Raw genomic sequence first — 114,721 nt, forward strand, 5'->3', positions numbered from 1 at the left:
AAACAATATATAATTGTTTTAATTACTGTACAGTTTTTTTTTTTGTGACAAACGATAAACAAAATTGCGAATGTGTACATTTAAAATAAACTAGAGGTAAATGTTACTTAGATAAGGAAAGTCGCAGAAATTAAATCACGTTTTGTCCAAAGAATATGCCGCAGAAATAAAGTCCGCAGAAATAAGAACATGCCAAAATTTGGAAAAACCGCAGAATTTGGAGCCCGCAAAAAATCACTTTTACGGTATTCAAATTGTTTAAACTAATTATAAATATGAATTGCTAAAACTTGTGTCCTAATCGAGCTAAAATAAATGTGTTTAAACCACGGTGGAATGTTAATCTTGAACGCATTTATTCATTAGCCTAACGTTAATAGGTCGTTATTGGGACAATTTTCAGAAGTGCTTAACAAACAGTGCAAAAATAACTACCTCAATACCTCAATCCTTTAAAATACTCAATACCTTGTGATATACAAAGTGTATGTCTCTTCAAATCCAGTTTTTAAATACGTTTTCATAATATGTTCGAGGTATACTGTTCAGACACTGGATATTAGTCGAACCGAGATTTTCTCGCGTTTGATATTTTATTCAAGCAAGGTGTTTCTTAAGCCTCGGAAAGAGGAAGGAGTCACAAGTGGCAAGATATGGCAAATAAGGAGGGTAAGGAAGCTCGACAACCTTTTAAAGGAAGCTTGAAAACCGTTTCCTGTTTCAGATATTCTCATTCAATGGCCGCTTTCGTTGACATCGTTGACGAAGTATTGCCATGCAACAAACCGACACCACGGAGACTAGTTGCTGGTTGACGGTTTTTGAAATATTTGTTTTTATTTATGAAGAATGTTGCCTTTATAAAACTTGTCTTTTACCGATTTACTCTTTGGTATGACAATTTAAAAAGCAGGACCTTGATAGGTAAAGAATATTACAAACATGATCCTTTTGACGCTCATGGTATGTTTTGCTATGCAATTGTCTTTGACTGTCTTTGATTTGCCAATTTTTGTTATGTATTTTTCCTTGGGGCTCATTTAAGTGAACGCCAATGATTATATTTGCGAAAGATCGATCGTTGTACTTAGGGAACTTTTCAGTAATTTGTTTGGAGATTCTTACCCGAACAAGTGTTTTCCTCTTTTGTAATGAATGGCGTTTCCGTCTTGCACTTATCCTTCTCATTTTTAAATCAAGTCGAATAATTGTATGAGCGGTCCCTACAGAGGTACCAACGCATTTAGCTTTACACTTAGTTGTAATCTTACATCCGTATCAATCAAATCCTTTACCTTTTCAAGCATATTTGGCGAAGCTGCAGTTTTCGAACGGCGTGCATGAGGTGCATCTTTTACTGATTCCACACCATTTTTAAATTTCTTACAGCAACGTGTGACAGGTGAGAAAGAAAATTCAAAGTTCCCCCCCCCCAAAAAAAAAACACGACATATTTCATTTCAAGTCTTTCGACTGTATACCAAGAATACATGCTATAGGACCGTTTTTTTGGTCAGTGAAGAGAAAACGTTTCACAACCATTTCAGCTTTATTATACACGAGTATATCGCGTAAATCGAGATATTGTCAAATCTAAATGCCCTTCCAAAGGTGTACAGTGAGTGAACAGGTGAAAGTCAAAATAAGTTGATATTTTGCTATAATTGCTTTCATTTTTTAAAATTTACTTTGCATGGACGATAAATAACTCACATGGCCCGAGGAGGTTTATAAAGATTTCCGTCTAAAATTATCTATTGCATTTATTTATAAAAAAGAGTTCGGCAGTCTCTTTACATTTAAGTTACCTAAACATGTTCCAGTATCAACTGTTGGACAATCACAATTAGTCACTCTTGAAAATATATAATGAATTCAGTGATCTCAATTATAAATGAAAATATAAGCATGATGTCAGTTAAAGGATACAGGGGTCAGTTATGCGTGACGTAAAATGTGATTATAACTTCAGTATATGTACTTGCATAAATATTTTACAACAAAGTAAATGTATATGCAAGAACTAGAGAGCCCTTTTAACAAAATGTTTTCATGATATATCGGAATATTAATACTGTATATATTCTTTTCAGAAAATCAGGTAAGTTTGTATTCAAAATTAGGGTTTAAACGATATGTTACTCTGTGGCATTTTTTTTTATTGACAAGCCAATGCTCGTTTTTTATGTATTTATTTCTTAATGCTTATTAGGTCCTCTATGAACATTTTTGTATCAATATTTTACGTCAAAAATCTTTCTTTGAACAAGTATTATAATATCCATAAAATGTACATGTATTTTGTCTATATAAACCGGTATATACATACTCGCACCCCGTAGTTTTTTTGAAAAATATTTATCTCCGAATTTTCCCTTTTTTGCCCTCCTTAAATTAAAAATTTTTCATTACATGTTTTTTAATTTCAGGGGTTTTTTAAAAATCTGATCTCAGTAACGAAAATGAAATTATTTTAGGTTTTTGCCCCTATAGGGTTTGTAAAACCAAAGAAAACACTGTTTCCCTCTTTCATGTCCCCATTTTTCCTTTACCTTCCCAACATGAAGGATGACAAAAATTAACTTTCATCCTGATCCCTTGCAATGTTTGACAAAAATTTTCATTTTTTCTCGGGATTTGATTAAATTTTTATTTGGGCAAAGGGCGGTAATTTTGCTTTTTTCCCATGGGGAAACTCTTCCGGGATTCTTTTTGTTTGAGAAACCCTTCATTTCTCAAATTATTTAAAAAAAACTTTGTTGCATAAAATTTTCATTTTCGAAAAATCCCATCCCAAAGATTCCCAAATTTTTATAAAATTTTTATACTGTTTTAAAAAACCCGGGTTTTTTTTAAAATGATAAACCCGAATAACCCGCCTTGCATATAAGCTAGAGAAAATAGGTTGGGTTGGGTTTGCAAATGTACCCAATCCTTACATATTTACTTTTTAGACAAATTATAATCACTGGTACAAAGAAGGGCCCTAAATTTTTTTTACATGAAATTTCGGGTTTTTGAAGCAATTTCCCAACAAAACTTTTATAGCACAATGAACGAACACTATTTGATAAAAGTAAGATGATCATAACTAAAAGATATTTGTGTTGTGAACTAAGTAATAGAAAGAGCACCGAAACACGAGGCTATCTGATTTGTACGAGGGGGCCGAGTGTTTTGGTGTTCTTTCTCTTTTGTATCATAGTCAAACATAAAAACACGTTCCCTGTTGTCACAATTTTAAACCCCGGGAAAAAGTGACCAATGATCGAGCATCTGAGTATGATATTTCTGCCGCTTTCCCTTTCTCTGCCGTCACAATATGTAAACCCCAGCAAAAATGAGCCAATCAACGGGCATGATCTGGAGTGCGGGTAACTGATACCTGCACTCCAGTTACCGCACTGTGCATGTATATGTATACGATTTAACTCTGACACTTTTTCAACAGAAAGGTCCCCAAACTATAATACAAACCTATTGATTATAGTTATCACATGGGAAAGTAGGTATGTTGAAAATCTAATCCCAAGTCATTTGTAAATACAGGATTGAAATTTTCAAGAAAATCCGTTTATAAAGTATAACAAGATAGAGACATTTTGAATAACACATTAGTCGTATTTCACATGTTAAAATAGCTAAAAGGAAATAGAGTTTTATTCCCTAATACAACTAGCTTATTATGAATATAAGCCGTTTACAAAGTGATTTTATATGGATAGTAATAATATGCATCAATCAACCAAGAAACAACAAATACAGTAATGCATTGTGTTGTTTTCACTAGTAAACCTCTAATTTTTATTAAAAACTCTTCAACTTCTCTTACATTTATGACAATGTTGTTCCTATATCTGAAAATAAACAAATAAATAAATAGATAAATAAATAAGTAAATAGATAAATAAAAAAAATAAATAGATCTGTAAATAAATGAATGAATAAATCATTAAATAAATAAGTACATAACATAATATAACATTGATTAATTAATTAATTAACAAATTAATCATAATGAATAAATAATAATTACGAACAATAATGACATCAAGTACTTAAAATTATCATAATTCTAGGTAAACACATTGCAATTACCATTGTATACATTATCCGTGGTCCTATTATTACTCAAAACCTCGTAATTATTAGCCACTTCAGCTGACACAGTATTTACAGCTCTGAAATCAGTTCTAGTGTTATAATATGTTGGAATCTCAACCTTACGTATGTTATCTTTGGGCGTTTTACTTGCCAGGTACCTGTATTAAATAATAGAATTGATAATAGTATTATACATTATTTCATATTATAAATAAGTGTATTTTAAGTAATACGTTAAAATGCAAACAAGTAACAACCGATTTATTTAACTTGATTGTACAAACATAACAATAAACATTAACATTATTTATTATTATTCTATTATTTATTATTATTTAACATAAATCATAATTAAATAGCGACTGTCACAATAAAATCATGTTTATTATCATAATTATTAAAATTCACCAGTAAAGAGAATTTATTTTACATTAAGAACACTTGTACACATCTTGTATAGTATAAATTAGTGAATACATTCAAACCTTCGTCTAATAAGGTAAAACAATACAGCAAATACTACTAGGGCAGCACAAGATCCAAATCCAGAGAAATAACCAATCGTAAACTTATTAGCTTTATCGTCACTTCGCACAAATGTTTGTTGTTGTGTTACATTTTCGGCTGACTTTGTTGTAGTTTCTGGTAGTTCTGTAGATATAACATTCACTTGAAATAAACATGACCTTAACTACGCTCTTATGATTACTCTAACATTTTGTCTCGCAAAAATCTGCACATACGTTTAAGATCATTCCTTTGCTAAACTACAATCGAAAGAGTAAAAGTAGTCATTACTCTTTACAATTATAACCGTTTTCTTTTGAAAACATCTCGCAATAATTATTGTCTAAATATTTTATTGAACATTTTATATCAGTCCAGATATCATTACAATCTCCGAAATATATTCCTGTAAAATCACATTACTAATAAGCGCGAACATGACAAATAAATTATCTCCAATATCACTTATATGCCATCATAATACGTGTAAATGATGAAAACAATGTCTAAATATCTATGATAGCTATGGATTTTATTCAGTGCTAATGGTATAGTATGATGTGCGCATTATATCTAATTGTTACTTTACACGAGTAAATACGTTCAAACATAAAAAACTACTACAAGCGCATATAATAATTAGCAACATCCGAAGTCATGTCATACTAACACTTGTAAACAAAGTAAATAAAGTATTTCCAATTTATTAAAGTATTCCCGTTAATGCCATTATAAGAAAGGGCGAATAATTATAAATATTTATGGTTAATTATGAATTTGATTTAATCCATATGAATCAATAAATGAATTATTTTGAAATGAATTTATGACAGTAATAATATGCACCTTGTCCGCCGATTGTAATAGCTTGAGTACATTTATCTCCGGTCAGCCTATCCTTACACCCATCTGTACATGTACCGTTGTTTCTATCACAGTTAAGATCTTTACACCCACCAGGACAAGGTTTCTCGCAGGTATCGCCCCAAAATGTTTGGTTACATCCGTTTAAACAATATCCGTCTGCATGATGACATGTATGTTTACCACTTATAATTATGCATGCCGGGTTGCAGTCTAAACTGCAATCAGTTGAGTAAAAATTACCTTTACACATTAGACAACTATTTCCATTATCTTTTGAACACTTTAAACACTTGCTGTTACATTGTTCTGAACATTTTACATCAGTCCAGCCCTCGTTGCATTCTCCTTGACATATTCCAGTACTATCACAATTCGTAGAACATTCTTTCGAGCACAATGATTTGTTTGATTCACATGTTTCACCATTGAATATCTGTCCCTCTGAACAATCAGCACAGACTAACGAATCATTGTGTTTTTGACACTGGTTACAACCTTGAATAACACAGTCCGGACATTGCGTTTGTTGAAAACATGACACACAATGAATATTGTCATTAAACTTATAAAGGCTGAAACCACTTTTGCAAAATAAACACGTTTTCTGATCCTTACAATATTTACAATTAGACGGACAAGGTTGGCATATTGTTTCGATATCGAGTTTATACTCATAATATCCAGCTTTACAACCAATTGAGCAGGTACGTAAATCGCAAAGTGCATTTTCACATAAACTACAATTGTGTTGACATTGATATCCATAGAAACCAGGCTTACATTTAATACAATATCCCGTATCAGCTTGACATTCACTATTTAGACAATAACCATGACAGTTGAAAGTACATCTTTCATGTAAACCATACTGATTTGGCTTACATGACGTACAGTCATCGTAGCTGTTACATCTTTCACAATCTTGGGGGCATGGCGAGCAAAAACCATTTGATAAATAGTAAGATGATTCACAACTTGTGCAAGTTGAACCAGTGCATGCTTGGCAGTGAACTGAACATTCTGCAAACATTTATATATTTCGACTATTTACATGTTCTTAGTTATATACAGTATATTTTACCATCTATACAATATGATAACGAAATATATCCTTACGCAGCTTCATAGACCATAAAAAGAACTTAAAGCTAATTTTTCTTTTCAACCGAATATGAATAATATTAGGCAAATGGATAATAGTTTTCAATACTTAATGATACAGTTAAAACAAGAAAGAAAAAGTATTCCACAGTTAAAACGTCTATGAAATTACTTACCGGCAAATACCATATCAACAAACAGTACAGTAACTAGTACTAATGCTGAAATTTCCTTAGATAACATGTTCCGTATCCATGTATGCAATATAATCTAAAAAAAATAATTGTGTACATATAATAAAGATACAGATAATGGTGTGATCAAACTTATTGGAAATGCATTTCAATATAAAGATTTTTTTTATAAATTTCGTTCTTTGGTTATGTCTTTGATCTTAAAGTCAAAAAGGCACTCATAGTTTATTATTAGTTTTAGAGGTTATGATATGCATAGAAATAAAACAGTTTTAGACATTTGAATGTCTAACATAAAGAATTAAGGTACTTTAAGCTTAAACAAAAGTAGTGAGATTTTAAAATTATATTTTTTTTAAAATGATAAAGAGTCAAAATGTTCTTACAATACTGATATCCTTTCCGTTTTTCTCATTTGATAACGCGAAATATCTTCTTTTTATATCACTCTTTATTATTTGAACAGTAATGGTGGTTAAGCATACCTATCTGTTTAATCATTTCAAAATAAACTTGTTCAAAACTTCCTCTTAACATTATTGTGCATAGAATACTAGAATAAAGTTTTGAATTGGATACAGTATGCATCAGTGACTCTCTATATGGCGCCGCTATTTTTAGACGGATTAATACGGTCGAATACATTTACACGTTTGATCTTTTTTTTAAAAAAATAACTTTCAAGTAAATAAGTAGGATTTAGTTTATTCGCGCATTTGAAAAATCTACTCCACAAATTGAATTCAAGTATTCATGAAGTTGAATCTGTTAAAATGTTAAAATTGTAAAGTAATGAAGTTTAGGTGGCCAGTTTGTTAAATTGAGACGGTATTTGGTTCACACTTATATTTCTAAAGAACCAATTACTTCACTTTTCAACAAAATTATTTTCTTTTGTCATTATATGGAAATAAACTCATTTTGAAAGTAATTTGAATAACCCTCTTTCATGTCTGAATTAAACATTTTATTTGCAAAATTTCGAGTTGCGCATTTATATTAAAACGGAAATTGTTATATAATGAATATGTTTAGAAATACTTTAACATGTTCAGTAAATATGTATGGCCAGTCGGATCTATCGAGCCATTTCTTAATCAATAAATCAGATTCATTTTCTACACTTAATTTACAATTTTATTGGCAGATACATGTTTTAAAATGTTTTTCAATTTCTCGGCCATTTCCGTCGAACTTCGGATAAGGACGTCGAACAACAAAGATCGGATAAGGAACGCCAATCTGCGCAACAAAATTAAAACATATTTACAAATAGAAACTAAACGACATTTTTATGATAACTAGCGTTGTTCCGATCCATCATTAATAAATTACGCGTTACAACTTAAAGATTAACCCAGTCACAATTTAGCAGCTTATTTAAGTGTAATGATACAGTAGATTGGCTAATGTCTCCGCCAACTTTGTTAATCCGATAAATCATGCAAACATGGACATATTACAAGAAGGCAAGACTAGATTTGTTTATAAAAACTTTCTTATGGCAATTAAATTATAAAAGATTCATGCCATAAATTGATAAATTAAGATGTTGCAATTAGATTTAAACTATTGAAATGTGCTCTTAATGATTTTTAGATACTTTCACAATTGAAATGAGTAATAAACGGAATATTGTTATGAGACCTATTGGAATATACATGTAGTTTTATGTTCAAAATGTGTGACAGGCCGATCTGATCGAAAAAAGAAAAACATGCATGTTACATAACGCGCTTCGATTGCGAACCGAATTAACAAACCTTTTTCCTCTATAAATCACATTGATCAAGAACTAATCTGTACCGTTAAATTATAAATTGAAATTGTAAATGTACTTTTGTACACATAAGACGATATAAAAGAATTTGAACCCCAAGATAAATGAAGTGATATACACAAATTTTGATCGTTTTATGTTGATTTGCTTATATGAATTATTTATTTATATTTATGAATTATGTCTTTCAAAAGAAGATTATCTTCCTGGATAATATGCTTCTTAAAAAAATTATGCGGATGCATTAACTGAATGCCTCCCTTTCTTGTTGATCTTGTTTTTCAGATTCTGACCCTTTGTCTTATACTAGTCAAATCAAATCTTGAACTTGTGTTAGTCTTATCGAAATGTTCGTCTTAGTTTGTGTCTCAGATATTAAGCTTCCTTCAAATTCTAAAGTCAAGTTCTTCGAGTCATTTGAGGAAAAGGCTCACCATGTTGTCTAAATGAGATTAACTTGTCACACACACTAAATCAAATAATATAAAATAGACATGACTTTTCTTGTTTAAATTTTTGACTGTCTAAGTGACTTTAACTCTTTGCGTCTGATAATCTTAGTTATTATTGTCATCATTATGACTAACATTTTACCATATGAAAGGATAGTACATTTCGCGCAGCTTTTATAATAGGTAACTGAAATATTTATTAGAGAACCTGGGACATATTATATTCAGATTTTTATTTCTTTATATAAAATGTTTAATAATTTAAACCATTCTATACGTTTAAATTTAGTGGGGTTTGATCTTTTATGAACATTTTCCTAAATAACGGTGAGCAAAATTTACTGTTATTAAACCTCCTATAGAATCTAGTAAATCTAAGAACGTATGCAGTGTTTATAGTATCCTTCGCTTTGACTGAAAACGAAAGATCTTCTCTCTTTTTCCAATTTAACCTCATATAAATAGGTTTATACAAAATCGCTTTTCTGTTCAGGTTCTATAAAAGTAATATAACTTAGACGCAAGCAATGTTCTTTACGTTCACTCAATGTTAAGTTTTTTTTAGACAATGCCTCTATAGCAATCACTGAATTAAAAGAAACAACAACAACAAAAAACAGCAAAACGCTTTCATTTTTATGGCAATACCGATTAACAAATATAATGATTGCTTCGCGCGGTATTATTATAATATACATGTACTATTTCCCCTTGTAGGAAGTGTGTTGTCTTACTACTACAGTGTTTACTCCGTAATGCAGAAATGTGAAAATCCTCACAGGAACTGTGCAATAGTAACACCAAATCTGAGCCTATTTGGTCTTAGGGGGCATTGTGTTCTAGTCATGAAAGGTAATATGTTATTTCATCGACTAGCATATGACTTTATCAATAAGTAATTATAAATGATTTAATTCATTACTATATATATATATGAAGATAAAATTTACAATAACACAGATTTACATGTCATAAATTTAATAAAGTTTGAATATTACAAAGCTAACAATTAAAACAGACATCAGTGTAACAATAATATGTAAAAGTAAAAGCAAAACGTATACTTAATAAGTAATAGGATAACGAATTAAAAACTAATATTGAGCACCACTGGTTGAATGTATAAAAAAAATTTTTAGTTTTAAATGTCAATGTATGTGTTGAATAAATAAAGCCATTTAGTTCGAGATCAACTATAGAACTATATCTGCAAAGTACTCACTCAGAAGAAGCTTTAGTTTATAAACTTATATATAAAGATTCTCGTTAATAAAAATAATTATAAGGATAACAAAACAGTAGTAAAAGGGCTACAGTCTACATCTGAATTGAATTGTCTGTATTTTCTAGACACATGTTGAAAATATCTATAGTTTATTAACCTGTATTGGTAAGGATATCAATGATAACCTATTGGAAGATGAAGATCTGTGTTGAAAAAAAAAACTATAATCTATATACCATTTTTATGTAAAAAAACCTGTTATTGGAGAGACGTTATTATATACAACTCTTGGACAGATAATAGACCTATGTTGTATAAACGGTGGAATAGTATAAACTTTTGACAGGCTTAATTACATGTAGTTTTTTATATTAATATTATTAACTTTTTGAATCCAGTTTATAAAAGCTCAAGTGTACAAACATCTTCTATAAAGATATTTATGTACAAATGTATGTTTTGATTATTATTATGTTTTGATTATCATAATTTATTAACTAAAAGCATACTCTTTAAAGCTCAGTTAGAAAGGCTATGATAGCATTATATCTTTTCACAATATGAGCTACTTGTTAAGAAAACATGCTTTAAAAGACTTTAGTTTGTAATTTATGCTATATCAGCTATACTATATCAGAAAAGCACTACTAGAAAGCACACATAATTATATTTTGCTTAGATAATATTTTTGTAAAAGGCAGCTATTTCTTCAAAATATTGGTTCACATATATTTATTTTTCTTTAAAGAAAAACATTATTTTATCTCAATCATAATTTAATTTGTTTATCATTATTAATATACTAATTCATACTTTATTAAGATGCAGTATTTAAAAATAGTTATTGTTTTGCCAGTTTCTTATATCATTACTAGATTCATTGTAGTATATGTAAGTCTTTCCAAGCATATCATGTCAAATCCCGAACATGACAATTAACTTGCATAAAATGTGAAGTCTTATATTATATTATTGAATTATATACTTTTAAATATTCAGTAAGAAAATAAGTATCATGTTTTTCATTAATAAAATAATATGACGAGCACATAGTAAAATAAAATCAAAATGTTTATATTAAGCACACAAATGTATACTGTTCGCTAAATGCATCGAAAATTACAAAAAACGTGCGACTTTAGATAATTAAACAAAAAGTTGTAAGAAAACCGTTATAACAATATTTCAAAACTTCACAGTACTGTACAGTGTAAATGTCCTATATATTGATAAACGAAGAAAAGGCATTGTTATGTTGTAAAATTGAATTAAGAACATGTAAGATGCATATCACCTGAAGAAAACGGTGCTCGAAGAGGTGAAATATTCTTTAAATATAGGTTAGGAAAATGTAACCAAAATTGCATTTTGATTTTCGAATAAAATACCAAAAGACTATAACTGATTTCTTGCCAAAACAACACTAAAACATTATGGCTCAACTTTATGCATGGCCAATGAGTAATATGTCTTTTCGGAGATTGCAAGAGGACACACAAAAAAGCTTTTGCAAAAAAAAAAACTATTAGCATTTTCAGCCTTGAAACAAGTGTCATATTTGTGTAAAAAAATGGACAATGGGCAAGTAATTAATTGACCATAAAGACGAATATCTTCAACCATTGTTCATAACAGCTCGTTCATATTATAGTATTTCTTCTTGTCGGAAATCTCAGCAAGATATTTTACATGTTGGTAACAAAACCTGAATTGTGCCTGAAATAAAGTGAATTGATAATTAAGACCAAAATAATAATAATAATTTAATAATTCCATGATATCAATTTGTCAATAACTGTATTTTTTGTGTTTTATTTTATGTAATTTTAAACGATCAGTTTTCCTGGTAGACATAGGCAATGTTTTGCAATTGATTTGACAATTAGGCGAATTTATTTTACAGATAAATTTGCGATAAGATATAGAATGTTAAGTAAATACATGTTTGGGGGGTTTATATATGATGAAATATTCTAAAATATCAGACAGGTTCAAAATAATGATAAGTTTGGCATATTCGTATAGGGCACATATTTACTTATTGACGCAATGTGAAGTGACATAGACAATTTTGACTCAATAGCTCGTCAAATACAACTTAAATGAGAAGCAAGAATAGAGAATAATTTTCGAAACTGCATATTAAGATAGAACCTTCAATTTAGCTAATTCACATGCCTTTAATGAGGGTAGTTAATTTATTACTTACAATGTCGGTAAAAGCTGACTTCCTCCTTGATCGCAGTTGACAAATGGTATTCAGGACACTAATTTCTTTCTCAAAGAAACACTTTTCTGATATAACAGAGACAGCACAAAATAAACAACTTCGTTCAGCTCCAGTCCTATATATAACAAAATAAAATCACAAAAGTATCTATATAATTATACGTATACATGACATATCAAACTGCTTTCACAATGATTCAAGCCGAATCAAACACACAAATATAAATCTAGCTACACAACTAAATACAAGGACATACATGTATAATGATACATCTTCATAGAGGATCAACAGTAAATCAAAATATGAAAAAATTGATTTCGCAAATAGATTTGTTTTAATGCAATACTTACAAACAATGAACTACGATTGGTCTATCTTCTCTTTGACCTTTGACCTCATTCTCAACATCCTTGGCCAGCTTTAAAAACGGCTCAACCATAGATGGGACTTTTTCTGACTGATTCCATCCGTTATACTGGTAATGTTTCAAATGTAGCTCTCCTCCAGAAAGGTGCTATAATATTATATAACAAAAATCTGTTAATAAATTTTCATTAAATATCACTGATATTGACTGGTTTTATATATGATGTATAGATAGACATGTTGTTTTACGTTACATTGTGGAAGGATTTAAGAAAGGCTATTCAAAGGCAAAGTCCGGTTATCTTATTCGTAAATAAGTTATGCATTGAAATGTGTGATAGATACAGTAAAGGATTTCTGAACAGTTACAAAGGAAAACTCCAAAATCCTGCACATGAATTTGAACAAGGAGGATGTGATATATTAAAGATAAAAAAGCTGGAAAATGAAGAAGGACTAAATTGTAGGTATTAAACTGGTAACCAAAAAAATCTGGGCATAATTATTCTCAGTTAAAAATACAAAACATCTACCAGTCCAGTGCGTGATATTGTCATGTCCCGTATTGTACCATAATCCGTTGTGTCAACCGTCTTACAAGCTACTTGGAAATGTCCAACTTTGAACGCCTTTCCATCTTGCGGTAGATATTGTCCGACAGACTGAAATGATTTATATTCAAAAGTGACAAACATAAAAAAATTGAAATATCATATTTTCCAAGCAATCTCTTCGAAAATCAATTATAACATTTGATCAGATATTTTTGGCAAAAATTCAAAATCAGTCTTAATTATGATTCGGTAAGTACATGAAGTAACATATAAATAGAACGATTTAGAATTCAAAGACCTCTCATAATCTTTAAGCTTTAAAGGTTATTTTTTGTTTTATCCACCCCATCCCCCAACATTTTTTCATAGCAAACATTTGTATTGCATTAAATTTAATTGTAAAACGACACTTAAAAGAAATATGTTAGGTATGGAGTACTTTGCAAATCAATACTATTAAATAAAATTTTATCTACAATTACTTAAAACAAGCAAGATTATCTATAGATATATTCTTACTTTATCTTTCAGGTTTTCGTCGTCTAAATTAATGATGCAAGCACATTTTTCTTGATAAAGCATCGATATAAAGTCTTCAACTGTATTCGGCATTGGCGTCTGTGTAACAATAAATTTGTATGGATTTTCGTATCCCTAAAAAATTGAAATACTAAGTAAAATATAGTGTAACTTAATAATGCTATTTATAGTATATTCAATCTTTAATCGTAATTATGTACATAGTATGAACAATTTCACAACACTTACTTGTTCACGTAGATCTATACTAATATAAAACAGTATACAAACGATTTATAACGAAGGAATATGACTAGCTTTATAACTTTTCTGGGATAAGTGAAAAGAAATTTTATATACAATGACAACAATAATGTTAGATCTTTGTAAAAATATTTTGTGATTTGAAATAGCTTACATATATCCAAATTGTGCTGATATAATAAAAGAGTAGTATTAAAATGTCAATAATAATAATATACCAGTTTAAAAGCATGATGGATCAATTCAACAAAAGAGGCTATTAATATATTCAATGAAAAAAGGGAGGCAACGCAAGCAAGGTTTATGAAAAAAATATTGAAAAGGGAGACAAACGAAACTTTAAATGAAATCAAAATTATTTTCATTTATATACTTACATTTACATAAACAGCATTTATATAGTCATGCTTTGTTGATGACAGTCTCACTCTGTAATCATCGCCTACACATAAAAATAGGATGTTATTTATTGAAGCCTTAAAATGTTGAATGTAAATTTGCTTTATGGTTTAATGTTATAAAGATCTATTTTCGGCTTGAAATGCACAACAGGGGATTAACCATGAGTTCAAACTTAACCACCAACTGAATAGTCAAGGTTTGATATTCAAATGAGATTTTCATACAAGTAGAGAATATTTACAGACGGTTATTTTCTATTGAAATCTACTTTTAATTATTAACGCAGTGTGGTATAATGAGTGTGAATGAAAAAGGAAGTTTACCTATACAATGGCTATAGTCAATGTGAAATTGTTGAAATACAAAGAATGTTTAAACTTTTAAATTTTAACGACGTTGTGTACACAATTATGAATTACGGGTTGGTTTTCTACTATTTTTTCAAACAGCTCTAAACTTATGCTAACTGTAATAATTATTTCATAGTTAGTAAATTAATTTAAACATTTCTGTCTGCCAAAGGATCATTAAGTCAAAATTCTACTTCTATTTTATGGAATGAAAATGTATTTTATATATTATCCCCATCCCCTTGTGAAACTGACTTATTTGCAAATTTGCATACCAGGATGTCAGCTCCGTGTCTATTTTCCTTCCTTATTTTCTTGTTCCTAGATGATTTCCCATCGAAGTCTGTCGGCATAACAACATCAGTAAATGTCTGAAATGTTCAGAAAGTCACCACACCTGTTACTTAGATAATTCATGTTCATTATGTAACTTAAAAATATATCTTACAAAGGACCATGACCTTTATTATTTCTTTTATTATTTCTTCCCTTTGCCAGCTTTAGCCACTTTGAACTGTTTAAATCTTTAGGCAAATTTTCAATAAGACTGATAATAATGATTCTTCTTAATGATTATTTTTCGACTTTACACAATAATCGTATGTTTATATTATACAGAATGAGATAATTGATCAACTGTCTGTATATTTTTTATTATGCAACAGTAAATTTCCAAATCTCAAATGGAAGCGCTTCTGGTTGCATTGATAAAATAAATTGGTTTAAAGGAAGTGAAGGAGTAGAGTGATTACTATCAAGCACTTTCTTCAGAATAAGCAGTATCAAGTCTCCAATATGAAAACGATTTGCTTAAAAATATCACAGAGGAGAGAAACATGAAATAATTGGAATCAATGAAACAGCGAAAGTTTCCGTCACAATATTTCATGAAACAGTTGAGTGTGTGTTTACAGTCATTATGCTGATTTTAATTAATCTAAAATGGAAGATATTATAAAACAAACAAGCTATTATAATAACACAATTTGTTTTAAATATATACACATGTACCTGAAATTGATGTGAATATTTTATCATCTGTCATCAAACGAGGAATATGTGTGACCGGAAGTGGATCGGGATCGCACGTGAGGGCATACAGAAGACATCGGTGAAGAAATATATACTGTTCCTTAATAAGAGAAAGAACAATACATAGTTCTGAATAACAATTATTATGTCAAATAATAAAAATACAACTTCAAATATATATCCTACTATAATATCCATCATAATAGATTGTAAGGAAATCACAATTAAAGTACATTGATGACAAACATGTGTTAAAAACAAATATCATCCATACATAATAACATACCAAGTTTTGCACCATGTGGCCTCTTTGTCCACGTAGCGCCATCACACGACCAAAAATGTCAACATAATTATCATTCTTGCCTTCCTGTATAAGTGTATCCAATGCGATATAGATTCCAGTTCTACCGATTCCTGCACTGGTATATAAAAACATAGAAGGATGATAAAATTACATAGTACCAAAATCGATATGAATGTAAAAGGTTTTCTTTTTTATAAATGAAAGTAACAACTCAAAATATTTTTTTTGGCTTTGAGTCATTACACTCATGTAATAATATTTGCATTATATTACTTAATGCATATTCTTATTAATTCTTGAGATTAATTTTCGTAATGTGTATGTTGACATCTGACGATATATGGTTTGACGAGTCTTTGCAGTTATCAGTCATATATATTATATTAATACAAACAAATACCTGCAATGTACTACCATTGGGCCAGCATCATTTGACTTTGATTGTTCAACTTTGTTTCTAAACTCTACCAGAGAGGCAACATTGTCTGGAACGGATCGGTCGGGCCAGGCGGTATAGTGATATTGTGTCACTTTCCTTGATCCAGAACCCTTTGAAATGAAAAAAGAACACACACACAAAATACATTGTTATGAAATGTGTATTATAATTTGAGGTCTGTTGTTTACAAATTTCAAGACAAATTAGTACAATCTAGGGATACAGATAACTTTTGATCAACCTTTTAGAAAGATTAAACAAGCAGAACATTTAAATGTCTTAAACGATAATGAAATCAAAGGTCATTACAACGTATATTTATGTTTTGGTACCATATAACATACCTGCACATTAACAGAAAACTCCCTTAAAGTGAATTCTGAAAATATTTTCTCAGCAATGCACACTACTTTGTATCCATGGTAATTCTTTGTTTTCCCTTGATCAGGCCAGTACTGCTCACATTTCATTTTCTATGAAGAAAGCAAAGCATGATTTGATATTTTTACTTTTATTAAATTATTGTGTCTCTAACCCAATTATACGTGACCCAACATTAATATTTGTACAATACAAAACAATTATACGTAGAAAATAAAATACTTAGGTAAATGCATAATGTTCTTATTATAATGCACTATATTGATATAACTGTAAGAAAATGTTTATTTTTATTACGTTATGTAAGTGTCAAAAATATATTTCTAATGATTTAATAATATGTTTTAATCAGGCTGTTTCTTTCTACAGATCTTTATATATGAAGTCAAGTTATTAAGGAAAAATACAAAAATAAATCAAGTTTTTTTTTTCTGGCAAGTGTGTTAATATACAAACCCCAGACTCATCTAGATTGGTCAACATAATAATTTTATCTGTTCTTTCTTCCCATGCCATCTCCCAAAAGTCTTTATAGCCATTCATTGTATCTTTAGTTGGTCCTTAAATCAGTAATGAGTAAAGAAATATAAGAGGAATATTGGTGAAAATATGACACCCTAAAGTAATAGAATACGTAAGTGGTAATTTCGCATTACATTTTAATGACATTTTACATGTTTTATTAGCTGGATAAACATCTGGAAAATCGAGATCTCTAAGCGTAATGGAAATAAAGCGTTACAGACTCGGTTGTATTTTTTTTAAAACATTAACCTAGAATCAAAGAAAACATGTCTGTAAGAATAAAAACATTGTGTGACCAAAAGACAAATATTTGCAGTATTTGATATGATTGTAGACAGTATTCACCAGAGTTGAAAATCGTTTTTTAAAATCATTGTTATAATATATTAATAACATTATGCATATATATCATCGGTTGTTCTAGTCACGGAAGGGCGTCTGAGGTCTTTATTCATCGGTACAAGCTGAAAAGTCGCCATATGACCAAAACTGTGTTGGTGCGACGTACAAACCAACTAATAAAATGTTTACATACCAAGAGAAGCTATGTACTCTGGTGACTTCTTGTGTCCCTAAATTATGAAACATAAATGGATGTTAAATATCGCTATATAAAAATAGCCATATACAAATACTGATAATTCTTAATTATTATCTGGTCAGTCAAACCAATGTTCAGTCCATGGCAATGCAATAACATTTGTTATTTTTTGTGCACACGTTATTTTAAAAAATAATGGCATTATTCAATTCAAGTCACAAGTGTGCTTAGCTTCATCAGTTATTAATATTAAGTTATTATTTATACTTCAACGAAATATCAAATGACTAGCATAGGATTATCAGTGCAAAATAGTTGTATGTTGAAAGACGTGCTAAACATAAAAATATTTCTATATTACAATTTACGAAAATAATCAAACAAGTATGTGTGTTTATACATACATCAATGTAGTTTGCGTTGATATAGGTTTTACTTTTTAAGACAACACGAGTAGCATCATCTAAAACAGCAGAAGATATATGATATTCCTAAATGCTCGAATTAACTAAAGATATCTTACGCTCGCCTCTGGGTAAAAAAGTATTGCAGATATAAGTTAAAAGCTAGGATATTCTTACAGGATATGTTATGTTTAATTTGAATAAGATAATGCACACTGTATTCCCTGTGACTGGTCAAGATAATCTGGTTCTTTCTTAAAACAAAGTGTAAGTGTTTTGCTTTTTTTTCAATGACACTATGTATTCATACTGTGTTTAATTATAGTGTATATCGTTTAGAATTTAACATGTCTTCTCTGTGTCGTTTTACTTTGAAACATGACTGTATAAGACAGTAGCAGTATTGCTTAAAATCAAAATTGAATAATAACTTCTCAAATGCTTTGAAAATATTAGTATGTATAGATTTATTATCGATATTAACTTCATTATAAAATACGAGCATAACTTAAATGAGAAAAGAAACCGGCCAAACCTTACAAATATTGTCTTAAAATAAAAACAAATAATTACATGCATACACTCCGTTGTATCTGTTTTTCTTGCGATTAGTCCGAGTTAAAGCTTCGTCACAAGGCCTTGTCAAACCTTTAGGTAGTTTCTAAATGAAAAATGAGTTTCGTAACAATAAAACACCAAACGTAAAAATAGCTGAATTATTATGTTTCACCAAATGTATCGTTTCTATATCAATATATTTATAAATGCAGGTTTATCTGTTAAACAGATAGAGTTAATCCACGCAACTGTACATTTCTAGCAGTATTAAATTACAACATTTTATTGTTCAAGTAATAACTTAAGTTAATTATTGTCTTGTTTCAAACTATGAAAGATATATTAAGTTTCCCCTGTCCTATTACAGGTACAGATATATGAAATATGCAATTAATACTCAACCTCAAACTCATCTTCATAATCAGTCTTCTTTCTGATGTATTCAAGTAGATCATATATTTGAATCCGGCTTCTAACCAAACTTGCTGTATTGTAATACAAATCAGCACTCGGTGGATTTACTTCTGTAACATACAATGCTTTGTTATAAAGATTGATTCTATATACACTTATGTTTTGCAGAAGTTTCACCCACTTTAAAATAAATAAGGGACCTTCTAAAAAATTTTTTTCCTGTTTATAAAAATTTGGCCCGTCTTTAAACTGAAAAACAATCGAATTTTTTTTTTGAAATTAAATTTAGTAAAGATAACAGACATACTTACCAAAAAGGTTTATCCCTTTGGGATTTCCGACCGGATTTCGGTTAAATTTAGTAAAACCCAAACCCATTTTTATTTAAATTTAGAATTTCCTTCATCTAATTCTTCTAACTCTTTTTCATCAACATCTGTTACTTCTACAGTTTTATTTTCAGGATCATGTTCAATAGTGATAGTCGCATACGCACCATCTGAGACAGTTGTTTTATCGTCTAAGTCTATGGCAATCTTATCATACATTGTCTTTGATTTGCTAATTTCCCTCGTATAAGGTTTCTTGAGCTTGTGTGTTTTGTTAGGTTGTGCATATATGTAGTCCTTACTTTCTTCAACTGCAGCAAGTTTCTTCTTTGGTTTCCCGTACAAATCTAAATTATGCAGTATTAGGAAATATGATTAAACAGTAAACTGTTTTAACATTTTATTAAATACATTTAGTGAAAACTTAGTGAATGAATCGAATAAACGTGTTAACATCATACCTCAAATTAAAAATGTATGTTATCGATAAGAAAGAGAACTAATATTTAAAACATAATCTTTTTACAGTATACAAATTATGTTATATTTATTCGTTTTTATTTAAAATATAATATTCTGGTTTGTATTGAATATACAATTGTATGTGTTTTGATTTCCTTTTTGTCAAAAAAGAAAAAAAACAACTACAAACAAACAAAAACATACAACATAACACATACCTTGATTTTCTGTCATGGTAATTTCTTTTTGAGCAGTTCCAATTCAAAGCAATTCAAAAGTTATAATTGATTATAACGAAACAAAAGTCATAGCACCTTTAATATGGAATGATAATTGTGCTTATATTAGTTATGCGCTTCTAGATTATATTAAAAATGTCGAAAAATCAACTTTGAAATATACTGTAACATATTAATTTTCCTATCATATATTTGTCCGGCATCGTTCAACTGATAATCATACTGGTCAATGTGATAAACTTAAATGTATGAAAGTCATCATTATTTAAATGTTAAACAACATCAGTAGCACAAAACAGTTTGTTAATGGTGCTCTCATATACTTATCAGTAAATTAAAGATATACCTTCGTTTTAGCATACAAATACCGACAACTATTATCAATATGAGAACAAGTACACCCCCTCCTGCCGATGCACCTATTATTACAATATCATTGCTGTCTTCATTCGTTTGATTCATTTCTTTTGTAGTCTCGTTTCCAGTTCGATGTGTTGTGGTTCTTGTAACACTTTTTGTTGAACCTGTTTTAGTACAGAATAAAATGTTAGTAAACCCGTGTGTAATTGATGAGATATCTAAGCATTTATAATTGTGTATATGTTAACCATCATTACTTTAACAGTTGAAATACTAATAATCACAGTATTGATTGAGAACATGTACATTGTATCACAAACTTTGAAGCAAAACGTTAAATAATTATAGAAGAATGTTTTCTCTCCTTATAAAATAATAATCTATGTTTCATTCTAAGTAACTAGCTGAACCACTTTGAATGTCCTTTTTAATAAGTTCATGACATTTGTATGAAGAAAACAACACAGTCAGATATTTTAAATTAATATATTGGAATAACACAAAATACACGTCTAGCTACCGACATGATTAAATATTAAAAGACGCTGAATATATCGAACTTATAACAGTTTAAGCATGTTAAACTCTGGAATGCCCTACCTAGAACACTTAAAAGCTGTGAAACTCTTACAGTGTTTAAGAGAGCACTTAAAACTCACTTATTTAAGAGGTTTTATTTTGGACTGATTATTTTGTAGGTTCTTACCTGAATTTTATTATTTATGTGGGTCTTTTTAACTTTTTTAAACTACATTTGATTTGAATTTGTGACTTGAGCAATATTGATGTTTTATTTTTTTTTTTTGTTTCTTTAAAATATTGTATCATTTATTTGGCTATATTTTACAGTACTTTTGAACGTGTCAATGTGCATGAAAAAAGTGCTTAAGAAGTTATAATAATAATAATAATGGCAATAAATACATGAACCTTGTAGATCCGTTATGGTAGTTTGTAAACAATTCTCTCCAGCATAGCCACCTTTACATTCCCCTATACATGAACCGTTGCTTCTATCACATTCTTGGCTTTGACATTCCTCTAGACAGGACTTATCACACATATCACCCCAGTAGCTTCCTTTACACCCATTCAAACAGTATCCGTCTGCAAACCCACATGTGTTTTTTATCTTCTTCTACTTTACACGAAGGATTACAAACTAAACTGCAGTTAACTGAGTAATAGTCATCCTTACACTTCTTACAAATATGTTCGTTTTCTCTTGAGCATTTTGAGCATTTATCATCACATGCCTTTAAACATTTTTCACCGGTCCAGCCATCTTTGCATTCCCCTTGACATATTCCTATATTATTACAATAGGTAGAGCAATTTTGTGAGCACGGTGCTTTGATTGATTCACATGAGTTACCATTAAATACTTGACCCTCTGCACAATTAATGCAGACTAACGAATAGTTTCTTATTTGACAGGCATCACACCCTTGAATAACACAGTAATCTAAACATTTAGATTCATGAGGGCAGGACACACAGTAGACATTATCATTAAAAGCATAGAGATAGAAACCATCATCACAGATATAACATGTTTTACTATCTGTGCATTGTTTACAATTTGATGGACAACGTTGACATATTGTTTCAATAGCTGAAACGACGTATTCATAATAACCATTTCTACAACCTTTCGAACATACGCGTAAATCGCAAAGTTCATCTTTACATAAACTACAGTTATGTTGACATTGTAAACCATAGAAACCAGGTAAACATTCAGCACAGTATCCGGTATCATCGTGACATTTCATATTTACACAATTACCATCACAGTTAAACGGGCATCTTGCATGAACACCATATTTGCTTGGTTTACATGAAGTACAGTAATTGTAGCTGCTGCAGCTTTCACAATCCATATAACATGGTAAACAGCCACCATTTGATAAAAAGTAAGATGATTCACAACTTGTGCAAGTTTTACCAAAGCATGATAAGCAGCCAACAGGACATTCTGTAAATATACATATTTCTGTCTGTGCATAATTATATTTTTTTTTAGTTATACCATTTTCCAAATATACAGTCTTAACGAATATATATATATATATATATATATATATATATATATATATATATATATATATATATATATATATATATATATATATATATATATATATATATATATATATATATATATATATATATATATATCCTTTGTCAATTTTTATTAAATGAAAGAATAAGCGTGACCACAATGAATGAATAATATATCAAATTGTTAAATGATAACAAAATAAAATGTCAATAATTTATAGTAAATTATTTAGGAAATCAAAGGAACATGTTCTTACAAATATTTACACATTTCTATTCTTACAGTTTCATAAAAGTAAAAGAACTTACTGGTAAGTACCATATCAACAAACAGTACTAATATTATTGCTGACGTTATCTTAGACAACATTATCCCGTATCACACTCTACGCAAACCAATCTTTAAAGAAGAAAAAAAAACGATAATATTGTGATCAACTTATTGATATTCTTTCAAATACATATGTATTTTATACAACACTAAACGATGCTACTTTAATAAATGTTCTTTATTTGGTAATATATTTAACCTTAAAATCATAGTGGTACAAAATATATCTTTTATATTAGAAGATTCAGATCCATTACTGTAACAATAACATATAACAGACATTTCGAATTCTCATACATATTATTGAAAGTACAATTCAGTTTAAACAAAACAGTTACGTGGCTTGAATAATAATATTGAAAAAAATATCACAATATCCGTTAGTTCTGTTAGAAATAGCGAAAGCCATTAAGGAATATTGCAAACATTTATAAAACGAACACAATATATAATATATCATACCTGATTAATAACTCCCAAATAAACCGGTTCAAATTATCCTCATTCAATGTTATGATAAATAAACCGGTTCAAAACTTCCTCATTCAACGTTATGATTTGAATAAATACGGTATGCATCAGTGCCTCCATTTTAAGCAATTTGTAAGGTTATTTTTGGACGCGAAAACTTTCGGATTGATACGAAAACATTCGGATTGATACAGTAAAAAAGAACAAAATAGCTTTTAAATCACAAACCTTATTATCTTCTTAGCAGTTAAAAAGAAAACATCGTAAATCATGCCTATGAAAGTAAATAATAATTTGCTTTAGGAAAATTCAAAATATATTAAAGTATTAAACATATAATTATTTTTTTTAAAGTGAAACATGCTTAAGAAAGGCGGTAACATTGAAACTTCCTATATTCACGAATTAATCTTAATGAATTCATTGATCCGTTATTTCATTTCCTTTATAAAAAAATACAAAGCTGTTGAAGGAATACATAACAAATTCAAATTATATTGTACAAATAAGTATGATCTTTCTGTTCATATTATCAAAAGTTACGAGATGATTTGATACTGAATCACTGATGCACACACATAAAAATGCTGATTTTGTTAATATATTTGATTGCTGATAATTAATTGTTAATTTTTCCATGTTCTTTTTCTTTGTGTTGTTTTGCGAATTTTAATTTTCATACTTTAACGTTATTAGTAATTTTTTTATGAAACAAATTAAATGATTGAATATTTTCAGAATCTTTTCTCCCTTACGATCAATGTCATTACACGTTTGACTCTTTCAGAAATGTATTTCAAAACTTGTTTTATTAAAACATTATTTTTCTATATTTTTATCTGCTTTAGTTGTTAGTTTTTTCACCGCCTAAAGCCCCCTTATGCATTTTTCAAGTGACCCCCTTTCGTCCCCTTTATTTTATTTGCTATTAATTTATATCCACATGGGCAATGATCTTATGTCATGGCGGGCATCAGTGGGATATTTTAACAATCTTGGACAGTTTTACTCACGTGACTATGGATCTAAACAAATTATTATTATCTACTTCTTTTTTATTAAATAAAGCAATATGAAAAAACTAAAAACCAAATAATACTTTTTCAAATATTTATAAGTTTAGACCAATTATGAACTTTAAAATATGCACTGATCATATAAAATGAAATACTAAAGACGAAACTCCATCATGTAAGTTAGATAAATAAAATATGTTTAAACTAACCAAAAACTTAGCAAGTTTTCTTCTATTCTTTAAGTTTGTGTAAGAAAGTATTCAATTTTGCGAAACTTTCATCTAGATTCGCTTTTAACCTTCAATTCATCATAATCTTTTAAGTAATCACAAGTCCTTTAATACTATGATTTTTAAGTATAAACATCCAAGTTATTCTAACGAGTATATGTCACTCGACAAGTTTAATTTATTTATCGTTTTCTTATATTTAGTATATTTATTGATTTTGTCTGGCGACATTGAGCAAATATTCGAAGCATTGAAGACAAATTTTAAAATTCTGTGTTTTACGAAGTCTTAACTTGACGTACATGTACAAGATAGTAATTTGAAATAAACAGGTTTTGATTGCATGTTTAGAAAGGATATATACAGTTACTTTGGTGAATTTTTTTAATTTACATGTCTGCATTTCTATGACCTAAACGACTTATAACTTTGAAAATGTCCCTGAATCAGTTTGAATTGAGATAATTGATAAGAAAATAATTATATCTACTATATACATTTTATAAACCGCCCACTACACCGTCGCATTTTGGGAAAAATTAAATAGATGTTAAGGAAAAGCTTCTGAACTGAAACACAATATTACGTAAGGTATTGAAAACAACTCAATTCTTCCAATCATAATTTCATTGACATTCTATAACTATATGTGTAATATACTTTTATGATTGCCACAACCCGAATAACATATAATTCACGAACATTACTTGATCCCATGGCAGTTACAAACAATAGCTTTTTGTTTTTTATTCGAGTATATTTGAAACACTAAAGTAGTTAGTAACAATTTTGAACTACAGTCCAACCCCGTTTATTCGAAGTGCCTGGGACTTAATATTTACTTCGAATAATCGATGGGTTCGAATAATCGAAATCGGAATATTGTGATAGACGAAGACTACTCCACATTGACCAATTATGGCAAAACTACTGTTTACAACACTTTTACTTCCTGTAATCAACTGTCATCAATTGAGAAAAATAAATATTAAAGAAAAGATGCGTAAAAATTATTGTATTGACATTGTAGACATAAAAACTTTAATTTTATTCTATATTATGTATCATTTCGTTTCGCGCAAAACCTTGATAATGGCCGTCACTGCGGTATTTACAGCTAAACTCTGGTATTTTCGATTAGGATAAAGGCTCTCATGTAGCGTTACAATTAATGAAAAAGATGTTTTGGATGTTTTGACAAATTTACATAACGGTATGTATGAAAATTATTGCTGTCATCTTCAAGCAATAACAATAAGAAAATCGGACACGGTGCATAGCTTTTCATTTTCGGTAATTAAAGTTGTTAAAGAGTTATTATCATAATTGTCTAAATACACGCCTGACTGTTGATATTTTTCACAAGTCGACCGATCAGCGAGTGGATCTGCGCCAATTAGTCTGGCTTCGAATAATAATTAGGCTGGCTTCGAATAATAGGTGTGAAATTCTTTCATAATTGTATAATCGGGACCGAAATTTTACATCGAAAAATAGGAGGTATTCGGATAATGCATTTCGAATAATACGCTCGTATTTATATTGATTTATATATAGATAAAATTGGGACCGCAGATCTACTTCGGATAATGCCGGGTATTCGAATAAAGGATTGTCGAATAACCGGGGTCGGACTGTATATATATTTCTATTAATCGATTTTGATTCAAGAAAGTTCCATTCAAAAGAACTGTTTGGAACTAAAAAACTGATTTTTTAAAAACTACAGTATCTTATCCTCAATACTTATTGGTCTGATAAGACCTAAAGATAAACCCTTGTTCAATTCGGAGAATATCGCGCCAAAGAGACAGACAGTGTCACAAATCATATGATTCTATTAGATCGTCTGACTGGGTATTATATAAAAAATTAAGAAACACTGTGATTAATATGAAAAAGCATGCAAAAGAAATATTTTAATTTCGAATTCACCTTAATAACTTAAATTCTTCAAATCCGCGTAAATATTGGCATACATTGCTTGTCTAGAAAAACTTGTCGAATAGTGAAAGTATACCACCTTTGAAATGTTATAACAATAACTATTCAATGACAGATTAAAAAAAATGCTAATACGCTTAATGAGAATTGTTTCACGAACCTGGACCTGATCTTCCAGATTTGTCTTTAAGACCACAAGCATTTCTTAAAGTTTTTGCAATTTGCGAACGGAAAATTACAGATATTTTGGCAACTTAATGCAATTGTATACAAATCATTCGAGTCTGACGAAATAAGTCATAAATGTTAAAAAGGAAACGCCTACAACACTGTGTAACATACAGAAAAAATAATCCCTATAGAAAGTGCAAACGGCAAAATTGAAAATATCTTTGCTTTATAACCGTTCTTTGTCACAGAAAATATAGCCGCCAAGTTGGAAATTAGCACATGTAATGCCTCTTTTTAAAAAGTGACAAAGATACACCCTGAAATTCCCTATTTCACTTATTAGTGGTATTGGTAGAGGAATGGAACTATCGTTTTAAACATATCTACATGAAAATGCTTTAATATATCCAAATCAGTAAGGTTTTTTGCCAGGTCATACAAGTGTTTTTCAACTTATAGATATATATATATATGAACAAATTTGTAAACTTTAAACAACAAATAAATTACATGTATGGTTTTCTGTGATATATCAAGCGTTCGATAGAGTTTGGTATAAGGGTATAATTTCAAATTAAAACAGTACGAAATTGCAGATGAGTTAATTCATTTGCTACAAAATTATCTAATGAATATTTACCAGACAAAATTCTATCGAGATTTCCTTGTCTTATTTACGTACCTTTATGGTGTTTTTCTTCAAGGCTCGGTTTTAGGGTATCTCTTGTTTTTAAATTACGTAAATAATATTGCTGAATCAGATTCACTTTTAAAAATTCCACGACCTTCTACAGACAATAGTTCTTTAGCTGTGTCTACAATAAATACTAGTACGATGGAATATAAACTCAATGACGATCACAAGAATTAAATAAATGGATTAACAATGGTTTGTTAATTTTAATATTCCTTACACCTAGGTTACGTTATTCTCACTTTGTAATAGAGATCGTCCACGTTCATAATTTGAAAATGTTAAATTGAAGTTTGTAGATTTTGTAGAGCACCATTAACTATAGTTATTAGGCATCTCAAATTTTAGAAAATATGAAATTATAAAATTTTAAGTTCAAAGAAGTACAGTCAATAAATCCGCGGCTTGAATATGCATCGCTTTTATGGGATAACTGTACCCAGTATTAGAAAGATATTTTAGAAAAATGCAATATGAAGTCGCTAGAATTGTTACGGGTTTAACAAGATATGTGTCCATTCAAAAACTATAAAAAGAATAGGTTGGGTATCTTTGACAGAAAGAACAATTCAAAAACTATATTTATAATAGAAAGGTAGTCCCCCTCATAGCCAAGAAAATTTTAGACACGTGACAGGCTAAAATAGTCTCAGGTCGATCTGAGGGTAACTAGTAACCAACGCTGAAAAGCCTTTTACTCTATCTCAATCCATTGAGAAGTTACAGCACTTTGAAATCTGTTTTGATGGACAAAAACAATGCAAAATAGTGATTTTTCGTTATTTTGAGGTGTCCCCCGGTTGCCATGGTAACAAGAAATTTACGATTGACCTTGTTACTGGAGGCTTTTCAATGAAAAAGGCCATTTTTCACAATATGCTCATGAAGAAAAGGGTTAAAAGAAAACTGAAATAATTGCATTAACCTGCCATTGTCCCGTCTTACTATTCAAACGGTGAGCGTTCACCAACAGTACTCCATACACATAATAATTGCAGTAGTTTAAACTCCGACTTATATAACAATCATATTATACAAAACCCAGCATATTTATGTAATGCTATAATAGAAGATGCTGAACATTTTTATAGCAATGCCAAAAATATAGTCATCAGAGGACGAAACCTTCTAGAAATACAAGAGAGTTCCATCCTATCAGTATGCAAAAGTTACTTTTTGGTATAAATACTTTAATTATTCTCAAAACATGCTTTTATTTCACCATGTTCATCATTTTACTAAAGAAACGAAAAGGTTTGATAGTTTTACCATTTAAACTTTGTTTGTTTTTTTATTCTATACAATTGGTATGTCTATCGTCAACTGTCAATATTCATAGTAAAAACTGCTGTTGGGAGTAGGCGGCTAAGTTTTTAGGATACCAGAAAAGGTATTTATTGACTCATTTTTTCTCTTTTTTGTTCGTAGATTTCAGTCTAATAACTCACACTTTACATAATTTTAAGGCAATAAATTACCACTTAGTTCATACAAGCATTTTGGAAGGTTAAGCATAAGGTTAAGCACACCTATATGATTAATCATTGCAATTCCAAACCTCCTCTTTTAATATTGTGCATAGAATGTAAAATTTTGAATAGATCCAGTATAAATCAATAACACTCTATATGGCACTCTTAGGCGATATATTTAGACCCGTGTGTAGGATTTAAAAATATACGATCTAAAACAATTTTTAACTTCAAAATTTCACGATTTTAACTTTACAATTCACTTCATCATAATGTTGACTTAATAAAGATTAATTTCAACATCAGGCATTTGTAATTGTAAACTTGGGATCAGACGCTATAAAGCTTAGATATCAAAGAATGAAATAAATCAATATTCACACATGTCGGCAGATAATAGCAATTTCAGCAATCACAGGTCAAACTTTTACTTGCATGAATATCATTTTCTAATTCTAATTACATTAAGTACAGTTATTAAAATAATGTTAGCAATCTATAAAACACAATGAACGAAAACTATTTGATAAAAAGTAAGATGATCATAACTAAAACATGGCCAGCATGTGATCAAGATTGGCAGCCAATAAAATATTCTTAACACCAATTACACAAATTTTAATCAAAACACATTTTAAGTGATATGTTTTGAAATATACTCTTACAGCTGTTTTAACACTTATTTTCTTACAGTAAAGATATCGATACGACCAAATGTCGCATTTGTATTTCAGTCAATTGTTAGAAATAAACATTTCGGTAATTTAATATAAAATATGTAATATGCATTTTATGTAAAAGACTTGTCCAAATTTTATCACTCTAACCTGTAGGTTAACAGTTAAAAACTATTATGCAGAAGTATTTCCGATCAATTTCAATCTTTGTCAACAAACCCTGGTAGGATAACTTAAACCGTTTTAAAGAACAATGTAATACATGTTATAATCAAATATTATAAAACAAATAATGTAAGATGTGTAAGCAAGAATAAGCTGATATTAAATATAAGTATAAATTCTTATATTGAAATTAAACTAAAGAAAATAAAATATAAATTGGTTTTGTTTTTATATACGCTAAGTATATGTCTCGCTTACTATGCTTCAATAATAAATAAATATTTTCTTATGTTAGAAAAAATGGCATTGTCCGTAAAATTAATCTCAACACACAGCCGTCAAACAAATCTTGGAAGATTGTAACTATAATATATGTCTCAAAAAATACCGAAACAATACGATCGTGCATTGTTCAGCGAACTTAACTAGTAACGTTTTCAACATAACATTCTATATTTGAAAGGATTTATGTAGTGTGATGTAATAAAGATGAAACAACTGAACATTTTGCTGGCTTCTTACCTTTACCATACTGTAGGAAATTTACATTTTATATCATATATGTGTTGTGAACTAAGCATATCGATAAGAGTTATCACATGGGGGAAGGTATGTTCGTTGAAAATTTAATCCCAAGCCTTTGCAAATACAAGATTGAAATATTCGAGAGAAAAAACGTTTATAAAGAATAACAAGGTAAAATAATTTTGAAAAACATATTAGTTACATTTTACATGTTAAAATATTGTTAAATAGAAAAATAGTTTCATTCCCTATTAAAACTAGCTTATTATGAAAATAAGCCGTTTTCAAAGTGATTTTATAAGTATAGTAATAATATGCATCAATCACCACAGGAACAACAAATACAGAAATAATTCGTTTTGTTGTTATCACTAGTAAAACCACTAAAACTCATTTCTCTTACATCTATGGCAATGTTGTTCCTAGATCTGAAAATAAATAAATAAATAAATAGACAAATAAATAAATACATAAATGAATAAATCAATTAATGAATAAGTACATAACATATTATAACATTAATTAATTACTTAATTAATTAATCATAATGATTAAATAATAATTATTGACAACACAAATTATATCAAGTACTTAACATTTTCATAGTTCTAAGTAAATAAAGTAAACTCATTACAATTACCATTGTATACGTTATCTGTGGTCCTGGTATTGACCAAACTTTCGTAATTATTAGTCACATTGGCTGACTCAGCAATTACAGCGCCGATATCAGTTCTAGTGTTATAGTATGTTGGATTTTCAATGTTTGGTTTGTTGTCTTGTGGCGTTTTACTTGCAAGATACCTGTGTTAAAGCGTAGAATATATAATAGTATTATAAAAGTAATTTTTTAATAATAGGTATAAAATCAAGCAACAACCAACAAAATTAACTTGAAAGTACAAACATGTCTAGAAGATAATAGATAAAAGGCGACAATAACACCATGACTGATTGATTATTATTATTGTCATCATCATCATCATCATCATCATCATTATTATTATTATTATTATTATTTTTATTATTTTTATTATTATTATTATTATTATTATTTTTCTCATCTATTAAGATAATTTGTTTTGCATTAAGAACAAACATCCTGTATAGTATTAAATCAGTGAATAACAAACATCTTTTACACTGCTATGTTACGAATACATTCACCTTCGTCTAATAATGTAAATGAACACAGCAAGTACTACTATGGCCGCACAAGAGCCGAATCCAGAGAAATAACCAATGGTAAAATTACTTTCTTTATTGTCACACCTAGCACATGTTTGTTGTTGGGTTACAGGTTCGGCTGTCTGTGCTGTTGTTACTGGTGTTTCTGTAGATATAACATTGACGTACATTAGATATTACGCTTACTCTACTTTACTGATTACTGGAACAATGTTCTCGTCATAAACAGCATTAGCAGTCGTCTAAGATCAATTTCAGTCGGATGGAGCGAGAGATTCGTAAGCTCGATATTGAGTGTTCGATTCCAGAGCTGGCCAACCAAAATAACTAAAATAGTCTTTCGGACCAATATGTCTTAAATGCCACTATAATACAAGTAAAAAGGAAAAAGCAAAGACATAGTAATTTATTATTTTAAAATAAATTAATGACAGTAATCATTTGCAGAGTGTTTACCGATTGTGGTAGTTTGAGTACATTTATCTCCAGTCAGTCCATCCTTACATCCGTCCGTACATGTACCGGTGTTTCTATCACATTTAAGATCTTTACATCCACCAGGACAAGATTTATCACAGGTAACGCCCCACAATGTTTGGTTACATCCGTTTAAACAATATCCGTTTGTATGTTCACATGTATGTTTACCACTTTTTACTATGCATGCCGGGTTGCAGGCTAAACTGCAATCGGTTGAGTAAAAATTACCTTTACACAGTAGACAACTACTTCCGTTATCTTTTGAGCATTTTAAACATTTGCTGTTACATTGTTCACCAGTCCAGCCCTCATTACATTCTCCTTGACATATTCCATTACTATCACAATTCGTAGAACATAATTGCGTGCAGAATAATGTCTGTGATTCGCAGGTTTTACCATTTAATATTTGTCCTTCTGGACAGTCAGCGCAGACTAACGAATCATTGTGTATTTGACACTGGTCACAACCTCGAATAACACAGTCTGGACATTGCGGTTCTTGCGAACATAGGACACAGTGAACATAGTCATTAAACTTATAGAGGTGAAAACCATTATTGCAAATATTACATGTTTTCCCATCTGTACAATTCTTACAATGTGTCGGACAACTTTGACATATTTTATCGACACCGACTTTATACTCATAATATCATGACATTGATATCCATAAAAAACATGCTTACATTGAATACAATATCCCGTATCATCTTGACATTCACTGTTTATACAATTACCATCACAGTTGAAAACACATCTTTCATACAAACCATACTTATTTGGCTAACATGAAATACAGTCATCGTAGCTGTTACATCTTTCACAATTTCCAGGGCATAGTGAACAGAAGCCATTAGATAAAAAGTAAGATGATTCACAACTTGTGCAAGTTGAACCAGAACATGACTGGCAGCCAACAGAACATTCTGTAAATTAATATTTCTTTGCATATTTACATTTATTTCAGTTATATATATTTTCACATTTACAATGGAAAGGACCACAAAAATGCTAAGTCAGATTTTTAATAAAAATGTAGAACCCTAAACTTGACCACAAAAAATAAATAAAATAAAATAAACTTTTAAAAGTCAACATTTAATAGATGCAATCAGGAAATTCAAAGACCATGTTTTAATAGAAATTGACACATTTTTATTCTAACAGTACAAATTATCATGAAGTAAAATAACTTACCAGTAAATACCGCATCCACAATCAATACTAATATAAAGGCTGACGTTTCCTTATACAACATTATTCCGTATTCGTTTATGCAAATCTAAAAGTGAGAATTCTATATATAGATAATAATGTGATCAACCTACTTAATACATATAATTTAGCATAACTAACGATGCTGCTATAATTTTTCTTCTTTTTGTTTTGTTATATATGTAGCTGAGAAAAAAAAAACAAGAATAGTACTAAAAGTATGTATTTTGTATTCGTGATTTGTATTCATTACAATAAAATATGTTAGACATATCGAATATTTCATACAGAGTTTTTAATGTACAATTTAACTTAAACAAAAAGAAACGATACTTATGATTGTATTGTAAGAATTATTACAATATCCGTTACTCCTGTTAAATAAAGGCAAAGAAATTCAGAAATATCACTAATCATTCACAACAACAATCAAAAGATATAATATTGAAATACCTTAATATTTAAAGACCTGATAAATCACTACCAAACAAACCTGTTCAAAACTTCCTAGTATGCATCAGTGACTCTCTTTTGAGGATTATTTTGAGACACAAAAAATATTCGGATCGATACGGTAAAAAAAAATCGCTCTTAATTCATAAACCCTATTATCTTCTTTGCAATTAGAAGGACAAGCCATAAATCATGCCTAGCTAGTAAATAATAATTAACTAAAGGTAAATTAAATTGTTTCATCTACCAAACATGTATTTTAAGTAATTTAAATGTAATTCATACTTACGAAATGTGGTTACATTGAAACTTCCCATATTCACGATTAATCTTCATGAATTCAAGATTTAAGCTAAAGATGTTCACGCTTTTAACTGCATGAATCGTGGATTGAAACTTATTATGAACTCAATTTTATACTTTATCTGTTAAACTAAATATTGATCATGAACTATTACGTAATAGTTCTAACGAGCAAATATTCTATCAACATACTTTGCTAGTATAAATGACGCCGTTTTTAAGAACATCAATATCCCAAAGTTACACACATTTTAATCTTACATCATACAAAAATGCGTATTAAGATACAGACGAAATTGTGAAAATTATAATAGGCTTATTCATCCCTTTCTTTTAATTAAGATTTTTTTAATAATATTTTATCATTTTTTTAATAATATTTTATCACTCTTTTAATACAGTTTAAAACGCAATATTTTCACATGACAATAATTTAAGCATAAGGGCAAAGTGGTTGGACAATACCGGTAAGTTCTTTAGCATTAGCAACTGTCCTTCCCTTAAGCATTATAAGATATAGACACGTAAACATTTTTAAACACTATACGCATGAGTAATAACAAATATTAAGACGGGTACAAATATACAGCAGCAAACAGAAATCGGCATTAACTTTTGAGATAGAAGAAATTATAAAACGTATCAATTTTATTATTACTAGTATTTAACAAATCATTTCCCTACATTTGCAGTGCGTGATGGTTTGTATGGCTGTTCAAAATATTCAATTATAAAAAGAAGATTTAAGTTATAAGGTCCAATCGACGACAATTTGATAGTACAGGCTTTTCCTTATTTTACCCATTGATCCGCGAAAAAATATATATTAAAAATTGTTGTATTTTTATTTTTTTTGTTATAAAAATCAAATAAGTTTTAAAACTAGTCTTTCCATAAAAGTCTCCGAGACAATATTGATTTTAACAGAAATACCCTCTCAGACTGTGCTAATAAACATTGACTCGCTTGAAAACAAAATGAACATTGAAAATGCTAAGAAACAATTACTTTACAGCGTGCTCATAGAATCGGAAAGTACAATTCAAATAAAATAAGACCCGTTGTCGCACAATTTGCGTTCGGTCACGAAAAGTAGTGGGTGCGTACACACACGAGTAAGCTGACAAAGCCCTAATACCCGAAAGAAGTTGTAGAGACCAGGAGACAATTCTTTAAAAAAAATCAACATTTTATATCTGCATAAATTTTATGAAATTTAAGGAACATGTTGTAAGAAGAAATTGCACATTTGTATTCTTAAACGATAAATTATAATTTAGTAAAAGAAATTACCAGTAAAAAACTTATCAACTAAAAGTGCATGAACTAGTATAACTACTGACGTTTCCTTAGACAATATTATGTAGTATTCATTGTGCAAAACAGTCTAGAAAATGAGAATAATATACATATCGATAATAATGTGAACAAGATATGGGAATTCTCTCGAATCATAATTTTGTTAAGCATAACGGAACGATGCTGTTTTTATTCTTCTTCATTTCATTGGTTATATCTTTATGCTCAAAAAACAAAGTGATACTTGTAGTATGTCGTTTGTATAAGAAGTTTAACATGAATGATGATAAAATTTATAAGACAATAAGTAGCAAGTACCTAAAATAAAAGAATGTACACAATACTACTATCCGCTTTTCTTATTTGAAAACGTGAAAGAAAATAGGTAATATCACTAAACATTCCTAAAACAACACACAAAAAAAACAGATAAAAGAAAAACACGGATAGATATTTAACTACCCGATTAATCACTACTAGATTTACCTCTTTAAAACTTCCTCTTGCAATGATGTAATTTGAATAGTTACGGTATGCATCAGTGACTACCTTTATAGCGATTTTAAATGCTATTTTTAGACACGAAATATACGGATTGATACGGTTACAAGAAAAAACAAATTCTCTTTCAAATCAAAAACTGTACTTATTTTTTTCTTGCAATTATAAGAAACAAAAACTTAAATTTAACCTATGAAGTTAATTATAATCTACTTAAGAAAGATTTTAAATATATTCAAGCATTAAACATATTATTTAAATGTACAATCTGACTGAAGTTCGGATCTATGTAGATCTCATTACGACCTTATATGTTTCGCCTTCATTAAAATTCGGATTTGCCGAGAAGGCTATTTTTAGCCATGCAATCAAACCTGTTTTTACACAGGCATTAGAAAAAGTATCAAAATACCGTTTTCCTTGGAAGTCAAACAAATTGTTGGTTTTTGTTGGAAAAAAGTACTTTTTATTAAGTTTACTTGTAATAATAGAATCAATTTTAATTGGTAAGAGTGTTTCGGCAGTTTACCTGTCGGAATAAACTTGCCGTTGTCCATATAGCTCAAAAGGGTTGAAATAAGAAACCGCATCTCCTCAAAATTATAAATGCTCGTCGATGATTGGCTATGTGAAAGATCACCAGAAATAACTTCGTAATTGGTCACTGTTAGATATAAAAGCGGAGTGTTATTTAAAACTAATTTAAATTAGATTGTTAAAATGTATTATTTACTTACGAAAGTCAGATGGTTACATTGAAACTTCCCATATTCACGATTTAAACTTCATGAACTCAGGATTGAAGCTAAAAGAATTCGAACTATAAATTTCACGAAGCATCAATTCACTTTTATCACGAATTCGAGTTTCTAAACTTCCAACTTCATGAATAATTGATGATGTCGACCGCACGGTTTTATATGGTCGAATTTACGTTATCACAATTTTTAACTACATTAATGCTCAAAAATACACACATTCACATCTTCAATTTAACATATTTTTTTTTAAAAATGTAAAAGTAAATTCATGAAATTTAATTCACTAATTTGATATTATAGATTCAAGAATTTGAATTCTGAAGTTGATTTTTTAGATTCATGGATGTGAAAACGAGAAATCGTGTTATTCGAAACCGTAAGGTTCAAATTACTAATGTTAAATGAATTCAATTACAATCATGTTTTAGTAAAAATCATGAGGTGGTGACGTAAATGCATATTATTAAAATCATTATTTTTTCTGTATGCAATATATTAAAATGGATAAATATAAATTGCTAAAACTTGTTTCCCAATCGAGCTAAGATAAATATGTTTAAACCACGATAATGTTAATCTTAATTAAAATTTTACTTTTGAAATCATTAATTCATTAGCCTCACATTAATATACCGCTATTGCTGCAATTTTAGAGCGGTTTCAATGGCTGACTCCGAGAAGTGTTCAAATATGAATGCAAGTGGGTCAATCTTTAGAAGTGCTTAACAAACAGTGCCAAAATAATTATGTGATATACAAAGTTTGAGTCTTTTAATCTTAGATTATAAAAACGTATTTACAAATTTGATTAAAAGACTTCTCGTATTAATATAGGATTTATCCAATATGTACTCTGTGGAATTGTCTTTTTATTGACAAACAAATGCTCGCTTTCAAGTATTTATTCTTAATGCTTATCAGGTCCTATAATTATCTAAATCTAAAACATTTTGTATCAATATTTTACGTAAAATCTTTCTTTGTACAAGTATTACTATATCCATAAAATGTACGTGTTTAGAAACCGCTATATACATACTCGAACCTATGTTGGCTGAATTGTGCCATACGTGTTTCCGCCACGCTACCCCACCAAACGAAAGGGGTGCGGAGCGAAAACACGCTAATTAGCACCTCCGCTAATTAGCGTGTTTTCGCTTCGCGCACCCGCCATCTTAATTTGTTAATTCCCGACCTTTCGCTTGGCAGGGTCGCAGGACGAAAACACGCTAATTAGCGGGGGCGCGGCGAAGTTTTATTTATTAAACTTCGCCTCGCGCCCCTTGCTAATAAGCGTGTTTTCGTCCCGCGACCCCACCGTTTTCTTTCTTAAATTTCGCTCCGCGCCCCCGCAGGACAAACTTTTATTTGTTAAACTTCGCCCCGTGCCATCGCTAATTAGCGTGTTTTCGCTCCGCACCACCGACATTTTAACTTGGTAATTTTCGAATTTTCGCTTGGCGGCGTTTCGGGGCGAAAACACGAATACCACACATCAGCCACCATACGAACCCCTGTACTATCTCGAAAATTAAAGCTACAGATATCCATCTTTGCATCCTTCAAAACATGTTTACAACTTTCCTGTCACATATCTGACATATTTCAGGTTTCGCCACAAAAGCTTTGTATACACTCATTTTAAGACTATCCATCTACATGTCCACATGTTCTTTAATTGTCCCTAACTGAACATAATGGATGGCAAACATGAAATGACATTAACGTGTCACATTGAAGGTTCCATGATAACCGCCGTGTGAACACAACTGCGGATGTTTTTAAATTCAAAATTTCACCATTTTCATGTTGAAATGTTGAATTCTGGATTGGTAACAATATACCGGATGTTCTTGATATTTACTATTTAGACAATTATCATCCCAGGTAAAAGTTTAACTTGCATGAATATCATATTATTTTTGTTCACATGAAGTAGAGTTATTGAAGTGCGATAGCTCTGTTGGTTAGACCAATGACTGTCACTCCTGAGGTCCCTGGTTCGATAACTTAAACTGTTTTCAAGAACATTGTTATACATGTTATAATCAAACATTATAAAACAATGTAAAATATGTATACAATTATAAGTTGTTAGTAGATATAAGTATACATTTTATATTTGAATTAAACGAAAGAATTAAATATAAATTGGTATTGTTTTATATACTCAAAGTATATGTCACGCTTACTATGCTTCAATAATAAATTAAACTTTTCTTAGATTAGTAAAGTGGCATTGCCCGTAAAATTAATATGAATACACAGCTGTCAAACAATTCTAGAAAGACTGTAACCATAACATCTGTCTAAAAAATACTGAAATAATAAGATACTGTGTTGTTCAGCGAACTTAACTTGTAACGTTTACAAACTTACACATTTTATACATTGTATATTCAAAGGATTTATGAAGTGGGATTTAATTATGATTTGCTGGCTTCTTATTTTTACCATACTGTAGTAAAATTTACATTTTTATTATATGTGTGTTGTGAACTAAACATATCGATCAGAGTTATCACATGGGAAGGTAAATATGTTAAAAATTTCATCTCAAGCCGATTGAAATTTTCAAGAAAATCCGTTTATAAAGAACAACATGGTCAAATAATTTTGAAAACACATTAGTCATATTTTACATGTTAAAATAGCTAGAATAAAATAAAGTTTTATCCCTTACTACAACTAGCTTATCATGAATACAAGCCGTTTTCAAAGTGATTATATAAGGATAGTAATAATATACATCAATGACCACAGAAACAACAAATTAAGTTTTACTGTAACAATTCATTTTGTTGTTTTCACTAGGAAATCACTAAAACTCATTTCTCCTATGTTGATGACAATGTTGTTCCTAGATCTAAAAATAAACAAAAAGATGTACAGACAAATAAATAAGTAAATAAATAAAAACATAAATAAATAAGTACATGAATAATATAACATTAATTAAGTAATTAATCATAATAAATAAATAATTATTTTAAACAACAATAATGACATCAAGTTCTTAAAATGATCACAATTCTAGGTAAATCAAGTAAACACATAACAATTACCATTGTATACATTATCCGTGGTCCTATTATTACTCAATCTCTCGTAATTATTAATCCCTTCAGCTGACTCGGTATTTACAGTGTATATATCAGTTCTAGTGTTATAGTATGTTGGATTTTCCATGTTTGGTTTTTTGTCTTGAGGCGTTTTACTTGCTAGATACCTGTGTTAAAGCGTAGACTTTGTAATAGTACAGGTATTATACAAGTCAATGTTTAGTAATAGGTAAAAAAGCAAATCACAACCAACAAAATTAACTTGAAAGTACAGATAATAGATAAAAGGCGACAATAACACCATGATTGATTGATTATCATTATTGTCATCATCATCATCATCATCATCATCATCATCATCATCATCATCATCATCATCATCATCATCATTATTATTATTATTATTTTTTTTTATTATTATTATTATTATTATTATTATTATTATTATTATTATTATATTATTATTATTATTATTATTATTATTTATTATTATTATTATTATAATTTATCCTATCTGTTTTGCAATAAGAACAAACATCTTGTATAGTATCATATAAGTGAAGAACAAACATTTTTTACACTGCTATATTAGCGAATACATTCACCTTCGTCTTATAATGTAAAGGAACACAGCAAGTACTACAATAGCAGCACAAGATCCGAATCCAGAGAAATAACCAATGGTAAAATCTTTATTGTCGCACCGTGCACACGATTGTTGTTGAGTTACAGGTTCGGCTGATTGTGCTGTTGTTTCTGATGTTTCTGTAGATATAACAATGACGTACATTAGATATTACGCTTACTCTGCTTGAATGATTACTGGAACAATGTTCACTGCATTAGCCGTCGTCTAAGATCAAGCTCAGTTGGATGGAGCGAGAGATTCGTAATCTCGATATTGAGTGTTAGATTCCAGAGCTGGCCATCTAAAATAACTAAAACAGTCTTTCGGACCAATATATGTTAAATGCTACTATAATACCAGTTAAAAGGAAAAAAAAACGACTTAGTAATATATTATTTTGAAATAAATTTATGACAGTAATCATGTGCAGATTGTTTACCGATTGTGATAGTTTGAGTACATTTATCTTCAGTCAGTCCATCCTTACATCCAGCTGTACATGTACCGGTGTTTCTATCACATTTAAGATCCTTACATCTACCAGGACAAGGTTTATCACATGTATCGCCCCAAAATGTTTGGTTACATCCGTTTAGACAATATCCGCTTGTATGTTGACATGTATGTTTACCACGTTCTACTTTGCATGCCGGGTTGCAGGCTAAACTGCAATCGGTTGAGTAAAAATTACCAACACACAGTAGACAAATATTTCCGTTTTCCTTTAAACACTTTAAACATTTGCTGTTACATATTTCGGAACATTTCTCACCAGTCCAGCCCTCATTACATTCTCCTTGACATATTCCAGTACTATCACAATATGTAGAACATTCTTTTGAGCACAATGGTGTGTGTGATACGCACGTTGTACCATTAAATATTTTTCCTTTTGGGCAATCAGCGCAGAGTAACGAATCATTGTGTATTTGACACTGGTTACAACCTTGAATGATACAGTCCGGACATTGCGTTTCTGGCAAACATGATATACAGTGAACATTGTCATTTAGTTTTAATAGAGTATAACCATTATTGCAAATATAGCATGTTTTACCATCCGTACAATGTTTACAATTTGAAGGACAATGTTGACATATTGTATCGACACCAGTTTTATATTCATAATATCCAGCTTTACAACCACTCGAGCAAGTTCGTAAATCACAACGTTCATTTTCACATAAACTGCAATTGTGTTGACATTTGTATCCATAGAAACCAGGCTTACATTGTATACAATATCCCGTGTCACTAGCGCATTCACTGTTTAGACAATTACCATCACAATTTACAGTACACCTAAAACCATATTTTGTTGGCTTACATGACGTACAGTCATCGTAGCTGTTACAGCTTTCACAATTTTCGGGGCATGGTGAACAGAAGCCATTTGTTAAAAAGTATGATGATTTACATCTTGTGCAAGTGTTACCAGAGCACGATTGGCAGCCAGTAGAACATTCTGTAAATATGTACAAATACAATAATTTATATTTTGCCTATTTACTTATTTTGAATATTTCAAAATACACAATGTATGGAACAATACATGTGTTAAGTCAAATTTGTTATATATAAAAGATCAACAATTTAATTGCGACCACAAACAAAAAATAATAAATAATAAAATAAACTTTACAAATGATACGAATAAATGTAAACATTTTATAGATGCATTTAAAAATGTTAATGAAATAGTTTGTACTTGTATAGTACAAAAACAAAACAAAATCATGAAGTAAAAGTAAAAAAATTACCAGAATATACAATATCAGTAAATAGTATTAGTAGAAGTACTGACGTTTCCTTAGACAACATTATCTCGTATTTGTATGTGATAGTCGTTCTAAAAATGAGAATAATATACGTCGATAATTATGTAATAAATTTTCAAGTATTTACGTTTTGAAGCATAACTTATTGTTGCTGTCTTCATTACTCTTCATTTTTTTTTTTTTTTTGTAATATATTTAGCTTAAAAATCAAAATGGTACTCAAAGTATGTATTTCATACAAGAAGTTTGATGTATATTACAGTAAAATATTTAAGATATCGAATGTATCATAAGGAGTTTTAAAGACACATTTAAGCTTAAACAAAAAGTACTGAGACATACATGTATAATTACCTTAAAAGAACTATCACAATTATTGTAATTCCTCTTTCAAAAAGTAAAAAAGTGAAGAAATATCACCAAACATTTTTAACGAACCAAATATATAGTATATAAATACTTGCTTAATCACTACCAAATAAACCTGTTGAAAACTTCCTCTTTAAATGTTGTGACTTGTATACATATGATATGCATTAGTGACTGCCTTTAAAGCGAGTCTTATGTTATTTTTAAACGCAAAAATATCCGGGTTTATATGGTCAGAAAGAAATAAAAATTCTTGCAATTATAAGAAAAACCATTAAATCATGTTTAAAAAAGTAAATTATAATTTACTTTAGGAAGGACTAAAATATTCAGGCATTAACTATACAATTAAAATACTATAAATTTATAATATACGTATTAACGAAAGTCCGGTGGTGACATTGAAACTCCACATATTCACGACTTCACCTTCAAATGCAAAAGACAAATTCACTTTCCAACTTAATAAATTGCATTTAAGTACTTGTGAAGATGAAATATTGACTAAATTAATTTTTATTCACTCATTTGAAATGCTAATTTGAAAGTTGAACTGCGAAGCTCAAATTCATGAATTTGTACATGCGACATCGTGAATTTCGAACAGTAATGATCAAATTCATAAAAATGAATAAATGCATTTGAAATTACATTTTTTTGTGAAGTTTAAATCTTGAAATAATGATGCTGAAAACATAAATTCATGAAATTAAACTCGTTAATTTTTGTATTTAATATGTTACAATCAATTAATATAAGAGTTGAGAATTTGTTTCTCAATCGAGCAAAAGTTAGTATGTTTATTTTGTAATGTTAAAATCGCGGCTTTGTATTGAGAATTGAATACCAATCAAGCTGGTGCTAGGGTGCGTGAGGAATGTTGCACTTAATCATTTTATACTACGTGAATGTGTATTCAAGAACTGAAGAGCTTAAATCACAGAATATGTAATGTTTTATCGGATAATTAAATTGAAAGTTATAATATTCTTTTCCTATAAGGTTCTTATATTCAAATCTGTTTGTGTTAATATCAATGTATTACGAAACAAATGTTTCTTTGCACAAATAAGATCCATGAAATATACTAGTTTATTGATATACTTTTCTTCTAACCCACGTAGTAAATGAAAACATTTGTCTCCGGATGTCTTTACAACCTACATAAGATATAACGTGTTTTCTGTCACATTCCTTATCTTGACATCACTCAAGATAGGACTTATTTTAGGTTTCGCACCAAGAGCTTTGTATACATACATCCATTTGAACACTAAATGTCTGGATGTCAATATGTTCTTTTACCGCCATTTACTTACCTTATAGATGGTAAACTAAACTGAATATTGTTAAGATAACAATTGTGATGTAGACGGATATTGCAATTTTCTCTCAGGATTTCTGTTTAAGCCGGTGATATAGGTGTGGGGGTTACACCGTCCATCATAAGTCTTGATCAAACTGAGCATACAGCATTTTCAATTTTGTCGTTTTGGGCGTTTAGAGATTCTTTCTTTTATATTGTGTTGTATTTTTTTCATTCATACTATTTACCGTTGCATCCTGTCCCGCTGCATAACAAGTGCAGACCAAGGAATTACTTGTATAATATATCTGAGTTTCGTCAAAACCGTGAATAATACAACAATAGTCCGAACATAGAGATCCTCAAAACATGATACACAGTGAAGAACATTATTATCAAATTTTAAGAGATGAAAGACATCGTTGCATAATTATTGTCATGTGCCTATCCTAACCTAGTTTATGATTAAATTATTAGCTATTCTGCTATAATTCTTACCACGTTAACAATTTGTCGAAAAAGTTTGACATACTGTTTTTAACCGATTTTATGATCTTCAATCCTGCGAGCATTTACGTACCTCATGATAATATAATCTAAATGTACATGTTTGGCACATCAATCTATAGAAACCAGGCTTGCATTGATAACAATGTACCAGATCATCTATATATTTATTAATAAAACAATTACCGTCACAGGTAAAAGTTAAACTTGAATGAATACCATATCATATTGGTTAACTTGTAGTACAATGTGCAATGTTCACAATCCACAGAACACCATTTGACAAAAATAAGATGACCATAACTCAAACATGTCGAACATGTGATCATAATTGGCAGTCAATAGAATATTCGTAACACTGTAAAACCACAAACGCTAATTAAACGCTAATTAAAATACATTGAAGTGATATGTTTTGAAATATACTTTTATAGCTGTTTTAGCTGTTATTTTCTTAAAGTAAATGTATAAATACGACAAAAAGAAAAATTTGTGTGCAGTCGAAACTTAACATAACTTGATTTAATATAAAACATCTAATACAAAAGACTCGTCCAAAATTATCACTCAATTGCTACTTAAACTGATCATGGATTAATATGTAGAACCATAATGTGTGTATCGCTTACTATGATTAAGTATCAAATAAATATTTTCTAGTGAAATGACATTGCCCGTTTGATTATTGCTCTGATTTGACTATAATTTAGGATATTAACATATGTGTACAATATCTCGGACTTAGTATCTGTCTGAATAAAATGCCAAAATAGTAAGAATGTATATTTTATATTTGGAACAAGTAATGTAGTGGGATTTAATATAGATGGAACAATGTAACATTTTGCTGGTATTTATTACCTTAAACATACTACAGTAAATATTAAAATTCATTGTGTTGTAAACTAAACATATAATTAAGATTTATGACAAAATGGGTACGTTTGTTGGACATTTAATTTATGCCTTTTGCAAATGCATGACTGAAATATTCGGAAACAACGTATATTAAAGAAATATAAGGTAAATAATTTTGAAATACACATGAGACGTAGTTTCCATGCTACAATAATATATGCCTATACATATGTATTTACCAAAATGATATCTGTACTTACAACATCGCTAGAAGGAAGTAGAGAAGACTACCTAATTATGGTAAACAATCCGTTTTCAAAGTTATGTAAAGATTTGAATATATAATATGCATCAGTAACCCCGTGTGTAGCCCTATTTTAATGACATTTTCATGATATGAAAATAAAATTTGCAAATATTTCTATAAAGGTGTAAAAAACATTGCAGAAGCACGATGAAGCATTTAAAGCCGAACACGCAGGACATGCATGTATTTAAGTGTAGTCCGATAGTTTTTCGTATTAAAAGAAAAGTAACTAATCAATGTAACTTTAATTATTGAAAGTGCCATAACTAATAACCATGATGTTTTTCTTACAAATTAAAAAGACAGGAACTTAGTATTTGATACCTGGTCCAAAGAAAGTGTGTTATTTCTCTATTGAATATATACCTTATATTTTTTCTATAATCTCAATATCTGTTTATTCTATATGTTACTGCTTTTCGTTACAGAAAGAAAAACAATTTAAAATTGATTTTATTTTTTTTCTCATAAATTGAGAAATGCGTGTATCATTTTAGAAACTGAACTTTTTGTGTTTGAGTAAATCTCAAAGACGTTCGCATGCACTCCATGGAATAAAATGGCGATCAGAATATATTGCATACGAATGATTCAAGTCAAGGTTGTGTTTCATAGAAAGTCCTAAATGTATTTAAAGTCGACAGATGTAAGACGACTTTTACAATAGTAAACAAACGACAGCTTCAATACTTTCTTTTGGTCAGACACTTTAGACTTTGATTAAAATCGTCTTCCTAAGAAAAGTTCAGAAAAACCGATTGCGCATAATTCAATCCACAAAATGTTATTTTTCCATGTGCATTGCTATTCAGAAATTAAAGGGGTCATGACAAAAGAGTCATAATTAAGGACATTTCCTTTGAAATACAAATTTATATGAGCTTTGTTAGAAGACTGATTTCAGATTTCTGAATTGCTATGTAAAACCCTTCAGAACCATAGTTCAACATTCAAGGCAGAAGTCATATTTGAAAAAGCTGCTGCACTCTCACTGCGGTATACCGTACCCCGGACATTGCTCGATATTATGAGGACTTTCATCCCATTTCGCGACTTTGAACGGGGAACGAAGATAAGTTCAGCGACGATATTTTCCAAACCTATGATGGCTATTTGAGCCGTGACATGACATTTCCAACATAGTGGTCAAATTTGACATTTTCACTTTTTCAAATATTCTCAAAAAGCAATCTTTTCTGAATCATTTGAAACAAATTTTATTATTTTTGGACGATGAAAACTTGTTTTATAATACTTTTTTATCACACACCTGTTGTTGGTGACGGCGTTTAAGTTGACGTTAGTGACGACGTCGTTTAAAAGTACGACGTCGTTAAAAAGTACGTCAGTTTGACTAAACGGAAAATTATTTTGCTTAACATAATAATCCTGGAAAAATATTTTCAAATAAGTCAATGCATGCAAAATTGAATATTCAAATAATTAACAACGTCGTTCCCATATGTGTTTAATTACACAGTCTTTTTTCCACTATATATACTATATTATCAACTTTTAGATTTTCAGTACATAGATTAATTTTATTGTATTTCCAGCGAAGAGTTACTCTTCTCTTGTAGGTAACGGGCACGTTTCATCTTGCGAAACTTGTCGCACGTATGGACGTACAGATCTGTATAAGTACATCTGTCTTTCAAATGAGAGACCGCCTGGCTGTAGTACAGGTGGCATTTGTTCTGCAGTGAACGTAGTGTCCGAATATTGTAAGAGTTTGAACGATCTTTCGTCACCATCGGGAGTTTTCCTCACAGTTACCTCGCCAGGTCTATTGTGCTCAATTCTGGAACCATGGATTGAAAATATATATTGAAATACTAATTTATACTTCCACAAAACACTTATGTAAAAATATATATCTCATAAGAAAGTGGCTAGCCGTACGGACCCGAACTGCTAGCCAAAAGTTAAGCAGTCGCGCACGTCTAGCCTATACGCACTGAACTGGGCTGTATCATGAACAGAAATTTTCTATGTCCGCTAAAATTGATAAAGATAAAAATTTATTACAACTGTATTACGTCTAGAGACATGATTTAATAATGTTTCAGTTTATTTCCCCTGTACTTTCGCACGGACTTTATCAAAATCTGTGATTTTTAGAGAAAACTTCCGATCATCAAACGCCAAAAATAATATATTTACGTTAATTGTTAAAGTTTTCATGATACTCAAGGAAAGAAAGTTTGCATTTTTTCTCAAAATGCCGTACGGCTAGCCTCAACAGTGTGTATAGGCTAGTCGTACGTGACATAAGGTATGGCTAGAACTTTTGGCTAGCAATACGGCCCGTGCGGCTAGCCACTGCCATTTCATAAAGATAATTTCATAATGCAACGTAAATTTATTCGTAAAGAATGATAAAAAAATCTGTATAAAAAGTATATATTAACATTGACACCTAAAAAAAAGTTGATATGATGAAATTCCCGGTAGGGCTTTGTAGTACTGATTAAAGTATGTCTTCCAGTCAAAAACCATGTCCATTCTGGGTAGCTCACTGATTCGTTAACAGTTGAAGACTTGTTTACTTGATTTACAAGATGAAGCAAGGAATCTGCATCACATCGCCTACAAAGAGTAAAAGTTCTCGAATTTAAAGCTAGTAAAGGATTAATACCGACGTAACTATACAAGGTGTCGCTCGAAAATATATGGACAGTTCCATAAACAGTATGTAGCCATAGATATAGAAAACCGTATATATGATATATATAATAAACCCTGATGATAAAAAATATTATGAAAAAGATATGGATATTTTTAACGTTATTTTAAACAATCATAGTAATGAATTATATTGACCTTCTAATAAGCTATTAGAATTAGCAAAACACACCTGTATAATCTCTTAAAATTTGCAAATCCAGCGTCTACAAGACATCTACTGTGACCAGGAATCTGCATGTGTAGGTCAATTCTCTTGTGCAGTCCTGTCATTACACGCCATGAAAGATAGGCTAACACATATCTGTTTTTGTTTTGTCCTATAAAAGGAATGATTTACGGACATAATGTGTGAATTTTGGCAATAATTTTAATTAATTTATTCATTTATTTATGAACTTTACTTGTTTCATTCATTCATTCAATTATTCATTCATTCATTCATTCACATTTAATTTATACATTTACATAGGGACTCGGAACAGAGTCGGCGCGATCGTAAACCAACAAAACAAAAAAGAATCAATTCATAAATTGCAATTAAAACATATTTTCTATTTATCAATTAGCTTATTTAGTTTGTCTCGATTATTTATTTCAATAAAGAGTTCCTTTTAGAAAAAGGTTGAAAAAATTTCAAATACCAGCGCAGTTATCAGCATGTAATGAACAATAATCTTCCTGTTTACCAACGCGTTGGAAAGCATGGTGCATCATACTAATTACAGCATTTGGACCGTGTGACAGCTTTCCGTCTAAACCGATGCACTGGCTCTCATCAAAAAGATAGATTAATTGGCGTGGATCTCCATCGGTGCGGAAGCCAAATACTTGTACCTAAACAAATATTCATCTTCTAACTTTTAATTTTTTTTCTTACAAAGTTCTCAAATGAATTATGTATGTATAAAACAAGCATGTTAATTTCTTAAAACATACCGGGTATTTTTCCCGGTCATTAAAAACCCCATTATGCGTGTTTAGTTTTGATGAATAAATCTAAAATACTGGCACAAAATTTAAAATAACTTCATTATGGTATAAATTGCACATGAGTGCATTTTTTAGAATGTGTAGAACGTTTATTTTAATGAAGTCTTTGGACGAGAATCTACTTCCGTTACTTATTTTTATAAAGTGTTTTTTTTTTCAGTTGCAGTATGATAATGTTATTCAAATGTTTGGTAATTTCTCATTGGCCAGTCGGTGTCCGTAGATTTATTCATGCGTGTTTGAAATTCAACCATAAATTACTTAAAAAGGCGCGTTGAAAATTGGTAGATAATTGATTAGTTATACTGCATTCTAAATAACGCATTGTAAATACAAAATGAGATGGGAAACAAAGAAATGGTAGATAAATTGTAACCTTTTTCAATGACAAGAAGTAAAGAGGTCCCATCTGACGAGCATGATGCGGAAGCGTGACGTTCTGGGCGAAATCAAATGTATAATGCATTGTACTAGGTATATTGCCGAGCAACGCGGCTGTCTCTAAGGCTGTCTTACTTTGACGAATCAATGTCAGATAAAGATTTCTTTCTTCTTGTGCTAGCTGAATATGTGTTTGCACAGATGACGTCGCGGCCATCTTCTCAGATTCTGTCACAGCATCGACAATCTTCTTTCGATATTGTTCACATTTTGAACAAACATCGTGACGTGGGGAAGCAATTACAATATGCGGCACACAAGCTTTCCATATCTGACAAAATGTTGTTCTTTTTACACACTTTCCATTCTCAGATCGTAAACTCTCAACATAAATAGAATGAATGGCTTTCTTTGTCAATGATGAATGTAGATAGATGGGTGGGAGATCACCACGCCCTCTCGGAGCAGCTGGCTGTGGTAAGCCATTCTCGTCAGCATACGACCGTAAAAATGTCACTATTTTCATAACATCGTCAAAATGGAGAGCATGAATAGGCTTTCGTCCAGTATTGCCATGTTTACGTGGAGATACGCCATGACCATGTACGTGTTCGCATAAAGCTCTCAGAGAAAAGTCTGTAATGTCATATAATATCATGAAAGCCTGACGGCATATTTTCTTTCCTTCAAAACAATACAAGGAAGTGGGGCGCTTTCTCGAGCCTCTCCTGGTGTCAGCGTCTGATATTTTTACTGTGTTTAAAATAGTCATAATTAATTGTTCTTTTTCTTCCTTTAACATATCTCTAATAGATAAGATATGGTCATTAATATCTGAAGAACTAAATTTTTCTATGCATTTATTTTCGCAGTTACAATGTTTAAAAAGAACACAACTATCCCACTCAATAAATGGATTTTCATTTTCCTTATCGTTAGAACATTGGTCAAGGTATTGTGCGACCAGAATTTCATTTCCTATCGATGTGTCGCCGTCTTCGGACTCTGTTATACAAATATCATGGTCAGGTAATGGTGTCTCATTTGTATTTGATAAACCAAAATGATCATTGAACAAATTGTTGATCTCCTAAAACGAAAATAAAATAAAGAAAACCGTAAAATAATAATTCTAATTATTAAGTTGTACTTTTGATTTAAGACTATTACGGCCATAATGGAATTTAGGCGTTCACGTTGCTCTACTGTGAGTGATACAAGGGGGGCAATCCGTCTAGAGCTTATGTTTTATCTATCGGCTGCATTTTTATAGACATTGATTCTACCTAGCCGTGTTTACACTTGTTTATCCACTGAGTTAAACTTCTTATAAAGATTTTAATTTTAATGTAACTTTTATTAAACTGTAGACCAATTATCATAATAAATTTACAATTTCAAATTGCTGTTTAAATCATCGTACACAGTTTAAATCATCGTACACAGTCACAGAGTATGATGATAAGGGGACAGTAGCGGCTCTTTGATTAAAAATATTAGACAATGCATCTTCATAGCCATGCAGATATTTAATAATTGAAACATGTCATACGACATCTTTATACTTTAGAAAAGAAAATCGGCGAAAAGGTAATTTAAATATTTTACAATGCCCATTTGTTGTTTTTATAAACACGTCTGCCTACAGAACAGTACAGACCTCATTCCGAGATTAAAAATCTGATTGTTACACATTTGCTTTAATTGTTTTCATTCTTGAACTTACGTGTAGTTTCTTGCAAAACAAAGAACAAGTTATACCTGCAACTCTTCTCCGCCCTCTGCCATTATGTTTAATAATTATACGATTTAACGGACCCGCCCACTTCATACATTGTTTTTTGTTTACAACGCTCCATGGATACAACGGGTGCGCGCACTGTAAAAAACTGTACAGCGCTGATTGAAAACACGCGCGATATATTATTAAAAAAAAAAAACGTGGTAATTTTGGCGTCAACTTTGACGTCGTGTTTCTACGATTACGTCATTTGACCACTATGTTGGAAATGTCATGTCACGGCTCATTTCATTTATCTCAACGGGTTTTATATATCTAGAGGTATTTTTGTAGCTCTTAATGATATAAAAGTATTACAGATATTTGTAAAATTGATTAAACTACCCCTAAACGATCGACTGCTCACTAGAAAATACTGACCGCGATACTGTAGAATCGTTAGAAATTATTATATTACCTAGTATATAAAAAAATTGAATCGAGAATTTTTTTTTATTTTCGATCCAAGTATGATTTGTCTAAATTTCAGGCAAAAGGTGTGAAAGTACAGAAAGATACAGGCCAAAAAAGATACAAGAAAGTGTACCGACTATTGATTTTAAGTGTACAGAGTATTGCAAGATAGCCCAACTTTAGTGTACAGTGTATTGCAGAACAGAATGAGCACATATGTATGAAAAATCGATATTTTTGTCTAATTTTACGTCTGTTTATCGATTCCATTTTATTTTTCTGATAATGTACTGTTTATATGATATTTATTCAAATATTTCAGATTCAACAATGCATTTTCAGTGTAATTACTGTTCTTTTTCTACGGGCAAATACAGAGATGTATTATCCCATTTGATTGAAAATCACACTATGGATGAAATAAAGTTAAAGTGTGTGCAGGGTCGGGAGCAGGGTAGAACCATCAAAACTCTTTCCTCGTTCAAAGTCGCGAAAATGGATGAAAGCCCTCATAATATCGAGCAATATCCGGGGTACGGTATACCGCAGAGACTCAAAGCTTACACATATTTCTTATCCTTCACAGATTTCAACAACATTTACTGTATCATGATTAATCATAAAAAAGGGAATTCATGATATTTTATCGTTGCTGATTTTAATAGTACACAGACATTGACACTATCTCGACACAGTCTTTGAGGAATTCCGAAAAGTTAGCTTGAAGGAGTTTTCCCAACCCTTATATTTAAACAATATACGTCACTTAACACGAATGATAAAGCATTCCCGAAACATGAATAAGCTTAAATGGACATAAAAGGTTTTTAGTGTTCACGCACAAAGGGACAATACTGTTACCTCATTGTCGTAAGTACTTATTTGGGATAACAAATCTAAACTTTTATTGCCACCATACAATTTGTATCGAATAAGAGAAACAACAAATATAGGCTAACTCTTCATTTTGTTGTTTTCACTAGTAAATCAATATAACTGATTTCTCTTACATCTATGATAATGTTGTTCCTAGATCTGAAAATAAACAAGTAAATAATAAGTAAATAAATATATAATATAGACAATAATGAAATCAAGTACTTAAACTAAATTTAATCATAATCTTAGATTTATGAATTAGAAAACATAATAATTACCATTGTGTACATTATCCCTGATCGTGTTATTACTCAAACTCTCGTAATTATTAGTCACATCAGCCGACTCAGCATTTTCAGCGCCGAAATCAGTTCTAATGTTATAATATGTTGGATTATCAATGTTTGGTCTGTTGTGTTTGGGCGTTTTTCTTGCAATATACCTGTGTTAAAGTGTATAATTTATAATCGTTTTATACAAGTCATTTTTAGTAATAGGTAATTATTTGAAAGAACAAACATGTCAATTAGTTAATAAATAAAAGTTGACAAAAACACCAGGATTGATCGATTATTATCATCATTATTATCATTATTATTATGTATCTCATATGTAAAGATAATTTGTTTTACATTAAGAACAAACAACTTTTATAGTTAAATAGCGAAAACATTCACCTTCGTCTAATAAGGTAAAACAATACAGCAAATACTACTATTACAGCACAAGATCCGACTCCAGAGAAATAACCAATGGTAAAAATATTAGCTTTATCGTCACACCGTGCACATGTTTGTTGTTGTATTAATGGTTCGGCTGATGTTGTTGTTGTTGATGTTGTTGTTGTTGATGTTGTTGTTGTTATTGATGTTTCTGTAGATATAACATTAACTTGTAATAAATATTACCCTGACTATAGTCTAATGATTACTGGAACAATTTGTTCGCCATAAACTGCACAAACAGTCATCTATGTCAAGCCAGCGTGCACAGCTCAATCTGTTAGAGCGCAAACTTTGTAATCTCAACATTGAGGGTGCTATTCCCGGGCCGGCCAACTTAAATGGCTAAAACAGTCTTTCGGATCAATATATCTCAAATGCCACCGTAATATATTCTATGAATTTTATTCAGTGAGAATGAGTATTATTCGGCATTATATCTTCCTGATACATTACACGAGTTAAAACGTGAAAACTACTACGTGTGCACGTTAAAGTTACCAACGTTCAAAGTAATTCTAACATGTGTAAACAAGGCAAAAAAAAGTATTTCAATACCCCTTATTCTTCAACATATGACGAATAATTATGAATAATCGATATTTATGGTAATTATGAATTTGGTTTAAACTATAAGAGTTAGTTATGAATTAATTATTTTGAAATGAATTCCTGGCAGTATGCACATTGTTTACCGATTGTGGTAGTTTGAGTACATGTATCTCCGGTCAGTCCATCCTTACATCCATTTGTACATTCACCGTTATTTCTATCACATTTAAGATCTTTACATCCACTTGGACAAGAGTTATCGCATGTGTCCCCCCAATATGTTTAGTTACATCCGTTTAGACAATATCCGCCTGCATGTGTACAGGTATGTTTACCACTTATTACTTTACATGCCGGGTTGCAGGCTAAACTGCAATCGGTTGAGTAAAAATTTCCAACACACAGTAGACAAATATTTCCGTTATTTTTTTAGCACTTTCCACATTTGCTGTTACATTGCTCAGAACACTTTTCACCTGTACAGCCCTCCTTACATTCTCCTTGACATATTCCAGTACTATCACAATCCGTAGAACATTCTGTTGAGCACACAGATGTGTGTGATCCACATGTTTTACCATTGAATATTTGTCCTTCTAGACAGTCAGCACAGACTAACAAATCATTGTGTATTTGACACTGGTCACAACCTTGAATAACACAGTCTGGACATTGCGTTTCATGCAAACATGACACACAGTGAACATTGTCTTTAAAATTATAGAGGTGATAACCCTTATTGCAAATATAACATGTTTTGACATCCCTACAATGCTTACAATTTGACGGACATGTTAGACATATTGTTTCGATACCAGTATTATACTCATAATATCCATCTGTACAACCACTCAAGCATGTAAGTAAATCACAACGTTCATTGGCACAAAAACTACAGTTGTTAGTACATTGACGTCATACAAACCATGCATGCATTGCATACAAAATCCCGTATCATCTTGACAATCATTGTTTAGACAATTACCATCACATTTGAAAGCACAACTTGCATGTAAACCAAAATTGTTTGGCTTACATGAAGTACAGTCATCCCAGCTGTTACAACTTTCACAACTGTCGGGGCATGGCGAACATAAACCATTTGATAAATAGTAAGATGATTCACAACTTGTGCAAGTTGAAACAGAGCATGATTGGCAGCCAACTGAACATTCTGTAAATATCTATATATTTTGATATTTTGACTATTATCATATTCTTAGTTATATATATTATCATATATATGATATAATTAACGAATAATATCCTTACCCAGTTTAATAGACGTGACCATACAATGAACTTAAATTTAATCTTTATCTCCAACCGAATACGATCGATATTAGGCCAATGGATAAAAGTTTACAATATTTAATGATATATTAAGACAATAAAGAAAAAAGTATTCTTTAGTTAAAATTCAATGGAATAGAGGTACTTACCGGCAAATAACATATCAACACACAGTACTAGTGCTAATGCTGTAATTTCCTTAGAAAACATGTTCCGATTCCATGTATGCAATATAATCTAAAGAAATGAATTGTATATTATTAGTCTTAGAAGTTAAAATGTGCATTGCAATAAAACAGTTTTAGACAAAAGTACTGAGACATTTAAATTATAAATTTTTAAAATGATAGAGTCAAAATGGTCTTACAATACTCATATCCTATCCGTTTTTCCTATTTGATAAAGCGAAATATCTTCTGTTTTTATATCACTATACATTATTTAAACAACAATGGTGGTAAAGCATACCTATCTGTTTAATCATTGCAAAATGAAACTTGTTCAAAACTTCCTCTTTACATTATTGTGCATTTAATATAAAGTTTTGATTTGGATACCGTATGCATCAGTGGCTCTTTATATAGCGCTGCTATTTTAGACGAATTAATACGGTCGAATACATTTACAAGTTTGAGCTTTTTTTTTTAAAAAAATTTTTTTCAAGTAAATGAATAAAGAATTTTAACGTCATGAATTTATTATCTAAGTAGGATTTAGTTAATTCGTGCATTTGAAAAATCTACTCTACAAATTGAATTAAAGTATTCATGAAGCTAAATTTGTAAAAATGTTAAGATTGTGAAGTAATGAAGTTTAAGTCGCCAGTTTGTAAAATTGAGACGGTATTTTTTTCATACTAGTTTCTTTTAAGGAAACAATTACTACATTTCACAACAAAAAGATTTTCTTTTGTCATTGTATGGACATGAATTCATTTTGAAAAGTTATTTGAATAACTTTCTTTCATGTCTGAATTTAATATTTTATTTGCAAGATTTCGAGTTGCGCATTTATATTGAAACGGATTGTTTTATTATGAATACGTTTAGAAAAACTTAAACATGCCAACGCTTAATGACACCGTTTACACTGTAAACTGTATACACCAAGAAAGAATCATGATTAAGTGCATAAGTTTTAACTACCTCTATGAGCAATTTCAATTGAAAGAAATGCTGGTATTCTAATTACGTTGAAGCAACTTGAATGTATGACAGTTTTTGTAAATATATATATACAATTCCTATGTACACAATATGAATTTGTGTACGAAAATGTAAACAAATTACAACTGTATGTTGGCGTTTAAATATTTAAATGATTAAACTTAAAATTTGGTTTAATTTGATGGGCGGTTCCTGATTGTTTGCTTGTCCTAACCTTCAGTCTTTATAAAGCAGTCAGGAAATTCTAAACTTTCAAATTGCATATTTATGTAATTTTATGTAGGACAAATAGATCTAAACCAACACAAATTTAGATTACATGTTTTGCTTTATTAACTTCGTCAGTTGATACATAAAGGAAATGACGTAAACGTATAAAACAGACGTATACGTTAATAGACGCCACATTTAGCACGTAAAAGAAACGTTATAATATGACAATAAGATACAACGTCTATTACTGTTTTATACAAAAAACATGTGCATATGTATGTATTAACGTAATTATTTTACATAACATATAAAATTTCCGAAAATAATTACATAAAAATAACTGGATCAAAAGCTATATTTTCATAGAGAAACTATGAAATTTTTTGCTTTAATCACCTGTTGAAATTGTAAAAAGGGAGATAATAATTTAGAAATATCGCTATCATTCAGTATATCTTATAAAGCTTCTAAAATAAATTGAAAATTATATATCTATTATCTATTCAAGTTATGGCATTATGCTAAAAAAAATTATGTTATATGAAAAAATCAAAAATCATATAAATACATTTTGAATAATGTAGTATTTAATTGTATATATGCAATCATATTTCTTTCCTGAATATAATTATCGTATTAAGTTCATATTTGTTATATCATACATGATGCAGATGTTATGAATAGTAATGCATGATTTATATGTGAAATCAGTTCAGTATGGAGTTTTATAAATACCATATACAATGTGTAGGTTTATTCGAAGACTGAAAAGACTTATTTACATAATTACTATAATGTATCGGACTTCGTTTTATGCTTTATATTGCATGTAGAAATCCAGGGTTCAAATAGTTATATGCTGCAACCGTGTGTTTATACAGAATAGTATACTAAGCGCAGATTACTTTGTAAGTTCATTTGCTGTAAAGAACAAAACAAGTCGTCTATACTTTTCCAATGAAACTAACTTTATTTACATTATGTAAGCCAGTGATGAATAAAATAGAACATGAATGAATTCAAAAGCTATGGAAATGGTGATATGCCAGTCACATTAATCACTTAATCAATTCATAGTAATGTTATATACAATATAAGAAATATTCATCAACAGTGTAGTGAGTAAGTTACTATCTTAACACAAGTATAATTAAATATAGTGGAATGATGATACTTACAGTATAAAGAAATGAAATAAATACAGAAAAATAACAATTTCGTACCTTTAAAGAACAGAACAAGTCGTCGTCTTTAATTCCCTAGTGAAACTGGTTTGTCTCTGATTCTGATTACCTAAATTGACCATCTGACTAGAAATAAAGTAAAATTCTCAAAATGGAATTCCTTAAAGAACCACTAAAGCGACACAACTGAAAATGTTCCAGTCTCGATTTAATTGAACCTGTTCATGGACGATACCGGAAAGTGCAAATACCGGCCACGCCCCCATAGCACCGGCGTAATCAGAATTCAACATTTAGACATGAAAAATGGTAAAATCGTGCATTTAGAAACATCCACAGATGTGTTCATACGGTGGTTATCACGGAACGTTCAATGTGACACACTTTCGTGCCTTCCCATGAAAAGCGGTGTATGGTCCCCAAGTGAACGAAATCATTAGAATCATTTAATCATTAGCTTTATTTGTAATTTAAAAATATTGAAATCGAATATAAATCAGTGCCATTTGTGATATTGATTGTTTGTTTTCCTGTTGTTTGTTACGCGGTCTATCCACCTAACTGGCTTTCTAGGATACACCGTGTAAATAAGGCTTGAAAGAGCACCACGACAGTAAATTAAGCAACATATTTATTGCCTTATCAAAACAGTTATATTAATAAATGTTTACAATGTTATTTAATTTTTGTATACCTAAGATATTCACCAAATCTATTCGTGTCAAAAAAACTGAACTAAGCAGGTAAAGTTTGATAATTATATTTGTTAAAAAGACCCTCAAAGTTTGTTAATGTTGCACCGAGGCAATGCTTGTGAACTCATAAAAATTGTATTAATCACATTTTTACTCAATCGTTTATGCTACATTGTACTAATTACACAATGAACGAACATAAAACGTTAGCCAGGTCGTCATTCTCACGAAAAATGATCTTTAAAGGCGAAACTTTGTAAATATTTATTATAGTATCTTAGCAGTTGTATGCACTCATTGATTGCTTTCAATTAAATTTCTGTCAGATATTTTGGTATGCTTACTTTCTGTGTTACTTCTGTCGGCAATAAATTTGCACAGATTGTCCTCTTCTTCTTTTGCAGAATTCCTGTGTCATTAATTTCTTTAAGTTTTGCTTATTCTATAAATCTTACATACGAAGTTTGTACATATTGCAAGAAAGCAAGACAAAATTCGAAAGACTGATGTCATAAAATGATATATTAAGATGTTGCAATTAGATAAAAACAATTAAAATATGCTCTAAGGACGATTTGATTGTAAAAGATAAATATAAATGTCACATAACGCGCCTCGATTGTGAACCGACTTAACAAACCATTTCCTCTACAATTCACAAAATATTAGATCTTATCTGTTCAGTTTAATTCTAAATTTAAATTGTAAATGCACCTTTGTACACATAAGACCATCTAAAAGAATTTGAACTCAAAGGTAAAAGAAGTCATATACGCAAAATTTCGATCGTTGTTGGTTGATTTGCAATATATGAATTATTTCTGTGTCTTTCGAAATAATTTATCTATCTGAATAATATGCTTCTTTTGAAAAATATTCTAGGCCTTTTCCCTTATACTAGTCACATCGTGTACTTGTATTAGTCTTATCGTTTAGTTTTAGGTCGGAATTCTTCTTAGTTCGACACGAAGATATTAAGCATCCTTCAAGCCCCTTAAGTAGAATCAAATTAGGTAAATGCTCGTCCTCTAGCCAAAATTAGATTAATGTAGTTCAATCTTTAAACTGTCTAATTGATTATAACGCTAAGAGTCTGATAGTCTTAGTTATGCATATCATCATAATGATTGATATTTTAAAATATGAAACTACAGTACATTAAGTGCAGCGAAAATAAGTTGGAGCAATGTTAAATATTTATAGGACAATCTGGGACATAGCATATTAGATTCCTATAATGTATAACACGTGTTTAAATCATTATAAATTTACGCTGTCCTTAGGTGAGTCTTTAATCTTCTTTAAACATTTCCAAAAAAATGACGGTAAACAAAATTGTTATTAAACCTCCTAAAGTATCCAGCGTATTCAGTGTTTATGATTCCCTTCGCTTTGACCGATAAATCTTCTCTCATTTTTCAACATTAACCTCATAAAATATGTCTTCACAATTTTGCTTCTCTGTTCAGAATCTTTTGAAAATCAGATCACATAGATGAAAACCAATCCATGTCCTTTAAAGTCACCTGAATGCTATGTATTTTACACAATGCCTCTATATAAAAATAAATAAGTAAATAAATAAACGTTTTCACTTTTTTGGCAGTACCGATGCACAAATGTAATGATTGCTTAACGTCGTATAATTATAATATATAATTATTTACTATTTTCCATTGTAGGAAGTTTGTCGACTTAATATTACAGTGATTACGCATAATGTAGGAATGTGAAAAAAAACCACAGGAACTGTTCAATAGGAACACCGAATCTGAGCCTATTTGGCATTCGGTTTGTGGTTTGGCTTTAATAGGCAATATGTTATTTCACCCACTAGCATATGGCTTTATCAAAAATAACTATAAATAATGTAATTTTTTTTACTCGTATTTATTTGAACATAAATCTTCAATAAAACAGATTTTCATGTCATTAATTTATTAAAGCTTTAGTATTACAAAGCTAACAATTATAGCATACAGCAGTGTAACAATAAATTGTAAAAATAAATGCAAGACGTATACAAATTTTGCAATAGGATATCTTAATTATTTAACACCAATGGCGGAATGTGAAAAAAAAACATTTTGTTTTTCAAATGTCAATGTATGTGTTGAATTTAATAAACCATATATTTCGAGATCATCTATAGAACTATATCTGCGAAGAACTCATGCAGAAGAAGCTTAATTGACAAAAGTGACAATAGTGATTAAAGAGCTAGGTACAGTCTTCATCTGAATTAAAATGTCTGTACTTTCAAGACACATGTCGAAAAGATCTATCGTTAATTAACCAGTAATGGAGAGGATATCGATGCTAACCAATAGGAAGATGTTGAAGATCTATGTTGAAAAGACTATTATTTCAAAAACCACTTATATTTAAAACATAATAAATATGTACGTTGGAGATACTTTATTTTATAGCAAATCTCTTGGACAGATAATAAACCGATGGGTTGGATTATAAACTGTATTTTCGACAGGCTGAATATAGTTAATAGCAAACTTAATAACTTGTTCAAAATAACATGTATCTTTTCGAATCTAGTTTAAAAAGTCAAAGTGTTATAAATTTCTTTAAATAAGATTAAATATTTACTATATTTTTTGATTATGCAATAATTTATAAAATAAAAGCATACCTGTAGCTTTATCATAAACATATCTTGTTCCAAACATGAACTTTCTTGTTAAGAATACATTTTCTTTATGGGAAGAGTTGTACTTTATTCCTTTATGTTATTATATATATGGCTATACTGTGGTTTTAAAATGGGTAAGGATACTCGAGAGCCTATGGCAAAAAAGACAAAATAATTTGACAATTCAGAAATTTGGTTTATTGAATCCGCTTTGAGATGAAATGAAATATAAACCTTAGTTATTAAAAGACATTATAACTCAAAAACCCTTTTTTGGGATAAAAAAACTTACTTTTAGGGAAGAAGCAAAGTTGGTAAAATAATTACTTAATTTATATAAGCCAAAAACAAAGACTTGGACACAGAAATAAAATTTTCACTCATATCATATACGTTAAAGGCAGTTATTTCTTTTATATATTGATTGATATGTTGATTGTTTCATAAAAACTGAAACATTCTTTTATCACAATCATAATATAATTTATTTAAATTATTCATATATTTATGTTTATTGCACATGGCAGATATAAAAGCTAAATAGTAGTTATTTTTTCTACCAGTTTCTTATACCACAACTGGATTCTGGATTCATAATGGTATATGTAATCTCTTTTGTCATAATATTGATAATATCATGTTGAGAAAAAATAAAACAATCCCGAACTTGAATATTTACTTGCATGAAATGTGACAGTCTTATATTATATCATTTAAATTATATACTTTTAAATATTCAATGAGCAAATTAGTATTCATGCTTTTCATTTAATAAAATAAAATGACCGGAACATAGTAAAATAAAATCAAAATGTTTATATTAAGCATACAAATGTATACTGTTCGCTAAATGCATCGAAAATTACAAATACAAGCGACTTTTGATAATTAAACAAAAAAGCAGTTAGAAAACCGTTATAACAATATTTCAAAACTTCAAAGTACTGTATAATGAAAATGTCCTTCATATTTATAAACGGTGTCTTTACATGTATTTTAAAAACAATGAGTATTCTTTTCAGAAGAAAAAAAGGCATTGTTATGTTGTAAAAAATTGAATGAAGAAGCATGTTAAGATGCATATTTCAAACTGAAGAAAATGAAGCAAAAACGGGTGCTCGAAGATGCTGAAATACTTTTTTAAAAATGTAGCGTTAGGAAAATGTAAATTTAAAATTGCATTTTGATTTTCATTATAAAAATACCAAAAACTAAACTGATTTTTTGCCAAAACAACACTAAAACATTATGGCTCAACTTTATGCATGGCCAATGCATTTAATATGCTCTTTTCAGAGATTGCAACAGGACACACACAAAAAAAAGCTTTCGAAAAATAAAGCTGATTAGGCATTTTTCAGCCTTTAAAACAAGTCGTCAAATTTGTGTATAAATGGACAATGGCAAGTAATTTTAATTGATCGTAAAAAAGGGAAATTTCCCTTTAACCCTTTTTTCCCAACACTTCGTTTTATATTATAGTTTTTTTTTGTCGGAAATTCGCAAAATTTTTTTACTGTTTGGGAACACAACCTGAAATTTTGCCCTTTAAATAAAGGGAAATTTTATTAAATTTAAAAAATAAAAAAAAAGTAAATTAAAACATTTTCCCTTTTAAACAATTTCAATACCGGGATTTTTTGTTTTTTTTTTATGTAATTTAAAATTTTGTCTCTCTTTTGGGAAAAATTAGGAAGGGTTTTTCAAATTGGGTTTAAAAATTAGGGGAAAATTTTTTAAAATGTAAAATTTTCGATAAAATAAAAAATGGTAAAAATAAATACTGTTTTCGGGGGTTTTATGATTTTAATTAATTTTTGAATATTTAGAAGGTTCAAAATTTTAAAGGAAAAAGTTGGGTTTTTTCGTAAGGGGACATATTTACTTATTTAATTTCAATTTTTTGAAGTGCAAGATAAAATTTGATTAATGCTCCCTTTTTAAAAAAAAACTTAAAATTTAAAAAGCAAATAGAGAATAGTTTTTTGAAACTTTTAAAATTTTAAAATTAAGTTTTCTTTAAATTTTTTGGGTTAAATTTACATGCCCTTTTTAGGGGGGGTAAAATTATTTTTTATTACCCAATTGGAGGTAAAAGCTGATTCCCCCTTGATTTTCAGTTGAAAAAATGGGATTTCAGGAACCCAATTTCCTTTTTCTCAAAAAAAACATTTTCTTTATATAAACAGAAACAGCACAAAATTTAAAAAAACTTCGGTTCAGGGTCCCCGTCCTAATAATAAAAAATTTTTTAAAATTCAAAAGGTATTTATATTTAAATTTTAAAGTTTACATTTTCATATGCAAAAACTTTCATTTAAAAAATTTTAAGCCGATTTAAACACAAATATAAATGTAGCTTTCCCCAATCAAATACACGGGCATATAAGTAATTAAAACTCCTCTTTTTTAGCGGAAAAAAACAAATAAATGAAAATAAAATTTTGGAAAAAAAAGAAGTTCGCAAATAAACAATACTTACAAGGGAAAAACTACGATTTGGGGCCCCATCTCCCCCTTTGGGGGCCTTTTTTTAACCCCTTCATTCTCAACCCCCTCCTTGGCCTTTCCCCGCCCGTAAAAAAAGGCCCCAAAACCCTAGATGGGACCTTTTCGATGATTTCCATCCGTTTTTTACTGGTAATGTTTCCCAAAAGCGCTCTCTCAGAAAGGGGCTTTTCTGGGAAAAAAAGTTTTGCCCTTAAGGTTATAATTTTTTCTATTTTAAAAATTTTGATGTATAGATAACATTAAATGTTTTTTGTTTTTATTGTTGAAGGATTAAAAAAAGACTATTAAAAGGCAATGTTTCGGTTATCTTTACCCATAATTATGCTTCTTGATTGAAATAAATGATGATGATACAGTAAAGGATTCCTGAACAAATTTACAAAGGAAAACTCCCAAAATTCTGCACATATTTTGCTTTATTAAAATGTTCATAGTTTCGTGCTGGATAATGTATGATTTTATGAACAAAGAGGATATTGAAAAAAATAAATCCGGAAAAGGTAGAAGAATTAAAATTATAGGTATATAACCGGTCACCAAAAAGAGATTTGGCATAATTATTCTTAGCTAAAAACATAGAACATCTACCAATCCCGTGCGCGATATTGTCATGTCCCCCGTATTGTACCATAATCCGTTGTGTCAACCGTCTTACAAGATTACTTTGGAAATGACCAAACTTTCAACGCCTTTCCATCTTGGGGGGTAGATAATGTCCCAACGGGGACTGAAATGAGTAATATTCAAAAGTGACAAAAAAAAATTTGAACTATCATATTTTTCAAGGCAATCTCTGTTGAAATCAATAATTATAACATTTGATCGCAGTTTATGGCAAAAATTCAAAATCAGTCTTAATTATGATTCGGTAAGTACATGAAGTAAACATATAAATAGAAAGATTTAGAATTTCAAAGACCTCTCATAATCTTTAAGCTTTATAAAGGTTATTTTTTGTTTTATCCACCCATCCCCAAAACATTTTTTCATAGCAAAACATTTGTATTGCACTAAATTTAATTGTAAGAACGACACTAAAAAGAAATATGTTAGGTATGGATTAAATTTGCAAATCAATACTATTAAATTTAAAATGTTATCTATAATAATTTTAAACAACAAGATTATTCTATAAATGTATTCTTACTTTATCTTTCAGGTTTTCGTCGTCTTAAAAATAATGACACAAAACACATTTTCTTTTATAAAACATCGATTTTAAAAATTTCAACTGTATTCGGCATTGCGTTGTGTTTTAAAAATAAATTTGTTGGGTTTTTGTACCCCGAAAATTTAAAAACTAAGTAAAATAATTTAATGTAAAAATTTAATTAAGGGTATTATAGTATATTTCAATCATTAAATTTATTTTTATGTACAAAGTATGAACAATTTCACAACATTTCTTTTTTTCCCCATAGATTATTAAAAAATAAAAAATTACGAACGATTTTTTAACGGGGGGAAAATGACCAAATTTATAAAAATTTTCTGGGATGAAATGAAAAGAAATCTTATATACAATGACAACAATAATGTTAGATCTTTGTAAAAATATTTGTAATTTTAAATAGCTTACATATATCCAAATTGTGCTGATATAATAAAATACTATTATTAGAATGTCAATTATAATTTACCAGTTTAAAAGCATGATGGATCAATTCAACAAAAGAGGCTATTAATATATTCAATGAAAAAAAGGGAGGCAACGCAAGCAAGGTTCATGAACAAAAATATTGAAAAGGGAGACAAACGAAACTTTAAACGAAATCAAAATTCCTTTCATTGATATACTTACATTTACATAAACAGCATTTATATAGTCATGCTTTGTTGATGACAGTCTCACTCTGTAATCATCGCCTACACATAAAAATAGGATGTTATTTATTAAAGCCTTAAAATGTTGAATGTAAATTTGCTTTATGGTTTAATGTTGTAAATATCTATTTTCGGCTTTAAATCACTTCCCAATGCACAACAGGGGATTAACCATGAATTCAAACTTAACCACCCACTGAATAGTCAAGGTTTGCTATTCAAATGAGATTTTCATACAAGTAGAGTATATTTACAGACGGTTATTTTCTATTGAAATCTACTTTTGTTAACGCAGTGTGGTATAATGAGTGTGAATGAAAAAGGGAGTTTACCTTTACAATGGCTATAGTTAATATGAAATTGTTGAAATACAAAGAATGTGAAACTTTTAAATTTTAACAACGTTTTGTACACAATTATGAATTACGGGTTGGTTTTCTACTATTTTTTTAAACAGCTCTAAACATATGCTAACTGTAATAATTATTTCATAGTTAGTAAATTAATTTAAACATTTCTGTATGCCAAAGGATCATTAAGTCAAAATTCTACTTCTATTGAATGGAATGAAAATGTATTTTATATATTACCCCCATCCCCTTGTGGCACTGACTTATTTGGAAATTTGCATACCAGGAATGTCAGCTCCGTGTCTATTTTCCTTCCTTATTTTCTTGTTCCTAGATGATTTCCCATCGAAGTCTGTCGGCATAACAACATCAGTAAATGTCTGAAATGTTCAGAAAGTCAACCACACCTGTTACTTAGATAATTCATGTTCATTAGGTAACTTAAAATATATCTTACAAATGACCATGACCTTTTTTATTTCTTTTATTATTTTTTCCTTTGCCAGCTTTAGCCACTTTGAACTGTTTAAATCTTAGGCAAATTTCAATAAGACTGATAATAATGATCTTCTTAATGATTATTATTCGATTTTACACAATATTCGTATGTTCATATTATACATAAGGAGATAATTGATCAACTGTTTGTATATTTTTTATTATGCAACAGTAAATTTTCAATCTCAAATGGGAGCGCTTCTGGTTGCATTGATAAATAAATTGGTTTAAAGGAAGTGTAGGAGTAGAGTGATTACTATCAAGCACTTTCTTCAGAATAAGCAGTATCAAGTCTCCAATATGAAAACGATTTGCTTAAAAATATCACAGAGGAGAGAAACATGAAATAATTGGAATCAATAAAACAGCGAAAGTTTCCGTCACAATATTTCATGGACAGTTGAGTGTGTGTTTACAGTCATTATGCTGATTTTAATTAATCTAAAATGGAAGATATTATAAAACAAACAAGCTATTATAATAACACAATTTGTTTAAATATATACACATGTACCTGAAATTGATGTGATATTTTATCATCTGTCATCAAACGAGGAATATGTGTGACCGGAAGTGGATCGGGATCGCACGTGAGGGCATACAGAAGACATCGGTGAAGAAATATATACTGTTCCTAAATAAAAGAAAGAACAATACATGGTTCTGAATAACAATTATTATGTCAAATAATAAAAATACAACTTCAAATATATATCCTACTATAATATCCATCATAATAGATTGTAAGAAAATCACAATTAAAGTACATTTATGACAAACATGTGTTAAAAACAAATACAGTAAAAACTCTGAAAACCGGACCCTCTGAAAACCGGAATCCTCTGAAAACCGGACCATTTCAAAAGTCCCATATTTTCTCCTTATATGTTCATTGAAAAAAATCCTCTGAATACCGGAACCTCTGAATTCTGAAAACCGGACGCTTTTCTGTGGCTTCTAATGCTAAACATGCATAAAAAATCCTCTGAAAACCGGACAGCAATTTCAAGTGTCAACTTTCTGTGTATTTTAAAGTATATTAAAACATAATCTCAACAGGTGACATGTTCAATTACAAGTTAATGATCACCCTTTTTATCTATGCAGGTGTGAAAACACTTGTTAGTGTGTGTTAATTTCTTATTTTTTCAATTACCAGTTAATGATCACCCTTTTTATCTATGCAGGTGTGAAAACAGTTGTTAGTGTGTGTAAATTTCTTATTGGCAATTAAATCATAGCTCTTTTATTATAATTGTGCCTTTCCCTGTATAGGTATGATAAATATAAAATGTCTAAAAGAATAAGAAACTTTTTTAAAATGATTCCTGTTTTGCTAAAAAAATTGATCTTTGTTTGGATATTTATTATATGCAAAAGTAGTAATACTAAATTCCATTAATTACATATTTCAAAAGCCAATTAAAAAATATATTTCAGACAATGTGTTGTTTTAATTTCTGATTTTCTGAATTTTATTCATGGATTTGCATAATAAAATAACTTAAGACATTTATTGCTAAAAGAAATTAAAATATGACTTAGACAAAAAAGTTAAAAAGTAAATACAAAATGTTTTAACAAAGTCATTGTTCAAACACATCATAATTATCAATTAATGCATAAAACCTCTGAAAACCGGAATCCTCTGAAAACCGGACTTTTGGTCAAGTCCGGAGAGGGTCCGGTTTTCAGAGTTTTTACTGTATCATCCATATATAATAACATACCAAGTTTTGCACCATGTGGCCTCTTTGTCCACGTAGCGCCATCACACGACCAAAAATGTCAACATAATTATCATTCTTGCCTTCCTGTATAAGTGTATCCAATGCGATATAGGTTCCAGTTCTTCCGATTCCTGCACTGTTATATGATACATACATCCAAAATTATATAAGAAATCATTATCAATATTCAAATACAAATTAAACGTTTAGAACTTATGGCTATAAAGCGTTCCTTATTCATTTCCGTTTCAGATATCTTTTAAGAGTTAATTATTTGTAATAACAAATGTTTTTCAACAGGCTGATAATTGACTAAATATTTTTTTGAGTTTTGTAAGGTTTTTTATACATTTTAATTGTACTGGCAAAACCAATACCTGCAGTGTACCACTATAGGGCCAGCATCGTCTGACTTTGTTTGTCCAACTTTGTTCCTAAATTCTACCAGAGAGGCAACATTATCTGGAACGGATCGGTCAGGCCAAGCGGTGTAGTGATATTGTGTCACTTTCCTCGATCCAGAACCCTTTGAAATTAAAAAAAAAACAAAAACATTTTTATAAATGGTGCATTATATTTTGAGGTGTGTTTTTCACAAATTTAAAGAAAAACTAATACAATCTAGGGATTCAGAAAAGGTTTGGTCATCATATTAGAAAGATCAAACAAATAGATTATTTATGTCTTAAAAATCAAATCAAAGGTCATAACAACGTATATTTATGTTTTGATACAATATAACATACCTGCACAGAAAACTCCCTTATAGTAAATTCTGAAAATATTTTCTCAGCAATGCACACCACTTTGTATCCATGGTAATTCTTAGTTTTCCCTTGATCTGGCCAGTACTGCTCACATTTCATTTTCTATAAAATGAGTAAACCATGATTTTTTTAATGTTTCTGACAATAATTCAATTGTTGTGTATATAATCAAATTATACGTGGCCCAAGATAAAAAGTGGACAATACAATTTATTATACGTAGAAAATAATATACTTGATAATGCAAACTGTTTTAAATGCAATCATAATTAGATGTATACATATAACTATAACTATAACAATAGCGGTGTAGTGATATTGTGTCACTTTCCTTTCTACCGTTCCAATATTCCTACTTGAATAATGTTGAATCACCCTTAGGATATGTTGCCTGCTTTTTAAATTTGTCTATTGACGTCTTATCTGTGATACGCAGGCTTCATAACCTCAGATCCCCTTTCAAAATTCCATTTTATTTAGTTCCGCCCATTGTTTTCTCGTTTAGGGCACACGCATTTTTTTACTAGGGGAACCATATGCCGCTTTTCATGGAATGGCACTAACGTGTCACATTGAAGGTTCCATGATAACCGCCATATGAACACATCTGCGGATGTTTCAAAATTCTAAATTTTACCAGTTCATGTTAAATGTTGAATTCTGCTTAAGCCGGTGCTAGGGGGGCGTGGACGGTAACTTGCACTTTCCAGTACCGTCCATGAACAGGCTCAATCAAACCGAGCCTGCAACATTTTCAATTTTGCCGTGTTGGGCTTTTCTTTAGGGATTCTGTATTTATCTATTTTATGATCACATCCGTGTTATTTGTGCCGTGTGGCGGCTGTAAAAGTCTCCCCGTACATTTAATCAATGATGTTATATTTTCGATCCTTGAAGATCGTTCAGCACGACATTATTGTTGTGCTTGTGGTATTTTTTGTTTCAACTTTTTGGCATTTTCTAGTTGGGTGGTTCCAATATTCCTACTTGAATAATGTTGAATCACCCTTAGGATATGTTGCCTGCTTTTTAAATTTGTCTATTGACGTCTTATCTGTGATACGCAGGCTTCATAACCTCAGATCCCCTTTCAAAATTCCATTTTATTTAGTTCCGCCCATTGTTTTCTCGTTTAGGGCACACGCATTTTTTTACTTGGGGACCATATGCCGCTTTTCATGGAATGGCACTAACGTGTCACATTGAAGGTTCCATGATAACCGCCATATGAACACATCTGCGGATGTTTCAAAATTCTAAATTTTACCAGTTCATGTTAAATGTTGAATTCTGCTTAAGCCGGTGCTAGGGGGCGTGGACGGTAACTTGCACTTTCCAGTACCGTCCATGAACAGGCTCAATCAAACCGAGCCTGCAACATTTTCAATTTTGCCGTGTTGGGCTTTCTTTAGGGATTCTGTATTTATCTATTTTATGATCACATCCGTGTTATTTGTGCCGTGTGGCGGCTGTAAAAAGTCTCCCCGTACATTTAATCAATGATGTTATATTTTCGATCCTTGAAGATCGTTCAGCACGACATTATTGTTGTGCTTGTGGTATTTTTTGTTTCAACTTTTTGGCATTTTCTAGTTGGGTGGTTCCAATATTCCTACTTGAATAATGTTGAATCACCCTTAGGATATGTTGCCTGCTTTTTATATTTGTCTATTGACGTCTTATCTGTGATACGCAGGCTTCATAACCTCAGATCCCCTTTCAAAATTCCATTTTATTTAGTTCCGCCCATTGTTTTCTCGTTTAGGGCACACGCATTTTTTTACTTGGGGACCATATGCCGCTTTTCATGGAATGGCACTAACGTGTCACATTGAAGGTTCCATGATAACCGCCATATGAACACATCTGCGGATGTTTCAAAATTCTAAATTTTACCAGTTCATGTTAAATGTTGAATTCTGCTTAAGCCGGTGCTAGGGGGCGTGGACGGTAACTTGCACTTTCCAGTACCGTCCATGAACAGGCTCAATCAAACCGAGCCTGCAACATTTTCAATTTTGCCGTGTTGGGCTTTCTTTAGGGATTCTGTATTTATCTATTTTATGATCACATCCGTGTTATTTGTGCCGTGTGGCGGCTGTAAAAAGTCTCCCCGTACATTTAATCAATGATGTTATATTTTCGATCCTTGAAGATCGTTCAGCACGACATTATTGTTGTGCTTGTGGTATTTTTTGTTTCAACTTTTTGGCATTTTCTAGTTGGGTGGTTCCAATATTCCTACTTGAATAATGTTGAATCACCCTTAGGATATGTTGCCTGCTTTTTAAATTTGTCTATTGACGTCTTATCTGTGATACGCAGGCTTCATAACCTCAGATCCCCTTTCAAAATTCCATTTTATTTAGTTCCGCCCATTGTTTTCTCGTTTAGGGCACACGCATTTTTTTACTTGGGGACCATATGCCGCTTTTCATGGAATGGCACTAACGTGTCACATTGAAGGTTCCATGATAACCGCCATATGAACACATCTGCGGATGTTTCAAAATTCTAAATTTTACCAGTTCATGTTAAATGTTGAATTCTGCTTAAGCCGGTGCTAGGGGCGTGGACGGTAACTTGCACTTTCCAGTACCGTCCATGAACAGGCTCAATCAAACCGAGCCTGCAACATTTTCAATTTTGCCGTGTTTGGCTTTCTTTAGGGATTCTGTATTTATCTATTTTATATCTTTATTTAAGTGTATAGAAAATGTTTCTAACGATGCTAAAATAATAAGTTTTAATCAGGCTGTATCTTTCTCCACATTTTTATATATGAAGTTAAGTAAATGAAAAAATTCAAAACTAAAACTTTTTTTCCTGGCAAGTGTGGTAATATACAAACCCCAGACTCATCTAGATTGGTCAACATAATAATTTTATCTGTTTTTTCTTCCCATATCATCTCCCAAAAGTCTTTGAAAGCATTCATTGCATCCTTGGTTGGTCCTTAAATCATAAATCAGTAAATAAATACATGAGGGATATTGATGAAAATATGACACCCTGAAAATGTAAGGTAATTACTTCACAATGCCTTTTAATGACATTTTATTTACATCATAAAAGTCTGAACAAAGAGAGATGCCTCAAGAGTAATTGAAACAAAATTTTAAAAAAGACAGTTGCAGACTCAGTAGACGGAGAATAGTGTTATTTATTATAAAGTAAAATACTACTTTTAACACATTAACATAGAATCAAAGAAAACATGTCTGTGAGAATAAAAACATTTTGTTATCAAGAGATAAATATTTGCAGTAATTGATATGATTGTAGACAGTATTTGCCAGAGCTGAAAATCTTTTTTAAAACCATTATTATTATATATTTATAACGTGTTACATCATTGCAAACTTAAAAGTCGCCATATGATCTATACCACGTTGGTGCGACGTAAAAATAAACAATAATGAATGTATACATACCAAGAGAAGCTATGTACTCTGGTGACTTCTTGTGTCCCTAAATTATGAATCATAATATGAAATATTATTAGAATATGTACATAAAAATACCCATATACAAATATCAGTATAATTCTTGAATAGTGTCTGCTCAAACAAATGTTTAGTTCTTGGCAATGCAAAAGCATGTGCTATTTCTTTTGAATATGTTCACAAGTTTTGTTAACAAAAATGATGACATTATTTAATTCAAGGCACAATAATGCTTTACTTCATCAGCTATTAATATTAAGTTATTATTTATACGTCAACGAAATATCAAAATACTAGCAAAATGTTGTCAGTAAAATGATTATATGTTGAAAGACATGAAAGTATTCCTACATTACACATCAAACATGCAAGTTTATACATACATCAATGTAATTTGCGTTGATGTAAGTTTTACTTTTTAAGACAACACGAGTTGCATCATCTGAAACAGCAGAAAATATATGATCTTCCTAATTGCTCGAATTAACTTAAGATATCTAACGCTGTCTTTGGGTAAACAAATATTGCAGACATTTGGTGAAAGCTATCATGATATTCTTACTGGATATGTTATGATTAATTTGAATAAGAGAATGCACAAAAGTAGTTAAAATGTGTATTCCCTGTGACTGGTCAAGATAATCTGGTTCTTTCTTAAAACAAAGTGTAAGATTTCTTTTTGTTTCAATGACACTATGTATTCATACAGTGTTTAATTATAGCGTGTAGCGTTTAGAATGTAACATGTCTTCTCTGTGTCGTTTTACATTAAAACATGATTGTATAAGATAGTAGCAGTATTGCTAAAAATTAAATTTGAATAATGAATCCTAAAATGCTTTGAGATATAGTATGTATAAATTCAAAATAAATTAAAATTACACTATAAATATAAGTACACAGTATTACGTAATTTAATTTTGTAAATGAAAAAAGGAACCAGCCAAACCTTACAAAGATTTCTTAAAATTAAATAAGAACAAATATTTACATGCATATACTCCGTTGTATCTATTTTTTTTGCGATTAAACCGCGTTAGAGCTTCGTCACAAGTCCTTGTCAAGCCTTTGGGAAGTTTCTAAATTGAAAATGAATTTCAAAACAATATGACAGCACACATAAGTATATTAACTGAGTTTATTATCAAATTTATCGTCGCTATATCAATATAAATATAAATACAAGTATATCTATTGGACAGTTAGAATTAATTCACGCAAGTGTACATTTCTAGCAGTATCAAATTACAACATTAAATTGTTCCTGCATTAATTTAAGTTTCATATTATGTTGATTCAAACTATAAAAAGGATATTCAGTTTCACATATACTATACTGGAACAGTGATATGTTAACAATAAATACTCAACCTCAAACTCATCTTCATAGTCAGTCTTTTTCCTGATGTATTCAAGTAGATCAGATATTTGAATTCGGCTTCGGATCAAACTTGCTGTATTGTAATATAAATCAGCACTCGGTGGATTTATTTCTGTAATTTAAAAGGCCTTGTTATAAAATAAATATAGCTACGCTATATAAATTCATGTGTAACAGAAATTTCACATAATAAATTGTATACTTTAAAATAGTAAGAAACTTTCTAAAATATTTATCCCTGCTCATAAAATGTTTAAATGTTGAATACTGCTGCTTTATCCGGTGCAAGGGGGCGTGGACGGTAGTTTGCACCATGAACAGGTTCAATCAAACCGAGCCTGCAACATTTTCAATTTTGCCGATTTGAACTTTCTTTAGGGATTCTTATTTTCTTTATTTTATTACAATTGATATTTCTGACAATTAGGTGAAGAAAATGTTATTTAAGCATCCAGACGAATACGGTTATTCAATAAAAACAAACCTATTTCGATAAGTTTAGAATTTCCTTCATCTATTTCCTCTAACTCTATTTCATCAACATCGGTTTCTTCTTCTGTTTTGTTTTCAGAATCTCTATCAATAGTGATAGTCGCATAGGCACTATCTGAGACAGTTGTTTTATTATCTAAATCCCTGGCAAAGTTATCAGACATTGTCTTTGGTTTGCTAATTTCCCGCGTACTAGGTTTCTTGAGCTTGTGTGGTTTGTTAGGTTGTGCATATATGTAATCCTGACTTTCTTCAACTGCTGCCGGTTTTTTCGTTGGTTTTGAGTACACATCTTAAATCAAAGCAGAACTGAATAGATGTAATAGTTTAACATAAGTAAAAGAAAGATAATAACTTCAGTCATTCAGCATAAACTATAATGTGATCTAACGGTTGATAATTATGAGAAAAAATAAATTTTGATTATATGTCACACTGATACATTATCATCGCCTCTTTAACGACTTTAAGTGATATTGTATTGTTAATATATGTTTTGAAAATACATAAATTATGCCAATATCTTTGGATATAGTTTTTATATTAAAACTTTATGCATACTATGATCTTCTGCAAGAACTACCTCATGTTGATCGGATTCTTCTCTTGACGATTTCTTTCTGTTGAATGAATGAAAACTTATACCATATCATAGAAATTTATCAAGAAAAACAAGATTTAAATTACATTTGAATAAAAAGGGAAATCGTAATATTCAATCTAAGGATAATGAACACACACATCGATCACATTTTTATTATAGGTAAAATCTTTAAATAGAATTATGTGTAATGAATGATGTAGGTTATTATTTATTAATTTTTGTGTTTGCTGTTTTATTTAGAAACAAGATAAAATAGTTGCTTCAGCTTTCCGTAAAATGTTGTAGATTTATGAAAACTTGTTTTCTACTCACAGAAATTAATAAATATAAACAACTGTTTTAAATATAAAGGTGGCACAGACTAAATCAAACCGAGTCTGCAAGTTTTCGTGTAATATTGTTGTGATTAATGCTTCCGAGGGATCACACTTAGATTTTAAGTATTTTTGATTATATACCTTCGTCTTAACAAACAAACTCCCACTATGATCAGTATCAAGATTAGAACACCTCCTCCTGCTGATGCACCTATGATAAGTTCGTTGCTGTCTTGTACTGCCATCTGTGTACCATTAGTTAAAGTTTGATTAGTTGTTGTCTCTGTCCAAATTGAGAAATTCAGATAACAATAACAAATACACATACAATGAAGACCACGCCAAGCAGATGCAAGTTTAAGATAAAAGATAAATACATATTATTATGCGTGTATAAGGGATTTAGCATTAGGAAGTGCTAATATTTGCCAATAATGAAATATTTGCCATGAGCAAAACTTTTAAAGTTTACAAGTAAATGTATTCGTTTCCTCTTAAGAGCATTTCAACAACTTTATAAAAAGACACACATTTGTAAAATCTAAAATATTTTAATTACCTTAACAAAAATGTAAGTATAGTGTGATGGCTCCCAAATAGTGTTTAGTTAATGCCACCATCAGTTAGGGCAAAAAGTAATAAGAATCTTTGTTCTTTTATTTAAAACTTGATTAAACAATCTGAAATTAATTCATTACAGTACAAAAAGCTTTTTTACCGGTCGTGGTAGTTTGGGTACAATTATTTCCAGCCAATCCGTCCTTACATCCATTCGTACACATACCGTTGTTTCTATCACATATATGTGAATTACATCCCCCAGGACAATGTTTTTCGCACGTATCGCCCCAAAATGTTTGGTTACATCCGTTTAAACAATATCCGTCTGCCTGTTCACATGTATGTTTACCATTTATTACAAAGCATGCAGCGTTGCAGGCTAAATTGCAATCGGTTGAGTAAAAATTACCTTTACACAGTAGACAAATATTTCCGTTATCTTTGGAGCACTTTAAACATTTGATGTTACATTTTTCGGAACATTTTACACCAGTCCATCCCTCATTACATTCTCCATGACATATTCCAGTACTATTACAATACGTAGAACATCCTTCTTGGCATAGTGATTTGTCTGGTTCGCATGTATTACCATTGAATATTTGTCCGTCTGGACAATCAGCGCAGACTAACGTACTATTGCGTAATTGACACTGGTTACAACCTTGAATACTACATACCGGACATGACGATTCTTGGAAACATGACACACAGTGAACATTTACATTAAACTTATATAGCTGAAAACCATTATTGCAAGTATAGCATGTTTTCCCATCCATACAATGTTTACAATTTGTCGGACAGTTTAAACATAGTGTATCGACACCGATTTTATACTCATAATATCCATCTCTACAACCACTCGAACAATAACGTAAATCACAACGTTCGTTTTCACATAAACTACAATTGAGTTGACATTTAGTTCCATAGAAACCAGCCTTACATTGAGTACAAAATCCAGTATCATCTTGACATTCACTATTTAGACAGTTATCATCACAGTTGAGTGTACATCTATAACCATATTTATTTGGCTTACATAACGTACAGTCATCGAAGCTGTTACATCTTTCACAATCTTGAGGACATTGTGAACAATGGCCATTTAATAAAAAGTAAGATGATTCACAACCTGTGCATGTGGAACCAGAGCATGATTGACAGCCAACAGAGCATTCTGTAAATATATATTTCTTTGCCTATTTACATATTTTAGTTATATAAATTTCCAAACATATCATGTAAAGAACCACAAGTCAGATTTTTTTATATAAAAATTTAAAATTCTGAACTTGACTACCAAAAATTAGGAATACACAATGCAATAATAAAATATTCTTTAAAAAGTCATCATTATATAGATACATTCAGGAAATTAAAAGAACATGTTATAACAGAAAATCACACATTATATTCTTACAGTACAAATTATCATGAAGGTAAATAACTTACCAGTAAATACCATATCCACAATCAATACTAGTATAAATGCTGACGTTTCCTTAAGCAACATTATTCCGTATTCATTTATGCAAACCTACAATTGAGAATTCTATATATAGATAATAATGTGATCAACTTACGATAAAACATATGTTTTAGCATAACTAAATGATGCTGCTTTATTATTCTTTTTGTATGGTTATATTTTTAGCTTAAAAACCAGAATAGTTATAAATGTATGTTGTTTTTTTTTGTATTCGTGATTTGTATTCATTACAATAAAAATATGTTAGACATATCGAATCTGTCATAGAGAGTTTTAAAGGTACAACTTCACCTAAACAAAACGAATCGATACTTATGATTATATTTGATAATTACTACAATATCCGTTATTCCTGTTTAAAAAGCGAAAATTAAAAAAATAATTAATTTAATTATCACTAAACATTCGCTTAAAAGGTATAATCTATATAAATACCTTTTATAAATACCTGATTAACCACTACCAAATAAACCGGTTCAAAACTTCCTCTTTCAATGTTGTGAATTGAATATATACGGTATGCATCAGTGACTTCCTTTACAAGATTATTTTTAGACTCCAAACTGTTCGGATTGATACGGGCAAAAAATGCTTTTAAAACTCTATTATCTAGAACAAATCGAAAATCATACCTATAAAAGTAAATAATTATTTACTTTAGGAACGGTTAAAAAGTATTAAAGTCATCAAAATCATAATAGGCCGTTATTAAATATAAGTATAAATTGTATTTATGTCTATCGTTTTATTCAGATTGTATCTATTTTAATAATATTTAATCGCTCTTTGATCAGTTCAAAAAACATTATTTTCACATAACAACAATTTTAAGAAAGGGCAAAATGGTTTGACAACAAGTTCTTGCAGCATTATAAACTGTCTTTCTTTAAGCATTACAAGGTATAGACACGAAAACATGTTTAAAAACTATACGCTTGAGCAATAACAACGATTAAGACGAAAACAAATATAAAGCAGCACAAGGTAATCGACATTAACAATCTGAAAAAGAAGAAATTTAAAAAAGGCATTAATATTATTCTTATTAAGCAAATCATTGCATGTCAGTAAAAGAATACAGAGGTTCTAATCAGTTAAACTGACATAGATGTGATAATAATTTCAGTTCAAATATTTTATACCACATGAAGGTACATACAAGAACTAAAGAGTCAATTAACAGAATGTTTCATGATATGTGGGATTATTAATATTATATATTCTTTTCAGAAATTCTGGAAAGTCTTTGTATCAAATAAGGGTTTAACAGATATTAACTATGTGGCTTTGTCTTTTTACTGGCAAACCAATATTCGCTTTCAAGTCTTAAAGCTACATGCCTCCAGATAAGCAAAAATAGTTCAATAAAATCAAACTTTAATAAATATTGTTTAGACTTTAGGAATGTAAAAATATCAAAGATTCAAGCAATAATTGAAATGTTATATGTGGTTAATAACTGATTTTTCTCAATATTACGACTATATTTCTACTGCGTAACTAACGAAATAAGGGCTTTTTTGCACATTTCTTTTCTCATTTTAGTAATTTACTTGAGTTGTAAGAGTAATTAGCATCAATCTGGAGGCGTGCTGCTTTAATGCTTATCAGGTCCTATAATTATCTAAATCTGTTGACTTTTTGTATCAATTTTACACGTAAAAATGTACCTTTGTATAACTGTTATTATATCCATAAAATGTACTTCTTCATACATTCTGATAAAATAATGTCACCATTGCAATTAGACAAAGACAAATATTTTCAGTTTCTCTTGAGTATTTGAGACTTTGTTTTATACTTAGGGTGGGGGGCAAGGACGGTAACTCGCACTTTCAGTTCCGTACATGCACAGGCTCTTTGGCGTTCTTCTTCGGGGAATCCGTTTTCATTAACGTTAAGTTCATAGCGATGAAAACCAGAAAACCATCATTGCATAATTAACATGTTTTGTTGACATCCGAACAATGATTGCAATTTGAGGAACGAATTTGATATATCGTTTTTAACCGGTTTTATACAGATAATACTCAGATCTACAACCTTGCAAGCATTTACGTAATAAGTATATAGAAATCCGGCTTGGATTGGTAACAATATACAGGATCTTCTATTATATAGTTTCTGTTTAAAGAAATATCATCACAGGTAAAAGTTTAACTTGCATGAATACCAAATTATTCTGTTTACATGAAGTACATTTGTTGAAGCAATGTTCACCAGACATATAACACAATGAACGAACACTATTTGATAAAATGCAAGATGATCATAATAAAACATGTCAAGATTGGCAGCCAATTAAATATTCTTAATACCAATTACAAAAACTTTAATTAAAATATATTAAAGTGATATGTTTTGAAATAAACTATAATAGCTGTTTAAACTGTTATTTTCTCAAAGATATCGATACGACGATATATAATATTTGTATTTCAGCCGAATGTAAGCATTATAAATTTCCGTAATTTAATACAAAATATGTAGAGATGCATTTTATTTAAAAGACTTGTCAAAATCTTATCACTCTCATTTGTGGGTAAACAGTCAAAATTCATTGGGAACTATTTTGCAAAAGTATTTACGATCAATTTCTTTTTTTATCAACAAACACTGCTAAACTTAAACCGTTTTCAAGAGCAATGTTATACGTGTTATAATCAAACACTATAAAACAAACAAATAATGTAAAATATGTACACAATAATAAGCCGGTATACGAGTACATTTTATATTGAAATTAAAATAAAAATCAAATATAAATTGGTTTTCCTTTTATATACTCAAAGTAAATTTCACGCTTACTATGCTTAATATCTGTCTCAAAAGTACCGAAATAATACGATCATGTATTGATCAGCTAAACTTAACTAGTAACGTTTACAAAAACACATTCTATATTTGAAATAATTTATGAAGTTTAATTTATTGAAGATGAAACAACTGAACATTTTGCTGGCTACTTACTTTTACCATACTGTAGTAAAATTTATATTTCAATTATATTTGTGTTGTTAACTGAATGTATCGATCAGATTTATCACATTTGAAGGTATGTGTTGAAAATTTGATCCCAAGCCATTTGCAAATACAGGATTGAAATATTCGAGAAAAACTGTTTATAAAGAATAACAAGGTATAATAATTTTGAAAAACACATTGGTCGTTTTATATTAAAATATTGCTTAAAGAAAATAGAGTTTCATTCCCTACTGCAAATAGCTTATTATGAATATAAGCCGTTTTATAGTTTATAGATAAAGTGATTATGGTAGGGTGACAATTACGAAAAAAACTAGCCTATATATAGGGGCTACCCGGACCCATTTTTAACAAGACATGTCATATACCAAAATGTTCCTAAATGTTTGTAGTTTCCAAATCTGCCGTCATAAATTGGCATAAATGGTGGCGAACAGAGAAATCCAAGATGGCGTCCAAGATGGCCGCCAAAATTATGAAAAGTACAGATTAGTCGTTCTGGCTTAATTTTAAGCAGTTAAAACAGATGCTTTTGTTCTTTTATTGCATTCTTGTATCAAATTGATGTCAGGAATGAAGTTGTATTACTTACTTTTACTGCAAAAGTTTTGTTTATGGTAAAAAGCAGATAACATGTGACAAAAAAGGTACACAATATGATAATATTTAAAGATGTCTTGTTCATTTTCCCATGTTTTTCGTGCAGTTTACATATACAAATTGTAAATTGTTTTATTATGTCTTATATAACAGGAAACAATCTTCTTATATAAGAAAAGTGCCGTAGAGTGTGTTCAATACATAGTAATTTTTTAGAACAATGTGTATTTCTGAGTATCAAATAATGTCTTTATCACAAATTAATTGTAAATAACTTTATATTTAACTAGTTTATGAAACAGCTTTATTAGCTCTATAATTTTTAACAAATGATGTAATTGTGGAATAGAATAGGTAAGAATTGCAATCAGTTTGAAGAGAAATTGTTTGAATTAAAGAAAACACCTCTATTTTAGTTCGACTATTCGCAGAATAATCGAGCTAAGACCCATTTATTGGCGTCGGCGTCCCTATAGTTAGTTTTTGACGTGTAAGCTGGTATCTCCATACTATTGAAGTGAATGGATTGAAGTTTTATACATTTGTCCTCTTCTCTGTGTTAATCTAACATGATTGGCACAAGTCCCATTACTCTGCTTTGCTTTTTGCATATTTATGTCCTTTTTTCGACTCAGAAATTCTTGGTTTAGGTTTGGCTTTAGTTTAAGCGTGTATGCTGGTATCTCCAGAACCACTGAAGGGAATGGATTGAAACTTCACACACTTGTTTACGTCACTGAACGTGATTGGCACAAGTCCCATAACTCTGATTTGCTTTTTGCATATTAGTGCCCCTTTTTCGATTTACAAAATTTTGGATAAATTTTTGAGTGGATGGCATAATTATGTATTTTACAAAAAGCCCTTGTTTGACCATTTTTATGTAAAATAATATGTTTCCCTCGATAAAACATCTTTTTAACAGGCTTTGTGCATGTTTTTTTTTGACAATTGTTTTGCATTCATAATTATCAAGCAGTGATTTACTCGATAAAAGATCTAAATGAGCTTTTGTACCTTTTTGATACAATTTTATATATTCATATAGGTAAGCAATAGTTATACTCAATGAAACAATATTGTGACAACTCTTTCGAATTGTCGAGCGTCGCTGTCCTCCGACAGCTCTTGTTAAATAATCTTTTTTGCACTTTCTCATTTTCTTTCTTTTAAATGACTTTTTACATATACATGAACACCTATGTATTTTTTGTATATCCTACCAGTAAACATACAACTTAATTAAATAGATTGAAGCATTTCTAATGATGTTTCCTACAGCGGTTGTCCAATTTACCATGTGCACGTGAGTGCATTAGGAATAATGCATTTAGTGTTAACAATGTTGTAAATTTAAAGGATTTAAATAAGACATAAATAACAAGCTGATATCATTAATTTTGCGGCATTACATCAAATACATTTCAGATGTTTACGTTTACCGTTAGTAACAAAAGTTTTTCAAGGTCAAAATATGGGGCATATATAAAAAATAGTGGGTATAACAATTAAAATCTTAAATACGATATAATTACTGTAAACAATTGATTTTGCGCAGTTTAATTATAACAACTAATTTTAATATTGCTTTTTCATATTGATTTTACATGTACCTAAATTAACATTTCAGAGACCCAATGCAATTCACTTTCAATGTAGAAATACTTTTCTTCAACTTGGTCAAATTAAATTAAATTAAACACAAATGAAATATTGCTAACTAATGCCTTCTATTATTGAATTTCGGTAAATTTTAGTACCTTGTCTTGTAAAATAGAAATGAATCATTATCGTTTTTACAGAAGAGAAAATTTTACAAAAAAATAATCGCAAAGCAAAATGTTTCATATAATGATTTTTTTTTTAACATAGACTTCTACATTTATATTTTGAATTTATATACCAAGTGTAAAGTTTTAAAAACCTCATACTTTCAATAATTTAATGTAAGATAGAACACGACACGTTGCAAACGTTCGAGAAGCTTTAAAATTATCATGAAAAGTTGACAATATATCAAATAAGATTCTGTTTATTATATTCCAATAGTTTCAGCCATTTTTTGCACACATTACACCAAAGTTAATATGTATGTCTGTTTAATTAATGTGCTGCTCATAACGGCCGTATATTGCACATATTAGGCGTTACTATTGCCTAATTCCTGAGCTATTTTCTCATTCCTGCTTTTCAGATATACATGAATGTATGAAACGAGTAAATTAAACTGTCTCTAGACACATAGATGTCAATTGGGTCCAAACCAAGAATTCAGTTAACCAGATGGCAAATGTAATTTCTAAGTACATTTTTATTACAACAATTTCCAGATTACTACCTATACATTGGTCACAGGGTTTTAGACTGTTGACATAAAACTGGAGGTTTGACTCTCTTTTAATCCCTCTTCTCTCTTAATATATGTATACTGTGCTTTGGTGTAATGTCCCTTTTCCTTCATAATTCAGTTATTTCTTTATTTAGGTTATTAAACTTTTTTTATCATTATTCAATATGTTTACGTTTTCTTCAAACGGGATCTTCTTAGAAACCAATTGGCTAATGTTGACGGGTTATTTTTTGCATAAAACCCTTTGTACCTGATTTAGTTAGTGACAACACCTTGTTTATCACTTCCAACATTGTTTTTTTTTCTCAGTTTATCACATTGTAGGGTCTTTCATTTCTAAATGCTTATTAAATGATTAAAAAATAGTTCTTTGAAACATCATATTAAGTCCAATACCACAACTGCTCAAATTATATATTCTGCAGTCAAACTTTACTATCCATGCATGTGAATTGCAAGTTGTTTTTTCTGTATTAGAAGTGAATTACGTAACGCAAAACATCTTAAAACTAAAAAGTAAAATTTTATTTATAAACACACAATCATTAATTAATATTGTAGATTTCAAGACGGTTTGATGGCATTAAAGACGACAGTAATTAGTGTTTTTGTTGTGTTTTTTTGTGTTTCTTTAAGTGAATCCAATTTTGAATAAAGCAATGTATTCTATATATCACTAAGACCTTAGATGTTAACGATTTGGCAAAATTAGATCATTATCAAATTTAGATTTTGATTGCGCCTTTTCCTGTCATTTTATTTCTTTTTTTAAAATGAAATCACCAAAAGTTATATACAGTTGTCAATATGGTGCGCAAAATAAGTCTACAATGACCCTCTTGTTCATTTTACTACATTTACATTCCTTTTTACCTATTTCAGGAAATTGTCTATAATCAAATGTGCCTTTATTCAAAAACTTTTGTGAAAAAGTGATTAGTTATTATTTGGTTGTTTACTCTTACCTGAAATATCAAACTGTGTTATGTACCCCACCCACTCAGTTACATGAAAGGTCGGGAAATGTATGTAGAAACTCACCAAAGAAATGTTTGAATAAGTTTTCATATTTACATATGAAACATACAAGAAATGAATTAAATGATTGTTTAAACTTGGATAAACGAAAGAAAAATGCAAGTAAATTATTAAGCATAAACTTATAAGGTTGAATTGAAACGCTGTGTTCAACTTATAGTGCTTAATTTCTTATAAAACTATTAACAATCTTGCATACTCTATCCAAAAGTTACTGAAGTTTGTTATAAATTATAGATTAAAGTCTTTCAAGTAGTTAATTTAAAATAATAACAATTTAAATATATAAAAATAATGTAACTTACGATAAATTTGTGATTTTTATTAGATTATTATTTTACCCCACCCACTTAAAAAATACACATTTTTTCCAAAAATACAATTATATAAAAAAAAAATCAATTGCACATTTCATATGCAGAGGATGTTTTCTTGTTATATAAACCATAATAAATCAATTGATTTGTAAATTGCATTATTACATGGAAAAATGTTCGGACATCTAAAAATGTTAGCAATTTTTCATTATTGTTCGCCACAATTTTCATCATGTGTCTGTTAAAAGATATTTTTACATTAAAAATAGATACTAAATTTCTATATGTGACATGAATTTGATACAAAAATGCATGAAAAGAACAAATGCATCTGTTTAACTGATAAAAATAAAAAAGTAGGTAAGTTGTTATTTCAATATTTTTGGCGGACATCTTGGTCGCCATCTTGGATTTCTATGTTCGCCACCATTAATGCAAAATTATGCCGGCATGTTTAGAAACTACGAATATATTGGAACATTTTGGTATATGACACCACTTGTTAAAAAATGGGTCCGGGTTCAAGTTTCTGAATGGCTTGATTGTCACCCTACCATTCTATAAGGAGAGTAATAATATGCATCAATCACCACAAGAACAACAAATACAGTAACAATTCATTATGTTGTTTTCACTAGTTAACCACTACAACTCTCAAATTTCTCTAACATCTATGACAATGTTGTTCCGAGATCTGAAAATAAACAAGTATTACTAAATAAATAGACAAGTAAATAAATAAATAAATACATAAAAAATAAATAAATAGATAAATAAATAAATGAATGAATATATCTAAAAATAAATAAGTACAAAACGTAATATAACATTAATTAATTAATCAATTAATTAACTAATTAATTAACAAATCAATCATAATGAATAAATGATAATATGCACAACAATAATGACATCAAATTCTTAAAATTATCATTATTCTAGGTAAATCAAGTAAACACATTGCAATTACCATTGTATACATTATCCGTGGTCCTGTTATTACTCAAACTCTCGTAATTATTAGTCACTTCAGCTGACTCAGTATTTACAGCGCCGAAATCAGTTCTAGTGTTATAGTATGTTGGAATCTCAACGTTACGTCTGTTATCTTTTGGCGTTTTACTTGCCAGATACCTGTATTGAATAATAGAATTGATAATATCATTAAACATTACTTCATATTAAGTGTATTTTAAGTGATACTTAAAAATGCAAACAAGTAACAACCGATATATTCAACTTGATAGTGCAAAATAACAATTTGATCATAATTAAATAGTGACAATAAAATCATGTCTATTATCATAATTATTAAAATTTACCAGAAAAGAGAATTTATGTTACATTACGAACACATGTACACATCTTGTATAGTATTAAATTAGTGAATACATTCACCTTCGTCTTATAAGGTAAAACAATAGAGCAAATACTACTATGGCAGCACAAGATCCGAATCCAGAGAAATAACCGATGGTAAAATCATTAGCTTTATCGTCACATCGCACAAATGTTTGTTGTGTTACAATTCCGGCTGACTTTGTTGTTGTTTCTGGTGTTTCTGTAGATATAACATTAACGTGAAATAAACATGTTCTTAACTATGCTCTAATGATTACTGTAACAATTGTTCGTCAAAATCTGCACAAACAGTCGTTTAAGATAATTCCTTTGCTAAACTAAAATCGAAAGAGAAAAAGTCGCCGTATTTACAATTATTACCGTTTCCTTTGGAGCACATCTCGCAATAATTCTAAAACTAAATATTTTATTGAACATATAATACCAGTCCAGATATCATTACAGTCCTCTTATCATATTCTAGTACAATCACATTACTATGTGCGAACATGACAAATAAATTATCTCCAATATCACTTACATGCCATCATAATACGATGAAATTATGAAAAATAATGTCTACATATCCATGATAACTATGGATTTTATTCAGTGCTAATGAGTTGGAACGATGTGCGCATTATATCTTATTGTTACTTTAAACGAGTAAAAACGTCCAAACATATAAACTACTACGTGCGCATAAAATGATTACCAACGTCTAAAGTCATATCATACTAACACGTATAAACAAAGTAAATAAAGTATTTCGAATAATCAATTAAATGTGGGCGAATAAATATAAATACCAAACATTTATTGTTATGGTGAATTAAATTTAATCCATATGAATCCATAAATTAATTATTTTGAAATGAATTCATGTCAGTAATAATATGCACCTTGTTCGCCGATTGAAATAGCTTGAGTACATTTATCTCCGGTAAGCCCATTCTTACATCCATCTGTACATATACCGTTGTTTCTATCACATTTAAGATCTTTACATCCACTAGGACAAGATTTATCACAGGTATTGCCCCAAAATGCTTGTTTACATCCGTTTAAACAATATCCGTCTGCATGTTCACATGTATGTTTACCACTTGTTACTATGCATGCCTGGTTGCAGCCTAAACTGCAATTGGTTGAGTAGAAATTACCTTTACACAGTAGACAACTACTTCCGTCATCTTTTGAACACTTTAAACAATTTCTGTTACATTGTTTGGAACATTTGTCACCAGTCCAACCCTCATTACATTCTCCTTGACATATTCCAGTACTATCACAATTCGTAGAACATACTTTTGAGCACAATAATGTGTGTGATCCGCATGTCTCACCATTGAATATCTGTCCCTCTGGACAATCAGCACAGACTAACGAACCATTGTGTATTTGACACTGGTTACAACCTTGAATAACACAGTCCGGAAATTGCACACAGTGAACGTTGTCATTAAACTTATAGAGGTGAAAACCGTCATTGCAAATATAACATGTATTACCATCCTTACAATGTTTACAATTTGTCGGACAATTTTGACACATTGTTTCGACACCGCGTTTATACTTATAATACCCATCTCTACAACCACTAGAGCAGATACGTAAATCACAACGTTCATTTTCACATAAACTACAATTGTGTTGACATTGTAGTCCATAGAAACCAGCCTTACATTGAATACAATACCCCGTATCATCTTGACATTCACTGTTAAAGCAATCACCAACACAGTTGAAAGTACAGCTTGCGTACACACCATGTGTCTTTGGCTTACATGAAGTACAGTCATCGAAGCTATTACAGCTTTCACAGTTTTCGGGACATGGTGAACAAAAGCCATTTGTTAAAAAGTAAGATGATTCACAACCTGTGCAAGTTGAACCAGAACATGATTTGCAGCCAACAGAACATTCTGTAAATATATAGTTATTTGCATATTACATTTTTAGTAATATATTTTTCCACATTTACAATGTAAGGAACCACAACTATGCTAAGTCAGATTTTTTTATTAAAATTTATAACTTTAAACTTGACCACACAAATTTGGAATAATAATAAAAAACTTTAAAAAGTCAACATTATAAAGATGCATTTAGGAAATTAAAAGAACATGTTTCAACAGAAATTCACACATTTGTATTCTTACAGTACAAATTATCATGAAGTAAAATAACTTACCAGTAAATACCATATCCACAATCAATACTAGTATAAGTGCTGACGTTTTCTTAAGCAACATTATTCTGTATTAATTTATCCAAATCTAAAAGACATAATTCTATATATAGAAAATAATAATAATAATACGGGAATACATATGTTTTAGCATAACTAAAAGATTGCTGATTCAATTATTCTTCTTTTTGTTTTGTTGAAAAGCAGAAAGTATTAAAGGTACGTATTTTGTATTCGTGATTTGTATTTATTACAATAAAATATGTTAGACATATCGAATGTATCATGCAGAATTTAAATGGTACAAAAACAAAAAAGCGAGACCTATAATTGTGTGAACAGAATTACTACAATTATCGTAATTCTTGTTATAAAACACATATTGCACACCTTAACGTTAATCACTTAATGCCTAAAATAGACGAAATAAAATACCATCTATTAAACAAATTAAATTCGCCAGATATGTTCGGCTTTACTGAGACATTTCTTGGTGATGACACAACAAACTATGAATTAAATATAAACAACAATTTCACACACGAAAGAAAAGACCATAAAAGTTGTCACAAAGGCGGGGGAATTGTAATATATATTGCTGACAAGGTGCCATATCGGCGCCGTTACGATATAGAAACGGACGAATTAGAATTTGTTTGGTTGGAAATTATTTACCCAAATTGCAAACCTTTTCTTTAAAATTTTATATATCGCCCACCAAATATACACCAATCTTGGATTGACGATTATGATTGACGATTATGAAAATCAACTAAGTATAATAGATATATCAAATATAGAAAATCATATTCTAGGAGATGTCAATATAAACTTTTATCCAATGAATAAAAAGACAAAATATGACAATACAAAATGGGGTGATTTGATAACGAAATATGGTTTGAAACAACTTATCACAGATCCTACTAGGATAACGAAACGTACCCAAAAAATTATAGATCATGTTTATACAAACAGTAGCAGATATATTATTGAATCGTTTGTTTCTGATACCTCATTAAGTGATCATTATCCGATAGGTTTTTCAAGATCAACGAAAGCATGTACCCGATTGATTAATGAACATAATTCGATTAAATATAGATGTTTTAAAAACTTCAATGAAATTGATTTTCAGGTAGACCTTGCTTTATCCGATCTTGAATTAGTCGAGCACATAATTAATCCGAATGAATCCCTTAGCTTATTTAACTCCATTTTAGATACTATCTTGAAAAAGCATGCATCAATAAAAGAAAAACGTATCAAACGTGAACACCGGCCGGAATGGTTTACTGATGAGATAACATATCTTATACATGAACGCGATAACTATCATAAAGTAGGAAAACATGAACAATACAAATTGCTCAGAAATAAAATATCATCATTGATTAAAAAAAGTAAAAGAGATTTCTTTAACAATGCTATTAAAAATAACAAAGACCCGGCATTTTTATGGAAAAAATTAAAGACGTTTCAAATCTAAATAAAAAAAGGTTGTATTGCAATGCCAGAGAGACTAGTGACAGGTAATAAAGAAATTTACGGAAATGTTAATATTATAAATGAATTAAACAAGTATTTTGTCAATATCTCGAATGTCATACATAAAACAAAGTTTTCAAATGCAATTTTTTCAAAATTGAAAGAAAGCTAATATATCATGAATTTAATATTGAATTAATTACACCGTTTGAAGTAAAACTTATTATTGAAAAACTGAATATTAAAAAATCTACAGGATTAGATGGAATTGGACCAAACATCATCAAATATTGTGGAGATTATATTACACCAATAATTGCATCAATTATCAATAATAGTATTAAATCTAATATTTTCCCAGATGATTTATAAAGAGCTCGAGTTATACATATTTTTTAATCGGGGGATAAGAATGAAGCAAATAACTATCGACCGATATCAATTTTGTCAACTATATCCAAAATATTTGAGCACCATATTGCCAAACAAATACACTCATTCTTTGAAAAAACGAACATAATTCATAATAAGCAATCAGGATTTCGTAAAAATCATTATTGTAATACTGCACTCATTAGTTTAATAGATACTTGGTTAAAAGATGTTTACATTGGAAAATTAATCGGGACTGTATTCTTAGACTTAAAGAAAGCCTTTGATTTGGTTGACCATGAAATACTTTTGCATAAACTTAAACTTTGTCATTTTTCTGAAAATGCCGTTAAGTTTTTTAAGTCATATCTTTCTAACAGAATACAACTGGTTAAGATAGGTAATCTTCAATCTCAGACAATGAAAATAATTTCCGGTGTTCCACAAGGCTCAATATTAGGACCTTTATTATTTCTTATATACATAAATGACATAGCTTTTATTGGTAATGATATACAAATTGATTTATACCCAGACGATTCTACTCTTTATGAGTCCGGAGAAAATATATCAAAAGTAGAAATAAAACTTCAAGATCATTTAAATAACATTGACAAATGGTGCAAAATAAATAATATGGCCTTAAATCCAGATAAATCAAAATGTATGGTAATAGGAACAAGACAAAAAGTAAATATTATGAGAAAACTGTATCTTAAGATAAATGAAATAGCTCTCGAAAACGTAACTGATCAAAAAGTTTTGGGTATTTGCATAGATAACAACTTAAAATGGCACTTGCAAATTGACAATGTTTGTAAACAACTTAACGGAAAAAATGCTTTATTGAAAAAAATATCGTATCTTTTGCACTTTGATATGGAATTATTGTTTTACAATGCATATATATTGCCCATTATGGAATATTGTTGTATTATATGGGGTAAAGGAAACACAATCTACATAAATAATGTTTGTAAGTTACAAAAACGAATTGCTAAAATCATTTTACAGCAACCACAAAGATCTCCGTCAATAAATCTATTCGAAACTCTTAACTGGTTACCGTTCCTTGACAGATGTAAATACCACACGGCGGTGCTTGTTTTTAAAACTTTAAATAACATGGCACCGACTTATATGACAGAACTGATGACTTTATCCGACAACAAAATATATAACTTAAGATCTAGGTCACGAAAAGATATTGTATTATGGACAAGACCTAAAACAAATTATATTAAAGACACATTTTCTTATTATGGCATGAACATTTGGAACAATATACCTTTAAATATTCGTAATGTTAATAACCTTAAATGTTTTAAACAAAAATACAAAGCATATCTTGATATTCATATGAATGAATGAGTGAGTGAATGAATGAATGAATTAATAAATGAACGAACAAATGAACGAACGAACGAATGATGCAATATACGTATATGTTTAAACAAATTGTTGAGTGTCTGTCGAAAGTATATGAGTTGTATTATTCTAAAAATTACATATTATACATTCATTTTTCTACCTATTCATGTCCTGTTGCTGTTGCTGTTTTCTCTTTCAGACGGCCACATTGGAAATAAGATATATATGATTGTTATTGTATGTTCTTAATGTGTAACCTTCTTTAAATAAAGATATTATTATTATTATTATTATTATTATCATTATTGTTATTATTATTATTATTATTATTATTATTATTATTATTATTATTATTATTATTATTGAAATAAAGAAATATCACAAATTATTCACTGAAACGAACAAAATATATAATACTCGTATATAAATACCTTAGTTTATAAAACCTGATAATCACTACCAGATAAACCGGTTTAAAGCTTCCTCTTTCTATTTTGTAATTTAATAACATATGGTATGCATCAGTGACTCCCTTTAATAGATTATTTTTAGATTAAATTACATACGATATGCATCAGTGACTCCCCTTAATAGATTATTTTTAGACTCAAAGATATTCAGATTGATACTGTACGAACAAAATCGCATTAATTCTTTTTATTCATAAACTCTATTATCTCCTATGCAATTAGAGGAACAAATCGTATATCATGCCTTTGAAAGTAAATAATAATTTACTTTTGGAAAAGTTAAAATGTATTTAAGTATCAAACTTACCCTTTTAATTGCATGTATCATGAATTGAACTTTTATTATGAAATTTTATACTTAAACTGTTAATATTGATGATTAATTATTACGTTAAAGTACTTACTAGCAAATATTATATATTATACTGCTATTTTTTATAGTACAATCTATGCCGTTTTTAAGAACATTACTATCCCATAGTTATACACATTATAATCTTACATGATTATACATCTAATAAATCTAGCCAATCGACAATCTGCATTTGTACCTGGTGACCGTCCAATATATTCCCGTATTGGATCCAAATAATATATTATTTTCAGATTTGACGATTGGGTAAATGTGCACTGTAACACCGCACTTTGGGGTCACACACACTTTTGGGTCCGTCCCCAAAGTGCGTTACGTACTTTGGGGTCCAAACCTTAAGTGCGTTACGCACTTTGGGTTCAAATGGTGACCCCAAAGTGCGTTACACAGGTACATATGCATCTTTTAACATCAGACAAGCAATTGCACTTTGAGGTCATGAAAATCAAACCAATAAAAATGAATTTAAGTAATATTTGGAGTAATTTGTTGTTGTTAATGCCAATTATTAACTTAAAATAAGGAACGAAGTACTAAACGAAATATATTTAGTCGGATAACTAAAGAAGATGATGGCTTTGATTTGATTTCCAATTTGAAATTAATTATATTTTTATATTCCATTAAGTGTTATAGAATGATGGCCTTCATGTAAGGTATATGTATATATCAATATGCTTGGTGTGAATACATTAGATGATATTTACAGCTGTATACATCTTACACCAAATAAAGCTTACCGTAAGCTCTATACGTCAAGATGCTGTATATCACCGTATATAGCTCATTTTGTAAGATGACTAAACTCGTGATCGTCCTTACTTTTTAGTCCAAACAATTACGTCTACACCAATGACTACGACCACGACAATTACCACGTCTACATTATTTCGCGACTTTCGGCTCCGATCACTACAACTTCGATCACGACCACGACTACGTCTTCTACACCATTAATGACTACGAGCTGACTACTATGAGGACTACAACTTATACGACTACGAGAATTTCTACGACTACGACTTTTACGAGTTCGCCACAAACTGCGACAATGGCTACGACTGTGAATGATATTACTACAAGTACGACTCCGACCCCAAATATAATAACGACTTCAACCAAGGAACGACTTTGATGTATACGACTTCAGCAACGACCAGGAATTCAAAGGATAGGTATGCAACTTAAGTCACGACACCAACCATGACCACGACTACTACGACTATTACGATTACGACTTTAAAGACTTTGCCGAGTTCTACGTCCGATACTACGACTTGTCGATTGCTACAGCCAAGACTTACTTCGACATTTACGATTACAAATACGTGAATACGACCATGACTGCACCGACGACAGCGAGTACGATCACTGCTTCAGCGACATCGAATATAACTGCTATATATTTGTATCTAATTTTGAAGTTACAAAGTCTACGACTAGCACTTCTAGGAATACTGATTCGACATCATCTACGACCAAGATTACTACAATAATTGCTTTCACGACGACACCTTCGACGACGTCCACTTCGACTACGGTGACTTCAACTTAAACTGCAACAAGTACGGAAACAATTACAAACAACTACAACGATGACGACGACGACGACGACTTTGACTGACTGACGATTATTACTACAACCACGACTACACCTACAGGTTCGACGATAACGACGACGACGACCAAAATACATATTCGAAATTTGACGCACATTTCGAGTCTTACACAAGTCACGATCATGTTTTTTTTTTTCTCATATGACACTAGTACTTGTTAGTTCCAGGAAGTGGACTCGAAAGTGATTAATATAAGTTGCAACAACTTGTTTCACAATCGCGCTAAATAAATATGATTATACTTACGAACAAAATATAGATCTTTGTAAGCTATATACCTTTTCAACTAACGTATAAATGTCACGCGTAAGCTATATACGTCATAAGATGTAAAGGGTGCAACGGTGCATATTTTCATGCTATTCACGTGTATTTATGGTACAAATTATTTTCAAACATGTACAAAAAATTAATTTTCTGAAAATACGAAATTATCCCCTTTCTTTTTGATACAGCGGTCATTTAAAAATGCAGCGGTTATGGTCGTATATAAAAACAGACACATTTTGTAAAACCTTACAATAATCCCTAAATATTTCTGTAAGATATTAATGAATCAAAATACGGTATAAAATGTCTCTTGGCGTAAATAATCGTTTGCATTTGATTTCACTCGTGTCATTTTATTTTTAGTCTCAAGATGGCGTCCAAAATGACCAGAAATTGAAAATAAGTCATTCCTTACATATCAAAGTACATATCAAAGTACATGTATATCTATGAATACTTCACATTTTCTAATAGAAACAGTTACTTTAAAAAAATTACATGATACCTGACTGATACCATGACAAACGTAAAAATCATTTAGATTTCAAAGCGGAATCTTACGAGATGACAAGATGGCAACCAATACATTTACTTAAAGACATTATAATAACTGATCGACTGATAATGGTTATTGGTCCAAATATTTCGGAAACTCGAAAATTGTGAAATAGGTTTGAAATTAATTTACAGCTGTAGCCCTCGCGGTACAATACCGAATGTTACTTCCAACTTACTTGTTATAAGTCATTTAAACAGAATTTGATTTACGTGTATTTGAAAGTTAATTGATATTTACTACATTCTATTTATATTTAAAATTTATCGGTTTTCCCCACCAAAATTAATTTGGAGTTTAATATGACACCAAACCTTTTCACGTAAATGGCTGACAGAACAGAATGTTATTTTAAGGAAGACATTTAAATTAGTTTGTTTTATAGTAAAAAATTTTGCGATATTTAAAGTGGTAAAATTCATAAAACATTTATCACTTACATTTAATAAGCAGCAAATACATTTTTACTGATAAATCAGAATTCAAATGGCACTAAGTGCACATAGATGTATTTACGGTCAACTTGAACTTCACCTTAAATATTTTAAGATTGCAGATCGAAAATAAGTCAGTACTCAGTATTTAAGCAGAACTCGGTTAACACCTTTAGAACGATGGAACCCAAAGTGCGTTAATATGTAGCATATCAACGCACTTTGGGGTTCATTTCTGGATTTTGACCCCAAAGTGCGTTTGACCCAAAAGTGCGCTGTGAAGTTTACCGCACTTTGGGGTTGGATAATTAAGATAAAGAGTGTCAATGTGATATTTTTGGATATACTGTTACATAATTATGATGTTTATTAAACAGACATTAATGATCAATGTAAGTTGTTACAACGTATGATTTGTTTAGGCAATGTTAACTGTCATTTTCTTGAATAAATAACGTCTAATTATTACCTTTTCTTTTAAAATATTTTGACAGGAGCCACAGGGCTATATTTGATGATGGTGGTAGTGGTGGTGGTTTTGGTGGTTTAATTGATGGTGTTGATGATAATAGTAGTTGGTTTGTTGCTGATAATAGTGGTGGTGTGGATGATGATATTGGTGGTGGTTTCGTTGGGGGTGATGATGATGATGATGATGATGATGATAATATTTCAAATTAAACGAAATATATAATAAAAATGTTATTTACATTTTACTGTACAATACGGAATATTGGATCGTCCGATATGACCTTTCAAGCTGTGTAATCGTCCAAATATATCCCCGTATTGTACAGTAAAATGTATACATGTAATAACTGGTAATTATAAAAAAGATACAGATTTTAAATGTGAAAGTCATAATAGGCTGTTATAAGATATAAGTATAAATTGTATTCAAACTTATCTTGTCATTCAGATTTTATTTAGTTTAATAATATTTTATGGTCTTTGAATACAATTTAATAACATTATTTTCAGATAACAACAATTTGTGACTAAGGGCAAAAGTCTTGAACAACAAGTTCCAGCCGCATTATCAACTGTCTTAAATTAAAAAAAAATTTCTATCAATTTTATTATTTTTAAACAAAACATTTCCCTTCATTTGCAGTACATATATATGACGCTTTGTATGGCTGTTCAAAATATGTCAATTATAAAAAGATTAAGTTATAAGGTCAAATCGACGACGACATTTTGATAGTATATTCTTTCCTTATTTTATCCATGAATCACTGAAATTTATATCTTAAATATTTTGAATATAAAGAAAAAAGTCTCTCCATAAAAGTATGTATTAAGACTTAAAGCATTTAAATAATCTGCATGTTAAGAGTACTTAAGACTTACAGTTATGACGTTTTTAAAGTTATAAAACTAGTATTTCCATAAAAGTATGCGGGACACTATTTTATTTTTCGGGATAAGGGAAGCTAAGGGAGCAAAATTAACAGAATGTGTTGAGAAAAAGCTCATACTTGATTGAAAACAAAATGAACAATGAAAATGCTTAGAAATCAATAACTTTGCAGACTGCTCATAAAATCGGAGTGTACAATTCAAATTCAATTCAATTCAATTTAAATAAAGTAACACCCGTTGTCGCAAAATTTGCAATCTCTCTCAAAAAGGAGTGCGTGCAAACGCGAGTAGGCTGACAAATCCATATTGTGTAGGTCAACAATACCGAAAGACGTTAAACGTCACGATTATGCTTGGGGTGCGCTCTCAAGGCAAGTAATATTTCATCAAACTTTTCATCCCAACAGAAAATAACATACCTTCATTTTATAAAATTCTTTGATAAGTATGATTTGATATCTTTAAATGAAACATGAACAAGTAAAATTCTAAAATAATCTTAAATGATTATAAACAGTTTCACGCGATGGCACAGATGTAACATGTTTGTTTTTATTCACTTATCTCGTGCGAACGAGATACTATGTCGTAGATGAATAATGCACTGACTTAAATGCGTACAAAGACAGCGACTATTGTACGGGTTCTTTGGTCAATCTTGTATCTGAATTTATTACTAGCAGAGGAAATAAGTATTTTGAAATACATCGTCAAATACCTAATGAAACATATTTTGATGAAAGTCAGTATATGCTTATAATCAAAACAGTATTTCATTATTTATGTAGAAGTAAAGATGAAAGCTATAAAGAAGTATATAAGAAGAAAGAAGTATGTATAGTTAGAAAAAAAATCTGCTTTAAAGTGACTAAACAAAATGATTCAAAGTGTTTAAAAAATGAAGGAAATAAAATATTAAAAAGGAATTATGGAAAATGTTTTAATCGAAAAAGAATTCGGACTGTAGCGAATCTGTTGACAGGTTCAGTAAACGATTTCTTTCACATTTTTAAGAGTTGACCTCAGACTCAATAAAAATGATAAGGATGTAGAATGTAAAGATTTTTTAAATGATATCTTGATTATAATGTTTCTGCTGACTAATCGTTTGAAGAATTTAATGAAACGTTTACAAAAGATAAAATAATTAAAGGCGTGCTTTTCAATGGTTAGGCAAAGATAAAGCATACACTATTTTATACGAGTATTTTATAGAAGGTTTTAATATTTTGAATTAACCGTTAGAAATATTATTAAATTATATTCTTGATAAAGAATTATTTCCCAAAAGCAGATGTGAATAATTATAGAGGTATTACGCTCATTAGTTGTTTCACGACACTCACGATTAAAGAAATGGTCTAATGCGAACGATAGTTTGCATAGTTTGGTTTTAAAAAGTTAATTATAGTACTGTAAATGCAATATGTTTATTGAATTCTTTTATCGAAAAACAATTCGAGGGGTGAAAGCGAAAAGGTTCTAACTCACTATTTTTACAAAATTCACTTTTTTTTTATATATTTGTAACATAAACACTCAGATACATCTTATGTCAAAATATATTAGATTTAGTTTACTTATAACAGGGTGAAATGAAAAATTGTCCAAAGGTTCTAAGAGAAATCAACTTTTTTTTAAAAAAGCGAAAAGGTTCTAACTGCAAATATTAAATAAAAACAATATTAAATAAAAACAACTCAAACTGCATTAAGATAATTGAGATCAAAATAATTTTTGAAGCTTAACCTTTTATTGTATATTATTTATTAATATCACATAAGAAATTCATTAGTTTCAGAGTAGATGCTTTGATTTTGAAAGGAAACTTAATTACTTAGAACTGTTTCGAGGTTAACTCCACTCTTGAAATTATCAATTTTTTAAAAGGGAAACAGTTCTAAGTGTGTAAGGCCAGTAATGATCACACACTATCTTAAATGGTTTTAAGTGCCTGTGAGACATTGTGTGGTGATATTGAAGGTAGGGCTTTAGATGATGGTAAGATTTCTGATAATGTAACTGAAAGTGACGCTTTAGCTGGTTGTAATAAATCCAGGGACGAAGAAGCTTTAAGATATGGTCTCAAAACCCGGCGGAGCCCTGGTAGATGTCTGGGGATGATTCGGGAACAACCAGGGTACATCCGTAACTCTGCCTGCAACGTCCGGGATGATCTGGGAACATCAGGCATTCGACCCCGGATGGACTTAAATAATTAATTATAATATCACCGGGCTTATTCGGGAAGGTGTAGCTTTGCCGGCTTCATCCTTAGCCCTTCCAATGACCGGGTTACACCAGGGAAGCACTGTAGCTCTGTAGCTCTGCTGACTCAAACTGGGGATGATCCGGGGTATTATATAGTCAGTAAAGCTACGGTAGAGCCCCGGTGAATGCCAACAGAGCCCCAGTGAATGCCGACAGAGCCCCTGTGAAAGCCGGCAGAGCCCTGGAGGATGGCGATTGAGCTACAGTTGATCCCTGTAGTGTCCTGGCAAAGCCCGGTTCATTTCAAAAGAAGTACGGCAATGTGCAATGATTGCACTTGTTTGTTATAAAACCCTTCCCATTTCCCCTCTGTCCAGTCTTGCATAAGGATTATTCAGAAAATCATCATGAATTACTTCTTAAATAGGAGAAAATATCATTTAGAACTATATTATTGAAAATTATGTATCAACGTCATCATTTTTGCGCATTTTCAATCCACTTGGGTTCTACTGGGGCTCTGCCTGGGTCAACCGGGGCTCTGCCGCCGTCATCCAGGAATGACCGGGTAAGCACTGACATGAATCATAGCTTCACCTGGGCTCTGCCTGGATGGTCCGGCGCATCCTGGGTCTTAGTTGGGAATTACCGTAGTGCTGCTGGAGTAAGTGTGACAGCAACAATTTCACCACGGATCATCCCAGTAACTCACCGAGGTGGTCCTGGGCTCTGCCAGGAGTAAGTGAGACCGCAACTTTAGATGACAATAGGATAAGTGATGTTCTTGAAAGTTAGATTTCAGGTGATAGTGAGATATTTAGAATGGTTAAAAAGGATTTTTTTGATGATTATCAGAATTCTGGGTATGATAAGGTAGGAAAGTTATACACAAAATTACAAGATATTGAGACTTTGATATATTGGGCATTGCAAATGAACTTGGAGCTATGTGTGAGTCCAAGAAACTAAGTTGTGTAAATATAGCTAGTGCTATGTGTGACACTGAAATATTAAGTAACGTGAATGGAAGTGGAGCTATGTGTGCCTCTGAAATATTGAAAAATGTAAATGTAGGTGGAGCTATAGGTGAATTTGATGTTTAAACAATGTAAATGAAAGTATAGGTATGGGTGACACTTATGCTAATGAAGTTGGCCTTTGGGACTTGGCCTTGAGACATATCATCTCTTTTATGTATTGTTGCTACATGAGGGTGTCTCATGTGTTATGCACATAATTAAAAAAAATTGTGCAAGTCATATGTAATGCACAATTTTTAAAAAATATTCTGGGACTGTTTGTGAAACTGTTTATTGCAAAGATATTCTTGGCCTTTGAATAAAGTTTCTGACAAGTTTTTCAGAGAATATTGTTCACTAGTATTATATGTTCTAAAAATAGCTGTTAATATTATTTCATTGGTTCAAACAGTGGTAATCAGAACAAATTATAAAATCATATTCATTGGGTGAAGTATCATATTCATTGGCTGAATTGGATTTTCCCTATCAAAATAGGAATCAGACTCGTATTCTAAATAAACGTACAGCATGGGGATGCCAGATGAGTTGCGTCATTTTAGCGCATTTTATTAATCAACAGCGTTAAAATGTCATTTTGGTGCATTTATTAGAATGGAACTATGTGCTAAGGATGACCTCATTTAGCCGCTTACAATATTAAAGTTGTTTAAAAATAAATGCATAAACATATTGTAAGAACATAGTTATGGATGACATGACATGAATTTCCATGAATAAATATCTTATTGAAAGTAACTATTTTAAATAGGAAAGAACATGAATGAAAATTTTTTATTTTGAATATTAAAGAATATGAAAATGTAAGAAAACAAGAGCTGTCACAGGAGACAGCGCATCGTCGGATACCCACGATTGATAAACATGTTACATAACATGCATGTTAATGGTTCGACCGTGGGTATCCGACGATGGAGACAGCGAAGCTCGACTAATCAAATACTGGACACAGTAAGGAAAACGAAAATATGAAAGAAAAATCAATTATGATATAAATATATTTCTGTATCAGTATCAAGAAAGCAGTCAAATGTTCTAAATTTTTGTACAACATAATGATCTTGTCAATAAATGTTACTTTAATGGAAAGACAGCAATAATATTTGAAGTCTGAAGTCAATCCCTTCAAAAACAAAAATGATAAGAGCAAAAATAATTTAATGTTTTTAAAGAAAAACTATAAGTTCAAAGTGGAAATAACTTTTGAAAAAAGAAGCTAGAGTTATGAACCTTGTCATGCATGATGTGAGTAAAGACAAAGAGCAATTATTTATCTTAAGTCTAGAGTAGATACCATTTATTACAACAAAGATAATACTAAAAAAAATCAATTTACAAGTGAATTTCAAAAATCAAATGGGGATAATTCTGGAAATACAGGAGCTTGCGTTTCATGAGTCTTATCCATATGACAAGAAGTTATAGTAAAAAGAAAATAACATTTGTTAACATAAATTCAAATTTCAAGGGGGAATAATTCTGGAAGTAGTAACGCTAGAGTTATGTACCATGTCACACATGTGTGTAATGATTAAGAAATAATACCGGCCTTTGAGCGGTGTTTATTGGCTATTTAACACCAGTTTGTATCATAGTTTGGGGACCTTTCTGTTGAAAAAGTGTCAGAGTTAAATCGTATACATATACATGCACAGTGCGGTAACTGGAGTGCAGGTATCAGTTACCCGCACTCCAGAGCATGCCCATTGATTGGCTCCTTTTTGCTGGGGTTTACATATTGTGACGGCAGAGAAAGGGAAAGCGACAGAAATGTTATATTCAGATGCTCGTTCATTGGTAACTTTTTCCCGGGGGTTTAAATTGTGACAACAGGGAACGTGTTTTTATTTTTGACTATGATACAAAAGAGAAAGAACACCAAAACACTCGGCAATCTGATTTATACTCGGGGGCTACGCCCCCTCGTACAAATCAGATAGCCTCGTGTTTCGGTGCTGTTTCTATTACTTGGAGTTTTGATGCATAGGAATTGACCACAAGGGCCGTAGGAACATATATTTAAAGTTTGAAGTTGATACATTTTTCATACCTGAAGTATTTTACTGCACCAAAACTTTTATCTGAAATCTGGACGCGAATGCCGGGGCGAGTAGGACAGCTCTCATTAGACTTTGTATAGTTCAGCTAAAAATGATTATCAAATTAATTGGCATTTGTTTTGTGTTTTAAACAGGTGTAATTAATGTCCATAATGTTCTTTAAAAAATTTGTACACTACCAATTATGACCTTTATTTATGTTCTAATTTAAACAAAGTCAAACTTAAAATTTCATAATCTTGAAAATGGAGTAAGAGAATGTCTCACACCTAAAATATAAAATCAAAATAAAAAGTAAATGCGAAACAGTCCTATCTGGCAATTTATACTCCATCTCTTACTGAATAATTAGATTCTACAAACTGTGGCTCAATCTTAAATTAAATAAGAAAAAAAAAACATGCTTTTGTTCTATAAAAATGTCACTTGGAACCTTTTCGCTTTGAACAAAAAATTCAAAATATAAGAAATTTTAAGTGCGAAACAGTTCTAAGTTACATTTGACTAAATATCTTGTTTGTCAAGTCTTTCCAAGAATTTTTATTATCATTGACATGTTTCTTACACATTTCTATGTGTAAAATCAAAGTGTTGTGGATTTTTGCTATTTTACAAACATTTGAGACAGTTTTTTGCTTCTCCTGTAAAATTTTGGAAAATGCACTTAAAACCTTTTCGCTTTCACCCCTCGAATTGAAAAGTCGATCTAAACTGTATTTTTGTTTAATTGATCTTCAAAAGTGTTTTGATTCAATATTTTACAGTACTGTAGATTTTGGATAAAACTTATAAAGATGGGGACTAATGGTAGATTATTTCATGTTAAACGGTCACTATATAATGAGGGTTAAACATTTGAATCAGTTATCCGATGTGTACGATTGTAATATAGGATTATTGCAAGGGGAGATAATGTCTCTGATCTTTTATCTGTTTATAAACGATGTAAAACTACATCTACAACAAGATCCAAACGCCTGTACTTCTCTAGATAAACTTTTATTTGTTGATGCAGTCAACTTATTTGCTGATGCAGTGATTGTTTCAGAAACTGAAGAGGACTTACAAAATATTTGGATAATCTCAAATCATATTTCGATACATGGAAACTCAAAGTTAATGTTGCTAAAGCAAAAAAATATGATTTTCTAAAAATGCAGTAACAGCAGTTTCTAAACACAAACTTTTGTTTTAAGTTAAGTATGATAGAGAAACTATTGAAATTGTTAATTCTTTTAACTATCTTTGCAGTGGTTTATTTACAAATGCTATAAAAACGTTTTCAGGAAAAGCACTGTGAAGATTAAAATAATAAAATATGTTCTGGTCTATACATAAAATAATCTGACACGTTTTTGTTGTTCATTTTGTTGTTCATTTTTGTTGTTCTTTTTGTTATTTAAACTATAAAATTAATGATATTTCCAAACACAACAAAAGGCCTGTAAACAATACCTTCTTAACAAGTCACTGCACAATAAGAAACGTTTGCGAGGTATATAAGGTAAATTCGACTTCATTAGTAGAGATAGTAGAAAGATACAAATATTACTTTATTAAACTGAAAATGCAATAATTCCAATTAAGATAATTTACTCTTTCAGAAAATAAATGCAATTAATATTTTCGCTTATGAAGATTTTGTATATGTAAGAGTAAAACACATATTTATATATTGTTGGTCGACATATCTAAGTTCATTGCAATGAAGTTCTACCATAAACTTAACTTCCTTAAAAGCAAGAAAAATAAAATCACGAAAAACAACGACAAATAGCTAAACAATAACCATATGTACTCAACAATAAATTAAAAATTGGCTTAGATTTTCATTACATTCATCTTTTGAAATAAAACACTGAAGCATTGAGAACAAACGAGGTTTTTGGCGTTGCAGCTATGCCAGCGTACATAAAATCAGTGTATGTCCCGCTTGCTATATTTCAATAATGAAATATAGTTATGAATAATAATCTTTTCTAGTGGAATGGCATTACCCGTTTCATTATTGCACCAAATAAAATCGTCTAGAATGACATATGCGTACATAGCCGTCAAACAATGTCAAGAAAGTCTGTTACCATAGTATCTGTCTCAATAAAATGCCGAAATGCTGGCTTTTTACTTTGTACTAAGTTTTACATATTTTTTCTTTATATTTTGTGTGGTGCTCTTATCATATGGATTAGATGTGGTAAGTCCAATCGCCTTAAGATTATAATTTTGATGTGGTAGTCTAAACTTTAAGTTCATATCCTGTACTTCCTAATATATACAGTAATATTTACTAGTAATTGTGTTCGTTGTTGAATTGCTAGGTTTTTCCCTGAGGACTTGGCCATAGTGACTCGCTTTGCCTTTTCGATTTGCCTTGCCTAAATATCGAACAACCTTTGTTGTCAGTAATTCCGCTTTGCAGATAATACTTACATTTACTTGAATTGTAGAACCATTGATCTCATAGTCTAATCATTGCTGGATGGTTTTATTTTTTGTCGTTTATTGTACCTATATTTGCAGTTGTATGTAACCAGTGATATATACGTAAATACCGTTTATATTAGAAGTACGATTGTGATGTAAACATTAAGTTAATTGCAGTACGAACTTTTTTATTGCATAAAGTTTGTTGGTTTGGTTTTGGTTTTAGACAAGACAGCCTCCCTTCTGTTGTCGGAGTTTTACAAGAAAAGATATGGTAAAATCTGCCTCGTTTTGATCTGATAAATTTACCCAACCAATTATTGTAATTAAAAGTGTATGATTATTATTATCGGTATACATACGATAAAGTTTTTATCTCAGTCGACTCTTAAGATTAGCAATTTAAATGTTGTGTTGGTGTTTCGTTTTTCGAAAATTCAAATAATGAAAACTTTTATGTTACAGTAACGAAATTTAATATCGTAAATCTTTTTCAAGTGTACATAATAAGGAAAGGAACAGAATACCCGAAGAAGGCCAAAAACGGAAGTAGTTAGTAAATGTTTCCGTCTACGACTGTATAGCATCGGCTCCAGGTGCATTCAACATTTACACATGAATGTTTTAACAATATTTAAATAAGAAACAACCTATTTGGTGGTTATTATGGAACATTATGGAACATCAGATGAGACAATTTGTGCCATTTTATGAACATTGGTGTATTGAAAATGCGTGTACTTCAACGTGACAACAATTGCCGAAACTAAATAAACTTTAATGGGATCAGAAGTTAGAAAGCCTTTATTTCACAAAATAGAAACGATAAGTGATCGCATATGTTGCCTAATGATAGCCAACTGTTGTATTGTGTGATTGGTCAGTTTGTTGCTAATTTGTAGCATGTTGCAGCTACTGTGTATCACAAGACACAAAAATGACTAACCACCCAAAACGTTATTTTTTTTTATTCAAAGGCAATTATTTAGCTTAAATCATTCAACTGGAAAACCCGTTAAATTTAGTGTATGTACTTGATGTACCGATAAATCGTATAAAGAAAACTGACATGGCATAAATAGTATAAGAGAAGTAGTTCAGACAACGGTTACACATAAAATAACAACTAATAAAAATACTGACAAATCATTGGACTGTCAAATGCTTTCGATATGTACAACTTTTCATGTATCTTGATCATACTAGAAGTAAATTCGTGATATTTAATTGTTGCTTATTTTTGTATTACACGCACTTAAAAGGTACTTTCAATAACCCTTTTACGCCACCATATGACGAATAATTATGAATTATCGATATTTATGGTAATTATGAATATCATTTAAACCACAGGAGTTACTTATAAATTAATTATTTTGAAATAAATTCCTGGCAGTAATAACATGCACATTGTTTACCGATTGTGGTAGTTTGAGTACATTTATCTCCGGTCAGTCCATCCTTACAACCATCTGTACATGTACCATTGTTTCTATCACATTTCAGATCTACACACCCACCTGGACAAGGTTTCTCGCAGGTATCGCCCCAAAATGTTTGGTTACATCCGTTTAAACAATATCCGTCTGCCTGTTCACATGTATGTTTACCACTTATTACTATGCATGCCAAATTGCAGTCTAAACTGCAATCAGTTGAGTAAAATTATCTTTACACAGAAGACAACTATTTCCGTTATCTTTTGAGCACTTTAAACATTTGCTGTTACATTTTTCATAACATTTTTCACCAGTCCAGCCATAATTACATTCTCCTCGACATATACCAGTACTATCACAATATGTAGAACATTGTATTGAACATTGGACAGTGTTTACCTCACATGTTTCGCCATTAAATACCTGACCCTCTGGACAATCAGTGCAGACTAACGAAACATTGTGTACTTGGCACTGATTACAAGCTTGAATAACACAGTCCGGACAAGTTTGGTAACATTTCACACAGTGAACGTTGTCATTAAGTTTATAGAGATAAAAACCATCCCCGCAAATATAACATGTATTCCCATTCGTACAATGTTTACAATTTTTCGGACAATTTTGACATATTGTTTCGACACCGGATTTATACTCATAATATCCATCTCTAGAACCACTCGAGCAGGTACGTAAATCACATCGTTCTTTTTCACATAAACTACAGTTGTGTTGACATTTATATCCATAGAAACCAGGCTTACATTGTGCACAATATCCCGTATCATCTTGACATTCACTATTTAGACAATTACCATCACAAATAAAAGCACATCTTGCTTGTAAACCATATTTGTTTGGCTTACATAACGTACAGTCATTGTAGCTGTTACAACTTTCACAATCTTGAGGGCATGGTGAACAGAGGCCATTTGATAAAAAGTAAGATGATTCACAACTTGTGCAAGCTGAACCAGAACATGTTTGGCAGTCAACTGTACATTCTGTAAAATAAATTTTAAAAAATTGACTGTTAACATATTCTTAGTTATATTCATAACCATATATGCAATATAGTTAACCAATAATATCATTACCCAGTTTAATAGACGTGACCATAAAAAGAACTTAAATAAAATCTTTCTCTTCAACCGAATACTATTAATATTACCCCAATGGATAAAGTTTACAATATCTAATGATACATTTAAGACAATAAAGAAAAAAAGTTTTCTATTGTTAAATTTTTTTGAAATAGCAAAACTTACCGGCAAATACCATATCAACAAACAGTTCTAGTACTAATGCTGACATTTCTTTAGAAAACATGTTCCGTATCCACGTATGCAATAAAATCTAAAGAAAAGAAAAGTTAACATATTGATAATGGTGTGGCCAACTCAATACTTTCAAATATAAACTTTGAAACATAATTACACAATTCTGTGTTTTCTCAACTTCGTTCTTTGGTTATGTCTTTGACCTTGCAGTCAAAATGACACTTATAGTATGTATTATTTATCTTAGAATTCACATAATATGCAGTGCAATAAACAGTTTTAGTTTAGTTTAAGTGAATGTCTACCATAAAGTATAAAGGTACTTTTAAGCTTAAACAAATATAATGAGACATTAAAATTATAAATTTTTAAAATGATTAAGAGTCAAAATGTTCTTACATGAATATTCTATCCGTTTTTCATAAAGCAAAATATATTATTTTTTTAATATCACTATACATTATTTAAACAACAATGATGTTAAAGCATACCTATCTGTTTAATCATCGCAAAAAAAAAACATTTTCAAAACTTCCTCTTGACATTATTGTGCATAAAATATAAAGGTTTGAATTTGATACAATATGCATCAGTGACTTTCTATATGGGGATACTAAGTACTAGAGGCTTTTTTAGACGCATGAGCATTTAAAAGGATTTATACGGTCGAATACATTTGCAAGTTTTGAGCTTTATTTTTACAAATATTAACTTTTAAGTAAATAAATAAAGAATCTAAACGCCATGAATTTATTATCTTAGTATAATTAAGTATCGTCGCGCATTTGAAAAATCTATTACACAAATTGAATTCAAGTATTCATAAGCTGAATTTATTAAAGAGTTAAAATTATGAAGTAATGAAGTTTAGGTCGCCAATTCGTTAAATTGAGACGGTATTTTGTTCATACTAGTATTTTAAAAGGACCAATTACTACACTTCTCAACAAAGAGTTTTAAGTTTTTCTGTTGTAGCTGTAGCAAAATGATTTTCTTTTTGAAAATTATTTGAATAATTCACTTTCGAGTCTGAATTAAATATTTTATTTGCAAGATTTTGAGTTGCTCATTTATGTTGAAACGGAAAATGTTTTAATGTGAATATGTTTAGAAATACTTAAACATGTTAAGTAGATCTGTATGGTCAATCGAAACTACTGAGTCATTCCTTAATCAATAAATCAGCTTCATTTTCTAAAACACCATTTACATTTTAGTCAGGTAAATGTTTAAAAATGTTTTTCAATTTCCCGTCTTGTTCGTCAAACTTCGTACTACACAGAAAAGGTACTCTTATATACGCTACAATCTTAAAACATGGTTATAAATAGTTAGTAAACGCCTTTTTAATTATACCGAACGTTGTTTCGATCCATCATTTATGATTTTGGCGTTACCGCCATTTATATTTTAAAGCTAATTTCAGTTTAAAATGACACAAGTTAATTGGTTAGTGGCTCAGATATACACGGTGCTCATTCATTTCGATAATTATTTTTGTTAATCGATATTACGAATTATCAGAATTATTAATGGAACATGCAAACGTTAAATAACACTATAAACTGTATACACCAAGAAGGATTAAGTGCATTAGTTTTTACTACCGCTATGAGCAATTATTACTATTGATGGAAATGCCGGTATTCCGAATACTTTAAAGCAATATGAATGTATGACATTTTGTAAATATGTAAGTACAATTACTACCTACACCATTTTTCGCCAATTATGTATGTATACAATAGCAATAAGTGTACCAAAATGTAAACAAAATATAACTGTAAGCTGAAGTTTACATACTTAACATTTGGTTTTATTTGTCGGGAGGTTCATGATTGTTTGTCACAACATTCTGTCTTTATACCAGCAGTTCAGTATGGTGTTTCGAATAAATACCTTATACTATGTACCATGTGTAGGTACATGCGAGAACTGAAAGGACTCATTTACATTATAATCTATAATTTTTTTGACTTCTTTAAATGTTTTTATATCATATGTAGAAATACAGGAAATAATCATTTTTTTAAAGAAATTCAATAGTTATATGCTGTAACTATGTGTTTATACAGAATACTATACTTAGCGCAGGTTAGAAAAAAAAACAAGTGTTCTATCATTATCCAGTAAAACTAACTTTATTTTATACGGTGAACATAATATCACGGAACAGTAAAGAATAAAACAGAACATCAATAAATACAAAAGCTATAGAAAGCACATTTATATACCTAATACACAATGCATACATTTTGCTATTTACATCAGTATCATCAGAATAATCATGTAAAATTTTATTCAAACATAGTATTTTAGTGCAAGTTACCTTATGCTTTAAAACAGCATGTGTCAAGTGTTGTGTGACAGCCGTCAAAAGTTGCCCGTACCTCACTTCAGTGTTCTTATATTTCCTATTCAATTAACATTTTAAAGTCAACAAAAGGTATGTGTGATTACCTATCTGATTAATCCATTTTCAAAACTTCCTCTTAAAATGTTGCGCATATAATATAAAATTCTGAATAGGTATATTATGCATCATTGACTCTCTATATGGCGCTACTAATCACTAATGTTAGACGCATGGTGTATCTTAAAGAATTTATACAGGCGAAATCACTAAGTACATTAAACTTCATAATTTTATGATTTCAACTTCAGTTGGCAATTCACGTTATTATAATATTAACTTGATAAATTATAATGTCATGGATTCATTATAATTGTATTTTCTCGAATTTGCAAAATATACTCTATACTAGTAAATTGAATTCAAGAATACGTGAAGTGAAATTAATAACTCATGATGCCATTTAATTAATGAATTTGAAACTGTTGAGTCAAAAAATATGTACATGTAGTTTAAATCGTGAACTTGTGAATCTCGGATCGTGAGGCTAAAGGTAAATTAATAAAATTGAATACATTAACGGTGTCCTTTTTGAAGCTTTAAAATGTTAAACTGTAGGAAAGTTTAAATCGCCAGTTCTATAAGTTGAGGTACATTGTAGTATATTCTTCATACAAGTATTTCAACAGGACCAATTACTACACTTACTAAAGTGCTTTATAAGATAAGATTGTTTTCTTTTGTAATTGAATGGAAATTCAGTTTTAGCAGAAATTTTAATAACTCTCTTTTATGTTTATATTGAACATTTAATTGCAAGATTTCGAGAGTTGAGCATTTATATTGAAATGGAAAATGTATACTGATGAATATGTTTAGAAAATCTTAAAACATACTCTATAAATTTGTAATGTCAGTCAAAATAATAGCGCCATTTTTTAATAAATCAACTTCAATTTTTAATCTTAATGCCCATTTTTATTGACATACATGTCTTAAATTTTTCTTTTTACAAGACATCGAACTACACAAATAAGGTACTCTAATCTACGCTACAAAATTTAAACATATTAACAAATTGTTGGTAAAAGCATTTCGTTGTTCGTTCCATCATCAGTCACAAATTAGCCGTTACCTCAATAATTGCCTCAGTCACATTTTAACAGCTTATTTCAGTGTAATATGATAAAAGTGATTTGGCTATTGGCTGAGGGTTGGACATTTTGAAAAGTAATTTTGTTTACCGGCGAGATGTTTCGAATAATCCAAATTAGTAATAGTACATGCTAACGCTAAATAACACTGTAGACTGTATACACCAAGAAGGATTAGGTACATTAAGTACATTTATTTAATTACCGCTATGAACAATTAGGTAGGTGGGTAGGTAGGTAGGTAGGTAGGTAGGTAAGTAGGGAGGTAGGTAGCTAGCTAACTAGCTAGCTAGATAGCTAGATAGATAGAAAGATTATGTCTGAATTATGTCTGAAGATTCTGTTGATTTAATTCCCTGTGTTTAAATGCTTGTGCTATTTAACAAGACTTTTTTGTATACAAGAAGCAATTCATGTACAAAATTAACAAAATATAACTGTAAGCTGGCGTTTACATATTTAAATGTTGGTTTAATTTGTCGGGTGAGAAAACTTGTTTTCAGCTGGCAAAAGCAATTCGAAAACGGCGAATAGGTTATCACTAACGGGGAAGGGCGATGATGAACGGGACGCAAGTGTCGTCAATTGTAAGCGCTACGAAGGAATCGACGATGAACGGTACGCGAATTGTCTGGCGTTTTATGTCTGCTTCGGGTCTACTTTTATCAGTTTTGACAAATGGATTATATACAAGAGGTTTTTAAAAACACTTTTGATTGTATTTATCTAGATATAAGTGCAATCAATAAATGAACATCAAAATAATAAATGGTAATCATAAGTAGTGTTTTCCAAAATGTTAGTTTGATAATTGATTGTGCTAAGTAGACAAGGATACTTTCCAATTGATGAATATTGTTATTATACTGTTTATAATCATATGGTTTTAAATCAAAAACGCACGTTGACATGAGAAAATTAAGAATAAAAATCGCTTTTGCATTAACATTAAGTCGATTCCTTTTGAGTTCCCAGGCTACTTAAAATAAACGAGAAAAAGAATGACCGTCTATCGGTTTTTTTAAACAGTGGACCGAGAATGTGACCGCTTTCTTTCTCGTTTCATCTTCACATATGATCCTAGTTAAAGTCACACGATTCATCGACGTAGAGCACTATTCGTTTTGGAGAAGTATTTCAGAAAGAATGACGCTTGTTACAATTTCTTTTTATCTTACGACGTCATGAACTTCAATTTTAGTATTGTTAGCGTGTGCTGCGTTTCGTACCCCTCGACATATGTCTTTGCATCTAAGATTTATACATTTCATTTCCTCTCATGAGAGGACTCAATAAACCGAGTCTGAAATTGTAAACTGTTTTCTTATTTCATTGCTCTTGAGGAATCTTCCCTTTTGATAAAGTATAGCTTATGCTGTAGTCTTTGTAGCCGTGTTTACAGAGTATGATTTTAGTTTATCAATTAATTATGATAAAACTATTTTTGTAAATACTTCTCCTTCCAGAAATTGAAATCGTTCTTAAAAAGATGCCTATAGTTCTATCATGTTTTATTTGGTTTCTTTGAATTCCTAATCAGTTACAATTATTTAAGAGTATTTAAAGTATTTAAAAGTGCAACCCGTTATTGTACACACCTATTTAGCCTAAATAGACGTATTAAAGAGTGTGACCCGTTTTTGTTCACACCTTGATAGCCAACATAGATTGTATTTAAGAGTGCAACCCGTTTTTGTACACACCTACAAAGCCAAAAAAGACTCCGCCTAAGAGTGCAACCCCTCTTGTACACACCTATTTAGCCAAAATAGATTGCATTTCAGAGTGCAACCCGTTTTTGCACACACCTATATAGCCAAGCTAGATTGGATTTAAGAGTGCAACCTGTTTTTGTACACACCTATATAGCCAAATAAAGTGTATTTAATAGAGCAACCCGTTTCTTTACACACGTATATAGCCAAAATAGATTGTATTTAAGAGTGCAACCCGTTTTGTACACACCTATATAGCCAAAATAGATTGCATTTAAGAGTGCAACCCGTTTTTGTACACACATACATGACATATATAGCCAAAATAGATTGTGTTTAAGAGTGCAAACCGTTTTTGTACACACCTATATAGCAAAAATAGATTGTATTTAAGAGTGCAACCCGTTATTGCACACACCTATATAGCCAAAATAGACTGTATTTAAGAGTGCAACCCGTTTTTGCACACACCTATATAGCCAAAAAAGATTGCATTCATTTAAGAGTGCAACCTTTTTTTGTACACACCTATATAGCCAAAATAGACTGTATTTAAGAGTGCAACCCGTTTTTGCACACACATATATAGCCAAAATAGATTGTATTTAAGAGTGCAACCCGTTTTAGTACACACCTATATAGCCAAAATAGATTGTATTTAAGAGTGCAACCCGTTTTTGTACACACCTATATAAACTAAAATAGATTGTATTTAAGAGTGCAACCTGTTTTTGTGCACACCTACAAAGCCAAAAAAGACTCCACATAAGAGTGCAACTGTTTTTGTACACACCTTTATAGCCAAAATAGATTGCATTTAAGAGTGCAACTCTTTTTTGCACACACCTTTATACCGTAAAGAGATACATTTCAAGAGTGCAATCAGTTAATACAATTTAAGACTGCAACCCCTATATTGCACTCGTAAAAATACCATATTACATAAATTTGATTAATGAAGGTAATTTGTTTTTGTTCATACATAAACACGTTAATTAAAATAAAATTAAAGAGTGAAACCTGTTTTTGCCAAATATATATACTTTGAATGGCTTCATGTTATGAGTGCAACACGTTTTTGTACATACATAAACACGTTAATTAGAACACATTAAAGAGTGTAACCCGACTTCATTTTAAGAGCGCAACCCGTTTTTGTACGCATCTTTATGGCCACAATAGATTCTTTATATGAGTGTTACCCGTTTTCGCAAACACCTACATACCCTAAAACAGATTATATATAAGAGATAGGACTGTAACCCGTTTTTGCACACACCTATTTACCCGAAAAAAGATTCAATTAAGAGTGTAACCCGTTTCTGCACAAACATGCAAACGTTAAATGGATTCAATTTCAGAGTGCAACCCGTTTTTGTACACCTCTACATGGCAAGATAAGGGTCTACGTAAGAGTGTAACCCGTTTTCGCACACACACACACATTCATTGCATTGATTCAATTTTAGAGTGCAACCTGTTTTTTTACAGCCTATATTAAGATCAAAAAATGAAACTGTTTTGTACATACAAAAAACTTTTATTAGAAAAAAATAAAAAGTGTAACCCGTTTTTGCATACACATTTATCCTAAATGGTTTTTATTTTAAGAGTAACCCTTACGTAGTATCATATCCCCAAATAGAATCTTTATAAGACTGACGCCCCTTCTTCCCTTAAAAACTTGAATTTAACAGTGTAACCTTTTGTAAATTATATATTTTTTGATGAAAAATTTAAGGTGAACCCCTTTTTTCCAAAAAAAAAAACTTTATGGATTAAAAAATTTAAGATTAACCCGGGTTTTGTACACATTTATAATAGAGATTCATTTAAGAGTGCAACCCCCTTTTGTACACATTTTTTCACTTTATACCTAAATTTTAAAAGGGAAAACCCTTTTTGCACACGTATAAATCGTATAAGATTAAATTTAAGAAGCAACCTTTTTTGTACATAATAAACGTTAAATTTGAAAAAATTACAGTGGTAAACCCCTTTTTTCACATACATTATTACTTGAAAGGCTTTTTTTTTAAGAGTACCCTTTTTTTTTTCGCACTAATAGGTGATTGATTCTTTAAAATGTAACCCCTTTTCGCCACCAATTCATATTGATTCAATTTTAAAAGGGCAAACCCTTTTTGTCCAAAATATATAGCAAAAAAAAATTGCATATAACATGGACTGTAACCCCTTTTTTCACATACCTTTTACCCCAAAGAGATTCAATTAAGATGAACCTTTTTAAAACCCCATATACCAAAAAAATTGCATATAGCATAACTAACCCTTTTTTTCAACACCTATTTACACGATAGAGGTTCAAAGAAGAGTGTAACCGTTTTTTCAAAACTGAAAACGTTAATGGGTTCAATTTCGAGGGCAACCGTTTTTTTTTACACTCTAAATGGCCAGATAAAGGGTCTACGTAAGAGTTTTTACCCTTTTCGCACCAACAAAATTCATTGCTTGATTCAATTTAAGAGTGAACCCGTTTTTGACACAATTGCCAAAAAAATTGCATTCGAATAGGAATGTAACCTTTTGCACACCCCTTTACCCAAAAAATTAAAAAGAGTTAACCGTTTTTTCACAAATGAAAAAAAGATTCAATTTTAGAGGAACCCGTTTTTGAAAA

At 30.4% G+C, this 114,721-nt stretch overlaps 5 protein-coding genes across 5 annotated transcripts; all 5 read right to left on the reverse strand.

The window, feature by feature from the left end:
• Positions 1-9,976: 9,976 nt before the first annotated feature.
• Positions 9,977-77,389, reverse strand: LOC132716477 (receptor-type tyrosine-protein phosphatase kappa-like). The gene is made up of 21 exons (XM_060699762.1): positions 77,228-77,389; positions 75,927-76,952; positions 75,350-75,491; positions 74,849-74,907; positions 74,280-74,579; positions 73,786-73,907; positions 73,406-73,493; positions 72,798-72,856; positions 72,403-72,439; positions 71,820-71,923; positions 68,948-69,070; positions 68,579-68,727; positions 68,202-68,337; positions 66,986-67,105; positions 66,257-66,353; positions 65,601-65,665; positions 13,900-14,034; positions 13,360-13,488; positions 12,811-12,974; positions 12,440-12,575; positions 9,977-11,946 (listed from the first exon to the last, which is right to left on the reverse strand). The coding sequence occupies exons 1-21, from the start codon at positions 77,286-77,288 to the stop codon at positions 11,857-11,859; spliced, it is 3,342 nt and encodes a 1,113-aa protein (XP_060555745.1). The 5' UTR covers positions 77,289-77,389; the 3' UTR covers positions 9,977-11,856.
• LOC132716473 (proprotein convertase subtilisin/kexin type 5-like) lies at positions 21,860-23,372 on the reverse strand. The gene is made up of 2 exons (XM_060699759.1): positions 23,280-23,372; positions 21,860-22,884 (listed from the first exon to the last, which is right to left on the reverse strand). The coding sequence occupies exons 1-2, from the start codon at positions 23,338-23,340 to the stop codon at positions 21,989-21,991; spliced, it is 957 nt and encodes a 318-aa protein (XP_060555742.1). The 5' UTR covers positions 23,341-23,372; the 3' UTR covers positions 21,860-21,988.
• Positions 39,481-40,794, reverse strand: LOC132716474 (uncharacterized). The gene is made up of 3 exons (XM_060699760.1): positions 40,537-40,794; positions 39,935-40,098; positions 39,481-39,735 (listed from the first exon to the last, which is right to left on the reverse strand). Exons 1-3 carry the CDS (start codon positions 40,719-40,721, stop codon positions 39,707-39,709), a joined length of 378 nt encoding a protein of 125 aa, XP_060555743.1. The 5' UTR covers positions 40,722-40,794; the 3' UTR covers positions 39,481-39,706.
• LOC132716472 (uncharacterized) lies at positions 49,068-51,698 on the reverse strand. The gene is made up of 2 exons (XM_060699758.1): positions 51,505-51,698; positions 49,068-50,833 (listed from the first exon to the last, which is right to left on the reverse strand). The coding sequence occupies exons 1-2, from the start codon at positions 51,529-51,531 to the stop codon at positions 49,592-49,594; spliced, it is 1,269 nt and encodes a 422-aa protein (XP_060555741.1). The 5' UTR covers positions 51,532-51,698; the 3' UTR covers positions 49,068-49,591.
• Positions 77,390-83,813: 6,424 nt separating the features above from the next.
• Positions 83,814-87,607, reverse strand: LOC132716475 (multiple epidermal growth factor-like domains protein 10). The gene is made up of 4 exons (XM_060699761.1): positions 86,798-87,607; positions 85,953-86,115; positions 85,525-85,688; positions 83,814-85,248 (listed from the first exon to the last, which is right to left on the reverse strand). The coding sequence occupies exons 1-4, from the start codon at positions 87,447-87,449 to the stop codon at positions 85,226-85,228; spliced, it is 1,002 nt and encodes a 333-aa protein (XP_060555744.1). The 5' UTR covers positions 87,450-87,607; the 3' UTR covers positions 83,814-85,225.
• Positions 87,608-114,721: the final 27,114 nt, after the last annotated feature.

The sequence above is a fragment of the Ruditapes philippinarum genome, unplaced genomic scaffold (genome assembly GCF_026571515.1).
Source record: "Ruditapes philippinarum isolate M1 unplaced genomic scaffold, ASM2657151v2 ctg1692_1_1_1_1, whole genome shotgun sequence".
NCBI classification, from domain to species: domain Eukaryota; kingdom Metazoa; phylum Mollusca; class Bivalvia; order Venerida; family Veneridae; genus Ruditapes; species Ruditapes philippinarum.

Coding starts and splice junctions, on each gene's coding strand:
- LOC132716472 (XM_060699758.1), bottom strand. CDS start 51,531: ATGGCAGAGGGCGGAGAAGAGTTGCAG. Junction 50,834..51,504: donor AGGGCGGAGAAGAGTTGCAG/GTATAACTTGTT, acceptor TTTTCGTTTTAG/GAGATCAACAATTTGTTCAA.
- LOC132716477 (XM_060699762.1), bottom strand. CDS start 77,288: ATGTTGCTTAAGGAAACGTCAGCATTTATACTAGTATTGATTGTGGAT. Junction 76,953..77,227: donor TGTGGATATGGTATTTACTG/GTAAGTTATTTA, acceptor ATATATTTACAG/AATGCTCTGTTGGCTGTCAA. Junction 72,440..72,797: donor TCAACGCAAATTACATTGAT/GTATGTATAAAC, acceptor TTCATAATTTAG/GGACACAAGAAGTCACCAGA.
- LOC132716474 (XM_060699760.1), bottom strand. CDS start 40,721: ATGTACGTCATTGTTATATCTACAGAAACATCAGAAACAACAGCACAA. Junction 40,099..40,536: donor CTTTACATTATAAGACGAAG/GTGAATGTATTC, acceptor GCTTTAACACAG/GTATCTAGCAAGTAAAACGC. Junction 39,736..39,934: donor CACGGATAATGTATACAATG/GTAATTGTTATG, acceptor GTTTATTTTTAG/ATCTAGGAACAACATTGTCA.
- LOC132716473 (XM_060699759.1), bottom strand. CDS start 23,340: ATGTTGTCTAAGATAACGTCAGCAATAATATTAGTACTGTTTGTTGAT. Junction 22,885..23,279: donor TGTTGATATGGTACTTACCA/GTAAGTTCTTTT, acceptor GTATATTTACAG/AATGTCCTGTTGGCTGCTTA.
- LOC132716475 (XM_060699761.1), bottom strand. CDS start 87,449: ATGTGTCAAAATTGTCCGACAAATTGTAAACATTGTAAGGATGGTAAT. Junction 85,689..85,952: donor TTTTACCTTATAAGACGAAG/GTGAATGTATTC, acceptor TATTCAATACAG/GTATCTGGCAAGTAAAACGC. Junction 85,249..85,524: donor CACGGATAATGTATACAATG/GTAATTGCAATG, acceptor GTTTATTTTCAG/ATCTCGGAACAACATTGTCA.